This window comes from Thermobia domestica, chromosome 3, assembly GCF_964235325.1.
Source record: "Thermobia domestica chromosome 3, izTheDome1.hap1.1, whole genome shotgun sequence".
NCBI lineage: Eukaryota > Metazoa > Arthropoda > Insecta > Zygentoma > Lepismatidae > Thermobia > Thermobia domestica.
Window position 1 is genome coordinate 320,422,906 of NC_137456.1, and position 124,286 is coordinate 320,547,191.

At 35.6% G+C, this 124,286-nt stretch overlaps 1 protein-coding gene across 1 annotated transcript; it reads right to left on the minus strand.

Annotated features, from left to right (window-relative positions):
- Nucleotides 1-53,969: 53,969 nt before the first annotated feature.
- LOC145681871 (DNA damage-regulated autophagy modulator protein 2-like) lies at nucleotides 53,970-119,229 on the minus strand. Its single transcript, XM_081753477.1, has 7 exons — nucleotides 118,931-119,229; nucleotides 107,696-107,768; nucleotides 99,012-99,133; nucleotides 94,527-94,753; nucleotides 87,106-87,244; nucleotides 65,586-65,737; nucleotides 53,970-54,382 (listed from the first exon to the last, which is right to left on the minus strand). Exons 1-7 carry the CDS (start codon nucleotides 119,028-119,030, stop codon nucleotides 54,362-54,364), a joined length of 834 nt encoding a protein of 277 aa, XP_081609603.1. The 5' UTR covers nucleotides 119,031-119,229; the 3' UTR covers nucleotides 53,970-54,361.
- Nucleotides 119,230-124,286: the final 5,057 nt, after the last annotated feature.

The following is a 124,286-nucleotide window of genomic DNA, read 5'->3' on the forward strand; positions in this document are numbered from 1 at the left end:
AGCCATTAGTAATACAAGTACACATTTTCCATAACTCGTAATTTTCCACCTTAAAACAAATCTGAAATCGGGTTTATTTCCTGTTGGTAACTTTTTCGTGGTAAATCATCCGCAGCGGAATGATGTCCATCCTTCAGCCAATAAATAACTAGCTCGTCTACTTTGAGCTTGTCTAGCGGTGGGTGGGCCATTAACATTGATGAACAACAAGTTAGACAATGTTTGAGCACGTAGTCTATTTCTAATATCAGTCATCTGTAAATTCGTAAGAGGAAATCCCCATTCGCACTCTGTCGTGGAAATTTATAATACGCGTACTTCTACCCGATTCTGCAACTCCTCATCGACAATCTGCTTGTTAGACTTAAGTCTGATAACGATTTTTCTCGGTCAGTTTTGAAATACTCAGCAAGGAGTATCATCTCTCTATCACCATACAACATCTTTTCCATATCGACCATGTCAGTTGGCAGTGTCGTCTCATGGAGAACAGAAACTTCATTTACCACACCTTCGATAGGGAATTTTGTGCATAAATTATCAATTAAAGCCTGATATAAATTGATGATTTCTTATTTGTTTATAAAAATTAATTTTTGCAATTACACATGAAGGTTTGATGACATTATCAACTTTCCTCCCCCTTCTAGAAAGCGAAACGGAACGAAGTTCCTGGAAAGTGTTCAGAGGTAAATGGGAATTTCACTCCCTCTTCCCCTTCAATTACCACATTGCCGTTTGCCATGCGCCAAATTACGATGAATTTAAATTAAATTATCATAGTATAATTATTTCCTTGATGAATTATCGATACTTTTTAGTGGAAAAAGGATGAAATTTGAAAGTCCCAAATCAAGGTAAGTAGACCAACGTAAAAGGAAAAAAAAAAAAAACTTTCCTTACAATTATGCGTACAATCTAAACTTAAAATTTCCGTGTAATTAAGCTTACTGTACAAATCTTTTTTTTTTTTTTTTTTTTTTTTTTTGCTAGGCCAGAGAAAACCTAAGTGATGGTCTTCTCTTTAGAGGAAGAGAATCAGTCATTGGGCTAAGTGATGTCCATTGACCCCGGTTACCCTAGCAGACATCTGCTACCTTAAATACAAAATGTTAACAGGGTTGCCAGCAACATACGAAATTTCATACCATACATTGCTCAGTTTCATACCATACATACATAATAATCTACATCGATCCAACTATAATTTATACCCACCTAGAATCTAGGGACGGTACTACAAAAAACCGAAAATACGACGTATTTTAAAAAATAATTTTTAACTTTCAAGTCTAGCTCCCATACCAATTAAGACACAAAAAGCGGAAGTGACCTTATAAAAATCGAAATCCACGTTATGCAGTAATGATCTACATCGATCCAACTATACTTTATGCCCACCTAGAATCTAGGGACGGTACTACAACAGACCGAAAATACGAGGTGTTTTTAAAAAAATATTTTTCACTTTCATGTCCAGCTCCATACCAATAAAAGCACAAAAACCGGAAGTGACCTTATAAAATTCGAAATCCAAGTTATGCAATAACAATCTACATCGATCCAACTATAATTTATACCCACCTAGAATCAAGGGACGGTACAACAAAAGACCGAAAATACGAGGTGTTCTAAAAAGTAATTTAGTACATTTAGGTCCAGCTCCCATACCAATTAAGACACAAAAACCGGAAGTGACCTTAGAGAAATCGAAATCCAAGTTATGCAATAATAATCTACATTGACTCAACTATAATTTATACCCACCTAGAATCAAGGGACGGTACAACAAAAGACCGAAAATACGAGGTGTTCTAAAAATTAATTTAGTACATTTAGGTCCAGCTCCCATACCAATTAAGACAAAAAAACCGGAAGTGATCTTAGAGAAATCGAAATCCAAGTTATGCAATAATAATCTACATTGACTCAACTATAATTTATACCCACCTAGAATCTAGGGACGGTACAACAAATAACCGAAAATACGAGGTATTTAAAAAAAATAATTTTTAACTTTCAAGTCCAGCTCCCATACCAATTAAGACACAGAAACCGGAAGTGACCTTATAAAAGTCGAAATCCAAGTTATGCAATAATAATCTATCTAGATCCAGCTATAATTTGTACCCATCTAGAATCTAGGGACGATACTACAACAGACCGAAAATACGAGGTGTTTTAAAGAATAATTTTTCAATTTCAAGTCCAGCTCCCATACCAATTAAAACACAAAAACCGGAAGTGACCTTATAAAAATCGAAATCCAAGTTTTGCAATAATAATCTATCTAGATCCAGCTATAATTTGTACCCATCTAGAGTCTAGGGACGGTACTACAACAGACCGAAAATACGAGGTGATTTAAAGAATAATTTTTCAATATCAAGTCCAGCTCCCATACCAATGAAGATATAAAAAAACAGAAGTGACCTTAAAAAAATCGAAATCCAAGTTATGCAATAATAATCTACATCGATCCAACTATAATTTATACCCACCTAGAATCAAGGGACGGTACAACAAATAACCGAAAATACGAGGTATTTAAAAAAAATAATTTTTAACTTTCAAGTCCAGCTCCCATACCAATTAAGACACAAAAACCGGAAGTGACCTTGTAGAAATCGAAATGCAAGTTATGCAATAATAATCTACATTGACTCAACTATAATTTATACCCACCTAGAATCTAGGGACGGTACTACAACAGACCGAAAATACAAGGTATTTAAAAAAATAATTTTTAACTTTCAAGTCCAGCTCCCATACCAATTAAGACACAAAAACCGGAAGTGACCTTAGAAAAATCGAAATGCAAGTTATGCAATAATAATCTACATCGATCCAACTATAATTTATACCTACCTAGAATCTAGGGACGGCACTACAACAGACCGAAAATACGAGGTGTTTTAAAGAATAATTTTTCAATTTCCAGTCCAGCTCCCATACCAATGAAGATAAAAAAAACCGGAAGTGACCTTTAAAAAATCGAAATGCAGGTTATGCAATAATAATCTACATCGATCCAACTATAATTTATACCCACCTAGAATCTAGGGACGGTATTACAAAAGACCGAAAATACGAGGTGTTTTAAGAAATAATTTTTAACTTTCAAGTCCAGCTCCCATACCAATTAAAACACGAAAACCGGAAGTGACCTTAGAAAAATCGAAATGCAAGTTATGCAATAATAATCTACATCGATCCAACTATAATTTATACCCACCTAGAATCTAGGGACGGTACTACAACAAACCGAAAATACGAGGTGTTTTAAAGAATAATTTTTCAATTTCCAGTCCAGCTCCTATACCAATTAAAACACAAAAACCGGAAGTGACCTTTAAAAAATCGAAATGCAAGTTATGCAATAATAATCTACATCGATCCAACTATAATTTATACCTACCTAGAATCTAGGGACGGTACTACAAAAGACCGAAAATACGAGGTGTTTTAAATAATAATTTTTAACTTTCAAGTCCAGCTCAAATACCAATTAAAACACGAAAACCGGAAGTGACCTTACACAAACCGAAATCCGAGTTATGCAATAATAATCTACATCGACTCAACTATAATTTATACCCACCTAGAATCTAGGGACGGTACTACAACAGACCAAAAATACGAGGTGTCTTAAGAAATATTTTTTCAATTTCAAGTCCAGCTCCCATACCAATGAAGATACAAAACCCGGAAGTGACCTTATAAAAATCGAAATCCACGTTATGCAATAATAATCTGCATCGATCCAACTATAATTTATACCCACCTAGAATCTAGGGACGGTACTACAACAGACCGAAAATACGAGGTGTTTTAAAAAATAATTTTGCTCTTTCAAGTCCAGCTCCCATACCAATTAAAACACAGAAACCGGAAGTGACCTTATAAAAGTCGAAATCCAAGTTATGCAATAATAATCTATCTAGATCCAGCTATAATTTGTACCCATCTAGAATCTAGGGACGATACTACAACAGACCGAAAATACGAGGTGTTTTAAAGAATAATTTTTCAATTTCAAGTCCAGCTCCCATACCAATTAAAACACAAAAACCGGAAGTGACCTTATAAAAATCGAAATCCAAGTTTTGCAATAATAATCTATCTAGATCCAGCTATAATTTGTACCCATCTAGAGTCTAGGGACGGTACTACAACAGACCGAAAATACGAGGTGATTTAAAGAATAATTTTTCAATATCAAGTCCAGCTCCCATACCAATGAAGATATAAAAAAACAGAAGTGACCTTAAAAAAATCGAAATCCAAGTTATGCAATAATAATCTACATCGATCCAACTATAATTTATACCCACCTAGAATCTAGGGACGATCAATGTTGCTCACGAGAGGGGACATTGTTCGCGTCTCGTCTCGTTTCGATAACGAGACAATAGATTTTTATAACGGACAGTCTCAAATGTTGTGAGCACCAATAAAGTATGTATACTGTGTAGATCTTACTATCAAGGCTGAGACTTGTATGGTCGAATTTTTGAGCCCAAGCAGAAGCCGAACCCAGACAGTGATGTCAATAGGTTCAGCTCGGTTCAACCGAGAGAACAACTCAATCCAGGCTCGGTTGGGATGATCCATCGGTACGGCTCAATTGAACCGATAGCTTAAGCCGGTTTGGTTGGGATGAGCCATCGACTCGGCTCAATTGAACGAAGGCTCAAGCCGACTTGGTTGGGATGAGCCGATGGCTCGAGCCGGCTCGGTTGGGATGAGCCATCAGCTCGGTTTGGTTCGGCTCTGGTGAGAGATCAGCTCGAGCCGGATCGCTTGAGGTGAGACATCGGCTCAGTAGAAATGACATGCAAACGATTTTTTTGAGATCGGCTCTGTGGTGAACGAGTCGTGAGCCGACCCATTTAAACCAATTGCACTATTAGAGTCGGCACAGATGATTCAACATGATCAAATGGATCGAGTTTGTTCACTAGAAGTCAGATGTCGCTTTTATTGAATTGACTGTATATCTGGATCAATGGATCTTGTATCTGGGCCCTAGTTTAAAGAAATTCTTGGTTCGGATATGAGAAAGACTATTACAAACTAAGTTCTTGTACAATCAGGTGTAAATTTCCAACTCGATAAATTTCTTGTTAGCTACACTAAGAAAAAAATGTAGGTAGCGTACTTAAAAAGGTAGGTTACATGCGTAATTCCTGTAGTTTTTGAACTTAACTTACACCAGACTTATAACTGAAAACGGTCCATCTATACGTACTTTTCGTATAAAAACAATATAGGCGGCCAGGATCTCACATACAAATGGACGTATATAACATACGTTAGATCTAAAAATAAATATTTAGATCTGGCAACCTGTCAGTAAGTACGCCAGAAATTTTTACTTGGGGGTGGTGTTCAAAATAAAAGGGGGGTGTGCTCTCAGAATAGTGATATAATTTTTAAACAAACTCAAACAAGAAAACAGTATATTTTGTTACGCAACTATTGCAATACTACTACTATACTACTACTACTAGTAATAATAATAATAATAATAATAATAATAATAATAATAATAATAATAATAATAATAATAATAATAATAATATCAGCTCTTCGCAGTGGTAGGTTCAATAAAGTAAGTTCACACATTTGGGCATTTATTATTATTATTAAACTAAGTAATACAGTGTAACCTCTCAAAACGGACATCAGTGGAACCGATTATTTGTCCGTATATGAGAGGTGTCCCTAAAAGGAAGGGTTGTCTCTCATAATACCACACCACACATATTTATGGCATGGAAGAATAAGAAAGTTTGTCCTCTTATGAAGATATACACTACTGAAAGATGCCCGTTAAGAGAGGTTTCACTGTAGGAATTATCCTGCACTATTTTACCCAGTAATTACATGTGAATTGATTACATACGAATTATTGTAATTATTTTGCAAAGTTCTGCTATTAATTCAATTTATTCACTCTCAGCAAGTTTTAGTGGGTGATTTATTCCAAAATATTAATTTGTTGAAAAAATTCCCTCGTCCCATGCTGAAATCACATTTGTGTAGTAATTAATACTGTACATAGTTCCAATTTCATTATTTTAATATTCTAACCCTGTTGTTAACGTTAATTGTTGTAATATTATTTGACCTCTTAATCTCCGTTCCTGCCCCTTCCTGGCTACGTTTTTCGCTCTGAATATCTTTCATAAGAAAATTATTCATTGATTTAGTTGTTTTCCAGAAATACAGGTTTTCAACTTACAAATATTTTGTATCTTTCTGTTTTTTCTTCTTTAATATACCCTAATTTTAATAATCCCAGGGCTCATAGTGGTCTGATCTCTTGTAAATAGTTGAAAAGTGATCAAAAATGGCCAAAAAACACACGAAAAAGTGACCAAAATCTCATCATGACCCTTTTTTCCTTTGTCAATTTCTCCGTCACCTCTCTCTTTGTTTGTTGTTTTGTTTCTTCTTTACTATTTCTTTTAGAGCTTCCTCCTTTCTTAGGTTTTCAAAGTATGCTTTGTAGTTACGGTAAGCAGACTTAGCAGATGTAAAAAGCTTCTGAGCAAGTGAAACAGGTTCTGGCCTATTTCCGAATTTCTTCATCCCAGACATTATATTTAACTTAGCATTAAGAGTTCTCAAAAACGTGAAATATTCAAATTCATCACCTATTCTTAAGAAGAACACACAAGAAGCATAACACAAGACGAACATGATGAACCACACAGACACACATACACAACGTTCAACGGAGCGTTAACTATTACGCGAGAAAACTAAAAGATTATTATGATGGAAGAAAGAATAGACACAGAAGGGTTCTCAACCCCACCTTGAGAGCTTAAGCATCCACCAACCGTCCATTGTGCTTTAGAGAGAATAAAAGCTGAAGTGAGAATAAAGCTGCCTGTTTCACATGTGGCAGCAAGTACTGAAGCTTTCAGAAGAGTAATGAGTAACAAGTTTCTGCCTTTTTCCATTTGTTTTTATATTTTTCTTAGAAAACTGTCCATGCAAAACATAAATCACACGAAAAAGTCACTTTACCTCTCAAAAAGTAACTTATAGTGACAAATTTGAAAAAAAAGTAACTTTTAGTGACCAAGTTGGAAAAAAGTAAACTTTAGTTTAAAAAAAGTGGCTTGCTATGAGCCCTAATCCACTCAATGAATTTGCGTGAATAAAAATATACTTTACAAAACATTAAGCTAGCGCCAAATGCGTTCCTGCATAACACTAGACTCAGTCTAAAATAAATATAATATATATATATATATATATATATATATATATATATATATATATATATATATATATATATATATATAATTCTTAATTCAACCGATCTCTTCATTTCTAAACACGTTTTGACTACAGCCTTCTAACGTCCGTCCGTTGATACACCACTTGCAGAGCAGGCTCGAAACCAGCCACACATCTTTGGGGGGGGGGGGCATGAATATGTTAGGAGGGTCCAAGTCATTTAAAAATTCTCTTACAGATATCTAAATTGTGCATTTTGTATTGAGGTCTGGATGGGACATGAAAAATTTAGGGAGGGCCAGGCCCTCCCTAGCCCCCCTCTGATTGCGATCTGTTGCAGAGTAGCACTTACCAACTGATTCTGGTGTAGGCTTATGGGGACGCGGCAGAAGTCCTAAATGGCAGAAGTCCTAAAATGCAGAAGTCCTAAACGGCATTAGACCTAAAATGCACAAGTCCTAAAAATTATTTCGCGGCACAAGTCCTAAATGGCAGAAGTCCTAAAGTGCAGAAGTCCTAAAGTGCAGAAGTCCTAAAGTGCAGAAGTCCTAAAGTGCAGAAGTCCTAAAATGCAGAAGTCCTAAAAGGCAGAAGTCCTAAAAATCATACCGAGGCAGAAGTCCTAAAGTGCAGAAGTCCTAAAGTGCAGAAGTCCTAAAGTGCAGAAGTCCTAAAAATCTCTTGTGGCGCTACCATCGCGTCCGTAAGAAGAATACTGTCAATCTGTTAGTCAAGTTTTAGATATACTGTTTCATATTACAGAGCCTTAGTTCTTACAAGTTATTTGTATAAATACATATTCTATCGTTCTGAAATAATAAATAAATAAATAAATAAATGAAGCCTATTGTCCTTTCTTACTCTTTCCATGATATATTTCTATGTTGACAAAATTTTAACTTTCTACCAAATGTGATTCCCAGATCTTTCATAATGTCTGTTTTTCTCTATTTCCACACCATTGACTTCATATTAGTAATATAATATTGTGTTTTAGTTATGTACGTCATAAATTTTGCTTTCCTTGTGTTGTTTTGAAGTAAATTATTTTTACACATATATTTCTTGTACAGAAGTCTTTCTGTAGCAAATAATTGTCATATTCGTAATTAACTACTCCTGGGATACGGCTGTTTCGGTGTAGGACGTTTTGGTGCAGGGCGTTTCGGTGTACGGATTGCTCGGTGTAAGGACGTTCGCCGGTTAAGGTGAGGCTGGTTCGGTGTAAAAGTTATAATGTTTACACCGAAACGTCCACTCTTCAAAATGAAAATTGTTCGTTAGGGAGAAATAAATTCACGAAGTAGAATATATAAATTAATAAATAAAATAAAAATTAAATGTTTCTGTAATTGGCAAGGGTTACTTATTTATAGTGAGTCCCCTCGCTTCACTCTATGTCAGAACTTCTTATATCCTCAAATGTTATAATTATTAATTGATTGGGAAAACGTTTTACGGTAATGATATATAGTAAAAAAGTGTGTGATGCATAAACATTGTGTACACCACACACACCTTATTACGGCAATAACTGTGCACAAATCGCAAAATGCTGCACAATCTTTGAAAGAAAATTTTCAAACACAGATGGTTTTTCTTCCAATAACCGCTTTTATATCATGCATACCCAATAAGATTAGCAAATCTAGGAAAAGAAAACTGATTATGAATCAGTGATGAGATCTTAATTATATTATTACGGAGATGTAAATTCATGTTATAGTTGTAGAGAAGGACAGTGTCAAAAAAATGTCTCAAGAAAATTTTTAACAGCCTAAAGAACACAAGAGGCTGAATCCTACCAGTTGTTCCTGTAGAAATTGTTTCTATAATGAGTTACTCTTTTGTTCTTAAACGTGTTTAATAATTACAGCAAATGAAGGATATTTATAATAGAATGTGAAAGAATACAGTTTTAAAAGAATTAAACTACGTCAACATGTTAAAATAATTAAAAGAACCTAATTAATTAGCCACTTTGTACTCTCATTTGCTTAACTGGAATAACCGAGGCCTAAAGGAAAAGAGTTTTCTGCCCAAATCTTATAAGCAGTGGGATATTTTAATATTATAGAAATTGACCCTCCTTCCCCTTAGAAGTGTAATTTTCAAGATACTGAAACATATAGTATTTTATTACTTTTAGTTAAAAGTTCAAATACCGAGTTTCACGCATCTAGCTTAAACAAATCCTTCCTTAATTTATTTACATATTTTCTGAGTAAGTAATGGGGAATTCGAACATTAAAAAAGTGCTCTCTTTGCTCTTTCCTTTTTATGTGTTCAATTTTCAGTTTTTTTTTTAACAGGAAAGATTATATGCCAAGTTTCATTTTACTAGCTTCAGAAACTTGCGAGATACACTACCCTTTAAAAAAAATCTTGCCCCGCCCGTTTTACGATACTTATTTCCAAAAATTCTTTCTTATGTCCTGCTTTCATAAGAAAATTATATTTTATAATTAAAATTTAACGACTCTACTTGTAGTAGTATGCCCAAAAAATCACTCATCTTTACTCTTTTATATAAGAGTACAGAAGATAAATACAGTCAAACAAATGGATTTCCATGAACAGTTTCCGATTTCTTATAACTACCTGATTCGTACATTTCCCACAAGCTGTGATTTTAAATTTACGCTCTGTCAAGGTCCAGGTTTCAAAAAGGAACTAACTGGAAATATAATAATATTATGTATTTGTGTACATGTGTAATATGTATAAATTTATTGTCTTATTGAAGCTTTCGTAATCTGGAAATAAACTTTTGATTTGCTTTTAATATATAAAAATCATGCTCCCCTAGAAAAATTTGCAGGCTACACCCCTAAATGACTATGTAGTAATTTCTGCAAAAATGGCACAGGACCTAAAATTTAGGTCTAATGCCTATATTTTTAGGACTTGTGCCATTTAAGACTTATTAATGTCACCCACTGTATTGCATAATAAATGTTCTTTGCTCAATTTTAAATTTACTGCGTTCTTTATGTATACAGTTGGTATTTAATGTTCACTCGTGAAATGTCTAATGTGCTTTTGTCCTAATTAAGTAAACTTTGGTGGATTTTTGTCCTACTCTTAATAAAATACGCTCCGCACAGTATATATTGCAATTCTGAATGTTTGCTTGGTTTCAGAAGTCTGGTAAAATATTCTTTTTAAACATTTTTTATTTATTTATTTATTTATTTATTTATTCTTGTTTTAGGAATTTGTCTTGGGATTCTCGTATCTCCATTCGAAAGAAACGAATTTCTTAACAAATTATGTAATTAATTCTTAGAATGAAATAGGTTGTATTATGTAATTCGTGTATAAGTGCAGAACAAATAGTGATAATAACGATCTTAGTAGTACAAATATAGCTGTTACTGTTGGAATTAGATACGTTCGTAACATTATTGCCAACTAGTTGCTGCATCGTCCCAATTTCGTGTGGTGGTGGCGAATTTCAGAACTAAAGCAAGTGAATGATAAAGGCACAAGTCCTAAATGGCAGAAGTCCTAAACGGCAGAAGTCCTAAAAGGCAGAAGTCCTAAAGTGCAGAAGTCCTAAAGTGCAGAAGTCCTAAAATGCAGAAGTCCTAAAGTGCAGAAGTCCTAAAATGCAGAAGTCCTAAAGTGCAGAAGTCCTAAAATGCAGAAGTCCTAAAGTGCAGAAGTCCTAAAGTGCAGAAGTCCTAAAATTTAGGTCTAGTGCCCATATTTTTAGGACTTCTGCATTTTAGGACTTCTGCACTTTAGGACTTCTGGATGTCACCCAGGCTTATTACTATATTGTCACATTTTCCCTTATTGAGGAGGAGGTAGGTGAGTGACCCCTCAAGACGTTGCCAATTTCAGTCATCTGCATCTGTCCATCAATCTCTTTTCTCGGAAACGACCGCGGAGCCCAGAAGGGTAGATATCAGCGGTCTGTTTTGTCAATTGTTTCGATCGAAACTGCCCGAAACAATGAGATCATGTGGTTCTCGAAGCCGTACAGGAGAACGAGGTCGCTTCGTATTTTGAAATGAAATAAATAAATAAGAATATTGCCTTCTTTCCTAAATGCTAAACCTTTTTTAACTTGATGTAATAAATAAGATATGTGATACTGATTGATACAATTGGATTTGGAGGAGCATTCCTTTTCCATCCAGGGGTGTGTGTAAAGAAATTTGGAGGGGTGTTAGGGGGGTGTTGGGGGGTGTAGATTACTACTTGCAACCTGTTATATCCGCATCTGCAAATAACGGTTATACTTCATCTGTGTTCCTGAGTCTTTTCCAGTTGGGAGGGAAAAAATAAATATTTTCTCTGGAGACCGACTGGTTATGATTTACAATATGCTGTTTGGAACAATGTATTTACTCATGTTTCGTATTTTGTGAATCTACCGTCGGCAAATCGAACAAAATGTTCTTTATTTCTTGTGTCCTGTACGTTTGTTTGAAGCGGTAAAACCTCCAAACTTCTAGATAGTGAGAGACTTGGGTCACAAAAAGTCAACAGAAAGATGCGGAAAGAAAATACCTACAAGCTTGTCTAAGTAGCGGCCTAGCTGATTTGAAAGAAAATGAAATTAAATATTTAAGTTTTACGTTCCTCGATTATGCCAACTAGGCTAAAGAAGACGGTGTTGATGAGAAATGAAAGAAATCGTGGAATGAAGAAAGTGGGAGGAAACGGGAGAACACCAAGAAAACTCACGCACACAGTGTTTGTCTACCACAAAGTTCACTTGGCACGAACTGGGATCGATCCAAGGACCCCATGCACCAGAGGTGAACGCTCTGCCACTGAGCCACTGCGGTCCACCTAGGTGATTTGTCCAAAGGACATGTCTATAATATTTTTGTGGTAATAATACGTTGCGTTTGCCACGAACATTAAAATATTGAATATTTCAATAGATCCTGTGGAATGATTGAGCTAATCTTTTTCAGGACTAAGGATGTAAGAATATCTAGAATAATATGGGAAAAAGTTATTCTATATGACACAAAAGGACACTAGAAGTGTATTTCATTTCAGTTTCCCAAATTTTGCCCCGAAATAGTGGTTGCCCTAAGTGACTCTTCGCATCCCCAGTTTTTTCGAGGGAGATACCATTGAAGTTATAAATTAAGTGAAGATCATAAGCATCACAAATTATAGTTCTGAAATTAGAAGATAACTTCCAATTGTCTTACGCAAAGAAATCTCGTCTAACAGATTTTTCATGATCTAGACCTATCAGCCTTTTGAATGCTTCTCGATGAAATTTTAATCAGTGCGTGTTGTGGAATTAGGGAGGGGAGCGCAGAACAACAGTCCACATGACATTAGGTCTCTTTAAACAATAAAACGTTCTTTTATTGAAAGTGTGTTCTGCTATCTAAGCTATTAGGATAAGGGAGAGGGAACAGTTAGGAACAGAAAAGGTGCTATAATTTTCGCTGTGGATGGATTTTAAATTTCTGCGCTTTCGCCATTTATGGCCATTTAGCCCATCACGTTTGAGGGATGGCATGCCTCGACGAGCACAGTCTCCGGGGAAAGGGAAGAAAGAAAGGATTGGGGAAGGAATGAAGGAAGCGGCCTGGGACCTATATATTAGGTACAACACCGGCATTGGGCTGCTGTAAATGAGAAAAACCTAATTCAGGATGATCGGCCTAAAAAAGCTTCTTACACATTTTCGACCGAGTGCACCAAGCGGGAAGCAAAACCGGAACCGCTAGCACCGAAGAGAATTTTCATTGTGTAATACTATACTGTTTTCAATCATTACGCAGGAAATTAAGCTGATCCGAAGTCTACCAGCTTCTGGTACAGATGCCAAGGAATGCACTTTCCCTGGAAATGTACTTTATGTCTTAGGACAATTAATTTGGTGGGTCTTATAAACGTATGACCCCATGCCCACCATCACCCTCCTCCGAAATATAAACCCGGAACCTTGTGAACGAAGTACTTGCCTCTTAGACTTCACGACTACCGAGATTGGCAGTCAACTAGTTTTTAGTATTCAGATACAAACCACTTCATACTTTTACATGATGTTATAATAATAATATTATTATTATTATTAGGTCTATTATTATTATTATTATTATTATTATTATTATTATTATTATTATTATTATTATTATTATTATTAATAATAATAATAATAATAATAATAATGTGTTGTAGTAGTATCATTGATAATAATTATTGTCTATGTAGGATACTTGAAGAGAGTATTTAGAACTACACACAGGAACTTTCTCGATTTGGCTCGTTTTGGCTCGACTCGACTCGAAACAAATTCGAGTCGAGTTGGAGGAAAGTTTTCGAGTCGAGCTGAAATGTTTCGAGTCGAGTCGAGTTTCAAAGAAAACTCGCTCGAACTCGCTCGTACACATCCCTAGTATTTTTTCAACTTTGTACCTAATTTTTAATAAGTCTCTTCTTTCCTTTTCATAAACTAGAAGGTAAACTACTTTGAATAAATATTCATAATAATTGCAGTTATGCATATTTGTAACTTAAATTTAACGTGATGCTTTAGTGATTACACAAATTACAATTATGAGCATACTTTATGGAGATGCTATTACAGACAGTACCCGAGCATCTTTATACGCTATGGAAAACTGATTTTTCAAGTCTTTTGGAGAAAAATACTGTGAACTGAGAAATCATAACATTTTCCATATTGTACAGAACTATTTTTCTGCGAATAGAAGTTTCTTTCGCAATGCATTTAGAAATTAACACTCGCAAGAATACTATCTTAGTACAAGTATATGTTAGGCACACACTAATTTCCCCCCACCTCGAAGTGCTTCAATTTCCTCATTGACAAACACTTTACCATTTTATATCGTAAAGGTCAGATCCACCTTTATTGTAACAGAGTGGTGCTTGAGCGATTGACCGTAAAAATTCAAACTCCGATTAGTGACAATTTCAGTCTTCTTTTGTTACAAGTGTAAACTTTAGTCAGTAGAAGGGCCGTGGATTATACTGTATGTAAAAGTTGATAACGAGATTTTGATGAGTCAGAGCAGGTCACAGTGGATGAGAGTGGTTGATGGCGGGTGGAGGGTCAGAGTGGGTCACGATGGGTGGTGGTTCACTGGGTCGTGGGTCAAGTTTTCATTGATACACGCCAACTCTGTAAGTGGAATCTCTGTAGGTCATTACTGCATAATTTCGATTTCCATTTCTATAAGGTCACTTCCAGTGTTTGTGTCTTAATTGGTATGGGAGCAGGACCTAAAAGTACAAATTTATTTTTTAAAACACCTCGTATTTTCGGTCTTTTGTAGTACCGTCCCTAGATTCTAGGTGGGTGTCAACTACAGCGTGATCTATGTAGATCATTATTGCATAACTTTGATTACGATTTCTATAAGGTCACTTCCGGTTTTTGTGTCCTAATTGGTATAGGAGCTGGACCTAAAAGTACAAAATTATTTTTTAAAACATCTTATATTTTCGGTCTATTGTAGTACCGTCCCTAGATTCTAGGTGGGTATAAATTATAGTGGGGTTTACGTAGATCATTATTGCATAGATTGGATTTCGTTTTCTATAAGGTCACTTCCGGTTTTTGTGTCCTAATTGGTATGGGAGCTGGACCTAAAAGTACAAAATTATTTTTTAAAACACCTCGTATTTTCGGTCTTTTGTAATACCGTCCCTAGATTCTAGGTGGGTATACATTATAGTGGGATTGATGTAGATCATTATTGGCTAACTTTGATTTCGATTTCTATAAGGTCACTTCTGGTTTTTGTGTCCTAATTGGTATGGGAGCTGGACCTAAAAGTACAAAATTATTTTTTAAAACACCTCGTACTTTCGGTCTTTTGTAATACCGTCCCTACATTCTAGGTGGGTAAAAATTATAGTGGGATTGATATAGATCATTATTGGCCAACTTTGATTTCGATTTCATTAAGGTCACTTCCGGTTTTTGTGTCCTAATTGGTATGAGAGCTGGACCTAAAAGTGCAAAATTATTTTTTAAAACACCTTGTATTTTCGGTCTTTTGTAGTACCGTCCCTAGATTCTAGGTGGGTAAAAATTATAGTGGGATTGATGTAGATCATTATTGCATAACTTTGATTTCGATTTCTATAAGGTCACTTCCGGTTTTTGTGTCCTAATTGGTATGGGAGCTTGACCTAAAGGTACAAAATTATTTTTTAAAACACCTTGTATTTTCGGTCTTTTGTAGTACCGTCCCTAGATTCTAGGTGGGTATAAATTATAGTAAAATTGATGTAGATCATTATTGCATAACTTGGATTTCGATTTTTATAAGGTCACTTCTGGTTTTTGTGTCCTAATTGGTATGGGAGGTGAACTTAAAAGTACAAAATTATTTTTTAAAACACCTCGTATTTTCGGTCTTTTGTAGTACCGTCCCTAGATTCTCGGTGGGTGTAAATTATAGTGGGATTGATGTTGATCATTATTGCATAACTTGGATTTCGATTTCTCTAAGGTCACTTCCGGTTTTTGTGTCCTAATTGGTATGGGAGCTGGACCTAAAAGTACAAAATTATTTTTTAAAACACCTCGTATTTTCGGTCTTTTGTAATACCGTCCCTAGATTCTAGGTGGGTATACATTATATTGGGATTGATGTAGATCATTATTGGCCAACTTTGATTTCGATTTCTATAAGGTCACTTCCGGTTTTTGTGTCCTAATTGGTATGGGAGCTGGACCTAAAAGTACAAAATTATTTTTTAAAACACCTCGTATTTTCGGTCTTTTGTAATACCGTCCCTAGATTCTAGGTGGGTATACATTAAAGTGGGATTGATGTAGATCATTATTGGCCAACTTTAATTTCGATTTCTATAAGGTCACTTCCGGTTTTTGTGTCCTAATTGGTATGGGAGCTGGACCTAAAAGTACAAAATTATTTTTAAAACACCTCGTATTTTTCGTCTTTTTTGCACCGTCCCTAGATTCTAGGTGGGTAAAAATTATAGTGGGATTAATGTAGATCATTATTGCATAACTTTGATTTCGATTTCTATAAGGTCACTTCCGGTTTTTGTGTCCTAATTGGTATGGGAGCTGGATCTAAAAGTACAAAGTTTTTTTTTAAACACCTCGTATTTTCGGTCTTTTGTAGTACCGTCCCTAGATTCTAGATGGGTATACATTAAAGTGGGATTGATGTAGATCATTATTGGCCAACTTTGATTTCGATTTCTATAAGGTCACTTCCGGTTTTTGTGTCCTAATTGGTATGGGAGCTGGACCTAAAAGTACAAAATTATTTTTAAAACACCTCGTATTTTTGGTCTTTTTTGCACCGTCCCTAGATTCTAATTGGGTATACATTAAAGTGGGATCGATGTAAATCATTATTGCATAACTTTGATTTCGATTTCTATAAGGTCACTTCCGGTTTTTGTGTCCTAATTGGTATGAGAGCTGGACCTAAAAGTGCAAAATTATTTTTTAAAACACCTTGTATTTTCGGTCTTTTGTAGTACCGTCCCTAGATTCTAGGTGGGTAAAAATTATAGTGGGATTGATGTAGATCATTATTGGCCAACTTTGATTTCGATTTCTATAAGGTCACTTCCGGTTTTTGTGTCCTAATTGGTATGGGAGCTGGACCTAAAAGTACAAAATTATTTTTAAAACACCTCGTATTTTTGGTCTTTTTTGCACCGTCCCTAGATTCTAAGTGGGTGTCAATTACAGCGGGATCGATGTAGATCATTATTGCATAACTTGGATTTCGATTTTTATAAGGTCACTTCTGGTTTTTGTGTCCTAATTGGTATGAGAGCTGGACCTAAAAGTGCAAAATTATTTTTAAAACACCTCGTATTTTTGGTCTTTTTTGCACCGTCCTTAGATTCTAAGTGGGTGTCAATTACAGCGGGATCGATGTAGATCATTATTGCATAACTTTGATTTCGATTTCTATAAGGTCACTTCTGGTTTTTGTGTCCTAATTGGTATGAGAGCTGGACCTAAAGTGCAAAATTATTTTTAAAACACCTCGTATTTTTGGTCTTTTTTGCACCGTCCCTAGATTCTAAGTGGGTGTCAATTACAGCGGGATCGATGTAGATCATTATTGCATAACTTTGATTTCGATTTCTATAAGGTCACTTCTGGTTTTTGTGTCCTAATTGGTATGGGAGCTGGATCTAAAAGTACAAAGTTTTTTTTAAACACCTCGTATTTTCAGTCTTTTGTAGTACCGTCTCTAGATTCTAGGTGTGTATAAAATATAGTGGGATCGATGTAGATCATTATCGCATAAGCTGGATTTCGATTTCTCGAATAATGTGTAGAACTCCGTATGGCATTTAATTTCAGATGTTGCTGGCAACCCTGTTAACAATTTGTATTTCACGTAGCAGATGTCTGCTAGGGTAACCGGGGTTGTCCATTGACAGTGATGTCCATCTCTTATATTATTGGACGGAAAGTTGTAGTCAGGCTTTCCTGATAGAGGTAGGCGTCAGATGAAACTGTGAGGGAATGACGGATCGGTGGAGTCTGACTAAGGAATTTGTAGGAGTCTGTTGGTCTAAGTGATGATCTTCCAACTTAAAGGATAGGGCTCTGAAGTGAAGGAGTCCCGTATTTTTTTTTTTTTTTTTTATTTTGCCTTAAAAGAATTTTCGTCGAATCACTTTGATTTACTTATTATCTAAATAAATATTTATCTACCCTGATATGACTAGCAGTTTTCATTTGAGAATATAACTACCCATATATTTGATGGAAGTTTAGTAATTTGATTATGGTTAACATCGTGAGTTGATACACTTAGAGATCCGTAACAGATTAGAAGGAGGAAACCACAACATATTACAGTGATTCAATTTTTTTTTTTTTTTTTTTTTTTTTTTTTAGTAGTAGTCAGCTCCTATTACAATTACAAATATAAATATCTAAAAGTGCCTGAAGTTCCTTTTTCACTTAGATATAGCCTACTCACCTCAGATAAGTAGGCAGAAACAAATGGAAAAGGAAGGGAAATGAAGGTCTTGAAAGTTAAGCGAAGACATATTTACCAGTCTTCAGAAGATACTGTCTACAATGGAGTGAGCAGAGTGGGTCGGTAGATCAGACTGAGTCGGTGGGTCGCAGTGGGTCATGATGGGTGGTGGGTCGAAGTAGGTTACGGTGGGTGGTGGGTCGCAGTGGGTCATGGTGGGTGAAGGTTCGCAGTGGGTCAGGTAGGTGGTGGGTCGCAGTGGGTCACGGTGGATGGTGGGTCACAGTGGGTTACGTGCTGTTGAACCACGACAACTGACCCACTTAGAAAACTTGACCCACCGACCCACTGACCCACTCCATCTCTGTTACACAAAAAAATTCCTGTTCGATTACGTTCACACGTTACTCCTTACGAGACGACATCGTACATAAAATCAGAAGGATCGCGGTGGCTTAGTGGTAAAGCGTTCACCTCTGGTGCATAGGATCCTTGGTTTGATCCCAGCTGACGTCAAGTAAGGTTTGTGGTGGAGAAACACCGTGTGCGCGGGTTTTCTCGTGGTTCTCCCGTTTCCTCTCATTCCCATGGGAAGTTGCCGTCGATGTCCGCCTCCGCAGCGAAAGGACCACCCGCGACTGTCCAACTTGAGGAAAATATGCTACGAAAGTAACAGTGTCGGCACAACAACGAGCCATAGGTCGATTTTTGGTCGGCAAAGGCACAGCAAACGTACGACTGGTTATAAAAAGACGTCGGAAAGACAACATTCTGACGATTGATTTATGGTCGAGAAAACGGCGACGTAGCGGCAGGAAGTATGGAGTTTCAACGCCTGGTTTAGGGTCGAGAATTAGACGGCCTAGCGGCTAAGTCATCCCGGAAACGACGGTAGCACAGAGGCTCTTAGTTTCTTCGGCAGAGAGTCGGATTTGTGACCAGAAGTGCCGCGACGTCGCGTCTCTGCCGACATACAGACAGCAAAGGGTCGGCGGCTACCTGGTGCCTCTGATTCGAACTGGCAAAAATATGGTTTCGCTGTACATAATCGTGTATGATTCGTACCGGCGGCCCACCACCGTCGGCTGTGGCTCTCCCACTTTTCGTCCCCGATCTCCCCATGGGGACTTCCCTCGTTCAACCGCTTCGTTCATTTCTCATCATCACCGTTTTCTTTAGCCTAGTCGGCATAACACTGGGAACTAAAGCTTAAAGATTTCAAGTCCAGTCCTCCGTGACACTGGTGGTAGGTACGGACGCAATATTTGTAAGCTAAGAAAAAGAAATTCAAAATTAAATATGCCTAAGTATAACTGGCATAGACGATAAAACCGTATCACTTTGAAAGGAAGAAAAGAAAGGACTAGGATTGGCAATTAGATTTCTGGGCTTTCAAAATCTATGGCCATGTTAGCCCGTCAAGTATAGGGGATGACGTTCCTCGGCGATCGCACTATCTGAGTAAAGGGAAGGAAACGGCCTTGGTCCTGTTTGTTAGGTACCGTCCTGGCATTTGCCTGGTGTGAATGAGAAAAACCCAGGAAAAACTCACTAAGCATGGCTGGCCTGATAAAGCTCTTACACTTTTTCGTCCCAGTGCCTCCACCGGAAATCGAACCCCATTTTTAGAGGTTTATAGAATTGCTACACAGGCTAAGAAATGTTGTAGCTTATATCATCATCATGATAGTTGTTCTGCCATTATTGGAAGGTCATTTGAAGCAATGAGAAGCTTCCATGCTCCAGAGTCTTCCGCTAAACTCCTCGTCTTGACATACGATTTTCTGTTTTGACATAGTTCATCAATTGTAGTCTCCTTCGCACCTTCCCTCTTTTTCCTGCCACCATATCCTCTAGCACGTCCCTCATGATACAGCTCCTTCTTAGCCAATGTCCCAACCAGTTTCTCTTCCTCTTCTTAATAAAATCTACAATTGGCCTTTACGCCCCCACTATTTTTAACACTCTCTCATTCGTTTTTCGCTCGATCCAGCTAATTCTCCCAATTCTTCCCCACACCCACATTTCGAAACCTTCCAGCCGCTTTTCATCAATTTTGCGTATTGTCCATGTTTCTGCCCCATACAGTACAATACTCCAAAAGCATTTGAAAGAACTCACAAAATAGACTTTTCTTCCTCCTAAAGGTCCTTCTCCTTTACCATTCCTTGTATTTCACAAATCCTAACGGAGATTGGTTGATGGGAGTATATCTTCCCTCTTCATCAAAAAGGATTTATGAGTCATATATCTACAGTTGAGCTTTAAACCCGAACCCACATGAGCTCCCATTCGAAGTTGAACAGGTGTCTACTGTGCCAAATGTGTGTGCTATGCATATAGTTACGGGGAAACTCCTTAATACAGATAATGGGTGACATGCATAAAAGTGAAATCTTACTCTTTGTTCAAGATTTTGAGGTTAACCTCAAGGTTGTATGCATAAAAAGTGAGACAACGTGACGTCACTTGAGTGTATTCTCAGGCACCTGAGTAAATGCTCGGAACTTACGAATCATACTGTGATTTCTCAACTTTCGTATGCATAAAGTTCAGTATAATCTCAACTAGCTGAGATTAATCTCCAAATTTTGTGAACCACCTCAGTACCTGTCTCACTTGTCTCAGTATGTGAGAGTGAATCAAAATGGCTGAATTTGTGGGTGTGGAGCCAAGAAGAAAAATGTATAAGGTTACACACACTGTAATTTGTACGACTATAAAGCTCTATATAGATTTGAAGAACGAAATTCCAATGGATGGCAGAGCATTTTCTTAAAGATGTACTGGAAACCAGAACTCTAAATAATGAGAAGATGAGTTGTACTGTACAACATTTGTTGCAGATAATGGGAGCTCGAACAGCTGGAGAAAAAGCACAGTGCCTACAATGGCAAAACCTATCAAGTTACACTCTCAATGATAAATAAATAAATAAATAAATAAAAATATAATAAATAAATAAATGATGATGTGGGAGGAACCACTTGTACTTTAGCGATTCATGTCCACTTCCGACTTCAACATGTGCGCTCTAGAATACTCTCTTCGTGTGATTAGGCGTAACTTATAATGAGGAACATGATTGCACCTGATCAGTTTTAATATTTCTTATAATTTTGGAGCTACTAAAGGTTTCTTTTTTCCTCTTTTCTTTTCTTTTTTTCTTTTCTCTTTTTTCTTATTTTAAAACTTTCACTCCAATTCTTTGGATAGGTGCTGATTGCCACGGGTGCTGACTGCCACAGCCAATTATTGGTGCTGACTGCCACGACGGCGTGCTGACTGCCACGAGCCTGGGAGAAACTGTATTTGGAAAGAGAGGAATTAATCCCTCATACTAAATTTATGATTATTAATTAATTTAGTAGAGATTAATTTAGTAATCATCAAAGCAAATCTATGTGGCATCCTATAAGTTACAAAGTTGCTCACTAGTGGAACGACATATACTTGGATATAAAAGTGGTTTATAAAGGGATTGTCTTTTCTGTTATATGTACAATTTGCACATTTCATTGTTTATCTTAATTGTTTTATTGCATTATTTAATGGATATGATGGTCTGAAGCCAGTTGACAAGGGAAGTTTGGGAGAAGCACTCGTTTGCAGAGAAATAAGCTGTCATTTGAAGGACCAATTCATGCTGATTACAACAGGAATAAAACTCCTGCACATTGAGAACTGTTCGAGATATTCAGCTTGGAAATTTATATGAGAAAATGAGTGGATGCACGTTTCAATGCGTTAAGTATTCTCACCCATAGCGAAGCCTGATGGTTTGAACTTGCTATTGCTTGATCACTGGGGTCCATTCACAGACAAATTGTCCATTACAAGTTGCATGACGGATGGCAAAGACCTAATGGTTGAGAAGATACCAAAGAATTTCACACTATTTATGCAACCATTTGATGTGCTTTGATTCCGATCAATCAAAGAATATGGGAGGAGATTTGTATATAGTATGAATCTTCTTCATCTGGACGTTATAACGTACCAACGAAACAATCAAATAAAGTTCATGTCCATACGAATCACTTCCGATCACCGCGATACATTGGATTGCTTCAGTTTCCGTTCTGCAAGGCAGGTTACGAACAAATTATAGGCCTATAACTTTTGAATCACTTATCGAATTTGCTTTTTGCTTTGGTTCTGCGAACTGTTCTTTTGACGGATGCAACACAATTGCTCATATAAAATGTTCATGGTGCAAGGGAGTATTTTGCCTGCGTCATTTCTTCATAAAACAGAAGAACAACAGTGATCAATTTTCACCTCTAACCTATGATTATTGTGAACAATGTAATGACTAATTGTATCTAACAAACCCGTTAGTTATTGCGAAACACTTTTTTTTTCTGTTACTTCCGATAGTTTTCAATTCGTATGTCAATATTCGTCACTAATTATGTTGTAGTTAACGCATATAAATGCGTATATCCTCATTTTCTCATATAAGCTTCCAAGTTGAATATCTCGAACCGTTCTCAATAGTACAGGAATTTTATTAGCTTGTTGTAATCAGCATGAATTGGGGCTTCAAATGGCATGCTTAATTTCTCTGTAAGGGAGTGCTTTCTCCTGAACTTCCTTTGTGAGGGACAACCAGCAGTGCTTTTTTGATGGAACTTTCAAGAGCTGTTCGAAACAATTTGTGCAGCTGTACACAGTTCATGATGACATAGGGAGTTCAAGTGAGAATACATAAATCGTACCAATTTTGTACGCACCGCTCACTGACAAAACTGAAAGTACACTCATGTCCAAAATTATTGTCGCACATCTATAACTGTCTTCTTGTAAGAATATAATTTGATAATTTTGCAGAGTACTTTTAATACTTATATTATGTGTATAATCAGGAAATTAATATTTGGGATAAGTTTCATAGGAAAAGAATTATAAATACGAAAATCATAATGAGTAAAATAAAATGTAACTAAATGAACAAGAAAATTTTATTTTAGTTTTATTGTTCTTATTTACTGCTCTTTTGACATGAAATTTACCACATACTTGTCTTTGCCGAATATACACATACTACCATTATAAGAAATACCGGGCAAATTCGTTATCAAATTATATTACTAGAACAACATATTTATAGTCATGTGACAATAATTTTGGACATGAGTGTACATACAGAGACCTGTTTACCTTTGTTAGGTGTTGGTCTGAACAACACGATCCTAAGGATCATCTAGTTTCTTTCATGCTTCTTGGCGTCCGGTAATGTTACGTCTAGCAACTTTCTCTCAGGCTCGTGGCAGTCAGCACGCCATCGTGGCAGTCAGCACCTTGATATTGGCAATCAGCGCCAGTCGTGGCAATCAGCACCAATAATTGGCTTTGGCAGTCAGCACCCGTGGCAGTCAGCACCCCACCAATTCTTTAACCTCTTCTATATTTTTTTTTTTCGGGAAACAAAGATAGCCAGTTGTTTAATCCCCGGAAAACCGAAACACCGCGGGGCGTGGTGGCTCAGTGGTAGAGCGTTCATCTCCGGTGCTTGGGGTCCCTCGTTCGATCCCAGCTGGCGCCGTGTGTACTTTGGGGTGGACAAACACCATGCTCGTGGGTTTTCTCGGGGTTCTCCCGTTTTTCCTCCCACTTTCTTCATTCCACCATTTCATTCATTTCTCATCATCACCGTCTCCTTTAGCCTAACCGGCATAACTATGGGAGGAAAAACTCATGAAAGATTTCATTTTTTTTTTCAAAACACAGCGGAGGAGTAGATATTTAAAAATGATGGAAAATTGCCGATATTAATGTTGAATCTATAGTTTCCGGGGATGATGAGAAGAACAGTGACACTTCCGATGCTGCTTAAATCCAAATTCAGTCCCGTAACTTGGAGGGAATATATAGAAAAAAGGATCGAAAATGGTCAATATCAGTGGGGAATCCATAGTTTTCCAGGTCGCTGAGTTGAACGATGACACTTCTGATCCCGTTTACATCTAAATTTAGCCCCGCAACTTGGGGGAGGAGGAGAAAGGAGATGTATAAAAATGATCGAAAATGACCAATATCAGTGTCGAATCCATAGTATTTGGGGTCATTGAGATGAACAGTGACACTTCCGATGGCATGCCCCGCAACATGGAGGAGGATAGGGGTATATATATATACAAAATCATCAAAAATGACCGTTATTAGTGCCAAATCCATAGTTTTCGGAGTAACTAAGATAAACAGTGACACCTCCGATGCCGTTTAAATCGAAATTCAGCCTCGCAATTGGGGAGGGAGAGGGGGAGATACATAAAAATGATCGAAAGTGACCGATATTTAAGAGCGCTTCAGTAATAGTAAAACATGAGTGACTAACGGGACAGATTACTAATGTTTCTTATTTTAACCCAACGAAGCGGGTATTTGATGCTAGTTCAATTCGAATTGGCTCCTCAAACTTGAAGCAGATTTGCGGCTGTATAGTGCTGAGAAGTTAGTTGTCACTGTTTTATCTTGCTGGAATTTAAACGAAAGTAGCCGTAATTAATCTCTACTTCAACAGAAAAAAAAATCGTGCTTTTGTGGTGCGTAAATAACGCTACTGATTTTAATTTTATAACATGTTTTCACTCGCTGCATACCAGTGAATTCCTGAGCCAAAGAAGGAAAGGAAACAAAGGGTGGTATGCATAAAAGTGAGATCTTAGTCTTTGCTCAAGATTTTGAGATTAATCTCAAGGTTGTATGCATAAAAAGCGAGACAACGTGACGTCATTTGAGTTTAATCTCAGGTATCTGACTAAATGCTCAGAACTGATGGATCAAACTGTGATTTCCCACTTTTCATATGCATAAAATTGAGTATAATCTCAACTAGCTGAGATTAATCTCCAAATTGTGTGAACCACCTTAGTACCTAGTTCACTTGTCTCACAATGTGTTAGAGTCGGTCGAAATGGTTGAATTTATGGATGTGGAGCCAAGAAGAAAAGTGTACAAAGTTCGAAAAGACTCTTATGTGCATGGCTATAAAAGTCTGCATAGTCAACAACATCGTTTTTCGTGAATTTTCTCGGGGTATTCCTATTTCCTTCCGCTTTCTTATTCCACTAATTTTTCCATATTAATTCATTTGCTTTAATCATCGTCTCCCTTAGTACAAATGGTATAATAATCAAACGTTAAACTGTAAGATTTCATTTCATTTTTTTTTTACTATTGCATGAGTTATCACTTCTGTTTCGCTTCCCTATCACAACTGCAAAATTGTTCCCAAATTGGTTCCTCAAAATTGAAACAAGAATTGTCGCCGTATTGTGGAAATAACTTGCTCGACACTGTTTTATATGCTGGATATTCAAACGAAAGTAGCCGTACTTTAATCAATCTGATCCAGTAGTTCTCAGAGTGGAGTCCGCGGATCCCTGTGGTTCCTGGGACCTATCCAGGAGGTCCGCGACGCCTAAAAAGTGAAATGTGGTTTAATAAAGTAGAACTGACAGCTGTTACGCAAAAAGAATTTTTTTCAGTTACTAAAAAACAGCAATTAGAAATTATACCTACGTTTGTAGATTTAAATGTTCTACTTTATTAAATTTCTCTCCTGAAGCTGGTCAACCGTTATAAAGGAGTACTTCAAGTGAGAGAAGTTCCTTCTTTGTTAGGACACTTTTTCAAAAGCAATTGCATATTAACTGCACGACGCCTCGGAATTTCATGAATTCCATCTTCAAGTGGCGGAACGGTCCCACCATTCAACCAATTTCAGATATTTTTTAAAGAAAAAGAAGTAAATGTTAGTCACTCCTGTGCTTATAAACTTCAAGCCTCCTCCCAATTCTGGGATTTCTAAAAAAAAAAAAAAAAAAATGTTCCTAGATCCACCACTTCGACCAACGTTTGACTCAAATTCGTTTGCGTGTGCGCTATGAGTATGAAGAATTGTCTAAAAAGGCATTGCAACATTTAATGCCTTCCATTACCACTTACTTATGTGAGCAGACCTTTTCTGCTCTTTGCAGTATTGAAACTTGAAAGCGAAATCGTCTTAATGTGGAACCCTGTCTAAGATTGATGGTGACAAAAATTATTCCCGAGTTCAATGCAGTTATGGAAAAACACAAAGAATTAGTGACCCCCTAATTTGAGAACGTTGTTTCTCAAGTGGATTTCCTTTAAAAAAAAAAAAAAAAAAAATCAAGTTCAGTCTTGAAAGTGACTGTAGTTTGAAATGAAATTCTTTAGAATAAATTACTTTCGTGTATCTTTAGAATAAGTTACTTATTGCATTACATTTGTTGATCTCTTTCTTGTCGGTCGTAATTCTAATTAGTACCGTCATTTCCCATAAATATAGTCCAGGCATCCAACTATGGTCCAAGACAACTCTCATGACGTCATTAGCAATAGCTAGTACGGTTTCCTGCCGGGAGTTAAGCTAGGCATCGGAAAGAACATCCAATACATGGTGCAATAGGGAAACATAGTTGGTTTGAACTAGGGCTGTTCCTAATTCCGGAATTTTTCGGAACGGAAATTCCAATTCCGGAATCGGAACACAGTTTCAAGACGTTCCGGAATTCCGGAATTTCGGAACATTCCGGAACTTCTTATTGAAAAAGTAATTTTTGCTGTTACCCCGAACTGAGAGGTATGCGCAAAGCTTAGCTTTGAAACTGGATATTGATTCCGCTGTGCTGAAGGAAGGAGTTTTGGTCCACGGCAACTGGTTTGTTTCATTCTCTAGATCCGTTCACTGTGAACGATTGCGCATAAGATTTGGAACTAAGTGATTCAGTGTAAATTCCGTGATTTTGTTGCAGAAATCGGAACATAGAAATTCGAGCTAGTTCTTCCCTTTAGTTTCGTTTATCTTCCAAGAAACGCCTTTTTTATAAACTACTTTGTATATTCTTTTTTAAATGAATACCGACTGTACCTTTTCCATTTATACGAGGCAACCCTAACAAGAAATTGAACTACATATCTTTTGATGTATGGCCATTGTTAAGTATAAGTACCTGAAGGAGGGGCAGAGAATCATTTAAAAGAAAATACGATTTTCAGTAATTAAAGGGATAGGATAGTCTGAAATATTTGAAAAAATTTTGACCAGTATTTCCGGTGGCCCCACACCCCTGCTTACTGGGAGGGAAGTAGAAATTATTTGTCAATAATCTAAAGAGGAACATGATTCCCAACCCACCGATGTCCGTGCTTTGTTGCTAGATTTTTTTTTTTTCTTGATAGTTGGTTGATGGCTTGGCATTTTAATTTGTGATAATCTGCAATAGTGCACAGAATATTATTTTGCTAAGTCAGGTGTTTCCGTTTTGTGAACAAATAGATCATTTCGTTGACTAAAGCTTGATGTGCATATGTAACATGACGTGAACACTAGAGTATAGTTTTCGTGGCATTTCAGTATGCCATAGCATAGCATACGCTATGAAGCAGTGTCCTTTTGGAAATAAGACGCTTTTGTATTAAACAATCTGAAATAATACTCTACAAGGGATAAAGCGATGGTAAAAGTTAAACATGAAAGAAATCATTTCGTAAATGTTAATATTCACATTAAAAGTATTAGCCTAATGTTCATATTTCGCTCTTACGAAATAATTAATTTGTATCAAAAACTATTCGTACTTCGCGTAAATTGATCTTTACAAAAATTGATGTCTTACTTTCCTTGAGTAGAAAAGTTGGCGGAAACTTTCTTTCTCCTGATTTCTCAAATAAATCAGATAAAAAAGATCAATGAGACAAAAGAAGTTTGTTAAGCTAAAAGTCCCTAAAGCTCATTTTATGCGATGCAATTTTCTATGCAATCTTGCATGCTAAGAGTCATGCGTTCAAATTATTTCGTGTAATAATAATTAACATTCAACTTTCCATAATAAATTGCACGTATTTCACCTTGTTCGGAGATAGAACATGTGTATTGTGCAATCTACCATGGAAAGTTGAATTCTAATTTTTATTACAGGAAATAATTTGAATGCATGTCTCCTAATTTTGCATACTTAATTGCCTTGTCTAATATCGTCTAAAGTATACTTTACCCTAATTTTTACAAAAATCATCTGGGCATTTATATGAAAATTGACACTTAATACATGCTCTTATAATATTTTATTCACATCATTGTTCTCTAACAGTATTATTTTGTAGCACAGAACTTTTGCTTTTTCTTTCAATAGTAATTTACATTTACATTTTTGTTGCATTATTTGATGACGTCTCAGGTAGCATCAGTTATACCATTTCAGGGTTTCAGTTGTCAAAATTTTCACAATTATGTATTACTCATGTGTACTCCTTGTACTTTAGATTAAAAGTTCATTAATATAATTTCAAATGACATGACTACAAATGTTTCGTGTGCTCTTGTATTGTTTGCTTAATAGTAAAACAAATATTTTGGAATTAAAATGCCAAACATGTAAATTGTTTCCTTGTTGGTACTTCAAAATACAAAATAGCAATGATTGAAAAAAATGTAAAAGATAAAGATAAAATGCTGTACTTTATTCCAATAATTGTAAATACGAGAATGAATAACTGTTTAAGACATGTTGCTACTATATTCCATAGATACCAAAGTGAAAACGAGAAAGTATTTGAGAGTAAATTTGTGGGATTAAAGCCTGGTAACAATGTTTGAGAACCATTGCCTCAGGGCTGTTTCGAACTTTTATATTCAAACTTCGAACTAATATTAATATTACGATTCCAGAATCAACAGTGAGCTTCAAAATTTCAGTCTTGAAAACAGTTCCGAAATTCATACTTTTGAGCATTCCACAATTCCAAACTTTTGGAATGTTACGGAATTTGCGGAACATTCCGGAATTTCGGAACGTTCCGGACTTTCGAAACATTCCGGAATTTCGGAACATTCCGGAATTTCAAAACGTTCCGGAATTCCGAAATTCCGGGATTCCGGAACATTCCGGAATTAGATGAATTCCGAATTCCGGAATACGAAATCGAATTCCGAACACCCCTAGTTTGAACGCGTGGGTTTTATTTGCGCGGGAGACGTGATGTGATGAAAATAACAATAACTGTCTCGTGCACAAAAGTCTGGAAAGTAAGCTTCAGGGGATAAAATTGATAAGTATGATACGCATGAAAGTTGTTATTTTAAGAACGGTCTTATGTCTACAGTAAAACTAGATATAAACTACTGAAGGAAATTATATTGTTTCTGTGTAGTAGGCTAGTAAACAAAAGGCTTCAACTTGAATCTCAACAATGTACCAATAATTTTGTGGACCATAGTTGGGAACTCTAGTCTGTGAAATGTGGTAGCGTGTTATTACAATGTGGACCATAGATGTATCCCATTTGGTTTGCACCTTTATTTCTTAGTTCAACACTAGGTCTATTTCATTGACTATAGGCAGTGGCGGATCCAGGCTGGGGCCCTGGCTTCCGGTCTATCAGTTTTATTGAAAATTACTAAATTATTAAATGCCAAGAAGCAATGGTGAAGGACGGAAACAAGGAACCCTTCCGAAAGCTATTTTTCCGAACCTCTTGCGTAAGCTGATGGAAACGCTTCATGATCGAGGAGCAGTTAACCTACAGTCTTGGTTTCGCAAAACTGGAATATATCCACTGAACAGGAACGAAGTGTTAGATAGATTGCCATCATCTGGTCCTGAAAGGAACAAAACTTCCTCTCTTGTATCAACCGTCTTCTTACAACATTTAGAGAAAATGCGTTATGGAAACGACACCAGTACCAGTGCTAATAATGATGATACCAATGCGTTAGCGTTCAAAAAATGTACCGGTACTACCCGGAAGAGACAACTACATGTTGAACCTGGTAGAAGCATTTCAATAGATGAGTTTCAAGATTTGGGAAATGTTGCAGCAGAACAGCCTTCCACAAGTGGATCTCAAGCACCAAAACGGAAGCTTTCTAAAAGTAAGATGAAAGTGAAGCGCAGACGAGTTTCAAAACAATTTGAATCTTCAGACAGTGAAGATGACGAGCCGGAACTCTCACGTTTAACTCTTTCAGATTCAGATACAGATACAAATGTCTCTATGTTACATGAAGACGAAGACGATTTCTCTACCAACATCTTTAGCCATGAAAACTCCAGTTGCAATGAGAGGATGCAACATAGAGGACTTGCAAGAGGATGTGTATGTTATTGTGTCTTATGACAGTAGGCTATGGCCAGGCATTGTAAAGGAAACAAGGAAGACAGGGGCTGTTGTTTCTTGTATGGAAAAGGCTGGCTCGTACTGGATATGGCCACAAGAAGATAGGTTATATTATCCACTAAGTGATATAATAATTAACATTATTCCACCTCAGCAAATTTCCTCTTCCCGAGGACTTTTCGAAGTGCAAGAACGTGACAGAGGTATGGCACAGTACTTTGAATTGAATTAGTTTTAACCTGTAATGGTATTGGTGCTTTCTTTAGTGTAGCACCGTAGTGTTAATGTTAAAATATCACTGATATTATAAGGGCACAATTTGATAATTTACAGTACCGTTTTATTAAAAACTTTGTACTTTAATATTTTTATTTTCTTTTTAATAAATTTTCTATCCTGCAGATTTTCATTTTCATGTAAATTGACTCCCAACATTGCCTTCCACACCACAATCTATTCATGGACCATTGTTGGGCAACTCAGAACATAACTATGTACCACCATATTTTCTTTCATAAATGTGAACGTAGAGTGCTTAGTTTAACGACAGTAAATGATTTTATTAGCGGAAGTTATAGACTACCCAAAGCACTTCTGCGGCAAATATTAGAAAAGATATGGCCAAATATATGCAAAATCTGGACGATAGTTATGGGAAATGACGGTATATTTTTTAATACAATGTGAAATTTCAGATAGCATTGCAAGGGAGTTCACAGATCACTTCCCGAATGAACAGGGGTCCACGCTATCGGAAAGTTTGAGAACCACTACTGATCTAACCCAACAGAAGAAAAAATCTTGCTTTTGTGCTGGACAAATAACGCTACAGATGTTAATTTTACTGACATGCTTTCACTTGCTACACACCTGTGAATTCCTAATTTAGGAAAGGGAAGGAAATAAACATAGTATTCATTACGTCATTTCCGTATGAAACGTCATGAAAGCCAAGTTCACATGAGACGGAACTGCCTGTCACACTGAGAACAATCTCATTCCTACTCGTTCTTTTTATGCGCACGAATTACGACTAGGAACTCACTTTTAGATTAATCTCGTTCAAGAGGTGAGATTATAATCACTAGTACTTACAAGTCATCTTTATGCATATCACAACATATGTGAGGTAGCAAAGAATGTATAAACCCTCCAGCCGGTCATCACCATGTCAAACGGGATGACGTCGACGCACACCAAGAAAATAAAAAGTAAACAAAACAAAACTAGCTCACTACAGACTGAAAAATAAAATAATGTAATTTGAATATTATTATAGTGTTGTACTACCATGAGCAAAATAAATGACGCGTCTCTTTATTTTGAAGTTTTTTGAAAATATCTCCGTTTTCTTTATATGTTCGAAATTTCGGAAGGTTTCCCCAGCAGGACAGGTTAATAACAAACCCGTTTTTAATATTTGTGTTAGATATTAGCTTAAAATAAAGAAATTAGAAGCAAAAAACATTAAATCGACAGAAATCTCGAGAATTACCAACTCTGCTAAAGTGGGAAATTTTCAAGAACACGAGGGAATTCTGCATTTCAACACGAAGCAGCGACATCTATGTCATTGAGAGAAATGTGGATTAAATCTACAAACTAAACTTTTAACGAATATTTCTAGTATGTCTTATTATATGCATTATCTGCAAACTCCAAATATATGAATATATGCTAAGTATTAACATAAAGATAGAGCAAATAGTGGAAATTATCTATGGAAAAGGACGAATTGGTAGGACGATCGTAATGAAATATCGTCTTTACCGGAACAGGCTCAGTTCACGTAAAAAAACAAATAGCTCAGTTAGTTAAAGCAATGAGTCTGTATGCTGAAGGTAGCGGGTTCGATCCCATGGAAGTGCCGTTGTCATTTTTATCTCTACACTACGGTTATTTTATTTATTTTTTTATGTGGGAAAGAATTAAATTGTAACGTATGTGTAAAACTCATGACGATACCAAAAAAAGAAAAATGCCGTTGTCGCACTTGCATTAGCGTCCCTAATTTTGTTTGCAAACAGTTTCGTAATTATTTCCCCTGTGCTCACTGTTCACCATATGCTCGCTGGCGCATAACGAATGTTTCCCAGTAAATGTTAATTCTAATTTGGAGAATTTTATAAAGTTTTACAATATTTCTCACTAGATACTCTTCTATCTACGTGTTTGGATATTTTGATAACAGATGTCCCTATTAAATGTTTAATTTTCCCTAGATGTTTAATTACGGAAAAGTTTTACAATGTATTTGTATTGAATTGAAATTGTTTTGAATTTACTACATAAGGTAAGTAGACCGAAGGAGGAGAACTCAAGTAATTGATATTCTACGTAAAAGCAACCTATTGTTGAATGATTATGCTTCTTACCTTCAGCACATAATCTTTACGTTAGAGAGTCAGACAGAGAAAAATCCTGGTTTTTCCTCCTCTATGACCACCCATCTTAAACCTCTACATATCATTGTTCGTCTCACAAAATTTCGGTGCTCCAAAAACATTCAAATAATAATAATAATAATAATAATAATAATAATAATAATAATAATAATAATAATAATAATAATAATAATAATAATAATAATAATCCTGAATATGCCATCCTTACATAATGTAAGGATATCTTAGTTTCCTAGTTTAAATCTTAAATATCTTAGTTTAAAATGCTTTCTTTAGTACTTATTTAAGCAACCATGTAGGAGGGGGTACGACTTTTTATTTTGCCCCTCTCATTTCAGTACCCTTCCAACAGAAAGTAATTTTTGATAAGCAGGACAGACAAAATGAATAAGAAATATATTTACAGCATCCTCTCCCCTTTCATGATTGGAATATCACGTAATATTTTTTATTCTACGAAAGATGGCCCTGTGTGGTTAGGGGTAGGTAACTAAAAAAATACCTAATATATAGCGCCCCTTGATTGTAATATTACCGCTTCTTTATTTGTACGAGGGAGCCCCTACACAATCAAGGGTGACAAAAAGAATAGGAAGAGTGTCTATTGATTCCAGTGGTGGATCCAGCACGAACTCCTGGGGGAGGGGAGTTGAAGTGAAACATTCTGTTGATGATGTGAAGCTGTCACAAATTACCACTTAACTAAACTAAACAATAGTGGGGGGAACCGGAACCCAGTCAGTTTAAATTGATGTAAAAGTTTAATTTTTGGTTTCATATTAAAAGTTGTGGTTTCAAATGAGAATTTCAGTCCAAGTGGTCAATCATCAAATCTCGTGGGGCTCTTCAGTGTAGGCTAATACGGCCCCCTTATGAGAAAAGGCAAAATTATTAACATGTTTATAACTTTCGAATTTTTCGTCTATTTTAAAGAAATATTTTGCTTCGTATTAAAGTGTTGGTTCCAAATGACAAATTCAGTCCGAGTGGTCAATGATCAAATCTCCGGGGGGGGGGCTCTTCAGTATAGGGGGCTACGGCTCCCTTATAAGAAAAGGCAAAAATATGAAAATGCTTATAACTTCCGAATTTTCCGTCTATTTTAAAGAAATTATTGGCTTCATATTAAAGCCTTGGCTTCAAATGACAATTTCAGTCCGTGTGGACAATGATCAAATCTCGGAGGGCTCTTCGGTGTAGGGGTTTCGGCTTCTTTATGGGACAAGATTCACGTAGTTGATATTGCAAAATTGTTTTGTATATATAAGTGGAAACTTGCACCATTTGGTTAATTTTACCTCTTATGTTTTGCAGATTCATATTCCAAACAATAGTTACTTCGCAGAGCTAAAAGAAGGCACTTACTAGTTTCATTAAAATGAAATGTCTTTTATGAGAAGTTCTCATGGAGCCGACGAACGAATAGGCATCCAAACGTTGGTTAAGTCGAACGGTTGAAACCCGTTGAGCTCGCTACAATTATTATTATTATTATTATTATTATTATTATTATTATTATTATTATTATTATTATTAATAATAATAATAATAATAATAATAATAATAATAATAATAATAATAATAATAATAGAGCATTCACCTTTGGTGCATGGGGTCCGTGGCTCGATTCCACTTCGCGCCAAGTGAAATTTGAGGTGGACAAATACCGTGTGCATGGGTATGTGTTTTCTTGAGATTTTCCATTTTCCTCCCACTTTCTTCATTTCACCATTTCATTCATCATCATTCTCCCTTAGCGTAGGTGCACAATCGACCAACGTTAAACTAGATATTGCAATTTCAATAATAATAATAATAAAAATTAATTCAACTGAAAGGACTGTAATTTATGTGGACAGCAATTATCATAAATATGCAACCATTATAAAAATAATGCTTTGAGTAGAAAGATAATCCTTTCCAAGTGTTAACGAATGCGCACGAGATAAGACATGTCTCGAGAAAGAGACAAGACGCGCTTTGTGACATCCAAGATAATATGAGGCAAATGTTTTGGACACGAGATATCTTGTAAAATGTCTCGTCTTGTCTGGAATGTCTCGAAAACAAAAGTCTAAGTTTTAATATTATCTTTCAAGATCTATTCTCTCAGAAGTAGTTCTCTGCCTTAAAATTAATAACGACATTTGTGATTTAAAAAAAGATAAACAATGCCTAAAGTTAATAGTTAACTTTTCGAAAAGAAGCTTCATTAAGGGTGAACCTGAAAGATGTCCACAAACTTCGGGAGGTGATTCGTGACATCAAAAGAAGACAAATGGTCCTCTTGCAGTTTTCGAATTCAGCTTCGTTGTCGAGATACAGGGTTGCCAACTGGTCGTGTTTGAGAAACTTACTGAGAATAAATTCAAGTCCAAGAATAAACTACTACTCATATATTTTTCAGGTCAATTGACTTATACCATGTTGTAAGGTCAAATATTTATTTATGAAGTGTGTACAAAATTCGCCAGGGTCTTTTCTGAGAAAATCGTCGAGAAAAAGTCACCTCCAAGAATAAACTACCCCTTGTAAATTTTTCTAAGAGAAATATCTGATACTGCAATATAGGGTTGTTAATTAAATATTGATTAATGAAAAATAAACAAAATTGTTAAAACCATTTTTGAGAAAATAGCGTTTTTCGATTTTCGGCTGTTTGTAAACCACACTTATTTTAGGTGGTAGGAAAAAATGGAAAAGCTCCTGTAAGAATACTAAGTAAACCCTAAGTTTAAAATTTGGTGTAGATAAGTTGAACGGTATGGCCTCTAGGCGAGTGCATATAAAAGTGTGCCGAACGGACGGACCGGAAGGACGGGTGTCGAAAAGTCACATTTTCGGTATGTAGACGCCATGAAACATGTAAAACCGTTGAAATCTGAATTTGATATTATTTTCACAATCACTATATTTTCTTCTCTCTTTTGTCGCTCGAAAAAGAAAAGCCTAAGTTTACCACAAAAAGCTAGGGAGTTTCTCAAAAAATATTCAATTACAGGGCCACCGCACTAAACTTTTTCAATTCAATTTCTTAACTGTGTTAGGCCGCAGTTGTTACTGAAGTGTGTATTTGGATAATACGAATAAAGTTATCGTATTATTCAAATACATCGAATGTCAGATTATCGAATAAAAAACTTCGATTGAAGAAAATCCACACTACAAAACTAACTCACACTTTGAGCACATTTTCATTAGACATATAATAGACCAATTAATGCAATCATTGTTTATGAAATATGAAAAAAATCAAATGAGTCACTTTGGGAAAGTCGTTCAAAAAGAACACGTCAAGAGTAACCTATCTCTTGTGAATTGTTTCGAACAATGAGTTAAGATATACTTTTGGTTATTAATGAAATATTTATTTGCGAAATTTGAACAAACTCGCCTGTCGTTCGAGAAAATTGTCGGGGAAATAACCTTGACCCCAAAAATAAACTATCCGTTGTAATTGTTTTCCATAGAAATGACTTATACTAAAATATAGGGTTATTAATGAAATACTTATATATGAATTATAAATAAAATTGTCCGAGTAATTTTTGAGAAAATCGTGAGGGAAAAATAACTCCCCGAATAAACTATCTCTTGAGGATTCTTTCAGGGTAAGCGAGTTATTCCATATTACTAGGTTTTTAATGAAATATTTATTTCTGAGTACGAACAAAATTGCTTGACTCATTTTTGAGAAAACCGTGGAGGAAAAACACCCTCAAGAGTAAACTACCCCTCGCATATTTTTTCAGGACAAATGAGTTTTGCCATATTGTTCGGTTATTAACGAAATATTTATTTTTGAAATATGAATAAACTCTTTTGAGTCGTTTTTGAGAAAATCGCCCAGACAACACTCCACCAAGAATAAACTACCCCTCGCATTTTTTTTAGGACAAACGAGTTATGCCATATTGATAAGTTATTAATGAAATCTTTATTTATGAAATATGAACGAAAACATTTGAGTCCATTTTGAGAAAATCACTGAGAAAAAACTCACCCCTTAGTATAAACTACCCCTTGTAGATTTTTCTCAGATAAATGCCTTATACCACAAAATAGGGTTGCTAATTAAATATTGATTTATAAAAAAAGAAAGAAAACAAGATCGTTAGAGCCAGTTATGAGAAAATATATTTTTTCTATTTTCATCGTACAGGAAACTACCCTTGTTTTGGGAGTAGGAGGGAAATAAAAAAAACTATAGGAAATACTATGAAAATCTTAAACTAAAATTTGGTGCAGATAAGTTGAACGGTATGGCCTCTAGGCGAGTGCACAGAAAAGTGTAGCGAACGGACGGACGAACAGATAGACATGTATCGAAAAATAACTTTTTCGGTGTTAGGGGCTATAATACGTGTAAATTCGTTGAAATCTCAAATTTGATTTTTTTTTTCGAACACCATACTTTCTTCTCTCATTTGTCACTTCAAAGTAAAAGGAACTCAGAACTACAGATAAAAGACGCCTACTTTTACACATAGACATTATTTATTGATTTAAAACTGTTTTAGTTTGTGTCATTTCACTTCCAATTGAAAGGTTTTACAATGATTAACGGCATACCAATGACGAGACGGAAGTTTTCAGGAAGTAAATGCATTCAGAAGTCTAGATTGCATTACAGCTATCAGTCTGTTTTTATTTCTGCAATTGTTAACAGCTGTAATTTCGTCCAAACGCTACATGAAATAATTTTTGGTTGACGTCATTGTGTTACTATTTTAGTATTGTTCTCTTCAGACTTGGTTGAAGTTTTGACTTAACGGTTATACATTTTTTTCTTATTTCATCGTTACACATAAGAATAAAATGTTGTGGTGACTGGATAGATTCGAACCTATGAACATTGAGTTTTTATTCTTCAAACAATTTATCAATGGACCAAGTTTTGTCCTCACGTTAACGTACGGTTACAGGGTTTATTACGATTTAAATAAAATGGCTGGCTGTTAGAGTTTCCTGCCCAAATATTTCGATAAAAAATTTTCATTGCTTCGTACATTGTTTAGATACACATTTTAGGACAGTGAATTTTGGTGTATATAATAATTTCATGCCAGATAAAAGCTGGATAAGTTTTAATAACATGTTTCATATGTAGTTCTCAATAATAGACTTGTTCGGGATGACGTTCCAAGGTTTAGCATTGACTAGCAGTTTTTGCTATTAATATCCCTTCTAGCAATATTGGCAGTAGACAAAAGTTAGCCCGTGTTAAAGCTTTTTGCTCCTAATTTAGTTATTTTACTTTATTATTTAACGAATATATTGAAAATTGTCAGAGACACGTATGCAGTAATTTATTTCGGGAGGGGTCCGACTTCAATATTAGGATAAATTATAATAAAATTTTAAAAGATAATCCCCAAAATTAGGCTAAATTTACAGAAAAGTTGGGGTTTCAGAGGGGGTCTGGACCCCCTAGACCCACCCCTAAATGCGTTCTTGTTTGTCAGTAACATTTCCTCATTTTGAAACCCTCAAAAACTTCGGATAGACTATATAAAGGAAAACGAGTTATTTTCGATGAAATATCACTTCAAGGAGACGCGTCAGTTTTATTGCACAGTGTGGTATCCCACGTTCACAATGGCAAGAGTTTCTTTCCTCTGATTCTCTGTCATTGTGCTCTATCGAAAGGTTAGGTTTGTAACATATTACTCCTACGAACAAGCATGACTGGCAGATAGGAATACTGAACACAACTCCAGAGAAATGCATGCTGGAACTTACGTTTATAGCTACGCTTTGGTGATTTGCCTTCAAGGTCAATCGAGTGGTAATTCAGTGCTGTCTCTGTTCTTAAGCCATGTTCGTATTACTTCGAACAGTTTTGATAATGAAAAGCATGCCTCTTAATATAACAGACTTCTTTCGCGTAAGAAATCGAAACTCAGTTGGTCAGAGCAACTAGTCTGTAAGAATTAGGTTGTTAGTTAGTTAGGAGCCCAGTACGAGTAAGGGTTTTTATTACTATTGTTTTTATCTTTTTTATGTGAGGAAAAATCAAATTGTGACATCGCGATATCAAATGTATTTGATTAGGTAGCTTTGTCTTACCTAAACTTTAAACATCAGTAACCGTCGAAATTATTTCACTAACCGATCACTTACTGAACATTTCAAACACGTCAAACCAGTGGCATAACATGAAGGTTAACCTCTCCTCCGCAGTCCTTAGTTATGCGTCCGTACTTTCAAGGGCGGACTAAGGGCCGGGCGACTGCCCGGGGTGCCAGAGAAAGAGGGGCACCAAAACGAGCCTCAAAAAGTAAATTTTACAATGTGCTTTCTACTGACGTTTTTGGTTTATATTCTTGTAAAGTAGTGGCAATTATATGATCTTTTTACATTTCACTATGGAAGAAGAGAGTTTCATAGTACTAAGGGGGCTGTATCGAAAAATCGAGAGATGGCATGTAGAATAAAGAGTGCCGGGAATTAAGTATTGTTTGTTTGTTTGCTTGAGTTTAGCGTTCCACGGTTATGCCTTAATGGGCAAGGGAGATGTGGATACTAATTATAGTGGAATCCGAACCACTTTTATCGTTCAACAGTAATCCACCGGGAATTGGACCCGGTACCACAGAGGGCAGGTGTGCTAGCCACTAGACCAGAGGGGGTGGAGTTGGTATTGTTTATAGCGGGCCATATTCTTTGTGAAGTTTTCCTAGGTAATGGATTTCTTTTTGAAAATCGGTTTAAAACAGGGGCGTCATTTAGGGAGGGCAGGGAGGGGCATTTGCCCCCCCTGAGTTTGAGATGTATATAGATTTTATCATTAGAATAGTAGTAAATCAGTGAAAAACGCGAAATTTTACTTATATCAAGAGGTCTTGCCCCCCCCCCAAAGCAAAATCTGAAATGACGCTCCTGGTTTAAACTATTAAAAACACTATGATAAAATGTAAAATATAGGCTACTACTAGGGGAAGGGCGCCAAAAAGTCACTTGGCCCGTGTGAAAATTTGGCCTGCTCCGCCCCGGCGTACTTTCTGTATATTTTTTGGCCTTGCAGCTTGTGCGGTCCCCACGCCACATTGTTGCGGGGGCGCTATTTACGCCTAGCTTTCGAACGTAATTCAATAACTGTTTAAGAAATTCTACCATCAGCGTGGAAACAGGAATATATTTTTCTAATAGTCCCATAGAACTTTCACTCAGAACGCCAGATGCAATTTTTCAGAGTGGGCTCTGGCTCATATTCAGGAATAATAATAATAATAATAATAATAATAATAATAATAATAATAATAATAATAATAATAATAATAATAATAATAATAATAATAATAATAATAAATATGAATGTCTTTGGAGAGCCGAAATTATGTGACACGAATCATTATAGATAGAGCTTTAAGATGAGTGGTCATAGGGGAGGAAAAACAGGATTTTTCTCTCTCTGACTCTCTAACGTTAAGATTATGTGCTGAAGGTAAGAAGCATCATCATTCTACAATAGGTTGCTTTTACGTAGAATATCTATTACTTGAGCTCTCCTCCTTCGGGCAACTTTGCTTATGTAGTAAATTCAAAACAATTTCAATTTAAGACAAATATTTATAGAGAAAATTAAACATTTAATAGGGAAATCTGTTATCAAAATATCCAAACTTTTTTTTTTTTTTTTTGGTATCGTCATGAGTTTTACACATATGTTACATTTTGATTCTTTCCCAAATAAAAAATAAATAAAATAACCTTAGTGATAAAAATGACAACAGTACTTCCACGGGATTCGAACCGTCTACCTTCGGTATACAAACTCGTTGCTTTATCTAACTTTTTTTTTTTTTTTTTTTAACTAACTTTTTTTATTTGGATGCAAACATTGGAATACATAACAATTTTTTTCCAAAAAAGGATAACATATACTGTATTATTAACAAATAACAAGGAATCAAATCACAACCAGCAGAAACATAAAAAAAAGAAAAAGAAAAAGAAAAGAAAACATTAGTAATACAAAAATTATGAATACATCAGTGTTAATTTTTCATCAACAACAGCTAAATAATTCGAGAACTGTTTTTGTTTGATAGTTTCAGTTATTTTCCATCGTTCTTTCAACAGGTGAAAATAATAGTCTGCAAGGGTTGGCGTTTGACTTTGAATCAAATATTCCACAGTTACACCACACAACCAAATTACACTATTTTGTTTGTAATGAGGATAATATGAAAAATCAGGAAATAAAATCATTAGCGGGGAAATATCCTGGATCCCACAACGAACGAGAATACACATGATACGTGCGAACGTCAACCATATGTCGTGCACCAAATCACAAGTTGAAAGCCGATGTTGTAAAGTATCGTCTCTACTACAATGCGAACATGTTCCGTTAGACATCAGCTTAATTTTCTGTAACTTTATATTAGTTGGTATGACGTCATGTACAATTCGATACCACACAGAGCGTTGATTGACATTTAGGACTGTGTTATTGATATTTTTCCAGATCATATCCCAATTATAGTTAGGAAAGTTGTCTTTTCGTTTAATAGTAACATTTTGTTTACACTGATATGAGCTGTACAAAAGTTTAATATTCTGGTGTTTGGGAGTATCTAAGTCTAGAACCATGTAACTAGAATTCAAGAGTACATCATACAAATATTTTACAGTGTTTGAAAGAATAGACATATTAAGAGGAGGGGTGATTGCCGTGGCCTGTACCCAATAGAGGCCCCAGATTTTAGCAAAACTGGGTGTATGTAATTGTATCTTGTACATCCAATTAATCAAATATAAAACAGTGCTTTTGCAATATATATCCACCATGTTGAGACCTCCAGCATTTTTAGATTGAGTAAGTACATACATGGGTGTTTTAAAAATGTTACCTCTCCAAACAAACCAATAAACTGCAGCTTGCATAGAGCGGGCAATTCGACTTGGCAACGGTAAAACAGGACTTAAATACCAAAGGTGAGATGTAATATATGTATTAACAATCCAAATTCTTTGTTCAAGACAGTAGCCACGAAATTTCCACGATTGACATAAACCTTTCACCTTCTGGAGGACTAGAGCCCAATTTTCTAAAATCATTTGTTGGACCGTGCAATAAAAATAAACACCTAAAATTTTTATCCTATCAACATGGAGAATAGGAAAAGTAATCATCTGAAAATCCCAAGTACCAAATGCAAGCAATTTTGTTTTCTGAAAATTTATGCATGCCCCACTAGATTGTCCAATATTTTGTATGACATGAAGAACTTGATTAAGTTGAGCTTCATCTCGTACTAAAACAGAAAGATCATCAGCATAGGAACGCACTGTAAGGTGGAGATCAGCAAAGGAAATACCTATTTGCATAGCATGTAATTCACAAATCAATGGTGAAATGTAAATATTAAAAAGAGACATTGAAATCGGACACCCCTGTCTAATAGATCTATTGATTGTTATAAAAGGTGTTAAATAACCATTTACCTGGATTTTAGATCTCGCAAACATGTACAAAATTTTCACTTGATTAATTACAGCAGTATGAAACCCAAATTTTTCCATTACTTGATATAAATACCCATGGTTAACCAAATCAAATGCTGTCCTTAAATCTATAGATAGAAGGCCACCTTTACATTTGGTGTAATCAAAATATGCCACAGCATCGCGAAGATCCATCAATACATCAAGAAGTTTATTACCTTCTAGAAATCCTGCTTGCATTGGGTGGAGAATGCTTGAGAGCACTGTTTTTAACCTATTGAAAAAGCATTTTGCTACTATTTTATAGTCAACATTTAACATAGTTAACGCTCTATAATGCTTAAGACAAGTAGGATTTGGTAACTTTGGTACTAATATAATGACACCTGTAGCAAAGGATTCACTAATTACACCATGATGCAATATTTCATTGACAATAGTAGTAATCTCATCTGCTATAATAGGAAACACCTTTTGATAAAATTCTGCTACTAATCCATCAATTCCAGGAGTTTTATAACGCTGAAAACTGAGTATTACATCATGGATCTCATTTTTGGTATATGGTTGCATTAACATGTCGTTATAATCAGATGTCACTGTATAACCTGGCAGAGGCGTAAATTGCCAAACAGGAGTCGTGTTCTGTGATACATTATACAACTCTTGGTATGTATTATGAATGTGAGCTCTAATTTCACTCGGATTAGTTAGTACTTGCTGAGTATTAGAGGTTAATCTTGAAATTAAAGCTCGATTTTTACGTTTCTTTGTATGAATTAGATGGTATAACGTCATACGCTCGTTTTCTACCACAGTGTTATCTTTACAATAGAAACGAAATTTTTTAGTACATTCTCTCTGCAAATGTAAAATTTTACCTTTATAATACTGCATATCTCGGTACGATATTGGGGAAGTAGACGATAAACCACTAACAGATTGTAAACATTTCATATAAAATTGCATCATATGGTTACTATTGGCATTCCTATCTCGAAAGTGATCGATATATAGCCATTTGATTTTGGGTTTCACATATTGCTCCCACCATTTGAGGCGTGTGGTATACCTGTGGCGGTGGTGAAGCCAGACTGACCAGTGCCGATGAAACTGGTTAAGAAAATAAGGATCATTTAGACCAAGGGGGGACATTTTCCAGTAGGATCGTCCCCAGACACAGTACGGCGAACCAATATTAAATTCTAGAACTAGACCTAAATGATCAGTAAACGGGGCTAAACAGACATCATATTTAACAATCAATTTAACCAAGTCTGGATTACAATAGCAACGGTCAATTCTGGACGCCGCATTACTGCGCACGTAAGTAAAGATATGGTCCTTTTTACAGTAGATAGCAGTATCAACCAGCCTATATTGAGAAACAAAAAATTGCAGTGCAGGACTATATGATGGTGTCCCGACACAATCATTAGCTCGAAGTACACAATTAAAATCACCCATGAGCATAATGTTATTAAAAGGTTCAGAAAGCAAATACAACAAATCTTCAGAATATAAGATCTCTCTACCCGTCTTTCCTTGATGCCCCGAATTCCCATATATATTGACAATTACAGTGTTTTTCCAACACAACGCTATCCCTCTGCCATCCACCAACATTTTAAGGGAATCAATTTGTATTCCTTCTTTTACTAATATAGCAGTTCCAAAACCATGTACACCAATATTAACATGACTCTTATAACCAGAGATGGAACAGTGTTCATCGGAGATTATTTCCTGAAGACATATAAAATCTGCGTCATAATCATAAACAAATTTTTTAAACAAGTCTTTTTTAACACTATTTTGCATACGGTTTACATTGAGTGAAACAATACGTGTAATGTACAGTGTTATAAGTAAGAAAACAAAAAAGCAAATGCAAGATTGGAACATATTGACGTATTACTATAAACAGAAGACGAGAACGTCAATATAGTCACACTGACAACAAAAAAGCGAAAAAAAATGTTTACAAATCTTGAAGGTCAGTGAGCACACCTGAGGCAGTATCGTCGTGACGTAAACATTCAGTTATTGAAGCACCACGCCTTTTCTTCTTTCGAGTTGTTATGACATTCACAGGTTGTGAATAGGAACCACGTGAGCCTCGTTTCTTTCGTGAACGTAATTCCCTTGTATCAGGAATGTCTGTTGTTTCACTTTCCAGGTCAAGGTCACTACCTTCTGTATCTGAAGTAGGTGCAATGAATTCCATATCAGTTTTTTGTTTCACAGCTTGGAGGGAGCTCTCAGTACCAACAGGCTGTTTACCAGGGAGACAAGACGGAGTATCGATATTATCTACACTTGCAAGGTCATTAACATTAACACTAGGTGTATGTGTTTCTTCAGCTGCATTGTTGATAAGGCCAGATGGGGAATCAGAGTTGTCATCCGTATGAGCAGCAATCGTAGTAGAGGTGTCAGTTATTGATGCTGAACTGTTTGGTTGTAATTGCACATGTTGTTCACAAGGTTTTTTTGGAATAGTGCCGAGAGATGACATTTGTAAAGGCAGTGGCGGTGCGCTAGATGCGGGGCGAAGTGGGGGGAAAAACTCGGTAAATCGAATGTCAGACGTTTGAGACGTATGGGGGCCATTCAGTTCTTGTCTTCTTTTCTTATCACAGTCACTAAGTCGGTGAGTTAATGATCGACAGAAAAAACACATTACAGGCTGGCCTTCATATGATATGAAGCCACGAAAGCCGTTAAAGAGTAAACGTGAAGGAATAGGTTTTTTAAGGACAATGTTCACAGTTCGTATTCCATTGGACACTGCAAGGGGATAATTTTGAGACCATGTCTCATTGGTTATATTTTTCACTGTTCCATATTCAGTCAGAATTTGCACAATAACATTATTATCTAGTTGAATAGGTAAATTAAAGACTCTTACCCTGGTAATATTTTCCATTGCGTTAACAAGTTGGACAAAAGAGGTACTACCATCACTATGTTTAAATGGTACCGTAGGTTCGAGCTTACTTAACACTTTTTCAAAAATGGCATCAGTATTAAAAGTCACAAACACAGCATATTCATCAGAGTGAAGTTGGAGCGCAATAATGTCATGGCAGTCCTCTTTAAATAAACTTTCAATCCATTTATGAATAGCGATGGGTGACGGGCGATTATTACGTTTCTCCTTGTCAAATACACATTTGATGGTATTTTTTCTAACGAGCTGAGACATCGTAATATTTTACAATATATAGTCACTTACACAAATAAACCACACGTAGTGGTAAAGCTAAGCACGTCAAACTGCGAACAAACACTGCACCGGACAACACGTCCTACCGCTAGCACAGTTTAACAGCAACTCCAGCACTCAACTGAGCTATTTGCTTTCTTACGTAAGCTGAACCTGTTCTACAGTAAAGACGATTTTTCATTACGATTGGGCTAACAATTCGTCTTTTTCCATAGGTAATTTCCACTATTTGCACTATCTATACGTTAATACTTACCATAGATTCATATATTTGGAGTTCGCTGATAATGCATATAATAAGACATACTAGAAATATTTCGTTAAAATTTTCGTTTGTAGATCTAATCCACGCTTCTCTCAATGACATAGATGTCGCTGCTTCGTGTTGAACTGCAGAATTCCCTCGCGTTCTTGAAAATTTCCCACTGTAGCAGAGTTGGTAATTCTCGAGATTTCTGTCGATTTAATGTTTTTTGCTTCTAATTTCTTTATTTTAAGCTAATATCTAACACAAATATTAAAAACGGGTTTGTTATTAACCTGTCCTGCTGGGGAAACCTTCCGAAATTTCGAACATATAAAGAAAACGGAGATATTTTCAAAAAACTTCAAAATAAAGAGACGCGTCATTTATTTTGCTCATAGTAGTACAACCAGTCTTTTTTATTTTCATTTGGTTTTTATCCTCATTATTAACCTAAGAGATACTGAAAATATGTATAATATAATGAGTCAAGATTTTTTTAAATTTGAAATATACAAACAATTTACATGTTGTGTAAGACTGTTCAAACCAAAGAAAACTTTACTGTAAACCTTTTTTTTTTAAATGGGATTCCAATGGGAATACTAGTTTTCAAGTCTTTTATTTTTAAAAAAAAAATCTGCAAATTTCATGTTAAAATTTTATTTATTATGTAAATAAAGTGTACAAGCCGTGAATTGAATATTTTCTTTCAAACAAAAGCAAAAATTCCGCTTAGCTTTAAGTAATCAAGTATATAGTCATGTTTATAATGCGTATGATCTACTGATGAGATTCAGAGAAGTACATGCAAAATAATCTCACTGGTATAAATGAAGATTACAGCTGTGAATGGATGCAAAAGGCTTTCTTAGTGTGACCGGGAACTGGAGCAACCGAATTCTGAAGTGAGATTTATTCTTTCAGTTCTTTCGAAATTTACAGTTTGGATTATTTTTCTTTTAATTTTCCGTTGTGCTAAATTTTGTTTGGAAGTTATTGTGGATTTTTTTCTGTTAGGGCCATTACAGACGTAATTTCAGATTTCCGTAGTTCTCATTGCCAACACAACTGGGAGGTCGACATCCTGTGTCGGTAGTTTGTGGTTCACAACCTTTTTCACGAAGGGTTGCGGATGACGGACTGCAGGCCTGGATGCCGAGCTGAGTTGTGATGGAAGAGGCTCTGGAATTATCTTTTTTGGGCAAATTTGAGTTCTATTTTCCGGGGACAACTGGCTTGGTGAATGAATCGGTGATTGTCGGTGATTGTCGGTGACATACGTACACGGGGCCCAGTAGGTTCGCGACTGGCAGTCAATGATACATTTACACAGTCCATAGTCCTAAGGAAAATGAACATCATACACAATCAATTAAACACTATATTATTTTATTTATTTTATTTTTATTTTATTTATTTATTTATTTATTTTCTAAAAACATGCGACGTCCCCTTCATCACCTTCGTGGCAAAGTCGGAAGAACACGCACCTTTGGATCCTAATGTTCTTGGTCCCGCCGGCGTCCAAGTACTTTTCTTTAAGTATTTCTTAGACTCACTGTAATGTGAACAAATCACACGTATATGTGATTTAATATATGTTGGGGAAGTAATTTTGTAGTTCATTGGCGTTTCGCCGCGTCTCTGCCGCTGGTGCCATAATTTTCAAAGCGGAACTGGGGCCACAGCGGATCGGTGCTGCGGGGCATCTAATTTTTGCCGAGAAGTCTCTAGTTGCCCATCGCAGGTCCACCGGCTCTTTCAGCAAGGAATAGCTTGAGTTTCAGGTTGTTTACATTATCAGGATTCTTTTTCTAGCTTTCACAAAAAAAAAACCATAAAAATAACGTAATAAACAGAAAAAATATATAAAAAGTACGTTTGAGTGTTTGGGCCACACATCACGTCTTCGAGGCCCAAAGGTTAGAGAGTTTTACTTTCCCAATATCGAGTAACCTTGATAAAACGTTGAACTAGACAATCTGAAATGTATATTACTGGCTTGTGAAAGAATATAATTTTAAATAATTACTCGAAGAGATATATTTAAACTGTAGTTTCACATAACATTAGTCTCGATGCTCAAACAGGGCGTTAAATTTCCTCATATCTAAATGCTACAACAACATCCACTAATAGTACTTCTGAATGCTTCAATCATTCATTTTCAACAATTCACTTTGACAATTTAGAATTGCATTCTCTTGACTATTGTTTCTACATAGCATTCTCTATTTTATTATGAGCGAAACAACAGTTTTACAACATTGAAATGGTAAAAGTGAGCAATTTACTTGACTCTTCACACCAAGTTTTCCCACAGAGTAGGGGAATAATTGTTAATTTCACATTCCGGTGGTCCTCGGTTCGATTCCCATTAGGTAATTAAAGGAATTTTTTATCATTTGTAATGTTGATACTTCTAGTTAATGATAATAGAAAATATTCAACTTCTCTCGGTCTTAGTGTTGATACGACTTTCTGCAGTGCACTGCAATAGAACAGTGGCCTACAAGACGACTTCAGCTGTATTAACCTTGATTCGCACTGTCTGATAATGTAACGTGTTGTGCGAACAATTGATGAATACGTAAGGCATATCGTTATTATAGCTCAAAAATACGACTGATCAAAAACAATTTTTTTATTTCACAGAAATTGTTTACGTTTCTATTACTTTTTCTCCTTCTACAACTGCAAAAAATATAAATATTTTAAGCAATTCACCATTTCAGATACGTTCCATATCAACAAAAAGACTTCAAATTGAATAATCAAATACTTCATATAATATAAAATAACTAGCCAAGTCTCAAAGTTCCAATAATAATAATAATAATAATAATAATAATAATAATAATAATAATAATAATAATAATAATAATAATAATAATAATAATAATAATAATAATAAAGGAATAACAGAATTGGAATAGCAATTATGTAAACAATACCTTCCAATTAAAAAAATAATTTTCACGACGGAATTCGAAAACCCGTGTCTCTTCGAGTTTCATAATTTGCCAATCTACCACAAATTCCTCTTACAAAGATAAAAAATAAAATAGTACTTACGGAAGATAAAAATACAACTTTATTTTTCTACACGTGTTGTTGCAATTCAAAGAATGCGAAAATAATGTCTTCCGGCTTGCATTTTCGCGGATCACAAGAGTTTCAGATATCCTCTGATCTTATTGGTCGATACAGATAAGACATCAAAAGTCATGATATGCATATAGCGGAAAGTGAAGGACAACTTCTGTCGGCCCTCGTAGCTGAGCGTCCTAGCGCAACATGCTAGTAATGAAAATCGTTCTTGGCGTGGGTTCAAACCCTGCCCAAGGAAAGTATTTTATTTTTTTTAGTTTTCATAACACTTTTTCATTAAAATAGGATTAAAATAATACTTAAAATAGTGATATACCGATTATTTTTAAAAATTTTCATAGCACTTTTTTCATTAAAATAAGTTTGCAGTTTTGCTATACGGATCCATAGTAAAAGTAGTAGTAGTAGTAGTAAGATTAGTAGTAGTTGTTGTTGTTATTGTTGTTGCTGTAGTAGTACTAGTAGTGGGAACGGGTTAGAAGCCCTGCAGGGTTTTCTTATTGATTAATAAAAATACTTAATTAAATATCTAGTTAGGTATGGCAGATGATTTTTGAAACCGTATCCCACGTTGTTGTATTAGAGCATGAGAAGTAGGTTTTAATTTTTTTTATAGAAGTAAACTAAAAGAACTCTAATTTACCCCAAGATGCTTAGTCACGATTTTATTTACACCATGTACATAATGTTGATAATGCAATTATTTGCATACTATCTAAGTTACAAGTTACTAATATGGTATTCGCTAGGAAACTACGCTAGGAAAGACTATAGCTCATATAGTCTTTCTTAGCTGAGTTCTTACTAGAGGAAGTAGTTAAACTCATAGGAAAATGTGGAAACCTCTCACCCAATGTCCAACGATCCTTCCTTTCCACATAGCTAACTAAAAAATCTCTCTTGACGTCTAGGCTTCCTCCGTGATTTTTTCCTTTTCCTCTCTCTTTGCTGTTAGCCTGAATCCCATTATATTGCCAAATTTTATCCGTCTTTAACTTCACATTAAGAACTTCATGATTTTTTTTTACAATTAAAAAGTCTCATTAACTTCTATCTCCATTGTCCCTTAGGACAAGTCGTTATACCCAAAGTAAAGCTTATTAATGGTTCCTCTTTTCAAGGATTTTTCTTATAATTTACTAAGGCACTATTACTTTTTTTACAACTTATCATATCCATTATTCCTCCTTTTTTCTCATAAAATCTGTTTTCAACACATTATGGCCTGTTCTCTTGCCCGAATTTTTCTGTACATTTTACATGAACTTCAAACAGCTGGTTAGGGTAGCACGCGAAAAATAGTGCAGGGTAGCACACGAATATTGAAACTCTTAGGATCGTCGTAAATGTTGCCGGCTTTTTTTTAGAAATTAGAAGTTACAATGAGGAAGAATAGTAGTAATGTAAATCGGGACCATTTAAAAACGATGAGGTAGCCTCAACTTGAACGAACGTTTCGTGATATTTTACTCATTGACGAGTCAATATAACTTGTTTTTGAGTTAAAGAAGGAAATCTCGAATACGTCATTGTGACACTCATAAGGAACGTCTCCTTGTACGAGCATTAGTATTTTGTATAGTCTTACATGCAACGATTTTAACTAGCTAATACTTTAGATGAAAGATAAAGTGACGCGGTAGGTAAGTGGTTAGCGTTTTGAACTTCTATTCGGCCGACCCGGGTTCGACTCCTGGCCAGGTTGAAACTCTTTTCAAATGTTCCAATTTCAATTTCTATACATACTTAGTATGACAAGCAAGATTTCTCTTCTAGAAAGGAAAAGATGTTGGAATGAGGAGAATTGGAAAAAGTTCCTCAATGGAGGCAATCATTTACAAACTTATTTCCAGCAGTTGTTCTAGGTTTGATATTTTCAACTACTTTCAAGCATTTCCAGATTCATGCGTGGTCAGTATTTTTATTTCTCTAAACATACAGTATATAAAGAAATAATATATTACATACACAGCAATATTGAGATTAATATATGGTGCTTTTTTTTGTTATTTTGGAAAACACGATCCGCACCATAGAAATTCATCTTAGACTGGAGAACTGTTTCGTTAGTCACCTACTTTACAATTTTACCTGCATAAACACCTGTATCAGGGCTACGAACTGCTGTCAGTGCCGAGAAGTTACGTGTAGGTTGGGTTGCATCTGTCTAAGCGTCCTCACAACTGCAAATGACTTGGACTTCAAGTAATGCAATTAGAGCACTTAGTGGGGAGATCCTTTTGTGGTTTGCTGTACAAGAGCATTATCAAGTGAATTTTGATGCCTAACATACAACTAATGTTATATTCTTAACCGTTGTTCTAGAGCAAACAAATTCAATAATGTAATGTATATGAGTAATGTGCACAGATGAAATTTAATGAAGCATTAAGAATAACCGAATACTAATACACTTATGAAGTTATCCATGCTCCAATGTCAATATAAGCGTGAAGGTTTGTTTCGTATGCTTGCGTATCATAATAAAATGATACAAAGGTTTCGAACTATGGTTTTATTCAAGTATTTGAATATTAAAGAAACAACATCGACTACTGTCAGTTGTCGCTGCCACATCTCTGTCCTCATGTATGAAGAATTTATCACCTCAATATCATCTCCTTACCTATGTCTTCGATCCGATGCCTTGCCACACATACAATTTTGAATACTTCATGAATTTGAGTAAGATGGTTAAATGTATAAACCTACTTTACAATTTTCTCCAAATGAGCAGTGAAGGAAATGATGCGGAAAATTAAAAAAAAAATCCCATGTTAAATTTGTCTCATTTTACACGGCATTCTCGCAAATCTCCAGTCCACTCTTAAAGCGATAATGTAATTAAAGCGATTAAAGCAATAATATCTACTGCTATAGATGCAGATAATATCAACCAATCTTCAATCAAGAAAATATTATATTTCGTTGTCTTCTCAATTACTAATTTATTTCATCTTTCCCTTTTAATGGAACTTTCCCATCCTTGTGGAAAACAGCACGAGTTCTGCTTTTGTCTAAGATTAAGGCAGTTAGGTCCGCAAGAGATTTAAGGCCTATTTTAGTATTATCTGCCCTATCTAATGCTCTTGAATATATTGGTGAACAAAGACGTGAGCACCTTGGAAGTTATAATCTTTTACACACTTCGTAGTCTAGATTTTGAAAATTTGACAGCCCTTCTACAGCCCTTATAACTAACACTCATGACATAAAGCTCTGGTTTGCACAAGAGTAAAATAACCATATTTACTTACTGGATTACATCAAAGCATTCCAGTAAGTATATCACATTTTGCTGTGGAAACCTTTACGAAAATTTAGTTTCATCACTTCAGTTGTTAAGCGAATCCAAAATAATTTATGGCACTGAAAATAGTATGTGGAAGTTGACAACTTAGTTTGTGGTCAACGAAATCTCCTTGTGAGCACCTGTTAAAGTAATATTTTAGGTCCGCTTCTCTTCTATGTGTATGTTAAACGACCTACCACAATTTATAGAACATTCTAAATACCACACGTATGCAAACGATGTTAAATTGTACTAACCTTCTTCACCAAGGCAAATACGTATATGCAAAGAAATGATGAAAGAAGATTTGAGTAATTTTGCTAAAAGGTAATTGTTTAAATGTAAATCCATTCAAATGAAGTAGATTTTAACTACTTCCAAACATAAGACTGCGTTATAAGATGCTTCATTTCTTCCCTGTGTAACTTTGTATGACGTGAATATTCTCCTCTCCTTTTCTATGAAAAATCTTGGTATTTTGTTTAACAAACATTTAACTTGATCTGATATAATTAACATCGTACAAACAGGCTTTTGGAATTCTTTATTCCATTAGTAAATTAAATTAACTTTTTACTAATAATGTTGTAAAAGCTGTTGTCCAAACTCTAATGGAACAACAACTGCAGAACTATGACACAGTCTTAACCGACTCTGATGTACATTTACAATACCGTCTCCAGATCCTTACCTTATTTTTGCTTTATTTTATTTTTAACTTAAAATTCTCTGACCATCTAACGCTATTCCTTGAAAAATTACCCTGGCTGAAAATACAATAATGGCGTAAGTAACATTTATTGGTACTGCTTTATAAAACACTTTCTTTTATAGAACCATCTTACCTCTCAAAATATCTTTATTCTTAATGATTTCCATGATAGCCACAAGATCACGTATTAACAGCAAGCTCGCAGTTGCTTTCCATAGATCGTACTTATTCTTCGAAGTAATACACAATGTCTACATGTCACGATTGGAATGCTTTGCCAACTGCCATACGTGAGTCAAGCTGCGTAGAATCTTTTAAAAGAAAAGTTTACAATTTATTGTGATAGACGTAGGGCTTAATGGGCACAGAGGTAGAAAAGTCAATAAAGCAGCTCATCATTTAGTTGTAAGAGCTTAATGATATATAAAATACATATTGTAATAAGTATGTGTGTATTATACTATATATATCATAGTATAACACTATAATATTCTTGTTTGGTTGTGGTTGTGTGTGTATGTGTGAGAGAGGAGGAGAGAGTGAGTAAGTAAGAGTCTATTACTTTGCAATCTGTAGTAATTTGGAATTCTTACTTTCTAACTTTTCTTATTGTAAAAATATTGACGTTAAATTTTGTATAGTATTTAAGTGATAGATACAGCTTGTTATTTTCTTAATTTTGACATGTAAAACAAAACAAAATAGATAAATTTTTGTGGGATCATATGTGGAGGGTAGATTCAAATTTCATTTCCGTGGAGACGAGAGTAAAATCATTTTACTTAATATAATTTTACTTTCTGATTTCCACAGATGGTTACATCCTCCTTTTGGTATTACAATTTTTCATAATCAATACTTTCTCATGTTTTAAATGTTATAGAGAAATACATAAAATAAATTAGGATAGAAAGGTTGGATAGTAAACAAACTCGGAAATGTCGAACAATATTGTAAATGAATCATTAGATAATATATACTAGCGAAAGGTTTACTCTCTAGCATGAATGGAAGTTTACTATAGGTTCAATTTTTAGGTATTGAAGTTGTTCTTTAAGACAGGTTTCTATTGCCACAGGTTAAGTTGCCCAGCTGACGTGGCAAAGGCTATCAGCTATACCTAGGTAAATTAAAATCTAAATCTATAGAATAAAAATACCTGAATAAACAAGTTCTTAAAATGTCATTTATTTACACCTATACAAGACAAATGACTTTGTCAAGTTTAAAAGGCAGATATAGTTTGAATCAGAAATAACGACTTCTGCCAAGTCTTCTTTCTGGGGAAAGATCAGGTATATATACTTGATTAACTGCTTAATAGTATAACACTATAGTATATAACACTATACTGTATGAACACAAAAAAGAAACAGAAGCCTATTGAAAGAAAATATGGTGAACTTTCTTCCAAAGTAGCTGTTATCTTGCTTGTTCCTTTTTCGTTATTTTTTCTTCCTTATTTTGGCATATACAGTTTAAGGAAAGTGATGTAGTGAGAATTTCATACTCCTAAAAACTTCGACTCTTAAACAGAATCCCTATTTTGTCTACTTTTAAGGATTGATAAATGAGATCTGAAATGAGAAATACAATGTATTAATTTTGTCAATATACAATGTACTTATTTTAAATTATTCGTAAAATTTAAATAATCTCTTAAAAATTATCGCCTTTGATTTATAATTTACTTTTGTGTAATAATAATAATAATAATAATAATAATAATAATAATAATTTAATTATACTTGAAAGTTCTAAGGACAGTGTCCAGCAAGTATAGCACTGTAACATACAAAATAATTACTACATTTATGCACAAAAGTAGCACAATGAATACAATTCAATAACGTATGATGAAAAAAATTTGCACACAATATGCAACACTGCGAACCCTGGCAACAATGGACCATGGCCCACGATATGAGTTACGCAGGGAGAATAGTGTATCTGTCGTGCATTAGCAAGTGCAAGAGAAGAATGACGCACAGCGAAATGAGTTTGGCGTTAAATGAGAAACAGCGTCGTAAAATAATCGTCAATATTGGAAAGACAATCCGAATGTTAAAAAGTCAGACCTTGTGAAACACTTCCACCTTGAGTGTGGACCTTGAGTGTGGGATATTCAAGGCGAACGGTCTATAATAGTGTCGAAAGTAGAGAAGGTATGAACGTGGAAAGGGAGGTCGGCAGTTAACGGAAATCGACTTTAAGTGATCCCAAAGTGTTGAGACAAGTTCGACGAGCTACTGCAGGTAAGGTGGCAAAATCATATTGAGAACTTGGTAGGAAATTTCACTGTCATAAAAATTCAGTGAAGGATGCTTTACAGAAAATGGGAATTACCAGACGTAAACGGAAAACTATGTCGAAGATTACGGAACAACAAATTGTGATTCAGAAACAACGTTTAAGAACTCTGGTCACCAAAACGTTCACTGCTACAAATGATGCCCTGTGCATTATGGACGATGAGGCCCATTTTACATTAGACGGTCACGAGGGGCAGCCTAAATCGTACTACGATCTAGGAACTGGTGATGTGTCTGATTCAGTGCGTTTTCCTCCGAAATTAAAATATCCAAAAAAAAAAAAAAAAAAAAAAGTGTTGCTATGGCTTGCTATGAGTGAAAAGGGACTCTATAAACCGCAGTTTTTCACCACAGGTCTTGCGCTAAACTCCGAACGTTATGTGAAATTCTGTTTGACGAAAGTTAAACAGTTTATCAACACGTATCATCGTGGAGACAATGTGATGTTTTGGCCAGATTCAGCCAGCTACCACTACACTACAGCAAGTCTTGCAGCCATAGCACACTATGGTCTACGCTATATACCCAAAGATCAAAATCCTCCTAATGTTGCTCAACTTCGGCATATTGAAGACTTTTGGGCAAATTTAAAGAGACAAGTGTATGCCAATATTTATCAGCCAACATTCGTTGCAGGTCTTATCCAACGGGTCCGTAGATGCTTGAATGAAATAGATAAATCGTGTTTCGCGAAATCCGTGCAAAAAGTTCCCCGCAAGTCGCAAAGCCAGCAGATATGGCGTAAATCTATTTGTACATTAAAGTTAAGATGTCATTCTTGTTTAACAATCAGAGAAAACAATAAAATTGCGATAGTTGAGTGTGACAAACGGATTATAATTTTATGCATTTTTTTCACCATACGTTATTAGATATAGTACATATCAAGTGCCGTAGTAAATTACTATAGTTTGAAAATAGTCACGTAAAACAAAATTAAGCACTGAAACAGCTCGTGTTTACAGAATTATTTTCTCTAATTTTAAAATAGCAAGATAACATTGTATAAAAGAAATCCTGTATGATGTACCAGTTATATATTACATCAGGTCAAAGAAATCTGTAATAAATACAGTAATAATAAAAAGAAATATAATAAATTATTTTATTGGCCTAATCCAACAAACTTTTTGTCTGTCATTAAGAACACTGAATGCAATACTCTATTAGAGGGTATTTTATAGCAGTAGGTTTGGTTTCCTTACTCCATGTGATATCACTCTGAATGAGATATTTACCTAGTTATATCATAAATACTGTCACAAAGTTGGAGTGGCACTGTAGGCATCCGGAGTGGCACAGTGCAGCCATTGTGTATAAAGCGGAAGATGCATGTAGCATGTGTTAGACTGTTCATGACACACGTTGATATTGTATTGAGTTCTGATGGAGTGCGAAAATCGTGTAGCAGTAATTGCACTACACAAGGTCGGGAAGACAGCAGGTGAGATTTTCAACCTCTTAAAACCCCTACAAAATCAGTAAGAGGTTCGTGTATCGCGCCACACAGCGATACACCGAGACTGGAACGGTAGCTGACCGAGCAAGGAGTGGCAGACCACGAACGGTGCGAACTCCGCAGGTCCAGAAGGCATTCACAGCAAGATTGGAAGAAATCCTGTTCGAACACAAAGTGTGATGGCTACTGAGATGAACATCAGCAGAAATTCCATGTCTCGTCTGCTCAGGAGGGACCTACATCTACGGGCTTATAAGAGGCGGACTGGTCACTTTCTGACCCAAACATTAATGTTGCAGAGAATCTTTATATCAAAGAGAGTATTCCGGTGTTACGCTAAAAATCTGCACAGAAAAATTCTGTTCACTGATGACAAGGTGTTCACAATTGAGCAGGCCTACAAACTCCCAAAATAACCGTGTGTATGCCACGTCATGTACTGCAGCTGCTGAGGCAGCTCCAAGGGCTCAAAGGGCACCTCATCCTGCCTCAGTGATGGTTTGGTGGGGCTAATGAGCTACTCAGGCACAACACAGCTGCATTTTTGCGAACAAGGTGTTAATATATCTGCCAAAGTGTACCAGAACACAGTGCTAACATCTATAGTGAAACCACTGTCTGCTACCATGTTCTCTGGAGGAAGGTGGACCTTCCAGCAGGATTTCGCTCCAGGCCACAAAGCGAAAACAACCGAGGAGTGGCTGGTACGGAACGTTCCCGACTTCATTTCTACCGCTGTTTAGTCTTCTAGCAGTCTAGACCTTAACCTGTTGGACCACAAACTTTGGACAGTCCTTCAGGCAAAAGTCTGCCATAAGCGGCATCCATCTGTTGACAGTCTGAAGCAATTCTTCGCCCTAGCAGTGAACAATTTTCCCATGGGCGTGGTGAGTAATGCCATTGACCAGTGGCCTTATAAACTTCATACCTACATCAAGGCAATGGGGAACATTTCGAAAAATGATTCGTACGTCAGGTGTACAACATATCAATGTAAAACATAACCAAAATAAATTGTCTTAGTCTTAATAGTTTCTGTGTTATTCACATTCAAACTTGTGACAGTATTTATGATATAACTAGGTAGTGACTATTGATTTTATTACTACTTTCCTAAGAATTTGCCTAAAAGAATTAACGCTTGATATTATGTTCTTCCTGGTAAAACATTTTGGGTAAATACCTCTGCTCGTACACAGGAGAAAATATACTGGTGTTAAGATTATTTAATTTTAACACTTGCCATGGGGGCGCGGTGGCTCAGTGGTAGAGCGTTCACCTCCGGTGCTCGGGGTCCCTGGTTCGATCCCAGCTCGTGCCGTGTGGACTTTGTCTTGGACAAACACCGTGCTCGTGGGTTTTCTCGGGGTTCTCCCGTTTCCTCCCACTTTCTTCATTCCACCATTTCACTCATTTCTCATTATCACCGTCTCCTTTAGCCTAACCGGCATAACCGTGGGACGTTAAACTTAAAGATTTCATTTCATTTAACACTTGCCAGTGTTTTGAGCATGACTACCACATTAGCGTGTTATTTTACACCAACTCTTAAATCTTCCTGTTAACACAGGCATGGTGTTACCGACTTCACATAGAGACGGTGTTCAAAGTGTGAAAACTGCTTCTTATCGGTGTTGCAGAACTAAGGCAATGAATAAAGGAGCGCAAAAATAAAAATACTGCCATGATCTGAATGCAGGCCAATTGAGATACAAATATTAATAATAACTAACTAACTCTATGGCCTATGGAACCCGGAGGTTCAATGCCGCGTTCACAAAAGCTCTCCACTGACTTCTATCCTTAGCCAACTGGATCCAGTTTCTACCTTGTATTCCTATCTCTGAAAGATACATCTTTATATTGTCCTTCCATCTGCGCCTAGGTCTTCCTAATGGTCGTTTTCCGATTGATCTTCCAGTTAAGACTTCGAAAGCATTTCAACTCTCTTCTATCCTAGCTACATGACCTGCTCACCTAAGCCTCCAGGCTTGATGATCCCAACAATGTTTAGTAAGGGTATAAATTATGTACTTCCTCGTTATTAAGTTTCCGCCATTCCCCACTCCCGTTCATCTTGAGTCCGAATATTCGTCTCAGTATCTTGTTCTCAAATACCTTCAGTCCATTTCCTTCCATCACAGTAAGAGACCATGTTTCGCAACCATTGAGAACAAGAGGCATGCTTATCGTTTTATATATTATAAGCTTGAAATTCTTCGACAGAATTCGCAACGACAAGAGATTTTGAAAAGAATAATAACACGAAATCCCTGCTTTTAGTCGACATTTAATTTCTCCGTGAATATGATTTTCGTCTGTTAATACTGATCCTAGATATTTGAAACTATCTACTTTATCAAAAGTATCATTTAATATTTTAACGCATCCATAATTTGCTGTATTACGGTCCCGAAGCACTTCCATGTGTTTAGTTTTCTCTGCATTTACTTCTAAACCCATGTCTCTGCAAGCGTTTAATAAGATCTTTCTGTTGTTCTCCTATCATCCCCTATTAAATTTACATCATCAGCATATGCCATAACCTGATGAATACCATTCAACTCTAGGCAGTGATTGCTATCTTTGATTTTCCTTAAAGCGTATTCCAGAATAAAGTTGAATAATAATGGCGACACCCCATCTCATTGTTTCAAGCCATTTTCGACGTGAAAGCTCGTGGACAAAAATTTTCCTACCCGGACTTTACTTTGGGATTCATTTAAACACATTTTAATTAATCTAATTAGCTTTCTCGGATTCCAATTTTTGGAAGAACGTTGTTTAATGTTTCTCTCTCAACCGAATCGTAAGGTTTTCTAAAATCTATAAATAGTTGATGTACCGGGATATTGTATTCCCACTTTTTTCAAGTATTTGGTGAATGGTAAATATTTGGTCGATGGTTGATCGATTTCGTCTAAATCCGCACTGATAATCTCCAATGCTTTCATCTGCGTATGGGGTCAATCTTGCTAATAGAATATTTGAAAGGATTTTATAGAATGAAGACAGAACAGAAATAACTCGATAATTATTACAGTCAGTTTTGTAAAAATATTAATAATACTAATACCAATAATTGAGTTATTCGTCAGTGGTCAGCAAAACCTCCTACTTGCTAGAAACAGCGTCACAGACACCTCAAAGTCCTATATATTGCATAGATAGCACCTATTCTGTAGTTCTAAGCCTGCTCTTCTTTTTTCAGAAAAGGATTTAGTTTGAACAAGAAATGGGTTTACTCATAGAACATTTTTGTGCTGAATTATTTATATATTTTAGGCCATTGTTGGTTTGATTCCATGGGTATAAATAACCATGGGCGGCGATTAGGGGGAGCAAGAGGGGGCAGTTGCCCCCCCCCCAACTTTTTTGAAGTGACGCCCTAATTTATATAATTTCATTTGGAAATGTAAACAGGATGTCCACACAATTTTGGAGAAAAGATCTCTGACTTTTCCCTGAGTTTCCATGACGAAAGTTCCAGATTTCCCTGACCCCTGAATAACTTAAAAATATAGAAAAAAGAAAGAAACTCCAGCCTTCACACTCCCCATAGTTGGCCTTGTTCTCTTCCGCTTCTGTTTCTTTCTTTTTTCAATTTTCTTTCCAAAGAAATGTAAATTTACAAACATATGCATTAGGCCGATATTGATTAGGCCTACATATTACACAAAATGTAAAGTTACAAACGAAACTGTGCAGTATACAGAGTACTTAAGATATGAAAAAAATACACTTTATATGCTTACACATTATAATACCAAATTACCTATAGTAATAAACAGTTCATACATGATTTTACTGATTATTAAAAAAAATACACACAGACATACTTTTGTTGGTGCAGTTGTTAAATGCAATTCTTTCTCGCATAGTTTTCTTCTCATTGACATGAATATCCTTCTTGTTGTCTCCACAGTTTAATTTTCTTTTCTTCTTCCTCCAGCTCCTTTAGTTGTTGCTGAATCTTCCGTTTCTCTCTCCTCTTCTCATCTCCAGCATTTATTTCTTTTTTCTTTTCCAGATACACCAGATATTGTCTCATTGATCTTCTTACTGAATTTATCATACCTCTTGTAATTATTAATCCTGATGATCCACATATTCTCATCACAGAATCATATATGATACGTTGAGTCACCAGAGATTCTTCATGTAAGTTGTCAACAATGATAAATTTATTTATTGTGAAACCACTTTCAAAAAATGCGTTTCCGTGAAAGAAGATAAAACACAATTTCATAACTGACCATAAGTCAACGAAGTTCTTCCCATTTCCTAAGACTAAGTAAAAAACTCATCAAGTCCAATACCATCTCTATCATTGGCTATGAATTAATTGGAGTGTTCTTTAAATTCTTCAGTCTGAGCTTTTACTGTGAGCTGGAGATATTTTTTCGCGTTCTCAGCCACTTGTCCAGATATCCTCTTGGCACCATGCAATTATTCTAGAACAGCGTCTATTCTTTTGAGTAAATATGCCAGGATGCAGTTAGATATGTGTTTTTCGCATAAAATTAGTTTCAACAACTATATCTGAGAACACTACATTTTGCACCCAGTAACAGTAAAGAAATCAACCCTATTTCATAAATTCAGTAATTGAACAATGGACTTAAATAGATTTTTCCCTGACTTTCCCTGATCAATCTGCCATTTCCCTGACTTCACCTGATACATTTTTACTTCCCTGACTTTCACTTTTTTTCCAGAATGTGGACACGGACACCCTGGTAAAGATTTTGTATTTATTACTGTTTCATAGGGAAAAAATGGTGCCATATGATATTTGCCGTTGCGTGAGTATGTATTGCATATTTGTCTTCCCGTGGAGTAAGAAAGCTACAGGAATTGCATTTTAGTTGCAATTCAAAGTAATTAATATTGCAATTGAATAGTTCCTTTGTCATAGCATATGCTTGCAGTACTTCCTGTATTTCATTTTCTAAGAGTAAAAACATTCATTTAATGGCATGTGTGGAATTAAAAGTATAAGTTGTTTATTAATCCCCAGTTTCAATATAATGTCTGCAAAACAAACGTCATTATTCATTACTATGATTAATATTATCCTTTCTATTTATTTGTTTTGCAAATTTACTAAATAATCTGATCATTCGATTTTTCAGACAGAGTTTTAAGATGTTCATGAGCAAGAACTCAAATCTCTTCTTACACTTTCGTTGTTTAAGAGTATAAAGCGCTAGGTACCTACCTGTATTGCTCTTACGAATTTACTTAATAAAACAGAAATACGATATAGGGCATTTTAAGTGAAAAAGATAGTATCCTATTAGTTATGCAATCTTTCATCAAACATTGCTAGAAACAACCAGGAAATCTAACATTGATATACAATTGTTAAGATAATGTCTTGCCCCCCCACTTTTAACGTCCAACCGCCGCCACTGTAAATAACCAATCAGTTAAATGTGTAACTGCCATTAAAGGGTTTTGCCCTCTCTCTCGGCAAGTGATCTGCTAGAAAGAAGTGCAAACATAAATAACATTAGTTGTACAATGTGGTATAAAAAATTCAATCATGCAAAATAGAAGCACATCCAAAAGTACTGAAATAGAGGTAAATAGGCATGAACATATATAATAAACGCTGTAAGATGTTGAACTGTGTAAAGATATATCATGGGAAGGCTACGATCAAGGAATAAACGAGAAAGAAAGGAAAGCGCACAGTGAAAATGGGTAGATAAAAGTACATGTTAATTATAATTGTAATTATGAGAATTATTTTAGCACGATTAATGAAATGAAAGTGTATTATTCGCGACAACAAATTGATATGGTTAACAGTAAAAAATGCATGTTAGGCTTCTGTCTTGGGACGCCTCAATATTGATGTAGACATAAGGAGCTCAGATTATTGGTGAGAAAGAACAGTGCAACTATGGAGAAAGATCAGGGATAGCTTGATGAATGATTTGACATTGAAAGAATCTACGATGAAAGTGATCCACACGAAGGTTGGTTTCGTGAAGTGTGATCAATATACTTAATGGTAAATGGCAGTATTTGAAAGTGGAGTCTTAGAGTCTACGAAAACTGGGTCCAGAAAAATATCTTGAGATTCTAGGCATTTGGCTATGTGTCGCTCACGTAGGATTGAGATATGTTCTATAGTGATGCAGACTATATTCGATTGTATAGTTCTCGGTTAGGATTTGATTCAGTATGTTAAGCATATTACACGTCGCTCCATAATTTCGAACCTATTGTAGAATCAATAAGTGTGGGGATTCTTTCCGAAGAATATCATAAAATTTCGTAACTGGCGTTCAAAAGTTGTATTAGTTTTAAATTTTATTTATTTATTGTTTGCTATTAAAAACGATTTACCAGGTATGTTAGGTATGTATATTAAGTAAAGTACATGGACTATTATTTACTGTAATCTTTCATGAAAATATTTTTATGAGCATATGATTTTCCGACAATATTTATAAAAGTAGAAGTCCTGCCATCTGTTGTTTCTATGTCCATGATGTTCCTCTTCCTCTTACATTTTATTGCTCATAGCCACTTATTAATAGATAATGTCACACTTTACTATATTTTAAAAGAGTCATGTCCGTTTAAAAAGAAAGGAAAATGTTTTGTAAAAGTAGACCCAGTAACCGTATATATATATATATATATATATATATATATATATATATATATATATATATATATATATATATATATATATATATATATATATATAATGAAATGAGATACTATGACATCACATCAAGTCTCCTAGTTAGCTCAACGTCTACTATTTGAAGAATTACTCGATAGAGTTGAAGTAGACTTGTGTCAAAATTCAACACAACTCTTTTAACACAAAGCCAGTCCATTGAACTGAGAAAACAACTTTTGGTGTTTAGTCACAACAAAATTGTTATAAATGTTGGTTAAAATAAACATAATTTATAAACTTAGTAATAATCATTACTATTATTTTAACGATTTTCTTGTTTAAATTTATTGTTTGGAACATAATGCCGAATCAGGTGGGCCGCAGTGGTTCAGTGGCAGCGGGTTCCCGTCTTGTGCGTAGGGTCCTTGATTCCATTCCAGCTCGCGCTAAGTAGGCTTTGTGGTGGACAAACACGGTGTACGTGGGTATTCTCGGGGTTCTTCCGTTTGCTCTCAATTTCTTCATTACAATATTTTATTCGTTCTCATCGTTAACGGCATAACAAACGGATGTAAGACTGAATTACTTCATTTCTAACACCGAATCTGTGTTCACCTCTTCCCTTTTGTAAGTAGGTCACTATGTATCAATTAACAGCCAGCAATGAGTTTTCAATCGGGTTGGATAAGCTCACATCTCCTTCTTCGCTTTTAACCTATTAGTGTCAATATATGCTTGATTTTTCCACATTTCGTACGTATTTTGTTTTTATCATATGTTTTATAGATTACGGGACGTTAAACTCAAGACCACCATATTTATTTCCTTAAGATTACGATTTCCATTCTGCAATTTGCTAAGAGTAATTACTGCATGTTGTTGCCAACGGATCGAGATTATATTTTCAGTATTAAATTATGGTTGTTGCATCGACAAGGAGTGTTTTCCTTATGTGATTCCAATCCTGTGTAGTTATATGTTAAGTTAGTTGAGTTATATGTTAGATTATGTTGAGTTATTCAATTCCTACTTCTCACTTGAAAGGTGTATATTTTAAGGGCGGATAATCTGCTTTATTTTACTTGATAATATAATCAGACTCTATCCACTTTAATTGGTGGAATGTTCATATGAATAAATTAAGAATTATGAATTTGTTGGGCTTTTTAGTAAAATGTTCAGGACTAAATCGTTTGATCATTGCTGTACTACAGCGTACACAACTTCCCAATATATGTATGGTAGTTACCTTACTATAGACGAGATGGCCCTAAGAGTTCATATTACATCGGCAATCTCTGCATACAAACAACTATGGAAAAGTTAGTCATGTAGTCCTTATGAGCAGAACAATGTTTGGGCATCACATGTGCCAATGGCTTTTGAAAAATTAATACGCTATTCATTGTTTTCACTGAATGCATCTACAAGTTAGTTTTTTTTAATTTTTAGTTATAATTTTCAATCTTTCGTATGATATAGTAATCTTTGATTTGATGGCTACAAAAGAACTGGCTAAATACAAATATTAAAGGAAATAGGAGAACTCCGACGAAACCCACAGAAACAATGTTGTTAACCACAAGGTCACATGGCTCACATGAATCAGGAACTATGGGCACCAGAGGCAAGCGTTCTATTGCTGAACCACTGTAATTCCTCTTTTAATATTGTAAAGTAAATAAAATGCGATATGACAATTATTCAGATGATGATACAACAGACTGATTTCACTGAAATTAGTTCCGTGCTAAAATCTCAATTCGCAAGGTGCTATTTTGAATTATTTCTTATATTTTTCACTTAAAGTTCAATAGGTTAGGCTTAGGATGAATAGGGTTATTTAATTAGTTATTTAGGTCAGTAGAGGTTATTTTTCACATAGAACCATTTCTAGTAGCGGAAAATGTCATATTACTTCTTCTCTTAAGTAAATACTATGCACCTAAATATTTGAGGCTTCAGTCTAATTTCATACTAGCAATGGGTACAATTTGTTAAAAGAAGTATTATAACGTGCTCAAAATAGAATGGCCCGAATATGTGCCCCTACAACTTGACATAAATCACTCCTGCACAAAGTGTGGTTGCAAGCCATGCTGATCTAAATGAACAAGTTAGTCCACGATTTTCTTGCGTTCCAATCAAAATAGCTATCTTTAAGTATACGTATTGTTTACTGTATTATACCTTTCATCAATTGCCTTTACGTGAACAATTTTTATTTACTCTAAAATTAGAATCAGATGGAAAAACGAACTTGTATCTAAATTAACGATTTCATATGAGATATGGTACAGAAGTTAGCCTATTTCACTAAAATGAACCCTTGTAAAAAAGAATAAATTGTAGAAAACAGTTACCTGTAAGTCATGGATTTTCATGTTCCCAAGATCAGGTACAAAGGTTATGGTGAACACAACAGATGTGAAGATCATGATCCACTCCGCAGCACTGCACACTACATGCAATTCCCAGCCTTCATCCTCTGGCTTCCATTTTAACCTATCTTCTCCTGTAACATAATAACAATTACTGCTGTAACATGTTATCTTGGAGCTTTCCTATTTTCATCTCCACGCTAAAAGTGTACGAAGCACTGCATTTCCATTTTCTTGAAATATGACAAAACGTTTCTGCATACATAACAAAAGTCTACTGCGTAATTGTGGCCGCGGTGGCTCAGTGGTAGAGCGTTCACCTCTGGTGCTTGGGGTCCCGGGTTCGATCCCAGCCTCCGCCAAGTGAACTTTGTGGTGGACAAACACCGTGTGAGTGGGTTTTCTCGGGGTTTTCCCGTTTCCTCCCACTTTCTTCATTCCACCATTTCATTCATTACTCATCATCACCGTCTCCTTTAGCCTAACCGGCATAACCGTGGGACGTAAAACTCAAAGATTTCATTTTTTTCTACTGCGTAATTTTCTGTGAAGTATAAAGTATCAATCAGTAAATTGATCGATATATTTTAAACATGCTTCTTTTTTATCCATTTTGTCATCTAAGTGAGTAGTGTTGTAATTGGTTTGATAACTGACAATAAAAACTATTTCACTAATCAAGGATGCTTTCAAAGTCGAATCTTGAATCTGGGGACAACCTATATATTTCCTGAAAGGGTTTGTCGAGCAATTTACAAAACAAGTTTTAATTCCTTCATCGCATGTGGTGCATCCTTATATGGAGGGTTCATATATATCCGACATCCAGTAACTTCGAAAACGTGTGAGTTACGTGGCGAGTGAGTCACATCTTAAAATCAAAGGCCAACAACACTATCTTGCCAGGACTGTGAGTTACATAACTCTCGCACATGACAGGTTATGTGAGTTACATAGCTCTCGCACATGACCAAAATCAAGATGCACCCGGCGACTTCTTCTCTCTCATTAGCCGAGCCTTGTCGTTGCGAGAGTGTTTAAACCTTGGAGAATGACCAGTCGGGTTTATATAGCTACAAAGGAAGAGTTGTTCGGATCGAGTAAAAGAGCTGAAATTACCACCACAACTATTTTTCACCTAATTAGTAACACAAAATCTATTGAACGTTTTTGTACTGCATGACATATCAAACAACTTGTCTAGATGAGCAGTTGACGAATATATAATGAACGTACTGATCTGACAATGTATATAGGCGAAATCGAGGCAAATATAGAAATTGAAATACACCGAATGTGCCACATCTAGGCATAACAATGGGTCACATTAGTTGTGATACCAAATAACTTGCTGTTGACTGGATATTATGGATATGCTTTTCTCAAGTTTATAGGTTCAATAATATGGGATATTTATAGCGAAATAATTACTTTTCTGGATTTATTATCTTGATATAGGATATAATTGGGTAGTGTTTATTATATTCTTAAGCTACTAGTCATACGAAGAGCACTTTAATATATACAGTATGGCGCTAAATTCGTTGTACAAAAGGAAAGAAGTGACTCCTGAGAGTAAAACAAAGAAAAAAGTTCAAATAAACATAGGTCGTAAACCCTATCGTTTACGTGTTATAGGCTGCCGAAAACATGAAAAAATGAATTTTAAAGGTCCATAGCTCCAAAACTATGGTACCTACTGTAGTCGGGTCAAGACTTCACTTAGGAACTAGTATGTGCCGTATCCAAAAATGCGTGTTTCAGAATCCTGAGGTGCTTCTACAACAATTTTTATAGAAAGAGATTGACTACAGGCCTATGATATAAAGTACTCTCCAACTACCTCCATAAAAATTGTTGCGTAAGTATCTTAGGATTCTAAAACATGTATTTCTGGATAGAGCACATATTAATTCCTGAGTGAAGTCTTGACCCTACTACGGTAGGTCCCAAAGTTTTAGAGCTATGAACCTTTAAAATTCATTTTTCCATCTTTTCGGCAGCCTATAACTCGTAAACGATGGGGTTTTTGCCCTATGTTTCTTGGATTTTTTTTGTTTGTTTGTTTTACTCTCAGAAATCACTAATCTGCTTTTGAACAAGGAATGTAGTGCCATACTGTATATATATATATATATATATATATATATATATATATATATATATATATATATATATATATATATATATATAACATATAGGTGAAGCTGTTCTATATGTTTGCACCCTTGAAGGGGCGGGATCACTTCCGGGTAAGGAACTGAAACTAGGGATGCACATGAGACAAGATTTGTGGCCGTCTCGACTCGAAAATGTGCTGTAAAAGTGATGTCTCGACTCGAAAAATGTATATTTCTCTATTGGAAGAGCCGTGTCTCGACTCAAATTTTGTCAGGAAAATCCTGTCTCGACTCGTCTCGTGCGCATCCCTAATTGAAACCTGTTTTGGAACTTGCTTGACATACCCTTTCAGGAAATATATACGTTATCCCCAGATTCAAGCTTCAACTTTGGAGTATTCCTGGTAAGTACTTTTGAAAATTCTATTGAAGTATGCGAAAGTATGTTTACTATTATTATATGAAACATGCAAAGTAGAGAAAAGAAAGGTGATGAAAGAGATTTTGCATTGTATCACATTAATACCATTATCTTGTATTAATTGGCAACTATTGTTATGTCTTAACGTACGACGCACCATCAAGTAAACTTCTCTAAATAGAATGTTATTTGTATATACTGTATGTTGAATGTTGTTTCTCATACGAAAGCTATATCGGTACTAGAGAAAATGTATCGAAAGAGATGGATGATAAATGAAAGTGATTGAATGTGAAATAATTGCTAGAATGAGAATATAGGATGAAACAGGAGAAAACGTAGGTACACCAGAAACTCGCGTCGAATTGCCCTGAGTCGAATCTGGGCCTTTCCATTACAGGTTAGTGATCTACCACTGATCCACAGTGCTCTGAAAAATTAAATAAAAAAGAATTTTAGGAATGATCAAAAATAGATCAAAAAAATTGTGATCTTGGCCAAGAATTTAAGAATGATTCAAACAAATGCATCAAACGATTGCGATCTTTACCAATAATCGAATCCTTTCCTTTTAACGACATATGTCACGTTTTGTCAGACATGAAGTTAATGACAATATTTTGCTACCCGTAGATACACATTTTATGAGATATCTGCCCCTGTCAAGCTGTTGCCTACACTTGAATATATTATAAATAAATAGACGTTTTTGGAGAAACTATACTACGTATTATAGTTTTTCTAATTTTTTCAAAATTTGTTTCTTCTGACATGTGTTGTTTTACAAAAAATTGAGTCAATTAGTTTTTGGATCAGGGACCACAAAATTTTTGAACGGCCCCTAAATAGAGTTTTCGTATTTCTTACGAAATAAACATATCATACCGAGTTAAGTGATAGATTGGTTGAGTTGATTTTGAGTTTAACGTCCCTTTCAGCAGCGAGGCTATGTGAGACGGGACCTACTGATTAACGTAGAATCCAAACCACATGAGTTCCCGCCGGTAGTCGAACCCGGGTCTCTCACGCCAAAGTGATAGATTGGGTTTGGCTACACTAAATGTAGTTCTCCAGATATAAGACCTATAAAAATTTTTTTGATTGAAATATATTGGCTCTTTTGATGAATTTTTGAATCAAGGCCCACAAAATTTTGAACGGCACCTAAATCGAGTTTAGGTATTCTTTACGAAATATGCACATCATTCTGAGTTGAATGATAGCTCGAGTTTAGCTACACTATGTGTAATTCTCCAGATATAAAGCCTACAAAACAATTTTTTGCCTGAAATATATAAGATTTTTTGATCTAAAAATGTCAATGTCAATATATTGTTAACAGCTCGTTCTGATATCGTCGTTAAGATGTAAGAGTTAGTAAATAAGTAACAATTATGAAAAATGAAATGAAATCTTTAAGTTTAACGTCCCATGGTTATGCCGGTTAGGCTAAAGGAGACGGTGATAATGAGAAATGAGTGAAATGGTGGAATGAATAGTGGGAGGAAACGGGAGAACCCCGGGAAAACCCACGAGCACGGTGTTTGTCCACCACAAAGTCCACACGGCGCGAGCTAGGATCGAACCAGGGACCCCAAGCACCGGAGGTGAACGCTCTACCACTGAGCTACCGCGCCCCCTAAGTAACAATTAATTAACAGAGGTAAAGGTAATTAAGTTGAAGAACATACCTTCTCTTACAAATGATCCAGGTATTATTCTGATCATCTTAAATAATTAATTAGTTTATATAGCCCTAAATCAACGACTTGATCGCTGCCTCATAAATAAATATATTATATAGTCAAATGGAAAGAAAATCAACCCTTAAAAATCGCAAGTTATGAAAATAAACCGTGGAAAAGCGACCTTACGGATTAGAGTAGAAAAAAATAGAACTTTCCAGAGTCGATCATATGAAATATCTGGGATGTATTTTGACGAAAGACGCATACTGCACCAAAGAGATCAGTCAAGAATAGCTAAAGAAGCATTCAACAAAAATAATCATTCTTAGCTAGACAGGCTTAATAGTGTATTAAGGAAGAAGTTGGTCGGTGCAATTACAACGATAACGTTGTATATAGTATTTGCAATCTGTGCTAGCTTATAAAAAGGGGATCAGAGGCGAATTATTTGAGCAGTATTATATATAAAGAAAAGAAAGACACACAGAGATATCGAGAGATTATTTTGTAATCGTTAACTAGAAAAAGAGTTGTTGCTATGAAGATGTAGTAAATAAGTGTGTGTATGTATGTAGACATCTTGTTAATATGCATAAAGTTGATCATGTACGCTTCTCATGGTTGAATATTAAAAATCAGCTAAGAAAGTGATAAAACGTATGAATTACTTTGAAGATTACTAAAATTGTATTTACGAACCACCTTCTAAAGAGGTGCCTCAACACGGGAAATGTAAAAAGTGTCGTTTTGAAGAATAGTAAAAACGGCAAGTTTTCAACGTGACATTAGTGTTACCATATTGAGAAGCGCTAAGGTGATACACCGAAATATGGCCATGAGTGCAACAGATAGTGATATAACTGGTGATCAGAGTGTGTATCCAGAAATGAATCCTAATAAAAATTTGACTGACATTTTAAGAGACTTAGCTCAACAAATTAAGGATCAAGTACGAAAAAGTGATGAAATAGCTCAACAGATTAGGAACCAGTCTGAGCAAATTAATGATCAAGTACGAAAAAGTGATGAAATAGCACAACAAATTAGGGAACAAGGTCAACACTTTGATGAAAAATTGGATCAGAAGATAAACCAGCTAGCTAAGGATTTTGATGAAAAGATAGCGAGGTTAGAACAATGTAATGAAAGCAGATGGGATCTTATTCAACGTCAACTGAGTCAGACGAACCAACACATAGTAGAAAAATTTGAACAGTACGACGAAAAAATGGAAAAAGTAACACAAAGATTTACGGAAGTTCAAGATTCAGTAGATGACCTAGAGTCAACGGTAAATACTCACGCCAATCACATTAAAATATTGCAAGATGAGGTGAACTTTATCAAGGAGAAATGTATTCCGAAAGTCTATTTCAGGACAATGGATATATGAATGTGGTGCATCCTACATCTACAGGTTGTGAACCTACTCGTCATCCCAGACCAATTTTGGAACTTAATGAATCTTCGAGCTGTGAAGAGTACTGATAGAGAAAGAAGAGTGAGGCAAACATCCCGGCGTAAACACGACTCCAACAGATGTATGAAGACAAATACAGGTAAACCGTTACGATTCAGCGAAGTTAAGTCGCTTACTAAATTTAGTGGTGTGCCGGAAGATGTCCCCGCTAGGGCATTTCTTGAAAAATTTCAGGATGAATGTGAACTCATGGGTATAGATGAGTCTCAGTTTTAAAAATTATTGCCGCATATATTATTACCACCCTGTTTAACATGGTTTAAAGCTATCAGGGTTAACTTCGTACATATTCAGATTTTAAGAATGCTCTCCTATCAAATTATGAAAATGATTTTATGATAGCGAATAGAGATGCCGTCTTGCGAACGAAACATTTCAATACAAAATTACACAGGAGTATTACAGAATTTGTAGTATCTACATATAATGAGTTAAGATCACTAAATCCAAATCATCCGGAATCCCGAATTATAGCTTCCATTAGAATCTTATTGCCATTTCGACTACAACAGTTGTTAATGTCGGCGTAGTGCATTAGCTTTAATCACCTAATTATGCTTATTCAGAATTATGAAAGTCAGTCGGCAATACAGAATAACAATAAAATGCAGGATAGAGGTCAGGGTAGTTATGGACGCAATCAGACACGATATGCTTCTGTCCGTAATGTAAATGTACAACCTGAAAATAATTCTAATGTCCATAGTTTTAATAATAGAATGAATAGTTATAATCGTACCGATAATCAAACGCAACCTAATTACAGAAATGGAGCTAGGAATTTTAGAAATAGCAACAGGAATTTCAGTAGAAGTAATAATTATCGCCGATTTTCACAAAATCAATTTACAGATGGCAGGAATTTTGTAAATAGGAATCAAAATATGGTATCATCCTATGAAAGACAAGAATGTACACAAGATTGTGCTATACAATGTTGCTTAAATGAACCCTTCGAACGTATAACTTGAACTATCAAAAAGGCGTCCGATGGATTTGTATTAAATTGACCTTTGCTTACGTCTATGGTTAATATGTTCTTCATTCGATTTATTATTAAAATGTATGTTAAAAATATATGTAATTGTGAAATAGTTCGAAAAAGTGATGAAATTAAGTTATGGTAGTTAACTGGATATATTATTGAATTTGTTCTTTATAGTTTTGTTGCAATTTTATAGTGTTAACTGAGGAAATGTTAATTTGTGTTTCATGCTAAGAAATTATCTAAAAGCTTTATTGTAAGACGCTACTCTTGTTTTCGAGTTTTTATTCTATGCGAATTTCATGCGGATATTATAAATATTTAAAAATAAAAGATCATAATTTTAATGTAAACGTATGAAAGTAGTGACAGATATATAAAATAGAAGCAACTTATTATATGGAAAGAATATAAATAATGAATATCGAATCTCTTAATATTTCAAAGTTTATTAACGTATTAAATGATAATTCTCAATGTGTTTATATGTTCTAATTTTGTTGCCTTCTGATCCTACTAATATTTAATATTATAAAGATCTTTATTTGTAATTGATGTTGTTTGAACATGAAGGAAACTATCAGTTAGGTTTAATTTTTGAATAGCCTCATTGACGATAATTATAAATCGACGTTCTTAGTACTGATATATATATTGATAAATATAAAAATGTGTAATGTTATAATATGTTATATATAATGGAAGAGTAAAATATTTGTATTAGAAGTGATATTAAGTACATACGAGGGCTATTCAAAACCTAGGTGTTTTATAATCTTCAACCCAGGGTTCTTTCCTTCATAGCAAAACTATTACGGAAGTCCCGTCCGGACGACATTCTTCAACGATAACGTTGTATATAGTATTTGCAATCTGTGCCAGCTTATAAATAGGGGATCAGAGGCGAATTATTTGAGCAGTATTATATATAAAGAAAAGAAAGACACACAGAGATCGAGAGATTATTTTGTAATCGTTAACTAGAAAAAGAGTTGTTGCTATGAAAACGTAGTAAATAAATGAGTGTATGTATGTAGACATCTTGTTATATATGCATAAAGTTGATTATGTATGCTTCTCATGGCTGAATATTAAAAATCAGCTAAGAAAGTGATAAAATTTATGAATTATTTTGAAGATTACTAAAATTGTATTTACGAACCACCTTCTACTATATGGGATATTGGACTGTTAGGTTCTTGAACTTGGACATTAAGGAAGTCAGGGAAAAAAATATTTAGAGAGCTTCGAAATGTGGTGTTGGAAGAAAATGGAGAAGATAAAATGGGCAGAGAGAGAACAACAAAGATGTTATAAAACGGATAGTAGAGAAGAGGAAGCTTTTAGCCAGCATGCTTTGTAGGAAGATCAATTGCATTCGACGCATCTTGTCAATCACCATAGAAGGAAAGATGGAAGAAAAGCGAGGAATAGGAAGAAGAAGAAGGACACAACTGATCGATGATTTGAAAAACAAAAGAAATATTGGGAGTTAAAAGAGGAAGCTAAGAAGATCGGGAAACGTGGAAGAAACATTTCCATGCGCAAACCTAACACTGAAAGAAAACAAACAAACAATCAAACTCATTAGTCGCAGAAACTACCAAGAGGTAAAATACTTAAAAATAATAATAATAATAATAATAATAATAATAATAATAATAATAATAATAATAATAATAATAATAGACAAATGCGAAAGTCAATAGGTAGTTATGATGCAATACCGATCAAGTATTGTAATGTAAATACAGCAAGGATATAATGCTATAATTTTTGGTAGGTATAAGCACGGCAGTTCAAAAATATAGTATATACGCTCTTTCGTTTGTAAATCTAAGGTGAGTATACGTATAATCATAAAACTATTAGGTGGGTTTAGTAGATGTATCTGCATCTGTATTCCATTTTCAATTAGTGTTTCTACCTTTTTCAATTAGTTTCTGTACTTAGACTTTTTGGTACTCTAGGTACATACTGTCGTTGAAGTATTGAATATTGTAATTACTCTAAGTACTCTCATTGAAGTACAAAGGTTCAATTGTAATTGAATTATTACGGCTTTTTTTTCGGTACTTTAGGAACAATTACTGACATGTAATTATGCTGTACCGGACTGTAGTCTCATTATTTTGCCTACGTAATAACGACCTACATATTTTTTGTTCACTTTTCTTTTTATATGCGTTCCTTTGTAGAGCATGTTAAAGTGACAGGATGAATTATTTTGTGATAAAGGTTTGAATATGAAATTAAAGGAAACGGTCGGCTGTGTTTGTACTCCATGTTGATTAATTATTTTTTGTGTACTTTGTAGCATTTTTGAATGTTTAAACAGAGCTCGCCCATGTATAATGATTTTTGCATTTGGTCTTTATAAAGTGATAAGTTGAATGAATTTGTAATGAGGGTGTGACATTAGATGGATTGAATCGGCAGACTTTGTAGTGCTTTGAATTATAGCGACAAATTTAAAGAAAACGACATTAGTTACTGAAAATAAATTGTTTTGGGTTTAAATGAGAAAATAATGTTAATTTAGTTCTGGGTAGGGTGGACATTTTAATATAAAGGAAGTAATTAATAATGTAAAGAATTCACGCATGGTTCTTGAAGTGTATAATTAATGTCAACCGTTTGATTTTGAAAGACTTTTTTCAACGGAAACGCAATCCTTTAAAGATTAATTGTTTGGGTAAACAACAGGCAAACAAAACTGCAACCCGGCAGGTTTAGGACGCGACAGTAAAATTAATTCAGAACGACAAGGGTTCTTTAAGAAAAGAGACCGCCATCTGTTTTAACATAAGTGCCCGCAGGGGAGGTTGGGCGACACAGAGGATGTAATATAGGAGTTACGGAGAGTGAGAAAGTTTTAGAATTTGGTAGAACTTTCTGGATTTATTTTTGTTGGTATACAAACTTTGATGCAAATCAAGTGGTTACATTTGAAGAAATAAAAGTGCACAATGCGTTTGAGTTGGTGAATTGTATTTTATAGAAGTTAACAGAGAAGAAGAATTTATCTGTAAGTACTGGCTTTGTTTTCTTTCTTGTTTTATGTTTATGTTTTCTTTTTTTTCATATGAGAAGGGACATTGGAAATGAAATACACGTAAACACTTGTAATTGTTGGGAGTATAAGGGGGACGGAAGTGTTCGTTTTTTTTATCGGGAATTGATATTGCGGATTTTCCGGCATTGAAAACCATATGACTCGGTGTATTTTTATGGAATTATAAATTAACTAATGTATAGTGTAATGTAATATGGAGGCTACAGGGATTTAATATTGGTCATTGCACTTGGATTTGAACCAGGGCTCTCCCACGTGGAAAACCGTACGCTAAATCTTTTGTTCGATGGAGTTTTTACTTATATGGCACTAAAATTGAACACAACCTGTGACGTTGCCGGGAATCGAATCAGGATCTACCGCGCCAAAAGTCAAACACAATAAACAAATAGCAAGGAATTTTGGATTGTTTGGACTTCTCCGTTAGGACGAGGCGTAGTTATTATTTTACATATTAAAAGAATAGATGCATAGACACACAGACAGATAAATTTCATAATAAATATGCGATTATTTTCTTGCTCATAGAATTCTAGCATATCTTTAGAATATAAGAAGTTAGTGTTACATGAAAAGACCATTAAATGATGGGTGAAACTGATTACTTATGTAATATAGTATTAATTTTTATTATTTTTTGTGTGTGGTATTAACATTTACAGTAGGGGAAAGGAACTGGGTAGCCTACACCTGCTTTGAATTTTGCTTGTTTTTTTCTTTAGTAATATTGAACTGAACATAAGTTTGAATTTTGATGACGAATAATATTTTTATATTTGTTAGCATATGTCAGTGGTTCCCAACTTTTTTCATTTTGAGGCGCACCTGGAAAAAAAAGTTAACTTTGTGAAATGCAGGAGCTGAATAAAGCTTGGTATGTGATACTTTTGTAATCATTTTATGAGAAAATTTAGATTTTTCTTATCGTTCCTTGAAGGTACAAATAATCGTATTTGATTTGGAGTTTAGTGTCCCTTTTTAGCACCATAGTTATGTGAGACATGGACCTACTGATTAACGTGGAATTAGAATCCTTGAGCTTCAGCAGGAAATTTATTCCCCACGCCAAAGGCGCGTACGCTAACCACTTAGCCACAAAGAAGATTTATTCGTGTTTAAAACTGTTACGTAAACTAAAATACGGTATATTCACCTCGTGATTTACAGCGGTCGTAAATTAATAGATAGGAGTTTTGTGTTGTAAATGGGAGGAGAGTATTTGAAAATGTTATTTTGCTCAAAGTCACGTTTCAGTTTCATTAATTGAATACCGCACAAGCGCCTTTTGTAGGTATAGAGCATATGTTATTTCACTTTAACGCCTTAGGCTTGCACTTCTTGGCTATGAAAGATGGGAAACTAGTTTAAAAAGTAAAACGATTACTATGGTTTATATGAAAGAAGCACCGAGAATTGAACTTGGGCCTACGTGTACGAAAAGCGCCCAAGCTAGCCATTAATTTATTGGAATATATTAGACAGTATGGAGAATAAGAATTAGCACCAAGAATGTAATTTTACGTGCGTATGTGACATACAGGCTGGGACGTTTTTATTCTAACATTATCAGTGAGATTATTTTGTTTTGCTAGTATTATATATCTAGGGTTTAGGGTAAAGTATACGGATGAAAGCGAATACTTATAAGTAATTTATGAAGGGAAGAAATAATAGTGGTAGAGGGAAACAGACATAATGTTTCTTCGGATGAAAGGAAGACATTTCGTATGAGACATAACCATACTATTTTATTGAGGCATTAGGTCATAGATTTTTAGATCAAGAATTTTTAGATGGGGATAATGTAAAAGTAATTAGAACATGATACGGTATTAGTTAACGAAGAATTCTCTTTATTGAAATTCTGTGTATGAAATTAGTACACAGTACTAATACTGCGTACTGCAGTGTGCTAAAACGATCCGAGAATAATAAGTTGTCTAATATTAATCACGATGATTGCATGGTTTAAAGGCACTTTTTAAATATAGAAATCATATTTGTTTTTCGCCGAGCGACTTTGTATGAGAAGTGACTAGTAAGAGGAGATATATATGTAATAACAGGTAGTGTACGTCAGAGACAACTTGTAGTCATCTAACCAAGGTAGGTAGCGACACTTTTTTGTTACGGAATATAAGAGATAAACGTTTATTCGGCAGTGCAGGCAACGACATCTAATAGTGTGATTAATGTACTTATTATTGGAACTAGCCTTATATATTGATTATAGTATTTAAGTTTATGACAAGATTTACTAGCTTTGAAATTCTGTAGGGCGTCCGCAAATTTCCTGTACAATAGCGCCGTGTTTGCCGTCAGATACGAGGCAGCTCAGATAATAACAACTATTGGCTTAACCGACCTATTAGTAATTACCGTGACTGAGTTACTGAGACGCCTTGTTGTTACAATAAGGATAGTAGTTTTAATTCGGTAACAATATCTACTGTATAAAAACAAGCAAATGAGAAATGGCTTGTTTTAAGATAGCACTGGATAAAGCATACCCTTTAATTGGCCTACACACCGTCTGCATGATGTAACTAGCTCTATTAAGAGTTAGGATGGGTTGCATTTTAGATATAACGAAAGCTTTACGCAGTATACTTGACATTTATGCTACGTAAAAATAACGTATTTTAAGTAATGTTTCATAAGTTTCTTTTTGGAAGTTTGTGATTTCTGTGACAAAAAATTGCATTAGGAAGTGTGCTCCAACCTATTTTGTATTTATATAATTATTACTATAATTATATTTGCTATACTTCAAACAAAATCGAGACTTAGCCCTAATAAATGACTGCTTAATATTTTTAACAAAACTTATTGCATTTAAGTTGTTTTGTTTGAAATATAATTGTGTTCTTGTAGCGCCCCAGAGGATGGCCCGGAACTTCTGAGTGCTACAGAGCGGAAGGCGTCTAACGTACTTAGAACGCAGACTAAAGAAAATCCAGAAAACTGAGTATCAAGGGGTCGCCAGTCTGTGAAAGATGAAATGGCAATGAAGTATAGGGCGCACAGACAACGTCGGACAACACGAGGCTTGCCCACACCAGCTCTACGAGAAGGCATGAACAAACCCCCCTTCCTCTTCTTGCTCCTGCGCATACCGTAATTTAGAAATAGCTAACCTTAAATTAAACTTATCTAGCTACTAGGGACTTGCACTTGAACTCAACACTTAAAATGGAAAAGATTATTTATTATTTGATCAAAAGTTGGTATTAGGGCCATGGAAGCTCGATATAGAACAGGTACTTTATAACAGGTACATATACTATCATGCACAAGAACATATATTCGTATATTTAAAAAAAAACAATAAAAAAAGTCATGCGTGAAAATATTCAGTTACTGATGCATAATTACATCAAAATTCTTGCAGCTATAAACAATTGAGGAGGGACAACCATCTTCACCTCCCTTGTATAATGATTGAAACATTAACACACTTCATAATAATATGCAAGTTATATTCTTACCAAATTCCAGAAGAATTGTCACTTCTGAAGATGATGAAAGAAATAGTTTAAATTTATTATGGAAAAGATAATATCGTATCATAATTGTTAATTGTTGTACACTGCAACTAGACTTCAAGGATAATAATATAGCTATAAGGTACTAGCCAGCGTATACCCACCATCGGGTGCGCGCCTACATGTGCACTATCCAAACATAAGTGCAAAACTCAGTATTAAAATTGTTACCACTAAGAAAAGGTATGCAATAAAATTATACACATTCATCTAATAACACCTTGAGACTGATTACCTGTTACTATGAAATTTACATTCCACATATGGGCATTCTGTGCCCTTTTCTTGATTGAACTGGCAACATTATGCTCCACCCCGGTGAGAGTGAAGCTGCCATGAACACATGTAGCGTTAAGCTTGTTTATTCAACATTGTGATTCTTACCTGAGAATATGCACAAAGCATTCTTACTAATGAATGATGCATGTATTCAGGATTGATGCTCAATAAGATAAGATAAGATAAAGACACTTTTGTGTAAACAACACAACTGCACTAAAATGCGAGTGGCCAACGTTCTATGGAGATTATAAGGGACACCTAGCACCAGTGAGAACACAAAACAGCTATTCGTGAAGTAGCACTGACAAATAGTAGAGGGTACAGCTTACTGCAGCTGGAACTTCGTTTAACAAAACAGTTAGTAACATAATGGTAGTAAAACACTTTAATGCAAAAGTTAATGTTTAATGTTCTAACAATAAAAATTCTGTATTCTAGTATATAAGACTCATGCCAGCATAAGTGTTTTTGCTTTGCTCTCATGCCAGAAAAAGAAGAAGCACTTATTCTGGCATGAGTCTTATATACTAGAATACAGAATTTTTATTGTTAGAACATTAAACATTAACTTTTGCATTAAAGTGTTTTACTAACATTATGTTAGTAACTGTTTTGTTAAACGAAGTTCCAGAAAACTTTTTCTTGCAGAAAATTTCACTACATACATATTGTTTCTTCGGATAAACTAATATGAAGAATGTTTATTGCTACAACACTATACAGATAAAATTTTGCACTAAAAATTTTCTTTTACTAACATTATGTTACTAACTGTTTTGCTAAACGAAGTTCCAGAAAACTTTTCTTGCAGACAATTACACCACATATTGTTTCTAACGTTACTGATAAACTAGAATGCAGAATGTTTATTGTTAGAACATTAAACAATAACTTTTGCACTAAAAGTGTTTTACTAACATTATGTTACTAACTCTTTTGTTAAACGAAGTTCCAGAAAACTTTTCTTGCAGACAATTACACCACATATTGTTTCTAACGATTCTGATAAACTAGAATGCAGAATGTTTATTGTTAGAACATTAAACATTAACTTTTGCACTAAAATTTTTTTATTAACATTATGTTACTAACTCTTTTGTTAAACTGTATTTCAGAAACTTTTCTTGATAAAATTATGCTACATATTGTTTCTTCGGATAAACTAAAATGCAGAATGTTTATTGTTACAACACTATACAGATAAAATTTTGCACTAAAAATTTTACTAACATATTTTGTTACAAACTTTTGTTAAAATGTATTTCAGAAACTTTTCTTGCAGACAATTACACCACATATTGTTTCTAACGATTCTGATAAACTAGAATGTAGATTGTTTATTGTTACAACGTTAACATTAACTTTTTGCACTAAAAATTTTTATTAACATATCTTGTTACCAACTTTTTCTGTTAAACTAAATTCCAGAAACTTTTCTTGAGAAAATTACACTATATATTTTTTAACTTTTCTGATAAATTAAAAATAAATAAACTTATCGGTAACTTTTTTGTTACAACACTATACAAATAAATTTTGCACTAAAAATGTTTTACTAACATTTCGTTACAAACCTTTATTTTTTGTTGTTAAACTAAATTCCAGATACTTTTCTTGCAGAAAATTGACATTACATTTTTTTTCTAACTTCTGAGAAACTAAAATGTAGAAACGTTTTGGTTACAATATACATTAACTTTTGCACTAAAATTTTTATTAACATATTTTTTTACCAACTTTTTCTGTTAAACTGAATTTCAGAAACATTTCTCTTGCAGGGGAATACACTACATATTGTTTCTTCGGATAAACTAAGATGCAGAAAATTTTCCTTTCATTGAAAATGCATTATAGGAACTTTTTAAATAGTATGAATACAAACATATACTTATATAGATAATAAACAAACAAACTTTATACTTAAATATGAAACTAAAATATCAAAAAGTAATCATAACAAGTGCACTTACAATTGGAATCCAATTTTGAACAATTGAGATAGTTAACATCTAAACCTCCACTGCTAAAGATTTAGAAATAATTGATTTGCTCAATTATAATTTATTATGATGTAACGTATTCTTCACAGTAATAACTAGTTGGTTCATAAGTTAAAAATTTACTGATTTAAATGTGCAACTGATGGATGTAATTTAGTAGTGGATGAACAAAATAAGTTCATAAAATGCTGAATAGCTTATATCACGTATTAGGACCTTGGAAAACAAAACATATAGCCAAAATACATATCAGTATGATTACTTTTCAGCTATATAGTCAAAGCAATTATATATCGTTAAAAATAATATTCAGGCATATCTTTAAAAAATGTATCAAAATACCACTAAATGTCTTCAAATACGTGTCTAACTACATTACTTGTGAATAGCGTGCACATTTTTAACTGGATATGTCAAATAAAATTATAGAAAATTTTAAAAATCTTTATCAAATATTTTAGTTTAATAACTAAATATGATTTCAATTGTCTCTCTAAATTCACGAATCTCTTATTTCCTTACACATTCTCCTTCTACAAATTTTCATCATGATTCTGTTTCACCCTTTTTCTGTAACTTAAAACATGCTCATATCACAATACTCTAAGGTTTCCATAGTCGTCTAGCTACACGAAACTTTTCAACTATCTTCTAATAATTAAAATAATATACCAATCAGTACAATATCAAATAATTAAAACTAACTGTATAAACAAAATGCTTTGCATGTTCATGTTTATAATAAAAAACGAAAATACAATTAATGTATGTGAGACTAAAAAACTATTAGGACGTAAAAGTAAATAATTTAAATCATCCACCGTCTGTGCTTCTAACGTTTTTCAGTGTTGCCAACTGATAGATCATTTTCTTATCGCTGTAGAAAAAAAATTGTAACGTTCAGCTTAAATATAAAAGTGTAACTTTCATATGTATTCAAATGATATCAATCATCTCCTGAACGAAGGTCTCCATCATTTTCTTCTACATGTTTCCATCAGCTGATCTCCATCCATTTGTACAGTTTCTGCTAAACGGCAGGTTATATCTATACATTTTGTATTCGATTGTCTTTTATGTACATCGCTTCTTATCTCTAGAAAATCCAATGTATGTTATTTCTCGTCCATCTTCTATCTGTTCTAGGTATGTGACCCACCAGTTCCGTTTCTGCTTCATTGCAGAGTATGTCACATCCTACATAGCATAAGCTTGCGCTTCACTTGCACTAGACTTGCGGAACTTTAAAAAGTTTTCTGATCTCTAAGTTAGCAGCAAGCGAGCATCTGCAAGATTCTAACAATCTGTCAGTTACATACTAGTAGCCAACTTGCATTAAAAGTTGTGAATTGCTGATTTACACACAGTTGGGGCCATTTTCGTTTCGCTTGCTATTCTTCACTTCCTTCTTAGAAGTCTTACGATCATAGTACAGCCGGAAATTCCTCAATATCAAATATAAGAACACAATTATATTTCAAACAAAACAACTTAAATGCAATATGTTTTGTTAAAAATATTAAGCAGTCATTTATTAGGGCTAAGTCTCGATTTTGTTTGAAGTATAGCAAATATAATTATAGTAATAATTATATAAATACAAAATAGATTGCAGCACACTTCCTAATGCAATTTTTTGTCACAGAAATCACAAACTTCCAAAAAGAAACTTATGAAACATTACTTAAAATACGTTACTTTTACGTAGCATAAATGTCAAGTATACTGCGTAAAGCTTTCGTTATATCTAAAATGCAACCCATCCTAACTCTTAATAGAGCTAGTTACATCATGCAGATGGTGTGTAGGCCAATTAAAGGGTATGCTTTATCCAGTGCTATCTTAAAACAAGCCATTTCTCATTTGCTTGTTTTTATACAGTAGATATTGTTACCGAATTAAAACTACTATCCTTATTGTAACGACAAGGCGTCTCAGTAACTCAGTCACGGTAATTACTAATAGGTCGGTTAAGCCAATAGTTGTTATTATCTGAGCTGCCTCGTATCTGACGGCAAACACGGCGCTATTGTACAGGAAATTTGCGGACGCCCTACAGAATTTCAAAGCTAGTAAATCTTGTCATAAACTTAAATACTATAATCAATATATAAGGCTAGTTCCAATAATAAGTACATTAATCACACTATTAGATGTCGTTGCCTGCACTGCCGAATAAACGTTTATCTCTTATATTCCGTAACAAAAAAGTGTCGCTACCTACCTTGATTAGATGACTACAAGTTGTCTCTGACGTACACTACCTGTTATTACATATATATCTCCTCTTACTAGTCACTTCTCATACAAAGTCGCTCGGCGAAAAACAAATATGATTTCTATATTTAAAAAGTGCCTTTAAACCATGCAATCATCGTGATTAATATTAGACAACTTATTATTCTCGGATCGTTTTAGCACACTGCAGTACGCAGTATTAGTACTGTGTACTAATTTCATACACAGAATTTCAATAAAGAGTATTCTTCGTTAACTAATACCGTATCATGTTCTAATTACTTTTACATTATCCCCATCTAAAAATTCTTGATCTAAAAATCTATGACCTAATGCCTCAATAAAATAGTATGGTTATGTCTCATACGAAATGTCTTCCTTTCATCCGAAGAAACATTATGTCTGTTTCCCTCTACCACTATTATTTCTTCCCTTCATAAATTACTTATAAGTATTCGCTTTCATCCGTATACTTTACCCTAAACCCTAGATATATAATACTAGCAAAACAAAATAATCTCACTGATAATATTAGAATAAAAACGTCCCAGCCTGTATGTCACATACGCACGTAAAATTACATTCTTGGTGCTAATTCTTATTCTCCATACTGTCTAATATATTCCAATAAATTAATGGCTAGCTTGGGCGCTTTTCGTACACGTAGGCCCAAGTTCAATTCTCGGTGCTTCTTTCATATAAACCATAGTAATCGTTTTACTTTTTAAACTAGTTTCCCATCTTTCATAGCCAAGAAGTGCAAGCCTAAGGCGTTAAAGTGAAATAACATATGCTCTATACCTACAAAAGGCGCTTGTCCGGTATTCAATTAATGAAACTGAAACGTGACTTTGAGCAAAATAACATTTTCAAATACTCTCCTCCCATTTACAACACAAAACTCCTATCTATTAATTTACGACCGCTGTAAATCACGAGGTGAATATACCGTATTTTAGTTTACGTAACAGTTTTAAACACGAATAAATCTTCTTTGTGGCTAAGTGGTTAGCGTACGCGCCTTTGGCGTGGGGAATAAATTTCCTGCTGAAGCTCAAGGATTCTAATTCCACGTTAATCAGTAGGTCCATGTCTCACATAACTATGGTGCTAAAAAGGGACACTAAACTCCAAATCAAATACGATTATTTGTACCTTCAAGGAACGATAAGAAAAATCTAAATTTTCTCATAAAATGATTACAAAAGTATCACATACCAAGCTTTATTCAGCTCCTGCATTTCACAAAGTTAACTTTTTCTTTCCCAGGTGCTCCTCAAAATGAAAAAAGTTGGGAACCACTGACATATGCTAACAAATATAAAAATATTATTCGTCATCAAAATTCAAACTTATGTTCAGTTCAATATTACTAAAGAAAAAACAAGCGAAATTCAAAGCAGGTGTAGGCTACCCAGTTCCTTTCCCCTACTGTAAATGTTAATACCACACACAAAAAAATAATAAAAATTAATACTATATTACATAAGTAATCAGTTTCACCCATCATTTAATGGTCTTTTCATGTAACACTAACTTCTTATATTCTAAAGATATGCTAGAATTCTATGAGCAAGAAAATAATCGCATATTTATTATGAAATTTATCTGTCTGTGTGTCTATGCATCTATTCTTTTAATATGTAAAATAATAACTACGCCTCGTCCTAACGGAGAGGTCCAAACAATCCAAAATTCCTTGCTATTTGTTTATTGTGTTTGACTTTTGGCGCGGTAGATCCTGATTCGATTCCCGGCAACGTCACAGGTTGTGTTCAATTTTAGTGCCATATAAGTAAAAACTCCATCGAACAAAAGATTTAGCGTACGGTTTTCCACGTGGGAGAGCCCTGGTTCAAATCCAAGTGCAATGACCAATATTAAATCCCTGTAGCCTCCATATTACATTACACTATACATTAGTTAATTTATAATTCCATAAAAATACACCGAGTCATATGGTTTTCAATGCCGGAAAATCCGCAATATCAATTCCCGATAAAAAAAACGAACACTTCCGTCCCCCTTATACTCCCAACAATTACAAGTGTTTACGTGTATTTCATTTCCAATGTCCCTTCTCATATGAAAAAAAAAAGAAAACATAAACATAAAACAAGAAAAAAAACAAAGCCAGTACTTACAGATAAATTCTTCTTCTCTGTTAACTTCTATAAAATACAATTCACCAACTCAAACGCATTGTGCACTTTTATTTCTTCAAATGTAACCATTTGATTTGCATCAAAGTTTGTATACCAACGAAAATAAATCCAGAAAGTTCTACCAAATTCTAAAACTTTCTCACTCTCCGTAACTCCTATATTACATCCTCTGTGTCGCCCAACCTCCCCTGCGGGCACTTATGTTAAAACAGATGGCGGTCTCTTTTCTTAAAGAACCCTTGTCGTTCTGAATTAATTTTACTGTCGCGTCCTAAACCTGCCGGGTTGCAGTTTTGTTTGCCTGTTGTTTACCCAAACAATTAATCTTTAAAGGATTGCGTTTCCGTTGAAAAAAGTCTTTCAAAATCAAACGGTTGACATTAATTATACACTTCAAGAACCATGCGTGAATTCTTTACATTATTAATTACTTCCTTTATATTAAAATGTCCACCCTACCCAGAACTAAATTAACATTATTTTCTCATTTAAACCCAAAACAATTTATTTTCAGTAACTAATGTCGTTTTCTTTAAATTTGTCGCTATAATTCAAAGCACTACAAAGTCTGCCGATTCAATCCATCTAATGTCACACCCTCATTACAAATTCATTCAACTTATCACTTTATAAAGACCAAATGCAAAAATCATTATACATGGGCGAGCTCTGTTTAAACATTCAAAAATGCTACAAAGTACACAAAAAATAATTAATCAACATGGAGTACAAACACAGCCGACCGTTTCCTTTAATTTCATATTCAAACCTTTATCACAAAATAATTCATCCTGTCACTTTAACATGCTCTACAAAGGAACGCATATAAAAAGAAAAGTGAACAAAAAATATGTAGGTCGTTATTACGTAGGCAAAATAATGAGACTACAGTCCGGTACAGCATAATTACATGTCAGTAATTGTTCCTAAAGTACCGAAAAAAAAGCCGTAATAATTCAATTACAATTGAACCTTTGTACTTCAATGAGAGTACTTAGAGTATGTACCTATGTACCTAGGGTACCAAAAAGTGTAAGTACAGAAACTAATTGAAAAAGGTAGAAACACTAATTGAAAATGGAATACAGATGCAGATACATCTACTGGGTATATGCACCATTACATCTCTATAATGCAATATTGTGTTAGTTTTATTTCAAATGTATCAACTGTTCCTTTTATACGTGATTTTATAACGTGTTAGTTTATAACTTGCTGGAGCGTCACAATCCCAAACATCAAGTAATTCCCGAGCTATATTCATTTTAGTTTATAATATTTTCTTCCATTTCTGTCCCAACAGAGATCTATCGGATTGGACTATATGGACTTAACGTTAATTACATAAGTGTGTGCCTGTTAAAGAAAAAATAACCGTTTTGAATATTATTGTACTATTGTGCTGAATGTTCATAGGTTTCGGATCTGCAGGTTTTGAAAATAGATTCTATATCAATATTTATATTTCTACGTAATAATGTTGAGAAAACTTGTGTACATACCTCTAAATTGCTCAATTGAAATGACAAAAGTTGTAGCGGAAATAATGAAGGTTATCGTAGCTATAGCTGCAAGCATCGATCTGCAATGTGCCAGTAATTTCGAGTTAAATCGTGGATACATCAGATACGAGAAATATGCCTGAAACAGAACATAGGAAAAAAGCCTTTTAGAAACGTATTATCAATATTCTAAAGTCAAGGATACATGTTGACCTCTATTAAACCTTACGGTACTCACAAATGTCTTTAAAGTATGATATTCTGCACAATTAAAATCACTTCATCGAAACTAACTACGAGATTTATTGACAAATATTACCCTTCTCACACTTGCGTGACGGTTGGTAATGAAGAATTTAAGTACGTACAAGCAGGTGTACATTGGCGGTTATGTTCTAGATATGGACGTACATTCAGCCTATTATTACTGAGTGACGAGAGGAAAAAGTAAACCTTTTGATTGTGAAAAATCGCATTCAAATATGTCAATATAAATTATATAATCATGGTTCCTACATGCCCAAAATGTAGGTATAATTTTTGACATCTTCCTCAATATACAAAATGTTTCAAAACAACACCGACAACATTTGGGAGATGATTCCTGACACCAAGATAAGACAAAAAGTATAGACCAACCTGAGTGCACAAATGCTTTCTTTCAGAGTTATAGGCTGCCGAAAACATGATAAAATGAACTTTAAAGGTCTATAGCACTAATACTATGGGATCTACAATTGTCAGGTCAAGATTTTTCTTAGGAACTAATATGTCCACTATCGAAAAATACATGTTTCAGAAACTTAGGTACTCATAAAGCAATTTTTATAGAGGAAATTTGGCTGCGGTCATATAATGTGAAGTACTTTCGAACTATCTCTGTACAAATTGTTGTGGAAGTACCTCAGGATTCTGAAACTTAGATATTTGGATAGGCACTATTAGTTCCTAAGTGAAGTCTTGACCCGACTACGGTAGGTCCCATAGTTTTGGAGCTATGGACCTTTAAGTTTCATTTTTTCACGTTTTCGCAGCCTATAACTTCGAAAGGAAGCATTTGTGCACCCAGGTTGGTCTATACTTTTTGTCTTATGTTAGTGTCAGGAACCACCTTCCAGATGTTGGTCTTGTTTTGAAACACCCTGTGTTTACACACTGCAGTATGTGATGTTATTTAATAAAACGTGACAAAATTTTAAAATTAAAGTTTTACAGTTTTAATTTTGCCATGAATATTTTTACAGTGACCCAGAGAATACAACACAGTCCTTTGTGAGAATAGTTAACGAATCTGGCGATGGAATGTGTGATGAGCTGTTATAGTGCTTTTGTAGAAAGGGAAGCATGCAATCCGTATAGTGGAATATAATGTGACGACTACGAAAATTGGCTAGCAATAATACCGTACACGGAGTTGGAAAATCAATGAGTGAAAATTTTCACACATTTTAAACAATTAAAACCAGTCGCATGATTTTGTACTACAAACAGCAGTGGTTCCTTACTAGTGAATCCGTTCAGAATAGTCTGAAAGAAAGCCATGCACGAAGTACAAAGACTCCAGAAGTTGCAAAAGTAGTGGCGGCAAATATGAAAAGTAATTTCGTGCGAAAACAGGCAGTGATGGTCAGGGATATGAACATCTCCAAACGAACGATATTCATTCTACTCAAGGATGAGCTTAGTCTCAGAGCTTGCCGCCTGTCTACGAAACACATTCTGACGTCGTGTGTGAGTACGTAAATGAAGCGTAAATATGAAATCTGCTTCAGCAGAACGCCAACAATGGGTACAGACAAAATGTCTACAGCAGTGAGAGTTGTTCATTATCCAAAATAAATTCAATTGCCAAAATGAGTAAGGTGTATTCTCGGTAAGCCAGGAACAATGACTCGAAAGTGTAGGAGAGACGATTTCTTCTGGAGACATGTACTGGAATAGATAACTGACCTACCGAATTCCGAACTTGTGTGCGTATTATCGACGGATGTTTCGAAATATGAAATATGATATCTTTCAGATTTTTTTCTATGTTCGAACGGAAGGCTACTAAGAAGAAAAATCAAGAAATTCGATTTTCTGGAAACAAATCAATATTTAATTCAACAACCCACAATTCTGTACCAGTCACTGCTCTGGAGAAGATTTCTTTTTATGGTTATAAGTTATTTTTTGTAATGGGGCAATTCTCTAAATGATTAAGGTAATTTCGTTGTTCTTATTTCATTAATAACTCCAGAACACTGCGTAAGATGCTTCTTTTAATAGTTTACTCCTGAGATGCAATTTCTGGATTCTCTTTAATCTGTTTAGGAAATTTACTTTACATTTCCTAAATTCTCTACAATATTATTAGAAACTCCCTGCTTGATCGAATTATATTCAGCTCTTAAGGTGGATCACCACCCGGAAGTCATTACATATTTTAGCTCATTGCCTTAACTACTGCGCAATGAAACGTTACATATTATAAATATTGTACTATAAGATAGAGTATTATTTCATCTACAGCACAAGACACTGATTCATTTGGTTGTGTCTCCTGATATCAAAAAATGTAACAAATAAAAGAAAATATTTGATTCGCTTTACAATCAGCACACAAGATGGCATTTGCTGTTAGATCTTACTACAAGTGCTCCGTTTAATGAAATGTTTATTTGTGTGTGTAAAGTACTATTTTAAAGAAGCAATCTTATCACGAAATAGATATATTGTTTGACCGTTTTTCGTTGTTTTTTTTTTCATATTTTATTTAAACATTAGTTTACATTTAAGGAAATAGATTTTGAGACAATACCTATGCAGAACGCCACAATGTGTTGTTGCCAAATTTATACGTTTACTGTAGTAGTCACAATAAGAAAATTCCTGGATTCTAGCGTTGCAGTTCGAGAGGAGAAATCGTGCTAAGAGTCGAAAAATAATTTCTCCAGTAAGTATCTGAGCAGAATTCCATGATTACTACCTTTATTACCCGGCATCAGTAAACACTCGACACTATCTGGCAATGCCGTACTATTCAAGCAGCGTTTAGGATAGCATCGAGAACACCTAAACGAAAGAGCAACATAAATGTAGTTTGAATTCTGGAGACTCTATGACAAGGAAATAACCCTAATTTGCCTTACCCAAGCTACCTAGATCGTTACAGTACCCTGCTATTGATATTAAAGGTTGACGTTAACCAATATAAACACGAGCTGTTGCCGAATCTTCGTTGATGAACCAGCTTTCAGCGAGAGATTATTACGACAAGGTTACAAGCCCATCGTCTCACTAACAGCATACATGATGTTATAAAAACACAAGAATAATAATACTAATACCACTATAAGTAATGTTGTATATATGTTGAATTCAATAACGACACTACAAGCAAAAAAGAAAAAACTTGACTTCTATGGAATTATTATATCCAGTGGCGTATTTAGGGGGGGCTTCCGGGCTTAATCTCCCCCGAAATCTTACTTACTAAAGTAAAGTATATGAACTATCTTGCAGAATTTTCACATTTTCAGGCAAAGCCCCCCCCCCCCGAAAGTTAGCAAAGCCCCTCCCGAAACAAAATCGTAAATACGCCACTGATTATATCATACCTTTTGAATGCATATATCATCATGCATGAGACTTTTTTAGTATCGATCCTAAAGCACCACAGGAAAAACTCTAATGTCATGTGTTTCTTGTCTATGGTAAAAAATCACTGTCTACGTTATGAAACTTAAGGTTTGAGCGAACAAAACAGTTTTAGCTGGAACCAATCAACAATATGATGTGCGATTGAGGTTCAACCTAAGTGAAAGGTCATCTTTATTCGTGATGGCTGAATAGAAGCCCTGCTTTAAAAGCTTTACTTATTTTGCCCAATCTGTGGTTGCTTGAGGATAGTAGTAGGTTAGGTTCAAACAGCAAGTTCTAACGAACAACAAAACCTTTCCGTAATAGGATAACTAAACCGGCATCAAAATTAAGAATATAAATCACATTTGGAGCAGTATGTATTGCCATAATGTTACTGTGGTTCGTTCACCTCGGTCGACAAAGGCTTCTGCATGTGTGTTACAAGGCGTCAACATTGTACCATTATTGACCCTTTCTACAGAAATCCTCCATTTGTAACTACCACTACAACGTCTATGATTGGTTTCTCTCAAAATGACCTTAATAACCCTGTGATGTAGCTTCCCTTCTCAACAGAGATTTTCACCTAGCTTTAAGTATCAAATCCTTTCTAATTTTGCTCCTTGTATAGAAACACCCACTAGCGTGATGGATTGAGTATACTCAGCGATTGTGTGAGCTCCCCTAGCAAATAGTTGAATTGAGTTGGGTTTAACGTCTCGTTCAGCAGCGAGGCTATATGAGACGTAGACCTACTGATTAACGTGGAATCCAAACCACATGAGCTCCTGCCGGGAATCGAACCCGGGTGTGCCACGCCAAATGCGTATACGCTAATCGCTTATCCACGAAGGAGCTTCCCTAGCAAATAGAAATCAAGGATATAGAGTGAGAGGGGGGACTCTGAACGGCGGGCGACTCTGAACATATTAACGTTTGTCATTTGTTTCCAAAAACCGCCACCTTGAGTTTGGTAGAAAGTGGTGGAATTGGAAGATGTTTGTGTGGTGAGCTAAATATTCGTGCGACGTGCGGAACTCACGTTTTTTTTTTTTGGTGAGGAAAGCGAAAGAGACAAACATAAATGTAAGGATCGAGTAATAAAATAGCCATACTGTAGTTTGAGACCTTGTGTATATAGTGTGTAATTTCTATGAGAGACAGCACAGAACCACGTTGTTGATGCATGGAAGTTTGGCGGGGATTTAGTCATCCCTGACTGTTACATGGTGACTGGTGCTGCCATCTGTGAAAAATTACGAACACTTAACTGACAACCTGCGTTGTGGGGCTACTCTGAACAGATTTGATGGGGTGACACTGAACACAGCTTTGTATTGCTGTTATGATGTTTTTACTGTACAATTTGTATACAGTGCCATATCAGAGTTTCATGTTTCATTACAGCTGCCCAGAGACTACAAGAGAGAGTAAAGAATGGCACAAAATACGAACGATGGAATGAGCAAACAATGGCTCAAGCCTTCGAGGAAATTAAGAAAACTGTCTTTCTGCCAGGCTGCCGAGAAATACGAGATACCCAAGGGCACGTTACACTTGCGGTTGAAATATGTCAGTAGGTGGTCACAAGGAGGTCAGTCCGTGTTTGGGAAAGAAGAGGAAGACGAAATGGCAAACTTGTTGCTCAAGGTGGCACGGAAAGCTTTCCCTATAACATCGCAAAATGTATGAAAAGCCGCATTTGACTACGCTGAAAAGAAAGCACTGAAACATCTTTTCGAAAGAGAGACGCGATCGACGGGGAAAGATTGGCTTCGATTGTTTCTCAAACGAAACCCTGAATTAGTATTACGAACCCTGAAACAGCTATCTCTTACAAGAGCAAATGGTAGCAAGGAAGTTGTCACAGAATATTTTGATCTCCTGCATCAAACCGTAGAAGGCACTGACTTGGTCAACTCTCCGGAACACATCTACAACGTGGAAGAGACTGACCTTTCTTTCAACAATAAACCAAAACGTGTTGTGGCAGACAAAGGTTGTTCGCAGTGTTCGTGACAGGAGAAAATGTTTCGTTAATTACGTGATGTAATGCTGCAAGCGCTTTCATTTCTCTGTCCTGGGTTATCTGCAATAGGTAACTGGATCCAATGTTCAAGATGCAGCCGTTGGTACCGCATAGTCTGTGTGAGCACTGATGACAATGTACTTTTTATCTGTGGACGATGCAGAACCAGTGCGTGAGCACATGTCAGTTCTACGGGGTCTACGTTCCCCAAGGAGTTTTAATACACAGTAGATATATTATTGATTTTGTTTTGACTTTAGTAAATCTCTTCCTTTGTTTTTATTGGACAGATCATACATGCAGATTATTCTTCCCTAAAATATATACAGTACGTTTAGTATTTCTGCATATTTTTAGTGTTTTTTTTAATGTTCAGTGTCACCCCTCCTTTGTTCAGTTTCACCTCTCGATCGTGGGTGACTCTGAACACAGCACACGTGTTCATTTGCACGCACTAGCATCCATTCTATACCAGATATCGCGCATTGCTTGCACCAAGTGTTGAACAACATATTGGAGTTTCGATTCCATGTAAAGTTTCTTCCATTCGTTGCGAACCGTTTGCTTATAAGATAAATTACCACGAAATTGTTCAGTGTCCCCCCACCCCACTATACTGTATCTAATGTTGGCGATGGATTACTAGAGTAAGCTGATTCACTGAGAAAAATCCGTTATCCGGACAACAATATATTGTATAAATATGCGGTATCCGTAAGTTTACTAAGGAAATCTGTACGGAGCATACGTTATCCATATGCTGCATACGTACTGCCCTTTTCCTGTATAGATGTTATACCATGCCCCTGCAGGATGTCTGACATCTAACAGTCTTCCGTATATTAAATACGTATACGTATGTTACATACGTGAGCTATATGTTATATACGTTTGTCTGTAGGTGAGATCCTTACTGAATGTATATACGGTTGTTTCTTTCATGCGGAAGGTACGTATAGATGCAACACTAATACGGAAAGTGTTATAAAAATATACGTTTACAGTTATACCTTCGCTGAAAGTATGTTACCTATAGTCCTACGTTAAGAGCCTGCGTTACTAAAAATAATACGAAATTTACCATTTTCTTTTGCTTGATTATTCATCAGTGAAAGAAGATAAAATTATTATTATTTAGTTTTAATAACTGTATGTTAAAACTATTTTGTTTATTACAAACTAAATATAACTATTATTTAAAAAGTAGTTCACAGGAAACCAAAACAATATGATACATAACCAAATGCAGTTGAGTATGTTCCTCTACTCGCTGCCTTAACTTAGATATTAGGGAAATTGTTTTTCTGGCAACACTGTAATTTCTATGGATGGCAACACTGAACATTCTTCATGTTCATATTTTCTGTTGTAGAATAGCATTATCTATGATTGTGGTGACTTGCATTTCATTATCTCCATTTACTGATGAATAAACAAGCAAAAGAAAAATGGTAAATTTTGTATTATTTTCAGTAAGGCAGGCTCTTAAGTCCGAAAACTACAGGATTTACGCATACAACCTACGTGCGTTTCTACGTACGCTACATGCATTTTTATATTTTATTTGCGTATCCCACTTTTGGTGTTAGGGATCGCAGAGGCACCGCAATGCAAGTAGCCAATGATACGACAACTCGGCAGAATCCATCTAATCATTTTTGTTGCAAAGTATGTCAAGATAAAGCGAAGCTTGGTTACATATCTGTGACTAAACCTAGACCCTATATGTTACATAGTAATAGATTTAAATTGATATTTTATAACTCACCTGAATCCACATAGCAACCAGAAATAAGCTGAGTGCCGTGAACGCACTCACTATATGAATGAAGAAGTTATTGGTAGACTGGAAATTTCCAGTGGAACTGAGGCCACAAGAGCAAATAATCTCTAACCAAAAGCTGAACCTGTTGAGCTTATCTAGACGTGCTTCATACGTATTGCTTCCTAGAAAATATTGTATTTGTCGATAGCGTAGGTATGCTAGCACAGCAACTGGAATAAATAAAAAAAAGTGTGTAAATGTCAAACGTTATATGATTATTAAGAAAATAGTTACATGCAAATTTAAATCTTTTGTTACTATAATTATTTCTAGCATTTAATTTTGTAGATACATCGCCACAGAAACTGAATTTGGTCTCACCGAGATATATTTCTCTTCATATATTGTTTTTTATTTATTGCTCGTTATCTTGAAGTAGCACAAATGATCTGTAAATTAACTTACGAAAGTGAAATGATTCATACGATTATTATTATTATTATTATTATTATTAGTAGTAGTAGTAGTAGTAGTTCTAGTAATCGTATATATTCAGCTATAATATGGTTGTCAATTGAAGCAAACTGTCACTTTCATGCACGACAGTTTTTCAGATAACGTCTTCGTATTGACATATCATCTTTCTATGTTAATATACTCAGTATCGATTGTAGCTTCTTTTACCCTATTCTATTTTCCATTTCACTATACGTACCTTGTATCATGTCCCCTAGATTACATTTCCCCCCTCGTCCAATTCCCCAACCAGTAACGGTTAGTGCATTAATAGAGCTCTATAAAACACTGAGCCCTAAGGTTAGTGCTGTCATAGTTTAGGAGTTATAAGTGAATAACACACTCGGGGCTAAATTTAAATTTAGCGAAGTTTACAATAATTGAATCGTTGAGTTCGAAAACCCGTCATCTCTATCGAAGCTAATTTGAGAGGAGTGGCAAACAAAACTAAATTAGTCAATATGCATCTCACATAGGGCTGGTTTTATTTTCGGACAATAGAACTGACATTTGTCTACTTTCCAAAAAAAACTATATTTTAGATACATATTGATTAATTTAGTTTTGTTTGTCACTCCTATCAAATTAGCGTCGATGGAGATGACCGGTTTTCAAGCTCAACGATTCAATTGTCTCACAAAGGTGGAATAAACGCCAAAGGTTAGTATAGCGTTAATACTCCAAAAAGCTTTAACGTTAGTGCTACCTTAGCTCTAATGTTAGTGAAATCGTAGTTTGGGAATTATTAATGAATAACTCGGACGAGACTGAATTTAAAATTATTGAATTTACATTAAAAAGTAGGACAAACGCTAAAGCTTAGGGCATCCTTAACCCTCCAAATAATAATAAGTACTAACGTTAGTGCTATCATATTTTAGGAGTTATTAATGAATAACTCAATGCGGTCTAACTTTAGATTTTCCAACTTAAACAATTTTACACTGATTGCCCCACAAAAGTGGGACAAACACAAGCGCTTACTGCATTGCTAGAGCTCTATAAAACACTAAGCATTGTCGTTAGTGCTTTCATGAATAATCCGGGTAGAATTAAATTTAAATTTATCGAATTTCACACTAGTTGTCCCACAAAGCTAGGATAACCTCCAAAGATTAGTGCACTGTTAGTGTTCCATGAAACACTAATCACTTAACGTCAGTGCCATCACAGTTTAAGAGTTTTAATACATAACTCGAGCGGGGCTAACTTCAGGTTTTTCAAGTTTCACACAATTAGTTTCTTCGATAAATTTTAATTGAGTTCCGCACGAGTTATTCACTGATAATTCCTAAACTATGATAGCACTATCGTCAGTGCTTAGTATTTTTTGGAGCACTATAAAAGCACGAACCTTTAGCTATTATCCTTCCTTTTGATGGACAATTATTGTAAAATTCGATAAATTTAAATTTAGCCTCGTGCGTGTTATTCATTAATAACACTTAAATTATGATAACTCTAACGTTAGTGCTTAGTCAGCGGAGCACTAACCGCTGGTTTTGTCTAATTTCTGTCAGACAATTAGCGTAAAATTGTATTAAAATTTAAAGATCTAAAGTTGGTCCCGCTCGAGTTATTCATTTTTAACTCCTAAACTACAATAGCAGTAACGTTAATGCTTAGTGTCTTTCGGAGCACAAACGAAGCACTAATCTTTGATGTTTATTCCACCTTTGTGGGATAATTATCATAAAATTCGCTAAAATTAAATTTAGCACCGAGCGAGTTATTCATTTATAACTCTTATACTATATTAGTGTAATGATTATATATTAGTGTAACCATATATTAGTGTAATGATTACTATTACGTTAGTGGGTCTTATTGCCGAACTCTCAACATTAGTGCTTCAATTTATAGACTGAAATAGTGTGACGTCACATCCTTTTCGTTGCTATGGTGATCGCCATTTTATTTTCTATACAAACACGAGCGAAGGCTGAGAAATCACGCAAAAGTGGTTATGTATTATGTACCTGATTTTAAACATTATAGCGATAGCGATTTTTTACATTTCCCATGAATGAAGCAGAAAAAAGGAGGTGGAAAAAACAAATAGGTAAGTAATATTTAGTTTCATAGGGAGAAAATTATAGGGCCTAGGCCTATATTGACAAGTATTAAAATGAAATAAGTGTAAGTTTACATTCCCTCGGAAGTGTTCTTTTTCATATCGTACCTTTGTTTAGGCTATTTTTTCATTTTCATATTTACAATATCTGTCAAAGTGTATCCACCTTATTCACTATAAGTTTAAATTTTTCACTCAGTGGTATCGATATTACATACAGTATTGCAAGCACGAAGAATTACTGTTTTAACAGTTATTTAAAAATATGTGCAGAACCACTCATGACTAGTTGTTTCTTGTTGTACCTTTTTCCACCAATTTCACTTCGCCCTCAAAGTATTTGAGCATTCTAAATAATTTCACAGCCATTGTTCTTATGCACATGAAACTACAAACACCTCGTACTTCAACTCACGTTTGTGTAGAAAACAAAATGGCGACCACCATGGTAACGGAGAGGAAATAACGTCACTACTATTTCAGTCTATAGACGCCAGAAGATGAAACATAGGGGAAGCTACTTAAATGCTAGTCCCTCCCCACAAAAGCGTTCACGACAGGAAGCACTAACGAATGAACTAGAAGAGATCATTAGTGCTTTTGAATTTGGCGGTAATTTGACGCAGTGAAAAATTCCCCATGCATTTCTTATGGAAGTTTCGTGTCTTAATTGGCTATATCTACACTAATACTGAAGCACTAACGAAACTTTTAGTATTTTCAAGAAGCACTAACGAACGGAACTAATTTTTCCTTATTCCTTGAAGTTGGGGGGGGGGGCAGCGTGTACCCTTGTTTTCGCTCTAGAGCTTACACTATTGTAGCACTTACGTTAGGGGTTGGTGGATTAGGAAACACTAACTATGCACTATCAAATGGTATTAGTTATTTCGTTAGTGCTTGAAGTGGAGGCAGCGTGAACTTGGTCCCCCCAAAGGTTTTTTACTTGTACCTCCTACACTAATGAAGCACTGACGTTAAGGGTTGGTGCACTAAGGAGTATTAACGATGCACTAACGATTGACCCTAATTTTATCGTTAGTGCGTCAAGTAGGGGCTAGTTCACGGACGTAGAGGACCTTCTTCTGGTGCAGTGCTGGTTTCGTCTGTCTTCGAACAGGTTCATGGGATGATAACCAATTATGACGGCGCCGTGGATATTCGTACAGAACCATTTCTCATTACATGTCAACACTATGTCCAGAAATGGTTCCTTTCTCAGCACAGCAAAGAAACACAGGTGTCTGCTCGCCTTGCCTTCTGGCTCGAAATCAAATCCTGTGGGACCCATCGACTCAACTTGTAGTGCTTCCTAAGTTAAGGGAGGTGCTGCCGAATGGTTTCTATACTCACATTGAATAGTATTCTTAGTTCCTCACATGTCTGGCCACTGTTCGCCTCAATTGCTGCCTGAAAAGCTTCTACATGTGTTGGTCTTCCGGTCCGTGGTGAGTCTGCAAGTGTTCCGTCACCGTCCTTAAACTTGTTAAACCATCGTTGCATTGTCCGCGCAGTCAGGACACCCTTACCAAAGGCCTGGCATATCTTCCGCCCCTGTAGCGGCGTTTGACCCTAGTTTGAACTCGTACAGCATACAAGCCCTTATGACGCACTGTGGAGGTTCCATGTTCACTCTGTCCTTACGCAAGATAACGTCGTAACTGAACCGCCACAACCAAGTAGTATGTTGAATATGCCCACACCAACAACTGACCTTCGCTTTATCTTATTTCGCATTCAACTCATGGTGTGAGGGCCAATTGAACACAGACTTCCATAAAAAGCAACAGAACTTTCTTGATTACCTTTATACATGCTATATTACCATTCATTCCATCAAGATTGCTTTCAGTTATTGTATTATTACGAAATCAAATTTAATTTAGAATTCCACTTACTTGTTACTCCGTACATATTGAGTACTTGAGAGAAAAGACCACTTTCAGGAGGGGTTGATCCTGCATCACTTACCATCGGTAGTATTGGTTCTACATGACCTTCAAATACGGCAAATAAATATCTGTGAAAACAAGATAGAAACAATGTATGTACAACAAGTCAACGTTATATGACCATAACTTCAATCATGTTGTGATGTTCACTTGTAACCAGCAATAATTGTTAATACAGTGTTGCCAATTAAAATTGTAATACCACAACGGAATTATCTGATCGACCCAAAATGTGTAGAATATGTAGAGCACGAGAGATGAGTATAAATGATTAGGAACTCTATATATCCTGTGCGAAGCCCACATTTGCTAATAATAGTAGCCAGAGATGGTCATCCTTCCTCATTTTGCCCTCATGAGGGCCGCCCTCACCATCATCTCACCCTCATTTTAGTAGTTGAGGGTGAGGTCGTTGGAGGGTGAGGGTGAGTGTGAGGGAGGGTGAGTGTGAGGGCGTCAATGGAGGTGAGTGTGAGGGAGGGTGAGGGGAGTGCGTCAATGGAGGGTGAGTGTGATGGAGGGTGAGGGTGAGGGTGAGGAAGGGTTAGGAAAAATGATCATCTCTGATAGTAACCATAGGACGCATGGAAATTAATTATTACTTAATGGAAGTGAAGCTAATCTTCATTGCTCTAGTGTATGAGAAGATAAAACAATCCTCAGTTACATAATAGACGAGAATTTGCTTAGCGTTAGTATGATTCGAGATTGAATTACAATTTTTCGGCTGGTGCTTGGGGTCCCGGGTTCGATCCCAGCCCCGCCAAGTGAACTTTGTGGTGGACAAACACCGTGTGTGTGAGTTTTCTCGGCGTTCTCCCGTTTCCTCCCACTTTCTTCATTCCACCATTTCATTCATTACTCGTCATCACCGTCTCCTTTAGGCTAACCGGCATAAACGTGGGACTTAAAACTCAAAGATTTCATTTCATTTTTTTTCGGCGAATAAAGAGCCTTCATCGCGTTTCTTTGTTTCATCACGTGAGTGTTGCGGCATATCCTGATTACAGATTATCCTTCTGATCTTTTTAGACACAGTCACAGCTCCAGAGTTCTACAAGTTGAAGGCCACATCGACAAAGGAGGAGAAACCTACTTTACGTGCTTTCCCCTACAAAATCAATCCCTGTCTTCGGTCTCTAGTGACTTCTCATTTCCCTGGGTATTGTTTAAATTGTGGTATGGAGTTCAACTATTTAAAAAAAAGAGTTGGAACATTACATAATTAAGATTCAGTATGTATGCTAGAAAATTATTTAATTAATTTACAATATTTAATTCAACACAAAGAATTCCATCTACTCAAGGAGTGAAAAGTAAAATTGATGTTACCAGCACGGATCAAACAATTTGTTCAAAATTGATTTCTCAATTGATACTGTAAAAGCCATTTGATTGCATACCCAGTAACACACGCACCTATTAACAATGCAATTTCAAACTGATACAAAAAAAAAAAAAAACAGTAATAATGAAAAGTTATCTTGCCTTATTTCAAGAATATTTATAACATTTATCAACTTGTAATATAAAGACAGGATAATATTTTCATGATGCATTGTAAAAATGCAAGCATTCATTTGAAATCGGTTGTTTGTAAAGCAAATGAGAATTAATTCGATCAAGCATCAAGATCTATTCTTTAAGGTTGATTCTGAACCACACGTGTTCCTACCGGGAATGACGTCCTATCCGATGCGCTTACTAACTGTATATCCACGAGAAAACTCAAAAATATTTACGTAAAATTCCTCAAGCCTTGCAGGGATCAAATTTGCTGGACCACCATGAGTGTTCTCCATCTGTAACTTACCCCACATGATTAGACAATGGCTTCGCATGCTTGGTTTCGCAATAAAATTTCAGAGGTAAATCAATATAAAATGTAATTTAAGATTATTCATTCTTTCTCTAAATACTTAGAAAAAATTTAAAAAGTTAATTTACGTCACACACGTGATTAAATTCTGAAATCTTTAAAGTCCATCAAAAAATAATTTTACTTCTCTTCGTAATTACGTATTCATATATGAGAGTCGTGACGAAAACACAATCTTTTGTCGAAAACTTCTGGGAAGCTATGTCTCCTTTGAGACGATATGAGTCCCGTGCCTTCTCCCAGGACTGTGGAATGTGCAAATCAAACACATACCTGGAGGTTAATGAATGCTCTTCTCTCGCCCGCGTCCTCTCTCTCGCCCGCTGGCAGCAAGGATTAAGTTAGAAAGCGCTTTTCCTTCACGTTGAAAGTGTTTTAATCCTGTACGTAAGGGCAAGCGCTTAAAAAGGACTTTTCTCTAAGACAGGGTAACGCGAGAAAGAGCCAAGCTGAAATCACGACGCTTATGTTACCAATCTTCAATGAGAGTTGCGAAGTCCATGCTAAAATAACTAAATAAATCTGGCCTTCTCATTACCATACAATAATAAATATTTTTATTAATTATTATTTTTCGTAATAATTAGGAAGGCACGTGACTTTGCGATTATATTATAGAGTCGCCTCTAGTTACACATAATCAAGCGAAAGTCAAGCAAGTGTGAAATAAATGGTTCGAGGAAGGAGGTTACAATCAAGCTCAGTTATCCTAACGCATCATCATGTCACCTAGCGAGATACATTGCACAGGCAACTTATGCCCATGGTTATTGTGGGTTACTTAAGGGGCTCATAGACGATCCACGGTTTGTACAAACATCATGTTTGTGCAAATACTGTATTTGTGCAAACATTCGGCCATACACGGTTCAACTGTTTGCACAAACTTCAGTTCAATTTTGAGTTTGATCGCGTAAACATGTCCACTGAAGCAGCTCGTTTAGCGATAGTAATTGCTTGTGCTTTGGAAGCGGAAAGACCTGCGAAACCAAAACGGAAGAAGAGGGTGTGGATGAAAGAGTGGTTCAAGAAACGGTCTAAGTTTAGGCATCAAAATTTACCTAAGTAATATCCGAACTTGAGATAAGTTCGACTGTGGACTATAAAAATTATTTACGAATGGATTTAACTACATGTGGTGAAATACTGGAAAATTGAGTTTATTCCTTACTGACTCTCTATCCGACTTCTAATATATTTTCTTCATTTTATCCACCAATTTCCCATATGCCGCATTTTGCCAATTCCTGTTTTTATAATCTTCACTCTTTACCTTCCACAGTTCAGATAAATTTCGATAAAGTTCAATAAAGTCTCTCCAGAATTAATTCATTGACGCCATAGCGCAAGAAATAAGCGTCTGTACACTAAGCTTCTTACTCGGAAATAATGCTCGTGTTTGCACAAACATGCCCATACACGGTCCACGTGTTTGCGCAAACATCATGTTCGTGTAAACAATTTTTGAACGAGTTCGATGTGGAAAAAGTTTGGACAAACGTTTGCGCAGACAGTTCATACAGCACCATACACGGTCAAATTGTTTGCACAAAGAGCCTTGTTTGCACGAACCGTGGACCGAGTATGGGTCCTATTAGCCACGAAGAATACGAAGTTTAAGAAAACAACCAATCTAGTGCAATTACTCTTCAACGTCGTCTTGTGTCGGGATACATTCTTGATGTACTCATTTGCGAGATTCGCATGCAAAATACAGGCGTCTACAGATGGAATGGAGCAAGAGCGTCATGGATGCGTTGTAATGATATTGCACTCTTTTTCTCCGTGCTTCTAATTCTTCCTAAAGCAGCAGGATAAACAGATAAAGTTTGATGGTACCCGGCGACTGACTGGGTTATACATGCCAATAAGTTGCCACATCTGGTATGAACAGGAACTAATTACGAGGGAGTCCAAATTCGATATGAGAATAAATTATATTAGAATTTGTAAAATTACATCTAAAATATACTAAATTTTCAGAAAAGTGGAGATTTCGGGGTGTTGGTATCCCTTCTTACGTATATCCGTGGCTGGCAATCACGTTTCTTTATAGCTCGTTTTATGACAGCAAAATCCCGTCACATGGAAGGTAGTTGTGACCGCGAACAGGGCAAAATTGTTGGACACATTTGAATCTCTTTGTGTCGGTTATAGTCAGTTAAAACTTCTTTACCCAATGATTTTTACTTTGGCCGGAACAATTATCAGAATATAAGTGGAACTCATCATATCTTAGCGATAATTCCTCCATATGGTGTATGAGCATTGATAATTTTGCGTGATGATCTTCATTACTACGCTCCTGTTTCCTTGATTTTTAGTTAAAAAGACTGATGTGTGGATTTACGCCCTTTTAACTGAAAAAGCAGATTTCAGTGTCTTCTATTTACAACACGATTCAAGGAACAAACGTCCTTTTAACACAAATCGTTACATGTGTCTCTGAAAAACTCATTTCTTAAAACATGTGCTAATCGTTTTTGAAAAAAATGTTACATGCCCTCTTAACAGAAAGCAATTCATATACGTGCTTGGCATTATGGTGCGAGATGTCATTCAATTCCTGCTCGCGTTTAGTACTGAAAATGTGAGATCTCATGTGGCACAGAAAGTCTAACAATTCTCAGGTAGACAATACGTTCATTCGTATCTTGGTTTGCTTCTCGTACACATGATTTGTGGCTGATTGAATTAAGGTTAGTCCACCACTGCACACTAGAGACCTGCTGAGATTACAATACACAATTACTGGCAAGTTATCGAAAAAAGTATTCATGCTTGTATCCCAGGAGAACATTTGTCGCCTCTTCATCTGTATTCTTGGCCGTGTCAAAGAAGTTATTGACGTCGATGTTGGGAGTAAAAGATGATGTCCTATGTATGTTTATCTCGGCTCTGGAGCGTCATGGCAGAGAGAAATAACTATCATTATTTCTCCGTCCATAATAAGGTACAGGGTGCTGCACGTAAAACCGGCCCGTCGTAATATTCTGGTATATTGTGTTTTTGGCAACACTTAAATAATCTACCTTCCTACCAAGAGATGGCGTGTCGAGGTCGGGTCGACTTACGTGACCTGCAGCAGTCACGTGCAGCCGCAGCCAGTGAAACTTGTCGAAACCAGTTGAGAAAAAGGCCTTGTTGTGTTAAGCCGGGTGAGTGTCAGTGTGTGATAATGCCGTATTCGATACCCGAGCGTGTTACCATTGTTGAAGGGTTCATTCTTACTGGATCTTTTGTGAAAACAAAGAATTTGTTTCGGGAGAAATTTCCAGGACGTTCTGTGCCAGCAAAAAGCACCATTCAGGATTTGATTGAAAAATGGCGGCGTACAGGATCGGTTCAAAATGCTCCCAGGAACAGACGACCATCTGTCTGCACACCTGAATTAAAGATGCAGGTGGAGGAGATAGTGACAAGAAGTCCTCGAAAGTCAACCAGGAGATTGAGTCAACAGGTTCATGCGAGTGAGAGAAGTTGCAGACGTGTTTTAAGGGGACTGAAGTTAAAACCGTACCGGATAAGTGTTGTGCAAGAACTGAAGGAGCCTGACCTGCAGAAGAGGGTGCATTTCTGTTCATGGCTGTTGAGCAATGTTGCCAGTGGTTTCTTGGATTCACTAATGCTCATCATGAGTGACGAGGCGTGGTTCCACCTGTCTGGGTACGTAAATTCCCAAAACAACCGGTGTTGGTCGACAGAAAATCCACACGCAATCCACCAGGTACCCTTGCGTGATGAGAAGATTGGTATTTGGTGTGTCATTTCCGCCACACGCGTTATTGGGCCCATATTCTTTGAGACGACAGTGAACAGTGACGTGTATATGGAAATCCTGGAGGAGTTTTATACACACTTGACCGAAGAGGAGCGTCAGTTATGTTACTTTCAGCAGGACGGTGCAACATGCCACACATCAGCTGCATCATTGTCCCTTGTGCATGAGATGTTTACACCAGAGAGGACAATCAGCAAAGGCTTGTGGCCTCCTCGGTCACCAGACTTGTCCACGTGTGACGTTTGCTTATGGGGACTGTTAAAGGGAAGAGTATACGAAACAAATCCACACACAATTGAAGAACTCAATACCAGGATCCAGGATGTCACCAATAGCATTACAACACAAGAACTGACAAGGGTATATATGAATCTCCTGAATCGTGCTCATATGTGTGTTGAAGTGGGCGGAGGACACTTTCAGCACCTGCTGTGAAGGTGAGTAGTCATATTCAATACATTACATTTCATTTTATGTGTTCACTTTACGGGCCGGTTTTACGTGCCACACCCTGTATTTGTCTCCCAAATTATGCATTGACATCTCTTATTTTCCCGGTATTTAAATTTGAATGTCCATCAGCATAAACTAATAGAAACCATGAGGGAAATGAATACAATTTGATACTTGCTTCTGATATGTCGAAACTAAATACAATGACCAAATTCTTGCTTGTACTGTAATTGATCAAATATTTCTCCTTTTCATTTAATCCGAACAGTTCAATAAATTAAGTATTTTTTATGTATCTCCACTAAGAAGCAACAAGTACTTTTATTATGAATTTCAATTAAAATTTACTTTTGTATTAGTAGTAACATAGATAAAGAACATATTTCCTTAATGATTGTAATTAATGGTCATAAAATGTATAAAATGACAGGTATAAGCCACACGAAGGAAATCATACTGAGTTGGTAAGCAATGTGTATAATCGCATTTGAAAGAAATCAAAACATTGCATCATAGTGTAAAGGCTCATTAGATTGTTTTTACTATAAAACTGATGATACACAGAACAGTATAGTGGGTGATTTTCCATGGAACTTTTATGCTTGAATAGTAAACCGAGGTAGCAGTAGTTTAGATATTCTATTATGGTGGGTCGGGGAAAGAAGCATTACAGTATATCAACTGCATTGTTTTAACCCTTAAACGCACCATTCTTCTCGATCAAACTGAGTTTTTAAATTTGGAGCGGTTTTTGTGTAGGAAATAAGATATTTTTAAAAATCAATTAATGCAAATAATATGTGCTCTATGGGACATTTTATGTTGTTTACTTATATTGTAAATGCGAAGTTGCACGTTGACATATGAAAAGTCCACTAAAACCAGATAGAACCAATAAAACGCGACGAATGTCAGCGTACTTGCACTTTTGCACTGATTACACTTCTGTCTAACATAGATAAAATCATCAGCTCAAAACGTCTCCAGCTAAACGTGCAAAGAAAGCTCAAAGATAACAAGATGACAACTCCGCGTGCAGCAAGTAAGACAAAGAAACCAACACTGGCTTATTATGACATCTAGCGGGAAGTTCAGAGCTTCATTAGTGAAAGGGCATCTTAGCTGATACGCAAAGCTGCTCTTCTATGTCCGAATTAGAAACTACATCATGCAATAAAATTTCTAAGTAAACTTTGCATATACGCAAAGCTGCGCGCTAAAGGGTTAATACTCCTTTCTGTATTCTTATTAGAAAAAAATACATTTAAAAATCCAACTAAACTGGATTCATATGAAACGAATTGAATTTAACAGTTCCGCATCACCACAAGTGATGCACTTGAACAGAAATTATCTCAAATGTCCGCAAATGACGCTGAAACCAGTTGGAAGAAGGACCAGCACGGTTATGGTAAATAAAAGATAACACTAGAACTGTAATGCACTAAATGTTTTTATTTACTAAAAATAAAATCAATGAATTAATAGAAATTATCATTCTTTATTTCTATTATCAGTCTGAATTTTTAATATTCTACATTGTTTTAAAATTATTCACTAAATTTTAAAGCGTGGAGAGCAAGGGGTAGACTCAGTGGCGTATTTAGGGGGGGTGCTTCCGGGCTTAAGCCCCCCGAAATCTTACTTACTATAGTAAAGTATATGAAATATCTTGCAGAATTTTCACATCTTCAGGCAAAGTCCCCCCCCCTCCGAAACAAAATCGTAAATACGCCACTGGGTAGACTTAATGTTATTGGAAAAAACTTTTACCGTCCTTGGTTATGCCAGTATGCTAAAGGACAATGTCATCAATGAGGGCAAGTTAATAGACTAGAACTGGTTGGATGAATGTGGGAGTGAATCCGAGAATCTTTAGAATACCCACGGACACAATGTTCTTCAGCACATATTTACATGACCTTGGGTGAAATCAGGGTCCCTCGCACTAGAGATGATCCGTCTACCAAGTATTAAAATTCGTTGCTAGAAACATACATTAAGGTGTTCCGACCAACAAGTGATTTGAAATCAATAACAAGTTCACGGTTTATTAGCTCATAAGAAGCAAAAATTTCATTTACTATCTCTTGAAATTGCTCGAATTATTGGAATGTAACTGATTCTTGAGAATTATCGGAAAGATAGGGAGAACCTGTTTTAATCTGTCAGTAATCTTTAAGTTTTACGTCCCACGATTATGCCGGTTGGGCTAAAGGAGACGGTGATGATAAGAGATGAGTGAAATGGTGGAATGAAGAAAGTGGGAGGAAACGGAACCCCGAGAAAACCCACGAGCACAGTGTTTCTCCACCACAAAGTCCACACGGCGCGAGCTGGGATCGAACCAGGGATCCCAAGCACCAGAGGTGAACGCTCTAACACTGAGCCACCGCCCCCCCCTGTCAGTAATCATTTACATTTCCATGGCATTAAATTATTGTAATGTATGTGTTTCAAGTACGTTTTTTTTTTTAATATACAAATTTTAAAATAACCTAATGTCGTTCAACTTACATGCCCACGAGAGACAGAAGCAACGCTACAGATGGCAGGAAACACACAAGATATAGTTTGCTCCAATGCTTTCCTGAAAAATAAAAGTAAGGTTTTAGTATACAACTACGAGCGACAGGATGCTGTATTTTAAAAAGTTATTTGGAAGGTTATGTGAAACAAAATTTTATGCCTTTCGTGTAATTTTAGCAATAAACATCAATCACTAAAGTCGTCAGATACATTAGGAATTTATATTTCTATGCTTATTATATAAAAAAACAGGTTTCATGACGATCAGGCCACATTACTATTAGTACAGTCAGTAGCCGAAGTGAGGCGGTATGCGGTGGTATGCCATACCGTCTCTGGTTTTTCAGTGATGAAGGCATACCGCCCTGGTTTTTCAATTAACAAGACATGCCGTCACTGGAAATACCTTTAATAAATTCGTTTTTATACACAGTAACTGACGAATAGCTTACCACGTGAAAAAGTTTAATTTCTTATGTAGAAATAATTTCTAAGTTGACAACATCGATATTTTTATCTTTTTCCTACCTTTGTTTTTGAAATGAGATGTCTCCAAAGAAGTTCATTTAGTTCATAGTTTGATGTGCCATATTGAATTGTTTCTTTCGTATGTATGTGTGTGTCTTCTTGCCTTAATGCATATAAATGTCGTGTTTTGATCATGGGCGGATTTAGGGATTGTCTTCTGTGGCGGCTGATTTTCTGGGAGTTTGGAATTCCGTACAGTCGAGTGGGGATTCCTGAGTTTTCCCGCGGGAAATTGTTAATATAGAAACCTGGTTTTTGAGGGTTTTCGTGTATAATTCTCTATAATACAATATAAGGGAATATTTTTAAATTTTTTTTTCAGAAAATTGTTGGCGGGGAATCAGTCTCTACATGTCCGCCCCCATTAACTACAGAGAAGCTCTCCAATGATTTTCAGTCATTGTGTAAATAGAAACACGATCTTTAAGCAACCCTTACTGTATTTCAATATTTAGATAGCCGGTATTTCGAGTCAAAATCGTAATAAAACATACCACCTCTGCTTTTTTTCCACTTCGAACACTGAGTACAGTGCAATTACGTTGTAACCTAAACCTTAAAAAGAAAAACGTGCAACATACTGATATATTATAATACTTCATGTATCATATTTCTCGCAATAAATAAATAAATAAATAAAATCTAAAGGATCCAGTTTGGATGAGGAAATATGACGACATAAATATGGCCATTATCAGAATTTATGGAGTAAGTTTTAAACGAGTATAACTTACTACATACTACCTATAAAAACGTCAATCTTTTACAAAATACAAGAGAAATCATTGCACTAGGCACAAACAGGACTCTTTTACTCATATCGTCACATGTTATGACATACTAGTATATATTACCCGCTTCGCTAGGTTGAAATAAATAATTTAAATGCACATATTTGTATCTCATGTATTTTATTGCTATTAATATTTTATTATTTACTGTAGCAAGCATGTTTACACAGTTTTTGTTAATGTTTGGGAACGTTATGGTGTAGTAACAATCTTTTCTCTTACTTTTAAACAGGGTTGATATGTTTAAAACAAAATGTTTAAAATAAGTGTTTAAAACATGTTTAAAACGAGGGCTGTTGTTTTATTCAGTTTGTTTTAAACGTTTTAAACAAAATGTTTTAAACGTTTTTTTTTCGATGGTGGTTGAACATGTTTAAAACAACTAAAATATCAGATTGAGTAAGTTAATTTAATTTTCTAACAAACAACCCATCCTCCGCAGGATTTGTGCATGGAGTAAATTACAAGCATTGTTATGTTCTTATTATAACAGCAATTACTGAACGAAATTCTGCACATCAATGTGCGTATAACTAAACCAACAGAAATTCAAATGAAGTATTTGAACATTTATTAATTTCCAAGAATAACGGAGGTTAAACACACTATACACTATTCTAAGATTCAAATTCACAAATTCAAAACTTAGGTATTTTTTGATCATTATCATTTCCATAATAATGAAGAGTTCTCACATCATAACCTAGAAGAAATGTTCTGACAAATACAATACAACTCGTAGAAAACAGCAGTGACTAGCCTACAAGGAGCAAATGACATATTTTAACTAAACAGTTTTCAAGATACATCTCTATCTGCAACATGGGTAGCTAATAATGATTAATGTCTACGGCATAACAACACAGACGCCCGCCAGGGATTTTAACAAAATGGTAGACTCTCACGTTCGGGACTCTGGTGACCTCCCTAATTATCACAGAGTCATGAGTTATACACCATTGCAAAGCTTATAGAGCACACATTTCAGTGAGGTAACATTCGTGAAATTCCCGCCGTATTCGTAGAAAAAGAACAGACAAAAAATCATTAAAATATGAAAATATTGACTTTGCGGGGCCCTGGCAATTCTTGCAGCCACCCTACGCTGACAAAATGATGAATGTGTAGGCCACATACTTGTGACAATAATGTAAAAAATGGGAGGCATTGCTGCCATTGCGTAATGAATTCGTTTTATGTAGGAAATATTTTCAAAAAAAAAAATGTGCAGAAAACATTCATTGAATTAGATATTCTCTTCCCTCCCCCACTAGTACCACGTCCAGATGCAAATCATTTTTGCTGCACACATCATGTACACGAACAAGAATTATGCTTCTAGACCACTTCAGTGAAATATATCTTGTGTTATATGGGACCGTCAAGAAAATAAATGTAAATTAACCAAATTTGACACCCTCTTCCTCTATAAACAAGTACACATACAGGTTACTATCATGTAGGGGACTACCTCATTGCTTCACATACCAATTTTTATGAATGTACCACAAAGGGGGAAGGAATACCCGCCAAAACCTGATGAAAAAAATTTGATGAAAAATTAAAAAACGAACTTCATCCTCCCTTTCTCGGCCGTACATACGTACCCCCTATATACATAAAATGCAACTGACGGAAAGCTTCATCCCTCAAAAATACTTTGATACCAAATCATCTTTCTAGCTTAATTAGAGACTGAGCTATTGATGTTTGTTGTAAAAATAAATGTAATTTACGTCAAAAAACTTAAACTCCAAAAATTGGCTAACTTTGCTCCCTCCCTTCTCCCCCATATAAGCAAGAAGTACAAATACGCGTTATTACCATGTAGTGGCCTACTTCATTGCTTCACGTAACAATTTATATGAATCTATCCCCCGAGAGGGGGAATGGCCCCCCAAAAAACTGTTGAAAAAAAACACGATATTTATCCTCCTCCCATATACATAAAATGCACACCAGTAAAGCTGCATCTTTCAGGAATAAATTGGTACCAAAACCATCTTCCAGACTTAATTTGAGGTTTAAGACTGAGCCATTGAGGTTTAAAGCCCTGACACAGTAGTTGCGTCAATTTGGCATTTAAAGATTAAGAATGCAGACGACCAGTAGAACGTAACACAAAGAAACTAAACTACATATTCTGTGAACGGAGATTGGGAAAATCCTGATTTCTTTCTCCGGAATTGAACATTTGGGCGGATCGAGATTAGAGAAGTTCCCGAAATTTGATCTAGCGGTTGAATATAGATGGCAAGCAATACCTAAGAGTGTAAAAATGTAATATAAATGCGTATTTAGATTATTGTTTTAAACAAAATAAACATTTTAAACATGGTTTTTTTTGTTTAAAACAAAGTACTTTGTTTTAAACGTTTAAAACGTTTTAAACATAAAAAACGTTCTTTTTTTAAAAAAAACATGTTTTGTTTCAACCCTGCTTTTAAATTAAGTGTGATTTGTGTTCTAATACTGCAGAAATAACTAATTTCTTCCGTAATTTAATTAGTGTCACTGTTCATCTCGGCGACCGCAAGAACTATAGATTCAACACTAAATCTGTCATTTTTGACCATTTTTACACACACACACACACACACACACATATATATATATATATATATATATATATATATATATATATATATATATATATATATATATGTGTGTGTGTGTGTGTAAAATATATATATATATATATATATATATATATATATATATATATATATATATATATATATATCCCCCTCCCCCATGTTGCGAGCCATGGCATCTCAGTGACCCCAAAAAATGTGGACTCAGCACTAATATCGGTCATTTCCTATGATTTTTAAATCTTTCTCCCTCCCCCAAGTTGCAGGTTTGAATTTGGATTTAAACGGGATCGAAAGTATCGCTGTTCATCTAAGGGATCCAGAAAACTATAAATTCTACACTGATAGTGGCCATTTTCGATCATTTTATATGTCTCTTTCTCCCCCTCCCCCAAGTGGCGGGGCTGATTTTGGATTTAAACCGGATCAGAAATGTCACTCTTCATCTGAATGATCCCGGAAACTATGGATTAGACACTAATATTGGTCATTTTCGATCATTATTATATACAGCTCCCCTACTCTTCCTCCGTGCTGCGGCACACGGCATCAGAATTGTCACTGTTAATCTCAACTACTCCTAAAGCTATGGATTCGAGTATGGATTCGACACTACTATTAGTCATTTTTGATCTTTTTTAAATGTTTATCCTCCTCCCCTACGTTGTACCCTCCCCATCCCTAAATATCAGGGCTAAACTTGGGTTGAAACAGCATCAGAAGTGTCTCTGTTTCTCTCATCGACCCCGAAAACTATGGATTCAACAATAATATCGGTCATTTTTGATCTTTTTAAAATTTCTGTACCCATACCTTCCCCTACGTTACATCGTCAAAGTGAATAGCCCCTAAACTTATGTTTGTTGAAAATTTGATTGTGATCGGCCGGGTGGTTCAAGAGTGATAAAGTCACAAAGGCAGTCATTTTTATTTTATTTTTTTACATATATATCTCCCCTCCCCCGCTCCTAGGTTGGCTCGTCAAAGTAAAACGATAAAAAGCACCCAAGGCTCGACCCTCATATGTGTTGAGAATCTGATCGAGAGTGGTTGGATGGTTCAAAAGTTATTAGGTTTTATTAGTTTTTATTTATACGTCCCCCTCCCCTAGGATCTACCGTTAAAGTGAAATTACAAAAATGTTTGCAGATCCGAACCTCATGTATCTTGAAAATTTGATTGAGATCGATCGGATAGTTCAAGAGTTATTAAGTTACAAAAATAGTCAGTTTGAGTCTTATATCAATTGATTTTTATATATCTCCCCCTTCTTCTCCTCCTCTACATTGCTCCGTCAAATTTAAATCATAGAAATAATCCCAGGCCTGAACTTGATCTATATTGAAAATCTGATCAAGATCGGTCGAGTGGTTCAGGAGTTACTAAGTTTTATTTATTGTTATACCACTTCCCCCACCCCTCAGTTCTACCATCAATGTGAATAGCCTAAAGCAGCCCAGTCTTGAACCTCATCCATGTTACAAATTTGATCGAGATCGGTCGCTCGGTTCAGGAGATTTAGTCACAAACATAGTGATTTTTAATTATATATATATATATATATATATATATGTGTGTGTGTGTGTGTGTGGACTGTCTTGGACTTGCGATCCCTTTTGAATTATTCCCTAAAGTGAACAAAGTAACCGATAAGAAAAGTTAGCTTGATAGAATACTTCTAAATGTTGCCCCAAACAGCCTCAAGTTTTTAATATAATTCTTTACTGTATAGAAGGCAAAGCTACCTGGTACGTTTGAAATGGCTATAGAGAATGACGCTATAATTTCGGTAGATAATGGAGGTAGAACCCATTTATTATTCTATAGTATTGTCATGACAGCAATCTTGAAGTTCGCGATCTTGGATTTAGGCTCAAAACTTTATAGGAAGGAGGTCGCATGACATACCGTTTCGGGATTGCTTTTCAACACACACACACAGTTGATGATATTTCCAAAACTTATTTTACTATTTGATAGTTGTTAACTTCATATAACAATATTTCTTTATGAAATGACATCTTTAAGTTTTACGTCCCACGGTTATGCCGGTCAGGCTAAAGGAGACGGTGATGATGAGAGATGAGTGAAATGATGGAATGAAGAAAGTGGGAGAAAACGGGAGAACTCCGAGAAAACCCACGAGCACGGTGTTTGTCCACCACAAAGTCCACATGGCGCGAGCTGGGATCGAACCAGGGACCCCAAGCACCGGAGGTGAGCGCTCTACCACTGAGCCACCGCGCTCCCTCTCCCAATATTTCTTTATTACAATTGTCTTTCCAAACTTACCAGGTATATGTGTGTCTTATATTGTAAGTGCATTAAAACGTGAGGTCACTTAGGTCACATTTATACATAGATACAGATAGATAGATAGATGCAGATATATATAAATTGTAACACCAAGATTGAATGTTGCGAATGTATCCAAATTAATAAGATTTGTATTACAGGATATGACATATGAGCGATTACAATGTTAGTAGAGCTCCCTCGTGGCTATGCGAACAACATACTGAGTTTGATTCCCGGCGGGAGCTCATGTGGTTCGTATTCCATGTAAAGATACAGCACCCCGTCTCATATTACCTCGCTGCTAAAAGAGACGCTAAACTGAAATTCAAGCCAATCAAAATAAACAATTTCAGTAGGTTGCCTATTTTGTTGGACCAGCATTTCTCTCGATTCGGTGCGTGTAGTAAAACCACGAGGGGCAATTTACACTACACTCATGCAGTGGAGGGTGAAGAAATAAATAGAAAACATCCAAACAAGTGTCACAGTGCCTCATCCTCATCAAAGGTACAATATAAGGAAGCGACTGTATTTAAAAAGGGTCAAAGGAACGGCCAACGGGAAAGCTTATTCTGACACATGCCACAAAAACAATGATACATGTGTAGAAACGTTGATAGAAAATAACCATATAAGTTATAGCGACGATCTGAATTTGAGAACTACCGTAAAGGGGGCTACTTAAACTTTGGAGGAAACTTTGACATTTTCGGTGATACTTTGACACCATGTTCTTCAAGATATTGTTAACTTACATTCAAGCACACCGAGATGGAAAAGAAAATGTTGTTATAATAGGAGACAACTTGGGATCTCATTTCTCTCCTAATGTTGTAACAGCTGCAGTAAAAGAAGGAATCTATTTCATTTATCTGCCGCCTAACTCAAAGCTTCTTCTGCAATCTTTAGATGTCGGAGTATTTGACCCCCTCAAAAAAAAAAAAAAAAAAAAAAAAAACTGGAGATTTTGGAAAAATGGAGGAAGGAATCGCGTCGGAAGGGAATCATACTTAAGGAGCAACTTCAAGCTTTATTCAAAAGACTCATGCACGCTTTAACTGCTAAAGTTCCAAGCAATCTCTAAAGTACTTTTAGAGCAACTGGACTTTATCCGTTCGATAAGCAGGTTGTACTCAAGAATTTTCCTGGTAGTAACAGTGGTACATCTGAAAGGATCTTGGATGAAAGCCTTTTGGAATTTCTGAAGGAAGGAAGAGGTTTCAACCAAGAGAGAATCCGCCACAGAAGAGGAAAGAAAGTGAACGTAGCACCTGGAGCACCAGTTTACTTTGAAAAGCAACAAGAACAGCAATCAACTCGAATCTGAAGAACTTCCAGAACTTGAAGTGCAAAGTGACGACATCCCACTGGTTGAGCCAGCGTGTTCCAATGTGGCCAAGAAAAGGAAAATAGACGACAGTGTTTGTTCAATTTGTAAGTGCCATTTCGCCCATTACCGAGGAAGAGATTGGATTTGTTGTGTGTCATGTAAGTTGTGGGTCTGCGAGATATGTAACAAAGGATCCAGTGATCCGTTCTATGAATGCGAAAATTGCCAAGATGATATGTAATTGAACTTATTACTGTACCAGTTCTTATTACAAAAGATTTTGTAGTTTCAATTTCATTTTTTAAAATTATTTTTCTATTGTTTCACTTTGTTTGATAGCCAAGTTTTGGTTCCAGAATTTGTTAAAAGTGTTGTCACATGTAGAAATGGTGAATAAAAATACAAAACTACTCCAAAATCTGCCTTTATCATCCATTAACCAAAAATATTCTTTAGAAATAAAATCAAGTGTTAAACAAGCCCCAAAAGCCACCCAAATTTGACCTAAAATGAAAAGAAGTAACGTGTCAAACTAGCCCCAAATCGTGGGGCTACATAGTCACCAATTTAAGCCAGAATTTTTGGGTCTAAGACTTAGTGTAAGGAAACGTTATTAGTAGGGGTTTGTAGCCGAAGGTCCATTTGGTGTAACTGCACACATGCAATATTATATCGAAAATAAATACGAGAGTTATGTTCAATAAACTTTCCAAAACATGTCAAAGTACCCCCCCTCCCTATGGTAAACATTTGTAATTTATTCCCAGGTCACTTTTTTTTTAAGTGTAAGATTTTGAGTTAAGATAACGTACGTATTTAGGAGTCATATTTTGTTGTATTCACTGTCACTTCAAATTTATCTTCGTGATAATATTTGAATGAATAGCTCTTAACATTCTGATTGCTATCTGTGACTGCATTTCATTACAAGTAATTACGTAACATACTAGTATTGTACAGGGTGAGTCAAAAGTCTTTGAAAACTTATTTTGTGAGAGAAAAATGTAAAATTTGTTAATGGAAGATGGTAATAGAAGTGTTCCACAACTTGTCGGGTATATGGCGACCATGGTCGCCATCTTTCTATCTGCCACCTTGAATGCAACTTACAAATTACAAATAGTAAAAAGGGCATGTTAAGTATCACCGGCTTGAGCTCAGGAATTCAAAGGGGTTTCTTCTTTTATATCTCGTATGATTTGCACGTTACGAACACTGAAAATCTCCCTGGTACTAACATAATCTTTTATTGGTAAATATGATCTAACATTCCTCCGAACAGTGGCGTATTTACGATTTTGTTTCAGGGAGCTATGCACAACATAGAGAAGTAGGGGGCAATTACCAACTTGAGTTTGAGAATTAAATATATTTTAATCGATTGTCTACTAATATGCTAGGCAGAAACGTGAAACCCGTATGTCGGTAGAGTATCTTATTCCCCAGGGAAATCTGAAATGACGCTCCTACGAAAACTCGCTGAATATTTGTAGTCTGATTTCAACTTAACTGATTTCATTATTTAAAAAAACAGAAATACTCAGTTTTATCTGTGTACGTTTTTACCTGAAAGAAAATGTTGAGACAAGTTGAAGATGAATTATACTGCTTGCAGTTCTAATGGCAAGAATTGCAGATTGGTGAATCTTACGTGATATTATACACACAAAACTTTAGCAGTGAATCTAACATTTTATTCTATTTTTAGAAGAAAAAGGAAGCATCCTCTTGGCCTACCTAATTTCCTGAGGTAGTAATTCCCCCCTCTTGATTATCTTTAATTCAAACATTTAACTTGCTTTATAACAAAACGATGTAAACATTCCTTGGCTTTCATAACTGAAGTCCCATTACATTGACAATCCGAGCAAGTTGATGTGGAACACCAGTTTCACTTATCAGCTTCTCTTAGTTTGGTGTTACTGACAACGGTCGACTTCAATCACAACTAACAACGGTCGAAATTATGATAGGAGAAACGAAAGAAAGTAACAACTAAAAAAAAAGAAACAGAAGAGTAGAATGGACGAAAGAAAGGAAAAAGAACGCAGTTCTCACATGGAAGGAAATTTGACAAATACAGTATTATTTCTGAACAAAGACCATAAGAAAATGCAAAGTCAATCAAATTCTTAGAAATGGTAAGAATGATTATTGTTGTACATGAAACGCGAAAAAACTAACAAATTATTTCGGGGATACTTGAGCCCAATAGCCCCTAAATACGCCACTGCCTCTGACTAAGGCGCAGAAGATAGAAATCCTGCTAAAGACATACCACATTGACTTGACACCTGGTCTTCCATTCCAAGCGCTGCTATCGGCTGAAAAATTCCACTCCCTTTCGCTAGTGCTCTCTCGCTTAGCAACAGCTGAACCCTTATTGGCTCAACATGTGGGTGTGAGTTTAGTTCAAATTTTTGCCACGGCTCAAGACATTTTGGCAGCACTATAGTACCTAGAAAAAGCAGTCCCAGAGACATCTAGTATAGCGCAGCAGGGTCACATATGATCGCCAAATGCTGTATTTAAGTTCTACAATTATAGTAAATAATAGTTGTTTTACACGAAATATTATTATATGTACCCCTGCGTGATATATTATTATTATATGAGTATTCGCGGCTGCAGTTGGCATGTCGGTCTTTTCGTTCCTTCTCCTCCCTCTAATTGGAAAACAAATACTAAAGGCGTCCCTGTTTGATTCAATTAGAGAAGTGCGTAAGAGCAGGGTCGGCCCTAGGGATTTTGCCGTCCCCTTGCAATTTGCTGCTGCCCCTATTCTCCAGAAAGAACAAATCTTAAAAACCATAATTTTAAGTATGCTACTCCATCATAAACAACGAAGGGGAGGGAAAGAGCATTCGCACTCAGAAAGCTTGAACACTACCAATGAACAATCTCGAAGAGTTCATTTGTAGAAGCTTGAACAATCACGATGTGTGTGTTATTTTTCTTTAAATAATAATACATTATGATAGTGAAAGATAAAGCAAACACAGCTGCAGAGGAAAGATGGGAATTCTTTTTATAAAATTCAATATCAAGCTTCAATCTCAATATATCAGTTTGCAATTCCAGTACAATTAGATCTTTTATCTTTATTTCTGGATCTTCCTTCTACATTTCTTAAATCATTGAAAAAACTTATTTCCACCTTCAATAATAGAGGATTGGTTTGTGTCAAATACAAGACTAGTTTTCATATCAAAACTGTGACAGCTCACTAAATGGAACAAGTGTTCAATACTTTTCGAGAATTGAGTTCTTGTGTTTGAGGATAATAAGCAATTCATGCTGGAATTTGTTTGATCATTTGCTTTAGCACTGTCCATGTGACTTTAAGCTAACGCGACTTAAATATGATTTCTGAGTGTATCATTCAAACAGAAGGTCAGCTTAGTAAATTTGACTAGCATCATCATGAAGTCTGTTTCCAACAAGAAATATTTATTTTAAATAATATAGATATGACAGACGTTGGTGCCCCTCGAAACTTGCCATCCCGTTCAAATGCACATTTTGCACATATTCTAGAGCCGGCCCTGGGTAAGAGGGCCAGAACTTTTAAACAATACTGTACATTGTGGATGTCTGTGTGTGAACCTTCGTTAGTAATTACTAGTTCAGAACTGCCTCTTCGTACAAATTGTGCGCTGACTAATAATAGATTCTTACTTACCGTTTTCCTCTTTTGATGATAAGGAACCATCAATATTTTTAGTATCCGTTAGAACAGATGATGTCGCTTTTACGGGACGTCTTTTCAACGAGCGATACATTGTCACTTACTAACAATAATACGAAAGCAGACAAATAGCGTGCACTGTTTGCAATTTTACTGAGGTATAACTGTATGTTTGTGTTATGATGTCTCTTATCGACATGATTATTATGGTTAAGAGTACTGCGTGTTAGCATTTGCGACTTACGTAACTGTTTCGAGTTAATGAGTAAAAAAGATCCGGTTTCTATGATACTCTGAAACAGTTCGTACGATTTTTCTTTCTTCATTTTCATTAATTGAAGAATGCGACAGCTGATAATGGACCACGTGACCTAGTGATAATGGCCGTTTGTTTGTCTTCTTATTTGTTTACATGTTTTGCGTAAATATATAGTTACGATAAACCTTTAATTGGACTTTGACTTTCTGAGTTCGATGTATCTCTTAGACAGGGACATAGAATCGTGAGGTACAAGGCAGACATGGATCAAGGGTTAACCTTTCTCTTTTGAGATACTAATTTATTTACACAAGATGAAATAGCGCTTCAAATCTTGGATCCAAATTTCAAATTTTAAAATCCCTCAAATTAGATCAAGGGGTATGCTGTCAGGGCCGTAACTTCAGGGGCAGGAGGACAACTGCCAGCTCTCAGGAATCTCCCCGCCGTTCGAGAGGGGCATACTTTAAGACAAAATTTTCTTGCTACGATACAAAATTTTCTCATATACGATACAAACATGAAATTATAAGTGAAGCATCAAATAAGTTCACTAGATTACATAAAGAAAATAGCGCACAAAAGGTAGGGTACATAAAACAAAAATGAATGGTGGGCCCATTTCAGTAAAAAAAAAAAATGTATACTATTAGGGGGCCCTAGAAATAATATTCATTCGCATGGCTTTTCGATTTGTCAATATTGTCCCTTAATTAATTTGTCATGTATGGAATAAACCCAGGGGGTGCGGAAGGGCCCACAAAGAGTAATAGAAAGATGAAACATGGGCCCTATTTTTAAACTTTGTGGGAGGACCCAAAACAACTTTTACGAGGGGGCCCAAATATTAATGCTTACCCCCATGGGCCCTATTTGAACTTTGAACTTTGTGGGAGGACCCAAAACAACTTTTACGAGGGGGCCCAAATATTCATACTTGCCCCCCCCCCGTAAAAAAATCTGTTACGGCACTGTATGCTGTTCTTTTGATTTGATCTTTCATAAATTTTGTTATGTATGTAAATGACAAAGTATAAATAAAAAAAACTTCCGGTTTCATATTACGAAACTACCGCAGTCATCTTATTAGGGGCATACAAACAAATAATAAGAGACACATGTATATTCTAACCACAATTAGGTGCGATTTTAAAAAGTGAATAAGAATCAACCATTCCGTTGTATACTGAATATATACTATTTTATGGTCTCTGCAACTAAAAGGTTGCATGGAGCATTCATAAACACACACACACACACACATACAAAGAAAAGACTTCTATTCCTAGCCAATTGGATACAGTTTCTACTTACTCCAGTATTTCCGAGAGATCCATCTTAATGTTGTTCTTCCAGCTGTGCCTACGGTATACGTTGGGTTTCTACGTAAAGTTTCGAAAACGTTCCTGCTTGTTTCCATTCTAGCAATATGACCTGCTCCCCTGAGCCTCCTGAGCGTACCCCAACTTAATGACCTAACATGGATAGGTAAACGGTATAACTTATGCAGTTTCTCGTTATGAAGTTTCCGTCAATTCAATTCCCACTACTGTTTGGTGTGAATATTCGCCTAAGAATTCTATTTTCAAATTATCTCTGTCCGCGTTCTTCTCTGAAAAAGACCATTTTTCGAAACAATACAGGACAACAGAAATAATTATCGCTTTCTGGCTTCCAATCTAGACTATGCATAGGAATCGAAATATTATAGAATAGTTATGTCCGTCTGTCCGTTTGTTGACAGGTATTAGAGTGAACATAATAAGATACGTCTAGAGAAGCTGTTTTCCAAATTGAATCAGCGTTCCAAGAATAGGTACACTCATGTCTATAATGATTGTCGTATATCTATAACTGTCTTCTTGGAAGAATATAATTTGATAATGATTTTACAGGGTACTTTTAATACTGACACTATGTCTATAATCGGGAAATGTATATTTGTGGTAAATTTCATAGGAAAAGAATTATAAATACGAAAATTAGAATAAGTAGAACAAAATGTTGCTAAATGGACTAGAAAGTTTTATTTTCGTTTTATTGTTCTTATTTACTGCTCTTTTGACATGAAATTTGCCACATATGTGTCTTTGCCGATTATACACATACTAACATTATAAGAAATACAGGGCGAATTCGTTATCAAATTATATTCCTACAACATATTTATAGACATTGGACAATAATTTTAGACATGAGTGTACCATCTCGTAGGTTAACCCTATACTCAAACCGGATGTAGTTAACAAAAAAAAAAACTTTTCCAGCCTCACATTTGGTAGTCAACTGGAAAACGTTTATTTAAAATCGATTTAACATCTTAAGAAAAGATGCCATGTTCACTCGCATCTCTCTACTAAAACCGGAAGTGGTAGAAATTTACTACTAATTTTGGTTTCAATAGGCCTATAATTATTTGGACAAGAAAAACGATAACAGATAACGAAAAGCGATTTACTGTAATCAATTCAGCGTTCCAACAATATGATCCATCCACTTCGTTAAACTTCTATTCAAACCGCCAAGTGATAAAAATTAATGATTTTCGATTTCATATTGATTACCACAGAACCTGAACAGTAAGAGAAAGTAATAAGCAGTTTCTTGCAATCGATTAGTTGCAGGCCAGTTGCGTTGAAATGTTCCATCTTAACAATTTGGAAGTCACACAAAAATATCTGTCTTGGACTTGATGTCAGCAATTGTTAATAATGATTTAACCTGTTGCGACAAGTATGGAAGAAATGTCACAAGGACAGAATCACAATAAATTGTGGAGCCTGATCACTACTACCTCAACATAAACTTGACCAGCTCCGTTAGTTTTATATCTGGAATAACGTTTGTGTGCTGATTGAAATGCTCTTAAATGAGTGGGTAATGGTTGATTCCCAGAACTTGTTTCTCCATATATTCATTCGTTCCAAAGTTAAGCACAATTAAATCTTTGATTTGATTTTTTTAGTTTAACGTCCCTTTTTTGAGTTTAACGTCCCTTTAACTGCGTACATACGCTTCTATTTCGTGGTTGTTTGTGTTATTGTGTTTTCAATCCGAATAATCCAATGTACCAGACTAGTTTTCAAGAAGAGAAAGGTGTGCACATATATTAAACATACTATAGTAATATTTTAAAGTACTGTATATTTTTATGATTACTCTATGTACATTATTTATAAGTAGCTGTCGTGCCACTGGATATTAAAATTTTACAATCAAGTAATACTAGAAATTATATACTAAAAATACACAAATCACATTTATATTCTGTAAGTTGGCCACCTGTCTAAGTCGACCACTTTGCAATGGAACCGATGGTGGCCAACATAGACAGGTTTCACTGTATTATGAGGTTGTTAGATTCAAGTCAAATCCTCAAGTCAAGCGAGAGAGGGACCTGCTTCTTCTCTGTTCGCGACTACTTATTAGTATGTTTACAGCTAACCTCCATATTGGAAGGACTTCTCGATCCTCAACCTCAAGAGTGTTATTTCGTAGTGACAGGAATTTATAAATATTTTCGCCATTTCTTACCTGTTTTGCTGTACAAAAATCGGCCAAACCAGAAGTGATAGGGTGCTACAATTTCTGGATCCAACAGAGGGATTAAAGCCGAGCTTTAAATGACCTATGGAACACTAAATGCATGTGAAATAACAATTCTTTTTCCGTTTTTGCTAAACTATGGTCAGTACTGAAACGAAACTTATATTAGGTTTCAACATCGTTTTAATTTCATTGAGTGGAAAAGCCAGAGAAGAGTGTTAGGGCTAGTTCACATATTATGTAACGCGGCAAAGTGGGGAGGGGGTTAGGCCTTACGTTACGAAGTGTGACAAGGGGAGGAGAGGGATTACGGCTTCGTTACGTAACGCACGTTTTTTTGCTGTAATTTTTATTTATTCCGGGCTTATATGCAATCTTTTAAACAAATAGTTTTATTCAGTACTTTTCTTTTTTTATAAATAAGCCAATAAATATTTCTACTGTTTTGGAAAATATGCGAATATGTAAAAACCTATTTAAATTAAATCATGCTGAAGAGATTCGAAGACGCCTACTTGCCACCAATATGACTGATGACGAATCCAGCATATTACAATACAATAAAACTCCGTTTTTTGGCTATCGTAGCATAGCACTTACCATACATGCTTTTCTGGAGTTAGTTGTTAGTGAACGTAACCACCGCTCGCGTTCCCACTCGTATCGCTGTTTCTGAGAATATTGTTCAAAACTTTTGATTTGAATCATTACAACTTTATTCTTCTAAGGCGTTTCGTATGTGAAAGAGAATAAACTCTTTCTCGTATAATAACATTTGCCGCGACGGAATGATCCACAATTTGCAGAGCAAAATAAGATGTTTAAAACCCAGTTTGTTGGATATTCATCTCGTACTGATTTTTTTTAATTTTTGGATTTGAATATTTGTGGAGAAATCTAGTTTATTCGCATTCTGGCGCTGATATACAACAAGAAGAATTTGAAAAGTGGTAAACTAAGGTCCTAAGAAGATGCTCAAAAGTTTGTTCACACATGAGATGTCTTTGCTCCTTCATGTGTCCAACCAGTTCGAATCCACTGTTTACGAGACATAGAACTTTGCATCGTCGACACCGGCGACCTTTAAATACACGAAGCATCCTGAATCCCGGAAAAAGAAATCAATGCCATTTTTAGATGCTGTTTCATCTGCATCTTCCGGCAGTATTTCCTCTTTGCCAATCATCGGTGACCTAAAAGGATGAAATACAATAATTAACTCGTTCATATTAACTTTGCTATCTTCAAGAACTTAAACTAGAAGCACAATTCACTGAACAAAGCAACGTTTGTTTTAATTTTAAAATAATAACTGTGTAACAGTTTCGCTAACTAACTGAACATATTTTCTTCATAGTGTCTGATGAAGCCAATATGTTCAGTTAGTTAGCGATTGGCTTCATAGTGCCTGATGAAGCCTATATGTTCAGTTAGTTGGCGATTGGCTTCATACTTTCTGATGAAGCCAATACGTTCAGTTAGTTGGCGAAACTGTTACACAGTTAATATTCTTTTTTTAAAAAAAAAGCAAACGTTGCTATGTTG

Coding starts and splice junctions, on each gene's coding strand:
- LOC145681871 (XM_081753477.1), bottom strand. CDS start 119,030: ATGTATCGCTCGTTGAAAAGACGTCCCGTAAAAGCGACATCATCTGTT. Junction 107,769..118,930: donor ATCATCAAAAGAGGAAAACG/GTAAGTAAGAAT, acceptor TTTATTTTTCAG/GAAAGCATTGGAGCAAACTA. Junction 87,245..94,526: donor TGGTTGCTATGTGGATTCAG/GTGAGTTATAAA, acceptor GTTCTGTTTCAG/GCATATTTCTCGTATCTGAT.